At 40.4% G+C, this 121,896-nt stretch overlaps 2 protein-coding genes across 6 annotated transcripts; one reads left to right on the top strand and one right to left on the bottom strand.

Moving 5' to 3' along the window:
• The first annotated feature begins 663 nt into the window (after nt 1-663).
• LOC127618654 (olfactomedin-like protein 3B) lies at nt 664-22,022 on the top strand. 4 transcript variants are annotated; one of them, XM_052091229.1, is made up of 4 exons: nt 664-935; nt 6,586-6,868; nt 10,686-11,479; nt 22,005-22,022. In XM_052091229.1, the coding sequence occupies exons 1-3, from the start codon at nt 822-824 to the stop codon at nt 11,474-11,476; spliced, it is 1,188 nt and encodes a 395-aa protein (XP_051947189.1). In that variant the 5' UTR covers nt 664-821; the 3' UTR covers nt 11,477-11,479; nt 22,005-22,022. The 4 variants fall into 4 exon arrangements, with proteins under 4 accessions (XP_051947189.1, XP_051947188.1, XP_051947187.1 ...); XM_052091228.1 differs by lacking the exon at nt 22,005-22,022 and adding an exon at nt 17,679-17,806; XM_052091230.1 differs by lacking the exon at nt 22,005-22,022 and adding an exon at nt 2,789-3,484 and having other exon boundaries at nt 679-935; nt 10,686-17,641.
• On the bottom strand, nt 17,989-106,800 carry LOC127618653 (synaptotagmin-6-like). 2 transcript variants are annotated; one of them, XM_052091225.1, is made up of 7 exons: nt 106,644-106,800; nt 39,265-39,649; nt 34,777-35,335; nt 26,566-26,686; nt 24,579-24,750; nt 21,975-22,125; nt 17,989-18,299 (listed from the first exon to the last, which is right to left on the bottom strand). In XM_052091225.1, exons 1-7 carry the CDS (start codon nt 106,798-106,800, stop codon nt 18,228-18,230), a joined length of 1,617 nt encoding a protein of 538 aa, XP_051947185.1. In that variant the 3' UTR covers nt 17,989-18,227. The 2 variants fall into 2 exon arrangements, with proteins under 2 accessions (XP_051947185.1, XP_051947184.1); XM_052091224.1 differs by lacking the exon at nt 17,989-18,299 and having other exon boundaries at nt 18,324-22,125.
• Between the last annotated feature and the right edge of the window lie 15,096 nt (nt 106,801-121,896).

Here is a 121,896-nt window from a genome sequence, read left to right as displayed (position 1 = left end):
TCTTTTTATACATTGCTCTGATTTAATCAAATCCCAGTAGACAGTTCTAAAGCTGTAACTCTATGTTTTATAACAAAGAAAGCCTAAAATCTTTAGATTGTTATCCAGTAATGTTGTTTTTGTTTGGGATCAATTTGACCCCAGTAAAATTACATAGTAGAGAAATACAATTAAATAACATTAAAGTGAATATTAGCTTGTGAAAAATCTTTATATTTATTTTTTTTTTTTTATCTGAGGTAACTGAGACCCAAAACTTGTAATGTAATAATTTTCACAGAAGTCATTTGAATTGAAGCTTTGTTTATAATAATTCCTCTAAAGATTATGAAAAGTAATAAATTATTAACCTGATACTTCAATGTTGAGTTTCCTTTGGGCTTTTAAAGGGACTTCAGAGTTTCTCAGACTGCCAAAATAGAATATGGATATGACAAAATATGAGAGTTAAAGGACAACGATTGGCTGCAGAAATTGGAAATAATGATTAGTATAAAGTTTTGTTATTGTCATTAATACATTTTACTGCACTTCAGTGACTTCATATTTCAAGCACAGTACATTGTTCTCTTATAAGTATAGAAAGAGGCCAGAGACACATGGCTCCTCCCTCAGTGTTAGTAAAAACATTCCAGCTAAATGAGAGAACCAGTGAATTTGAAACCCAGCAAGTCCTTGTTTCTGGACCCTTCCCCTTGTGAGCACACTTACTGGAGGACAAAGACGCTCCATAACCAGCTACAGCTCACATAAACCTCATTTTGAATGTTCTCTTGTTTAGTGGAGTATCTTAAAACAAGTGTAAATAGTCCATACCCACAATGAAAGCCACCATTTTCTTCATACTCTTTATCATTTATACTCAGTGTTCCAGATGTCAGTACCACTACCAGGGCCTGATGAACTACTTGGAAAACAGGATGCTTGCTATGGAGGTAAGAATAATTGGGTTTGTCTGGCCAAATTCTTCCGTCTTTACAAATTGTGATGTCCAAGTCTACTGTCCTGTTCGTTTTCAGCCATCTTACAAAGACTTTTTCTTTTCTAGAGCAGTTGAGGCACAGTTATTTCCGTACAGCTCAGGATAATTTAGAGAATTCATTACTTTTATTCCATTCAATGACACTTTAAGGTTGTAATGTAAACATATTTTTCATCAAATTTTAATAACATCTTTGTTTCCATCCATTTGATTGACAATTTATAGAGGGGTTTTTAATGCTGTTTTCAGAGTTCATTTTCTTCATCAGTGATTAAATTCAGGTCAAAAAATTGCAATGAACTTATCACAGTAGGTTGTATCTTTGGTACCACTTTGATTTCACTTCAAAATTTAGGCAGCATTTAAACTTTTCGAATTTTTTTTTTCAATTTTAGTGTGTTTAGTGATTTTTTACAGTGTGGCTATATCTGTTGAAGCATGAAGCATGCAAAGTGAGTGCATACACTCATCTCTGGCCTGATCTGAAGTAACCTACTTAATGCAACTTTCCAAAAGACACTGTGTCCCAACACAGCAGTGACTGAAACAATGTTTCAGATCCATGGAACTGTAGTGGAGTAGAGGATAGAGCTGTAGCATAAGCAGATTCTAATATTTTAGGGAAAACCAACAGAAAAGCTGACTACACCACCCTGATATTAACAGGGAAATACTAACCCAATTAAAAATAGAAAGGGCACACAGGTTCGTTGATCCAAAACAAAAGGGCAAGAGACATGGATACCAAAGTAAAAAATTTATTCTTTATTTTAAGATACATATATAAGAAGGGCACTGGACACTCAATTATTTAAAAGAGTATTCAAATGAAGTACAGTTGCATTTCGCCCTCAAGTGACAATCATGTTTAATGTTTAATTAGCTGTTATGGATAATTACAAGGGAGAAGATGTACACGGATCACGATGTCAGAGCATTCACTTGCCCAGGTGTTCAGTCTATCAGTCTAGCACATCAATCACCAACAGAAGCAGCAAAATTATACACAAGTTGTAATGCAAGTATGAAAAGCTGTAATATTTGCTTGTTTTGGGGTGACAATCCGTTTGCCTCAGAGCGTCCTTAAAAAAGTAAAACCCGGGATTTTAATTCACTTAAAATACCCGGGATTTGCCTGTTTTCATATTGAAGCACTCACTGTAGTCATACATAGATACATGTCATAATTTACGTGTTCGTTTGCCATTCAAATGTAGTGTATCAGTTAAATTTTACTTTTGCTTTGCTGATCTCCCTCTCTGCGCATGTGATAGAGGGAGAAAGAGAGCGTGCGATCTTATTCAAGTGACTTGAACAAGGCACTTTTTTGATGGAAATATAAAGTAATTGAACAAACACTTTGATTATCAAAATAAATAAGAATGTCTGTTTGTATCTTGCCTCATTTTCAGTGAGCTTGTTTACATTCAGCTGATCTGTTCACTGATGAGGTTTGTTGTGGTGGATTCTGTCTGATACAGATACACATAACACGCTCTGGCCTTCAAACAGGACAAATTCTCGACTTTAAATAAATAAATAATTTAATGTAGGATGTTTGCGTTGTAGGGATGCACATGCAGATTTCAGATATAAAATCTGTAATTGAATTACTAATGTTTACTTGCTGAAATGAGATGATTTCCTATTATGTCAATAGGGACAATGGAGTGTTGGGCATAGCAATATTGCTTCACTGATATGATGTCATGAGCAATCCAGTTCCCTTATAACTCAGTACGCTTGACATTGCATTTATTAATGCATATGGTGAGTGCCTTCTTACACCTTCTTACACCCCGGCAGTGCTCCGGCGAACATCACACCACCTCACTGATTGATGCTTCGATGGTGAACGGGCCTCAGCATCCTTATTCCCCGCAGTGCTTCGGCAGGGTTTGCGTATCCTTAAAAAGCAATTGTATATTGTGTATTGTATATTGTGTTATAAAAATATATATTCATTTATATATTTATCTATCTAAAAGAGTCACTTACGTGTTTGTGTCTTTTTTTTTTTGTCATTAACAATTTTTATTGACTCCAAAATTAAAATGAACAGACAACACATGAAAACACGGAATCAACATTTATCCATATATGCCCTCCCCCCTCTCCCATCACCCAACATACATCCCAGTAGTCAGACATTAAATAACAACAGACACACACATAAACATGCAGTTCAAAGAAAACACTCTATGACATAAAAAGACATAAAGAAATAAACCTGAAAGAAACTGAAAAAAAGAAAAAAGATTCCACATATTAATTACAGAAAATACCCAATTGTCCCTCTCCACTTCTCCTCCCCCTCAACCCCACAGGAAGGCCAAATAAGTGTCCCACTTCCTGCCATAATCACCCAACCTGCTAAGTATTCTATGAGATGTCTCCTCAAAAGCCGCCACTCTGCCCAACTCTGTGCACCACTCATGAAATGAGGGTGCACCCGGCGACATCCATCCCCTGAGTATGACCTGCCTGCCGATCATCATGCATGTAAGGACAGTTTTTTTATGTGTTTAATTATTATATTAATACCTGCCCCATCATCCAAAATACAAAGTCTGGGACAGAATAAAATCTGAGTGCCCAAGACCTCACAGACAAATCTCTGAACCCCGACCAAAACGCCTGAATCTCAACACAGGCATCGCCAGCAAGTAGGTGTGTTTTTAAGGCCAAGCTTATACAGTCTAGAGGGAGTCCAATAAAAACGATGCAGAATCTTAAATTGAACGAGGCGCACCCTTGCATCTCTAGACATAGATTTGACATTTTTAGGATTCTCTCTCCCATAACTTCTGAAGAGATGTTAAAACCTCGTCCCCTAGACTCTGAATTAGCCAGAAATAATATGCTGAATCTTCATGACCTTTTCTAAAAGCAGCAAGCACCATCTAAAGAGTGTCTGCCGCTTTAGGGGGCAGCGTACTACACCCAAAGGTGGTACAGAGTATATGACGCTGCTGCAAGTAGTCTCCAGCCAGCCTCTTTAGGCTCTGTGAATAAAGTTGCTGTGCGTTACGTTGCAATTCAGCAGCTGTCAAAGGCTATGAGACACTTTATGCCCAAATGGAGTACATTCTTTCTCTCTGTTTCGAGCCAGTGCCCAACTAAATGGCCCATTTTTGCTGCCTCACCAGCAAAATCGCTCCTTAAAGGCACAAATGAAAAATAGGTCCTCTTTAAAATCAGAACAAAATAACAGTTTTCAAACTCAGTCAATGGCTCAAGGCATACAGAACAGTATTTGAACAGCTCTTTCAGAGCCAGCGACCGAGTGTTTCAATGGAAACACAACAACACAAAAAAACTCAAACAAAACAGCAGCGTTGGAATATCAGCTCTCCAGCTTTAATGCAGACAGACACATTCTGACGAGCAGTTTATTTCACAAAATGTTGGCGAAAGCACGTGACAGCCATAAGCACGGCCGCAAACTAACACACACACACACACCAAAGGCAAAAAGAGACTGGAGGAAGGCAAAAGTCAGCAAGTGAAGCCTTGCACAAACAATCGTCCGATATCGGAAAAGGGGCGGCCATTAGACCGTGACGTGCGTCAAGGCACATAGCCACCCTAATATACACCATGAATGCATGTTGATACTGAGGGGTGTGATACAATAAAACAGACAGAAGCGTTGTTCTTATAAAAACACTGCATGATGCAGGTCGCATTAAAGTCAAAATATATTATGCATAAAATTTAAATTCACCATTATACAACATATAACTGAATTGACAAAACCAGGGGAATTATAAAAAAGAGCAGTCTATCTCACTACAGAACCAAGACTTGGATCAACAGACATTATCTACTGTAAGCCATTACTGTGCTGTCTGACATCTTCTTTGAATGTTCAATTCTTTATCTTAGTCTTACTTTGGCACACTGTCTTGAGTGAAGTTGTATTCCAGAACAGAGAAACATCCCTCTGATTGACAGAATTGTATACTGTAGCTCAGCAGTTTTGCTCTCAGTGTAGCTGAAAAATTAGTACACTGATTCAGTAAGCAATATATTTGTCATGATTAAGTAGACACCTCATAAGGTTAATACAATTTATTCAGTGAATCTCCATATGTTTAGAACATTTATAACACTCTCTGCCCATAATTTTCACAAGAACTGATGGATAACTCATTTAGAGAGACAATGATTTTATTTACATTTGGAGACATATTTTTATGTTGTACACTGAAGAAAAATTTATAAACCTAAATCATGAAGCATCATGCTAGTTCAGGCAGGTCATGTTAATCAAGCTTGCAATTAGCTGAGGTTCAGCTGATCATAATGTACCAATACAATTCAAACACATTTCAGGTTTGGGCTTTTAGGTCCTCCATTCATTAATTCTCTGAGCAGCCTAGTGGGTGGTTTTGTCACAGAACAGAACCAGACCACCACCACCAACACCAACATAAAATTTTAATTAGACAAAAGTGGTCCTGACTGAAATGTGCTTCATGTGTTAAGATCTATATTAACTGGTTTGATTCAGGTAAAAAATATTGGTTAACTTTACTTAATCAACCTGAATACACTAGGTTATACCAACAGAACTAATTTTAAGGGTAGGATAATTAAGGTAGAACTAGCCCCTTAAAGGAATATTTCAGGTTCAATACTCAATATTTGTATAGTTAATCTCATCGACAGCATTTGTGGCATAATGTTGATCACCAAGAAAATTTTATTTAAACTTGTCCCTCCTTTTTTTTTTTATCGGGATTACAGTGAGGCACTTACAGTGGAAGTGAATTGGGCTGATCTGTAAACTATTAAATAGACACTGTTACAAAAGTATTGCCACAAGACATAATCAATATGTGTGTGAACATGATTTTAGTGTGATAAAATTGCTTACTAACTTTTTTGTGTAAAGTTATTTCAAATTTCAGAACTCCAATTTTACAACCATGACGATGTAACACTGTAAAACATGCAATCATGGTAATTTCGCAGTCTGCCGCAAAAAAATACCATTTAAAATTTACAGCTGAAATAATGCACAAGTTTTAACAGAAGCCCTTAATGTAAGCGCTTTTATAACATTATAAGCTTCACATTTCTGCCTTTAAAGCCTCCAAAAATTGGCCCCATTATAAGTACCTCATTGTAAACTTTTTGCAGAGGGATGAGTCAAAGTTAGTTTTTGTGGTAGTCAACATTATGCCACAAATTCTGTAAATTGAGTATTGAACCCAGAATATTCCTTTAAGGTAACAATTGCAGGTTACCACTTTTTCTAGTGTACTTTCATGAGTTTGCTCAAGTCCTTCGGTAATACCCTCAGATATTACTCAGGTTCTCCATGTACTCTATATAACAATTAGCGTAACCTTTCAATGAATTATCTTTTTAACCTTACCCATCTATTGCCTTGAATAGAAAATAAAGAAATCTTCAGAGACCAGCAGATGATTTCTAGAGTAACTCTTCTGTACAGTTATTGCCAACAACCTTTTAATGCACAGAAAACTATTCAACAGTTTCTTTGGAAAGAATTCCTAGCATACTTTGATCTGACAAAATCCAATTATAGACTTTTAACAATCACATGACTCATTAGTTTTTTATACTTCCAGGAACGTATTGCCCTGTGGCATGAACAGAACAACCGCTACAATACTGATTTGAAGGAATTTAGACAGCAAGCTGCAGACCTGTTGGAGAAGTTGGGCAAGGAGTATACTAAATTGCATTCAGACCTTGAGGGTGCCGGAGCACGGGTGGACCGCGTGGAGCGTGAGATGGACTACATTGAAACCAAGAATCCCCCAAAGCCTTGTGTTAAAGCAGAAGACAAGATGGTGGAACAGGACGTGGTTGTCAGTGAGAGGAAGAAGCAAGAGTTCTTTGAGCTCTCTGGTGAGTATGAGGAATGGCAGCTGAAGCTTAGCTCAAACCACTAGGAATTTGCTTTTGATCATTTATTATGGTCTTGGCAAAGAGAAGGAGACTGGCTATATTTAGCTTCTCATTACATAGTGTACTAGTTCGGAGAACCTGTCTCTGGAAAATTGTGATACTGGAAAATATAAAGAAAACATTTGGTGGAAATTGCTGCAACTCAATATAGAGAGGGTGAATGAAGAGCATGTGCTTTGATTTGTAAATTATTTGTATATTTTAAGAATTAGCTTCCCAATTACTCTCAGCTATAATGGGATTGTGCTATAGTGGTTTGTACATAGGCTGTGTGACAGTCTCAATTGAACAGTTTCATTTTGCATTAATGGCAGGGTTACCCAAGGTTATGCTAATGCTTTGGTTGTACTGAAGATTTGCTCATTTAGAAGAAAGAAGTGGTGTGGTAATTAGTAAACAAGGAACAAAGAATCAAGCTAGTCAGTTCACTGAAGATACTGAATTTATACTAACCATTTTGGCTTTTGTGTTCAAAATGTTGCACAGTTGATGGTTTGTAGCCAAATTCTGATGTATGCTGGAGTAAAAGAAAATGAAGTAGGAAGTTTTGCCATTAATCTGACACCAGTATCAACTGGATTATAGTGTTATTAAGATTTTGGAGAAAAATTTTAATATTCTAAAAAACCTACTAAGTTCACAGTAGCCTACAATTCCATACAAGACCAGAAGACCGTATTTATTCAAAGATGCAGTCTATATGACAACATACTTTTCTGACACATAAGCAGAGAGAGTTTTATAGAGACAGAACACTGGTATTAAAATGAATGGGAGAAATTGGAACACCCAAGGCCAATGGATTTTAAAAAGAAAGAAAAAGGATACAGACATCGCCTGTCAACTCAAGGAAGCACATGAACATTAGCTGAAACAGTGTTTTTTTTTGCATGATCTGAGCTAAAGAACACAATTTATGGTACCATTGTTGTTAGATTTTACTGCTGATTTTAAATATGTTTTTTAATCTTGACCAACCGTTTTGGAGATTTCGGTCAGTCCCCATTCAAGTAGATAGGAGCTGTACTATTGTGCCGCATGTTAACATAATAGTACAGGGGTGTAAAGAAACGAATTACAAATACTCATGTTACTGTAATTAACTACTTTTCCCCAAGAATTGTACTTTAAGTACTTTAAAAGTGTATACTTTTACTTTTAAGTAAAAAACATTTTAAGTGCTGTAACTGTACTTTTACTGTGCTATTTTCCCAGAGTCTGTGTTCGCTACTTCCCTGTCCTGATTTTATTTGTATCTATCAACATGATTGGCTAGGGAGAGTCTCGTGACTCCCGTTAAATCTAATCACACATAAAAAACTCTGGTGCCAACTGTGGAGAATGCCTCAAGCACAGTCTACAGCTGAACATCACAGCAACACCTGGAAGGGGTTTCGCATTGAAAAAGGCCAATTGCTTGATCATGCCATGTGAGTTTAATTTGCTCAAGCCAGATATCATCATTAATCCTCCCTCTAATTTGAAGAAATATATCGAGGTATATTTAATATTTCTGTTTACTATATGATGTGTGTCTATAATGTAGCCTGTAATTTAACTATCTATCACTGCGTTTATTGGGCTGCTGTGAGCGATTAATACAATGTTATCAAGAGGGCTGGGCGATTAAAATTATCTAGATGTTTATCGCCCATCTTGATGAGGATTTAATGTAAACACAGTCGTTTATGTCTAAAGTGAATTTAAACAGTGGGACAAAAAGCATATTTGCATCAAAATGTCGGACTTGAAGTGTCCATAAAAAGGCTATTAATCAAACAACATTAACAAGGAAACGAGAAAACCACTCATTACTTTTGGCCAATAACTTGAGTAGCTTTAAAAATATTAATGTAATAGAATAAAACAATTACATTTTTAATAAAAATATTTTGTACAAATATGGTTCGTTTTTTTAATAATTCTGACCCCTGATGTAGAGAGTGTGTTAATTGGTATACAAAATTTCCAGGAAATTAGAGATGATAAAATAATTTATAATTATGCTTAGCCTTTATAAAGATCAACATTTGCAGAGCAATACTACAGCAGAACAATCAACCAGTCGCAAACTTCAGAAAATTGTGCATCATGCATTAGAATGAGAACACAACTATTTCTGGGCTTAAAAGATACAAGAACTAAATCAATGTTGAACATTGTATCTCAAAAGGAGGACAATGTGGCCCCCCATGTGCTACTTAAAGAAATAATTCACACAAAAATGAAAAATCTCTTATAATTTACTCACCCTCATGCCATCTGTCTTACTTTTTTCTTCAAAAGAACACAAATTAAGATTTTTAGAAGAATATTTCAGCTCTGATCCATTCAATGCAAGTGAATGGGTGCCAAAATGTTGATGCACATAAAAGCACATACAAGCAGCATTCATGTAGCGTTAATCATAGATAAGTGATGTATTTTAAATGTTGGCATACAGTGTTCATTATAATGGGGCATAGCTTTTGCAACTCGATACTCAATACTCACTACTCATGAGTACTTTTAAATGAGCAACTCTTTTACTCTTACTTGAGTAGTTTTTAGGACAGCTACTTTTACTCTACTCACACTAAATTTTTTGGGAAGTAACAGTACTTCTACTTGAGTATGATTTTTCAGTACTCTTTTCACCCCTGCTGCCGAGTGGTACGACTTGCCTTGAAAGGGACTTTGCACATAAGTAACTAAAAGATGAAGTGTGTAATTTCTGCCCTCATTAGCATCACCAAAAATAAAAATGTCTTTCAAACAGCAATTTTGAACACCCCCCTCTTCTGCAATTTATCAAACAAAAATATAGTCCCATCCCAAACTTACTCTATTGGTTGAGACAATGTTGTTGTGTCAGGATGGGCAGGTCTCTCAAAATAAATTTGTATAGCATCACAGAGCAATTTGTATAGCATCATAAAGACACAGTATTTACAGTTTTCGAGGAAATCAGTGTACAAATTGCTTGCTTATAGTTTCTGCATATTAAGATGGAATATGAGAAAATATTTTTACATAAAAAAGTTATACACTTTGTACAAGCTTGCCTTTTATTTGTTCAGCATCAAATGGATATAATTAAAGCATTGAATATAGATTTTTGACAGAAAGTTTTGGACCTCTCCTACTCAAAATATAAAATCCAAAAGAGATGTATGATTTTATCTGCAAAATGTGACAAATCATGACAGAAATCCTAACCCAAAGCTTTCAATAAATCATGTGTCTCAGAAATAGAACACATGGTCTGTAGTCTAAAACATACAGGCACCAGAAAATCATGGTGATAAAGAACATTAAGCCATCATCCTCACTTAGCACAATCTTTCACAATCTTCTACATCTTATATAATTACAGTAACATGTGTGGCATTAAAGGTGGTCCATTAACTGTTTTGGATGGAAGATGTGGATTATGGAGGTTTATAAGGCATCTGCTTGATGTTAATTTAATTTTAACTCCACTTTCAACAGGTCTTTTTTTCACTGTCATTTGCATTTGAGTTCTCTGGAGTTTTATTTTATTGCTTCCAGCAATAAAGAAAAAAAAATCGAATGTTCTCTTCCAAAATCTCAAGGCTATGATCAGGATTTAAACTCTCTAATTGCTTAATTTCAATTCCATTTTTCATGCCGCTCTCCTCCACTGCATGTGCAAATTAAGATGAAAAGCAGTCTTTTTAAATTGCTTCAAAGTTTGCCATATTATTCATAAAATACACTCCACATTTACATTAATCATGTTTGTTTTCATTGACAGTGTGCATTAACATTGTTTCCAGTATTCGAGCAATGAAGATCCTTAAGAGGCTGGGGAGTCCCAAAGGTGTCTGGACAAAAGATGCCAGATCAGCAAAAGTTTATGTCTTCAACAGCACGTCTGATAACACACTGTACGAGTTCAACTCTGTCCGAGAGCTCTCCGCATCATCAGGTACATCTAAAGGCAGGCAAATCACCCTGCCCTCTGCTTGGAATGGGACTGGTCATGTAGTAAATGATGGCTTCCTCTACTATGTCAGTGAGGACTCTGAGTTCCGAATTATTAAATATGACCTCAACAATGGTTCAACTGCAGACAGTGCAGTGTTTCCCGTAGAAGATCACACCCCAGTGTACAGCCTTAATTCAGAGACTCTGGTGGACCTAGTGGCAGATGAAGATGGGCTGTGGGCACTTTATGCTGCTGGAGACACAATTAACCTTGCTAAGATGGACTCTAACTCTCTAGACATAGAGCAGATGTGGGACACAGCATGCCCGAGAAACAATGCTGAAGCAGCCTTTATTGTCTGTGGCACAGTCTATGTGGTTTACAACACCAAGCCACCGAGCCGCTCCCGTGTGCAGTGTGTGTTTGATGTGAATGATATGGTAAGCAGTGGTGAGGTCCCTCTGGTTTATTTCCCCAGGCGCTACGGGGCCCATTCCAGTCTTAAATACAATTCTGAGGAGAGGCAGCTTTATGCGTGGGACGACGGGTACCAGATTCTTTATAAGCTCGCACTGCAGAAGAAGCTATGGGCAATAATGCCACCACCTGAGGAATAAAAGGTGTGCCTTTGCAGCTCTTAAAGACCCCATTAAATTAAAATGAATGTTGTTGCTTTTAGTCCATGTGTGTTTGTTTTGAGACCATTTGTATCCTAGTGTACTCATGAGTATTGATAAAATGCATTTTAGCAGACATACACAAACCCTTTAAGCTCGGATAAGCCCACCAGCGGGCCTAATGAGAATTTTTTTTTTTGTCAAAATATGAACAATGTCATGGTTACTGTTGTAACCTCCGTTCCCTAATGGAGGGAATGAGACGTTGTGTCGGATGTAGTGACAAAGGGGGTCTTTCTTGAGAGCCTTGCGTACCTCTGAACTTGAGAAAAGGCCAATGAGAAATTGTCAGACAGAATTTGCATGTCCCACCCCCAGACATATGGGTATAAATGGTGTGCGTCTGTCAGTCAGGTTTTTGCATTGAGGAGCCGAGAATAAGTTACGGCCATTTACAGTGGTAGGTCCGGTGTCATGGAAAGGAGGACACAAAGTCTCGTTCCCTCCATCAGGGAATGGAGGTTAACCATGACGTTCCCCTTCTGTCACTCACTCGACATTGTGTTGAATGTAGTGACACAAGGGGTCCCATTTAAAAACACCATGCACTAGACCATGTTACGTGAACTGCTGACACAGGTGCAACTGTATCGGCCGCACATAACCCTTCCCAACGCCCCCAGAAAAAGGTGTCATATACAGACCTTAGGTTCCCAGAACTCCTAAGGGGGGAATAGGCGACATGACTATCATGGGAGCAAGCCGGCCAGCCACTGACTTTTCTCACTCTATGTTTCTCGTCATAGAGCAAAAAGCGGCTGGAGCTATCTTAATGCTATGAAATGCATCAGGGAAGGCGATCTTTTCCATTCCTATTCTTTCAGGTGGAAAAGACCCTGCAGAGACCACATCCTGCACAGACTGGGGGGAGGTAACATGTGGCCAGTACGTCACATGGGTTGTCAAGCCACAGTGGCGCGGTGGTGAGGGAGGATTTCTACAAACACTGCGACCGGGAGGCAGAGGGACTGCCCAAGGGAGATGCGGATCAGCCGACAGGAGTACCGTACCGTGGAAATTACACAGGGAGTTGCCTGAAGAGGGAATTAGGCCTTTGGATCCCTACCACAGCACAGAGCACTTGAGGCTCGTAGTGGGTCTTGCCGTAAATTCCACTGCTGAATTCGCAGGCCAGAAGGCTAGGGAGGAAGAACATATAGGAAGCGAGAGTTTAGTGGATAACCTGGGAGAGCGCACTGGATCAGTTTTGGTGAAGCGCGCTAGGTGCAAGTGGAACACCCAGTCGGCTGTTTCGTATTACCAAGTTCTACCGGCTCTGACCTGACAAAACACGGGACAAGGCCGACTCAACACTGAGATTGTTGAATCTTGCAAAGTTATTGGGTGTTGCCCAGCCCACTGCTCTGCAGATGTCTGCTAGGGAGGTGCCATTGCCCATGAGTATACCACACTTCTGTGAGTGTGCTCGAACCCACAAGGGGGCGTGCACAGCCTGGGTCTGGTAGGCCAGGGAGATAGCGTCAACGACCCAGTGAGCTAACCTCTGTTTGGATACGGTATTCCTTTTCCACCATCCACCGAAGCAGACAAAGAGCTGCTCAGAACATCTAAAGCTCTGCGTGCAGTCCAAATAGATACGCAAAGCACGTATCGGACACAGCAATGAAAAGGCTGGGTCTGCCTCCTCCCAGGGCAGCTTGCTTGCAGGTTCACTACCTGGTCTCTGAAGGGGGTCGTAGGAACCTTGGGCACATAGCCCGGTCGTGGTCTTAGGATGACGTGATTATCTGCCAGACCGAACTCAAGTGTCACAAGGCAAGTGTCACACAAGGCAAGTGTCGCTGACAGAGAACGCTTGCAGGTCTTGATAGAAGCTAGTGCTATCAGGAGGGCCATCTTCAAGGAGAGGGCCTTGAGCTCAACTGAGTCAAGCGGCTCAAAGGGGGGTCCCTGAAGGCCTGAGAGGACCACTAAGAGATCACAGGAGGTGAGTGGAACAGTAGTGAGATCCAGCTTGCTGCTGCACAACCGCTTAGCTCCGTAGAAAAAATCTGACTGACAGACCAGACTGACTTCCCTTTATACCCGTATGTCCAAGGGCGGGACATGCAAATTCTGTCTGCCAATTTCTCATTGGCCTTTTCTCAAGTTCAGAGGTACTCGAGGCTCTCAAAAAAGATCCCTTGTGTCACTACATTTGACACAATATCGAGTGACTGACAGAAGATGAACTAAAGTCTTGACCAACACAAAATTTTCATTTTCATTTTAAAGCTTAGAAGCTGTACTGTACAATGAATGTAGGCATTATGACCAAAACTGAACAGGTGCTTTGAAATGCGCAGACAAATCAGAAGTGTTCCGTTTTGATAATTTATTAAAAGATTTGCATTGTACATATTTTGTTATCAGTACAAACATCAAACTAATCAAATAGCCATGTGTCATATGTCGTTGGAAAGCTCTCAATAGAATAGAATACAACCAGCATATTTGTTTTACTCACAGACAAAAATATAGTGAGTATTAGCTAAGTATATGTCTTTGACATGCTTGTTACATATAAAAAGGTAAGCCACATTTTTGATAATACCTTCAAGAAAAATAAACAGAAGATAAAATATCATATACCATTACTTAGAGGAGGGGATTATCATTAAAATGAGCCCACACACAATATAATAAAATGCATAGAACATTAAATAATTCAAATGAAGCACAATGTGCACACAGCACATAGTGTAAAGTGCTATCTGGCTAAAATATGTTAGCTTTCCTGGATCAGACGACTTCATCAGAAATTATGTAATAACTTGTCCAGCATCATGGAACACTTAACCAATTGTATTAGGATTCAGTATGCTGCAACCAGAGGTGAAAGTCATCCAAATATGGGCAGAGAGGATCATTCACTCTAATTGTACATGGCCACCAGAAAATGGCGCCAAGTACATAACATAGACTCAATGATTACTCAAATGACACAGAATGGAACTGAATGAGATCTCGTTACTCGTGTCTGCATGCTTTGGAGAGAGAGCATACCTTTAGTCATCGTTGTTTTTGCATGTATAATAAGTTCTTATGTACAATTATTATGTTTTATTTGCTTGGAGAGGTTTTTGGACACTAGGATTAATCATTTTTATAATAACTTTACATATTTCGTCATATGAACTCTAAATCTCACTTAGTTATAGGTGACATGATTGGGAACAAAACAAAAGCAGTTTTTTGGAGCCATCTTATTTGCACGCTGAGATATATATAATGTCAAATCAGAAAAATAAGAAAAAAAGTTATTCAAGTTTTTTCTAATTTTTTGCAGTTTCTTATGCTAAGAGTATTTTAGTTTATCATAATCTATATCACTTTTTTCAAGTTTTCTTTCAAATAATATCAAACAATTGACCCTCTTTGTTTTTTAATTTTTTTATTTTATTTGTTATAAGCCTTTAATTTTAGGCATGCCACTGAAACAGGAAATCTTTAAAACACCTTCTGAATTTAAAGGGCTAAATTATAGTCTTTCCCTTCCAGAAAAACAACCAAAAATATTGATGACTCATGTTACACTTCACATTTTTTTCTAATCAAATGCTCTCTAGAATGAGAATGGCCCTCCCCCTGCAACTGAACAGCAAGAAGCAATTCATGGTTCATGGTGTTGATGAAAATAAAGCCTTTTGGCTAAACAATGGACAAGTCCTTCAATATGTCCTGCCCAAACTTCCTGTTTAATTAGGAAATATGTCAACACATTCAGAAAACTGTACTTGTCCAGCAATTTTATGGTGTCTTTAAAGGATGTGACATTTTTTGTCCACAGGTGTTTTTCTTTAACTTTATCAGGAGACTTCCTATACTTGTCTATCTCAACAACTGACTGATCAGTGGATATTAACCCTCTCATTTTGATTCAGTGATTGAACTTCACAAAACTAAAATCTCTTAAAAAGAAATGAAAAATCATTCACTGAACAAACATTTTATTTTAGCGTTTTTTAAATACAAGAACCTTTTCAAACATTACAAGTTATATTGCAAGTACAAATGAGCAATACAAAATTAGAAAGTATTTTGATTCATATGGGGGCAGAAAACACAGTTTGTTAAAATATAACACACAATAGTTAGCGATGAGGTAAAGAACCAGATTGTATTTCTTAACCATATTATTTCATAATCACCAACAGAAACACACTCTAAATTATCAGAGTTTTACAACATTATTAATTTTGTAAAAACAAGACCAAAAAGTTGTACTTTGTCACAACCATTTCTTCAACAAGTTGACAGGGATTTTTAAAGATTCTGTTAAAATATTAAATCTTACTATATAGAAATATTTTAAGCTTAACAATTACCCTATGGGATGATGGAGGATGTTATCAAAAACTAGCCCCAAGTGCCATATGTATTTCAAGATATTTCAACACCACCAACTGGAAATTAGTGAAAAGTCAATGCTCTGGAATATTGAGTTGTGCTCACCATGTCTGGACAGCACTGACAATGAGATTCCTGCATAGTAGATTCACTCTACCAGGGGTTGTGCCTTTGTAACCACTGTTGCATGATTTTAAATTGACTGTTTGCAACCTTTTTATTTTTAAACATAAAAGTGTAAAGATGTGCAGGACATTGAAAGGGAAGCTATGATCTTATACTATTTCTGAGCATTTATGTTACGTTTCCAACATATGCAGTAAATACAAATTTGATTGACAGGAGAAATTTGGACTAGCAACTTCAGTCATGTTAAAGGAATAGTTCACCCAAAATAAAAATTCTGTCATTATTTACTAACCTTCATTTTTGTTCCAAAATTATACGAATTTCTTCCAAATCTATCCTTGTGTTCCATTGAAGAAAAAATGCCATGCACATTTGGAGTGATATACAGTTTGTGTAAGTAAATTCAGCAGATTTGTTTTTATGTTTGGAAGAACTAACCTTTTAATTTAGCAGCAGGGTGTGCCAGATCATTTCTGTTTGCTAAATATAAATTATACAGTCTAATGGATGAATAACAATGTAAAACAAAAGTTAGAAACCAGGATCGAGTAAATAAGACCAATAGGAGAGAAAAGACAAACTTTTAACCTCAGGGATAAAAAAAAATATATATATATATATATGGAAAATCCTTGTTGAAAATCATGCCAAACAATAAAAGTGTTATATTTTGCTAAATCCTTTATGATATTAAGCATCTAAGAAGTAACATATTTACTTTGACTGCTTTTAGTACTGACCAACACTAAACAGTTGTCCTTAATTATATATCAAATTTGATTCATATAGATATTTCCATATGTAACATACATTATGTACCACACCTATTTATGCACATCCTTTCAATTATCCATCTTTTCTAAACATAATCATTGTAGTGTAATTGGTTTGAAATGCAACAAATCTTTATTAATAAGATGAATGTTAATTTTAAGTACCTGTAAATTTATGATGTAACATCAACCCTGCTCTTTTCATACAGACCTGAATATTAAGCTATTTTAAAATTTGAGCATACATTGCTTACTCCAGACATTTTTCAGGAAAATTTGTCAAAATATGGAAAACTATGAGAGTCCCATTTAACTATGTGTCAAAATATGTCAAAAGATGTAAGAGTTTTAAAATGGAACAGCAGGAGTGTTCAAAGTGGAATAGAATCTGTTAAATACAATGCTACAAGAATACCCCTTATTTACCTCCTCAAACTCATTTAAATAAAAAATGTGAATAGAACATCTCACTTGAACCAAACAGATATATATGGATATTTCAGTGTTAAACATAAGCACTGTTACTTTAAATGCCCAATTTGTACACCCGGTACTCACACACAAATATTAATGTAATAAAATAAATTGACTCAGCAACATGTGAAGTGTTTTTGAGTGTGAATGTTAACTCATTTACATGTAAACTGTCATTGTTTTGGAAAGTATATGAAAGGAAAGAAAAATGTGCTCTGAAGAAATTCAGTCTTTTTGAACACATAACATTTATATAACATCTATAAACTGATAAATATTTTTATATTCTTCATAAAATGTATACACTCACACATGTTTTTGTTCAAACTGATTTTAAAGAGAAAATAGCACTTGACAAATCCATTTCCTTCTTTTCTATTTTCTCACTCACACAATACATTGTTCTTTTCCCTCAGTCTCTGCTATACCTTCATCCTTTCTGACCATATTCTTAAGCAATCCAGTCTCCCAGATGTTTGGTCCTGCGTTCAAAGTCTAAGATCTGAGCAAAGCAATCCACAATGCACTGCCGTACTCTGCAGAATCCTCTATATGCAAACAGACTGTTTGCGGAGCACCACAGTCCGATTTCAAATGCTTCAGTCTGGAGGAAAATTCAAATAGGAAATAAACATCTCTGCTGACGATACCAAGCTATTCTAGGAACACAAAGTTGGCATTGTAGAGTATTCAATGTGTAGAGGTTTGCACAACAGTCCCAAGAACTGACTGAGGATCAAATGAACTGTAACAGCTTGAGTACAATGAACGTCGGGCAAACACAACAGAGTCTGACCTTAGATCAGTGTTCGGGAACCATCAAAGCAACTTGGGAATTTGGAAATTGCAGGGCTTGGAGAACATGTCCCTCTCTCTCGTTCTCTTTTTTTTTTACCTTGGACTGCCAGACAGACAACGGCTAAAGAGCAAGGATGCCGAGCCTGTTGCTTTGCGTATGGCTCTGATCAAGGGCTGGCAGGGGGTTTGGGGGAGGGGCAGGACCCTTGACTGTCAAAACTGGCCGTTCTAGCCTTCCACTGTAAGAGAACATATGTAAAAAAACAAGCAAAGAGAGAATCAACGTTAGGGAACCTTCTTTTAATATACAGTAGATTATTTCATATAGATTTTGCTGTTTCAGAAGGAAATTGGTACTTGAATTCACAAGTACCAATTTCAAAGTGGCATTCAACTGACCACAAAGTGTAGTCAGGAAATTACTGATGTAAAAAAACAGCACCATCACTATTTTAAAAGTAATTTTTTTATCAAATCTAGACCCATTTCCAGCAGCCATCACTCACTATAATTGCCGTTATGTTAAAAACTGCTGAAAGCTATTTGGTTTGTTAAATTTAGCTTAACATTGTCTTTGTGTTTGTTTTTGAGTTCCCACAGTATGAAACAGCATGTCTTAAGGTCAATATTAGGTCAAAAATGGCAAAAAAGAATGGCAAATGCTACAGGAAGCGTGGGGTGAAATGTCGCCTGAGTATCTGGCAAACTGACAGCTAGAATGCCAAGGATCTGCAAAGCTGTCATTGCAGCATGTGGAGGATTTTTTTTTAAGAATTCTTGTAAGAAGTTCAGAATTTTTATTCAAATTGAAATGGTAATTTTTTATGTTTTGACTATATATTGTGATCAGCTGAATGCCACTTTGGTGAATATGAAGAATTTCCAAACTTTTGGCCGTGTATATATATATATATATATATATATACACACACACACACATACATACACACACACTCACTGAGCACTTTATTAGGAACACTATGGTCCTAATAAAGTGCCCGACGTGTCTTCTGCTGTTTTAGCCCATTTGCCTCAATGTTCGACATGCTGTGCTTTCTGAGATGTTATTCTGCTTACTACAATTGTGCAGAGTGGTAATCTGAGTTCCCCTTCTGTCACTCATTTGACGTGGTGTCGATTGTAGTGACACAAGGGGCTTCTTTCGGGAGCCTCGGATACCTCTGAATATGAAAAAGGACAATGCCAAATTGGCGAACAGAATTTTGCATGTCCCGCCCACAGACATACTGGTATAAAAGGTGTGATGAGCCTCTATTCCCTCCATCAGGGAACGGGGGTTACATTAGTAACCTAGAAGTTACCATTTCCTATTGACCTCTCTCATCAAAAAGGCATTTTTTTCCGCAGAACTGCCGCTCACTGGATGTTTTTTGTTTTTGACACCATTCTGTGTAAACTCTAGAGACTTTTGTGCACAGGGCTGGACTGGTAATCTGCCATACTGGCCATTTTCCCGGTGGGCCGATGCACTTTGAGGCCAACCGAGAGAATCGAGCGGGCCTGTGGGTTGGCCGCGAAACGGGCCGAATGGGCCACGATAAGCTAAAATGAGCCTTGTTATGCAGGACGGACCACAAAATGGCACCACAATATGCAGAAAAGGACAGCGAACACCCCCCACCTCCGCTCCCAGTTGCCAGTTGCTATGTAAAATCCTGGGCCGATTTCTCTTCCCAGTCCAGCCCTGGTTATGCATGTAAATTCCAGGAGATTAGCAGTAACAGGAATACTCAAACCAGCCCATCTGACACCAACAATCGTGCAATGATCGAAATCACTGAGATCACATTTTTCCCCCATTCAGATGGTTGATGTGAGCATTATCTGAAGCTCTTGACCTGTATTTTCATGATTTTATGCATTGCACTGCTGCCACATGATTGGCTGATTAGCTAATCGCATGAACAAGTAGGTATACAGGTGTTCCTAATTAAATGCTCAGTTAGTTTATATAAACTATTCTATATACTATATACTATATAAAGTGTATGTGTATAGTATATCTGTGCTATACACAGAGTTGGGAGGGTTACTTTTCTGTATTCCACTAAAGAATACAGAATACATGCTATAAATTTTAATTTGTTTTCTGTTTAGATTACTCAAGGTCAGTAACATATTTAAATACTTTGGATTACATCTTCAGCACTGGTAGATTGTATTATTTGTTTTGATTATAAAAACTCTGCCAGTACAGTAACTCTGCCAGTACAGTAACAGTACAGAATGTTAAATGTACATTCTCTGAAAAACCTAAATATCTTATGCAGTGTTTTTTCTAAAACAAGATCAATCAAATTGATCTTGTTTTAAGGATTTTTTTAATACTTTTACAGGAAATATGTCAAGAATATGATTTTTGCCCTAATATAAAATGTCTTATTAGAAAAAAAAGAACATTTGATCCAACGTGAATTTTCTTGATAAAAAAATATGATCCTCTCTGATAACATGTGCATGTAAAATAGCTAGAAATAAAATTTTCACTTAGCGTAAAGCTGACAATTTACACAAGGTTTAATTCTATTTCTTCTGCTTCAAACTTACTTCAAACGTACTTCTCTGTCTGCTCGTATGAATGTAATACATCATAAGAAAGTGTTTCACCGCTGTTCAAATGCACTATGGATCGTATAATTTATATGTATAAATGTTTTCCGTCTGAATGGACTAAAAATTAAATGAAACAAATGACAATACAATGCAAAGTAATCTCTTCAGAAATCAAAATACTTTTTGAATGTAACTATTCTAATTACCAATGATTTAAATTGTAACTGTAATGGAGGACAAAAATAAAATACAGATATTTTGTATTTTAAATACGTATTCCGATTACATGTATCCTGTTACTCCCCAACACTGGCTATACTGATATTGATATTAACAGATACATTTACACAATATACAACAATAAATACTACACTGTAAAATTTCTTACCTAAAAATAATTGCTTAATCCTTGCTAAAAAAGACCACCTTAACCACCATACAATTCCCATGCTGGTCTAGGCTGGTTATGCTAGTTAGTGCTAGGTTGGTGCTGGTCTAGCTGGTGGACAAGCATAGATATTCTTTTCTCCAGCCAAAAATAGCTGTTGAAGCTGGTTGACTAGAATGGTCTTTCTGATGAAGCTGACTAAGCTAGTCTAAAAGCCTGGTGGACACACCAGCATGTAGGCAACCCATGATGGGAGACCAGCACCCAAAACACAACACAGTCTGGTGACCAGCAATACTGGTCTCTTCAGTAGGGATGTAGTAACATAAAAAAATAACTGGTTTTATTCAAATCAAAAACTGTATTTAACATCACTAGATCAACCTGAATACATTAGAATACATTACATAATATATATATATATTTTTTTTATGGTTAGATCAGGTGGAAATACCACTAGAATATAACTACATCGAAAACATATGGATAAATAGCAGTGTTTACGTTAATATTTCACTACAAAAAGACACACAATGACACAAATGACTACATTATAGAGTACTGTGGTTTAAATGACTCCATTGTTTCAGCAAAACGTTTTCATTGAAATGGTTGATTCCGCATGGTTTACTCTTGACCACAGGTCAGAGGAGAGGAAAGCATTTCTGTGTGTAAATTAAAACCAGCACTGACATATTCCACTCATGCATTATACATGATCCACAATTCAAGTATGAGGAGGTGACTAGTGGGGGTTGAATGTTTACAAAGGGAAATTGGCAACTGGTTAGAAATGGATTCTGGCAATGCAATTTGCTGTTGAAACATTCAATAAACTTATATTTAAACTGATTCTGAGGGTTATTATATCTGCCCCAATATTCAGTAGAATATTTGCACTGTTTGTATACACATTTGTGTTTGGATCTGCATTTGGTGTGGGGGGACTTACCTCTTTTTCTGATTTCTTGGGCTCCACCAGGGGGTGCCAGTGTGCAATTGGCTTTCGAGGGTAGGCAAGCGTCTCATTCCAGTGGTCCCTACCTAAACCTTCAACAGCACACCCCAAACGACACACACCAATTATCTCATTGTGGCCCACCCTGCATGGAAAAACAATAAAACACTTTTTTATTATGGTTTCAAACTGTTTATACAGTATAATTGTAACCTGAGGGACTCAAATGAGCACATCCACCCTGACAATGAATAATGAATGGTACATAACCAAGTTTGCATAACACAGAAGGCTGAGGCAGAACCCAACTAAAGTCCTGTTCTACTATTACAAGTTGCGAAGTACCTATTTTGTAGTAGGCACTGAGAAATAACTGTGAACAGAAGACACCACTTTTCAAATAGAACTTTCATCGTTCAAACATCTTTTGCTGTCGAGATAATTACATGTGTTTGCCTGTCATTACAAACATGGCTCTTTTGCATATACAGTGGCCCCACAAAATATCTAGACACTTTTAGACACTTAAAAATGTATGAATTGCATTGCATTAGACAACAAAATATGTGGTATCTGCAAAAAAATAATGCTAGATATTAAGTCATTTTATCTTAAGTTCGCCCAGGCGTCTAAAGTAACCACAGGTGTAGTTCCACCAAGCATAAAAAACAAAAGTAGTCCAAATACTTTTTGTACTTATTTTGAACAGTATTCAGTCCTTTGAGAAACACTTAAAAAAGTGCTTGAAAAGTGTGTTTTTGCTATATTCATTTGAAATAAATGCCTATTGGTTAGACATTTCATTTAATATAATGCAAAAAGGTGCATACATTTTTAAGTATGGCTTAAGTGTCAAAACACTTTTTGGAGCCACTGTATTTTTTGTAATATTTTTTGACAAGAAAGACAATATGACAACAAAACATACTTTTTCAGTTTGTTAGTATGTCATACTCCAAGACAAACTGCTGTTATATGCATTACGATATGTGCATCTGTGTTTGTGATTTAGAGAGAGGAACTAAAGTGCCACTGGGGAAATATATCAGCATACATTTACCTCAATGGCACAGAACTTTATGTGATTCCTTCATATGAACACACAAAATTAAATTTTTAAGTAGCACTTCCCAACATATCATCTAATGTGTGTTAGTTTTCATCTTGGAAAGTCTCCATACACCAGACCACATTTTGAACATACTGCTTGAGACTTGAAAAAGTGGAGTAAATATGCTCCTGGTTCTTCCCCCAGAAGCTTGCCTGTAGAGACGTGAGCAGTGCATGCCCTCACACCTGACCTTTTTATTCCCCAACTTATGCAATGTACCATGTAATCATTCAGACAGTTTGGTGCTCCTGCTATTCTAATATATCTGTACAGATTGTCATATGAGTCTCTGGTCTGTTCCAATATAGTTGCAGAGAGCAGGGGGAGAAAATTCAAAAAAGAAAAAAATTTGCAAAAAGAAAGAGAGAACCACCTTTTATGCAACTATAGTTAGGATGGCAAAATAAATAGTCTTAAATATTTTTAAAAGGCTGGCGATAACACTTTCCATACATTCTGTTGTTGACATCAAAGTCTGTGTGTCTAAACAAACTCAATGATATATTGGCAAAATGTATCTGTTACTTGGATAAAGCTTGCCACAGTAGGCAGATGCCAACATGGACAGGTTGCATAACATGCCCCTATCTAGAAAACCATGAACAAAATGTAAAACGCAATGTAAAAGAAAATACAGCCCAGATTTCATAAAGGTTCACATGTATTGAAGATAAACATGGTTTGTGTCAAGCATATTATTTTTTGTAAGATATTTATTAACTAAATACTTAGACTGTATGTTAAAAATGTTGTATATTGTTGAGATATGCTGTTCATGATAATATTAATACATTTCAAAGTTTAATTTTAAGGACTTTTTTGTTCACTTTTTGTACAGTTTTATTTTATTTTATAATTTTTTTATTTATTTTGTTTAAGCAAAGCCAGTTGAAAACCATTTATTTACAATGTGCACTCAGTAACTTTTGTCTTTGTGTCATCTTGGACAGACACCTAGAGGCTTGGATGCAGCATAATTTAAAATCAATAGTTTTCAGTTTCAGATGCCATTGTAGAAATTTAGAATACACTGTCAGCCATGATTACTTTAATAATTGAGTGAAAGTGTTAAAAAACAGGATGATTACTGAGATTAAGTGAGTAGTATTCAGCTGGTCATGTGATTCTAACATGGCAGCTCCCATGTGCGGACCCTCTCCATGTAGAATAAAACAGCTTTTATATGATATGTTTCTGATATGACTGGAGTCTTCATTTTAACCTGATTGGTCATGATTTCCTACATATATTGCAAAATTACAATGCATGTCTTTAGGAGTTAAACTTTTTTATAAAAGAAAAAATTACTGAGTGCAACTTTAATTCATCATGTTTCAAATTTCACAGTCACAAAAAACTTTGTGCATTATGCTGTGTGCACTGAGGTTGCTATGCATTAGAATAATTATTAACTCTAATATTTAAATGTCAGAAGCATTAAAAATGTTACATTTAATGTAAAAACGAGTTGAAACTGTGTTACATACAGGTCATAGTCCATGACAGAGATGTGCAAGTTGACTTGGTCCATGCTCTCAGGAGGGATGTCAAAGATAAGGGCCTCATTATAAGTGGGATTCAGGGTGTTTTTCTTTGTTGTAGTCTTCTTCTTTTTCAAACGTCTCCCGTCACAAATGAGAGATACTTTCACATAGGGATCTGCTCAGAGAGAAATCTGCTATCAATTCATATAGCCATTATATTGCCATTATAACTCTCTGACACATGGGAGAAATAACTTAACACGTCTTTGTACATAAAAACAAAAATGTATTCATTCCTTTTTACACAAAATTAAGTATTTTGACAGAGTAACACATATGCATTGATAATGGTAAAAATCCTAGATATTTGGTGCATCAGCACTTTTATCAGCCATGTTGAATTTATGTTGTCATGAATATAAAACACAATGACATTTAAAAAGGACAGTTGTGTAGAGTTATGGAGAAGGATCAAAATTAATGATCCACAGTGGTTTGGATATAATATCACACCATGAAAGATCAAAACTAGCTTTTAAAGGTCTGTCCACTTGATATATTCCAGAGGGTAAATTTCACATTTGTAGTCTAAACTTTTATCTTTAAATTGATTTTAGTATTCACTATATAAATGAATGAAACCTTTTACAATAGCTTCATGATATAAGATTAGACATGAATGTAGAGTATCTTCACTGAGCCAACTAAATATTCAGTGTAAATGGATGGCTATTGAGATTTAGTGCTTTAATGAAATTACTTGAGCGCTGATTCTGACATGAGGGTTGCATACTGATTTATATCCCTCTCAGTCATTACACTATTTGTCTGATCAATTATGCCTGTACATTAGTAAGCCATAAACTACTCCAACTCAGGCAGAACAAATCATAAGAAAAGTACTTGTTCTGTCACCAAATTTGCTCGGGGCACTTCTCAATAGATATGATCCAGCACATACAAATTCAATTTCCCTGCAATGAAAAACATTTACACTGTGTGGTGTGCAAAATATCATTAAAAGTCAAAACCATAACAGTGAGAGATATTTATGTTATTGAAGCTTAACATTGTACTAGTACTAGCTATTTCAAACTTTCTTGCCTAGCTCTTCCACTGATGCTTTTGCTTGTTTTTGATTATATGTATAGTTTGAATGGAACTCATACCAATTTGAGTCACATAAAACAATGTACAGTGGGGTTCAAACAATATACAGTGAGGTCCAAAAGTCTGAGCACACAAGTGAAAAAGCTTTTGCATTTATTTTTAAATGTTGCAAATTATATTCAGCATTTTTAAATAAAAAAATAACATAAATTTGAGAGTTTCTTAGAATTTGTTTTAATGACAGCATGCTCTCAAGCTGGCATGAACTCAGTGCTTGAAGAGGGGCGGTACGCAGTACATGCACTTCTCTAATTTGGTCTACAGAGTACCGGCAGATTTTCTTGTGTACCGCCACTCCTCAAAGTCTCCAATCTAATGTCTGTATTTAATGTAAGTCAGTGCCAGCAACTTTTGGGTGAGCACATTTTATCGCATCTTATTCACTCAAATGTGTTTATGCTAATTGCTTAGCTGTTGGGTGCAGTCAAAACTTCAGAAAAGCTGTTACAGAAGTGATGTCAGCTCATATGCACAACCTTTTTTCACAAAAGATAAATCGATGATGTAAACCGAAGCTTCAAATAAAATATACAGGAAAATGCATTTTATTCTCAATTCTTCTCTGTAGTGCTCGTAAAAAGATTATGTGAAGTGTCATTGAACTTGCCTATGCATAAATCCTGATAGTCTTTATTTGAATACAGGTGTGTGTCAGCATTCACAATCTTGAACATCATCAAATCAGTTTGTTCACTGTTTATTATTTATTTATTATCTGCACAAATATCTGGCCTTAAATGCCTGAAAATTCTACTTGTGATCTCTTGTATACATTATGGATGCTTAAACATAGTTGTGTTTTGAGTGCTAGAAATACTACCTGAGTATCCTGTTATATCCATTGCCTTAAGGTTCCTGCACTTGATGACAGTGAGTGTTAATCTCCCTGCTGTAGGCAGATAGCAGAGTGAGAACATAATCTCTCCAAGGTCCACACTCTCCTGTCAGATAGAAAGACACACACACACACACACACACACACACACACACACACACACACACACACACACACACACACACACACACACACACACACACACAGAGAGAGAGAGAGAGAGAGAGAGACACACACAAATCAATGTAACAACATGATGTATTGCACAATCTGCTATAAAATCCACCTTTTCAATTAAAGAGAATCAGTGAGATAAGAGAGGTAAAACACAGTAATTGTACAGTAATGTACTGTATAAGCGACTTGTATAGAGAAGACACTGCATCTCCACAAACAACACAATCCTAATGGTCTAGATTAGACCTTTAACAAATGCTTTTGCCATGCATTAAATTGTGAAAAAGCATTAAAGATCCCATGAAATAAAAATTAACATTTTATAGCTTTTGGTCCATGTCTATCCACCTTTTTCCACAGGCAGCAAAATTACCCATTATGCTTAGCTCATTCTTCCAATACGGATGCAACAGACTTTCACTTCACAACTTATTCCCATTACCAAGCATTATAATATACTAATAACAGTCAAAAACAGAAGAACAATCTATGTTTACTTAATGTAACTCACTAATGTCTGCGTATGGACATTAGGTTTCGACGGCAATCTCAAATAGATGAGAACAGAAATCACACACATTTGCATGGTAGTTACTGGACTCAAAAGCTCGCTGCACACGCCCTGTATGTGTGTGTGAAAGAGAGAGACACATACATACAGCATGCATATATATATATATATATGAGAGAGAGAGAGAGAGAGAGAGAGAGAGAGAGAGAGAGAGAGAGAGAGAGAGAGAGAGAGAGAGAGTCCATGAAAATGATGCGCTAGATTTCATTGCGTTTCTTATTGTGCACTTCAATATATAAACAGCCAAATCCCAGACATTTAGGGAATCTAGAAATCCGACTGGATGCTTTATAAAGGTTAAAAAAAGAGGACATGACCGTGAAAAGAGGTTGTATGGTCATCATAGGTTCCATTTAAAAATCTTATGATTTATGGCATTATTTCTGCATTAACAAGTGCCACCTTCTCACGCACTCTGCTGACAACATCTCTGTCTCTCCCTCATTCACATACACACAGAGCGACATGAGATATGAGCCTTGTGAAGACGATTAATAAAAAAACTAAGACAATAATGTTTAAATGTTTTTAAACTTTGTTATCTTCCAAAATGATGGATATCATTTGGAATTATGTCAATGTTTTAAAAAATGGCAAGTGACAGAGAATTACTTTAATGCAACCTCTGCTTATTTCATCGGGTTTGACTCGAAATGTTTCAGCATTGGCAGCTGTTGTGGGAGCTTATTGTTGTGACATTAATTTTATAGTAGTTTTTAAGCCACCTGTAGTTGTTTTATCACCCCATAACAGCGCATATTCATCCAGAGCCTCAGCTGCTTGCAATCACCAGACACATTAGTCTAGCTGAAGTGTTGCCCATCCAAGAGGAAGTCTCTCGCCATAATGGCACCGCCCATGGTGAAGTCAGGAAAAAGGTGGATATGCTAATATAGTCCTAAAAGTTACCAAAAGTAAGCTTTAGCAGATATACATATTTCAAATGTACATTCTCTTCTGGGAAAACAGACAAAAAAAAAACTTTTTTAAATGTATGACTCATCTTGCACTGTCCAGATTTTTGTCCGATCACATGCTCTCTAGAATGAAAATGTCCCTCCCCTTAATACCACATGCAACTGATTAGCAAGTAGCAAATCATGATTCACGGCTGTGACAACTAAACCCTGTTAGCTTATTAGGGATGAATCTTGGATATGTCACACCCAAACTGTCAACACAAAAAAGAAAACTACACTTGTCAAGCACAAAGACACATCTCTGCTCTTCTGCTCAGATATTAAAAAATATATAATTAACAGTGTTGGGGGCAGTGGTGTAGTATTGCCTGAAGAGGTGGGCATACTGTGAATTTATAGAGGAAAAAAATATCCAATCGTGTCTAAAACGAATGTTCTGATTGGTAGCTCAGCTGAGTAGAACTGTCAATTCTGCCCGTACCTTCAGTCTAGCGTTTCTGCTTCCCGCTGCTCTGTGTGTAGTTAGAGAGAATCTCTGTACACTAATTAAAATAATAATAATAATAATCACAATTCACTTAAAGGTGCTGCGGCATCACCTCAGTATATTTCATAGTTATAGGTCAAAAGCCTCCTCGCTATTTCATTACTCATTTTAGGTGGGCATACACAAACTTCTTTGAATGATAAGTGGGCATACGGCGTATGCCTGCATATCCCCTAGACTACACTACTGGTTGGAGGGGTACCTAAAAATAGCAACACTACTAACTTAATTACACATTTCAGTAGCATGACAGTAGCTGTGCTATTTTTACAAGAGCTCATTTTCCAGTAATGAGCTTCATTTTCCAACGAGGAGAGGCGTAGCATCACTAAACGCTACATTTGTCACATTGTATTGCGAACGCAGAAATAAAGCTGAGGGAGTGAACAAACATGTTTACCTAAACTGTCCTCTCTCTCTCTCTCTCTCTCTCTCTCTCTCTCTCTCTCTCTCTCTCTCTCTCTCTCTCTCTCTCAAACATCTAGCACTGGAAAGACAGAATTATAATAGAGCTGTTCAGCCATGACGTCAATTTGTAGGCAAACTTGTAAAGTTCCCTCAGGAATTGTCTATGGATTTTTACAACAGGGGTTTTCCATCGTGATCTCATAAAAATAACGTGACCATGAAAGTGAAGGAAACAGTGTCATAATCGGACAAGTATTTTAAGGTGAATATTAGATGGAGGTTTTGATGAGTAAAATGCCCTTCCCTAACCTAAAACTTTAACCTAAACCTAACCAATAGTGTCCTAAAAGTAAATGAGAGGTAAAAAAAAAAAAAACAGACATCCTTACCCTTAACCAACACCTAAAACTAACCAATATTCATCTAAAAGCAAATGTGACATGAAAAGCAAATTCTTTTAAGCAAACACATCATTTTGTGTCGCTTCTATGACACTTTCGGCTCACGTGTCAGTTTGTTTTGGCTGGGCTTGAGCTTGGGATTGGCAGTTGAGCAACAGCGCAAATTAATCACATTGGAAGAAGTGTGTAAATGCAGGTGGTTCTGTACCAATCAAATGATGCATTAGAGTAAAAGAGTTTCGATATAACAGAGCAGTGTGTGAGAAATAGAGCGGAAAATATGCTTTTATAAAGTCGTAATCAACTGTTATTGTGATTTGTGTCAAAAAAAGTTAATTAAACGCACACAGTTATTCCAGCGCTTAGAATGCGGCACAAAAAACTCAGTTTGCAAAAATATAGATATAGTAACGTTCATTCTGTGAGACTAGGTTGTAGTGGTTTTTCAATTCATAAGTACAATAAGGTCTATGGTAAAACATTATTTGAAGATAATGATGTTTTGTTCTACAACATATATTACAAACAGTCACACCTCAAATGTGAATTTTGAAGCCGCCATGATTAAAACAAAATGTATAACAACTTACTATAATAGGATTAAAACTACCACAAACATGTTAGAATACATGATGAAACTGCACATATACAGAAAACATAGTTCTTATCTAGCAACTTGTTAGCAAGATACTTTTTTTTTTTTTTTTTTTAAATGGTGGCTTCAAAATTTATGTTTGGGTATGACTGTGTATAAATTATGTTATTAAACAAAGCATCCAAGTACCCTCAAGTAATGTTTACTACAGACCTTATTTTATGCATAAATCCAAAACTGTCATTACATAAACCTAGGAAAATCTAGACACCACACAGCCTTAAAGGGACTTTACCAAATGTCATTGTCTTCTTTTTAGAAGTGAAATATTTATCACCGGGTATAGCTTAGTTTTGTTTTTGTTTTACCTCAAAATTCACAAGCTCAGGAAGTCCTGTCTTACAGAACATAGAACTTTGATGCATTGAGTGTATTAAAAGCAAAACTCTAATGTAATTTCAAATATTATAATTCAGCAGGCGGAAACATTTGTGATTGTTGCCTGAGCAACTATGAGTCACAGCCCTTGATCTGTATGATTCATGTTGGCTTACACCACTGAAGCATTAATGTTGATCAGCAACTATTTACATTTGTGTCTGCACTACGGCTCAATAGAAAAAGATCCTATGTTAATAGGATGTCAGTGTCTTCCCTGTGGCTTCAAAGATATGTTTAACAGTTGAGTTTAATAAGCCTGTGACTCAATTTCGAGGAATTTCGAGTAATGTTTGGACAGATAGAGCCACAGTGACCAATTAGCTGTTCTGATTCTCTAAGTCGTGTTTCTCTCATGGACACCACTCCAGCAAACCATTAATTAAACGGCAACACTCCTAAACATTTCAGCTTTTCCACCAAGGCTAAGCTCTTGTGCGTGAGCCATCATTTCCTCACAGCTTCTCCAAGCTTGTCTGCTTGCGTCAGGTTTAATAAAACAAATATATCCAGTAAAAATTCATAGGGAGAGTGAAAAGTTAGCTCATGGTCGTTGGGTTTGCTTCATCCCTTCAGCAGTATTAAGATTGGTGTAAATATTAATCACATAAAATTAGCTCAGTGAGCCTCTCTCAGATGTACAAACCCCATGACTCCACTCTTTGTGGCTTAATGTCGCTCAAGCCCTCTAAGGTGATTATTTGTACTTCAGTATTATCTAGGGGAGACTGGAGGGTTGATGTTTGAGCCAAATGCTTGCCTTGGAAGTAAACAGCTGTAAAAATATCATGCAAAAGTTTTTGCAAAAGAAGAAAAGAAAAAGTATACAATTAACACTACGGATACAAATCTAAGTAACGGTATAATTGAATATTACTGTTTCACTATGTGATAAGAGTATAAAGTGATACTGCTACAAAATGAATCAGTTAAGCAACAATTTTGTTTAAATGTGTAAATTTTTTAAATGTTAAAATACTTTTTCCTATCCAGCTTTATATGCAGAGACAATTACAGTATAAGTAAGCTATTTGTAGGTTGATATCTTTAATTTTTTTTTAAATACTGTGGTGCTTTGAAAACATTGCTCTGTTTACGCATCCTGACCAGCCTGACATAGCAACATTGGCTTAACCAATGGCATGAGTTTGGGACTGGAGTACCTGTATGTTCGACCAATGAAAGATAGGGGGAGTGTTCGAAATACCTGTTTAAAAAAGTAATTATTTTTACAATTCCGTTACGCTGGTGAGCCAGAAATTACACACTATTACGGATGTCATAAAATATTGATATATTGATTATTAATTGGCACATTATTTGATTGATATATTTTTGAGGCATCAATATATTAAAATTAGTCGACATTTAAATTAGAAGCCTAATTTGCATGCTTTCCAATTAAGTCAGTTGGCCTCTGTTTTACAGTCTGGCATAATAGCGTTGGGAGACCACAAGAGGGTGATATACCATTTACTGAAGCACACACACACACACACACACACACACAAACAGGATGAGCTGATGCAGCGTAGCAGATGCTAGTCCAAAGTTACGAAGGTATCTGTACTTCTTCAAGAATGAACAAAGTGACATCGATGAGTTTGCAGGGTAGCGTATGAAACTTTTGTAACTGCGCAAACTGAATGATTAGAAATGGCGACGTTTAATATGCAATTTCTTTGTATGTAGCATTGAACAGGTCTTTCATTCAAGCTGTCAAACCACAAAAAGATATACTTATAACTGAAAATATGAAAGATACATTTACACATTATATCATCCAGTGATGGGAAGAGTAAATAATATTTGTCCTTTGATAATGATTTGGGTTGAATTTATTGGAAAACTATTAAATTACATTATAGTTGTGGTCCGTGGCACTGTTCCGGTGTGAATATCTTTCCATCTTTCCGAAGATGTGCCTTATTTTCAATATTCAAATCTCCTGCCAAGTTCAATAGAATGTGTGCTTTTGTTCAAGGGGCAGCAGGCGTTCTGCCTCAATATCTATAAACAGAGGTTTATTGAATTGCTCCTCTGAGGATAGCTTTAAATCTAGAAATGAGAGAGAAATAAAACCCATTGAATGGCAGTTGTAATTGAACTTGTCTGCCATTATGGGGGGTTCAACAAACCTCAGATGTCCTCAATATACTTTTGAGGTTAACTTCAGCATTTAATATTTCAGCCTTTAAGCATGCTGTGATTGAACTGCTGTGATTGTTATTATTAGTGCCCATTATGGAAAAAAATTACTTTGTCCAAACACAGACAACCTGCATGCGCCGTCAACTTCACGTGTCAGTTACCAACTTATCTGTGATCTAATGAGGGTAGATCCATGAATGCTCATTAATTTGGCTCTCTTGCCTTTTGCTGTTTAAGAGGTGTATAACAGACAGTGCTGAATGTTGGGCTTGTATTTTGGCAGACATGTCAATAGCAAGCTAATTTACATTTCTTAGCTGGCATTGATACATTTAACAGCCTTTCTTTTATTATATGGTTTAAAGAATAGCACATAAATCATGAAAATCCTTAAATTATTGACACTCATGTCGTTTCATACCTGTATGCTGTTATTTGTTTCAGTGGAACACAAAAGTAGAACATTTTGAAGATTTTTTTATAGAGCTCTTGCCGTCAATGACAGTTTAAAGCAGGGCTATTCAAATTCATAGACAAGTGGCCAGATGGAAAAAAATCTTGGCATCGGGACAAGCAAGATTATTTTGTTAACAAAAAGCTGCTATCAGATACTGTGGAATAGTAAGCCTATAATATTTGTTCACAATGTAACTAAAACATCAAGAGACAAATTGCCCAGCAGCGAATTCTGGAAAAAAAAAAAAGGATCAACAAAAAGTGATTTAAAACTGGTTCGTTGCTGACTTTGAGAGAGTAAATCAGATTGATAATGAATAATGTATTGAAGAATAACGGTAAGGTTTGTTATAGATACAGTGATTTAAACTTTTGACTTTTCAAAAGACCGAATTAATGAATAGAACTTTTCTTTTTCTCCAAACTCACGCTTGTCAGTCATTCATGATTTTAGTCCTTTAATCTTCCCATTTTGTCAAAATTACGGATAATGATTATTTGTAGAGCAACCTCTGAAAGTGTCTAAAAACATGACTATCCTGTAAAAGACACTGTTTAATTATAGAGACCTGGTGAGACTTCCATCTAGCGCAACGATGGCATAAGAATACAAATGAAAAAACGCGTGGTCAGACAAAAAATTCACAAGAACAATCACAAAGACAACCTCATGCAGGCCACTGAAATGATCAAACAGGCCAGTTGAATAGACCTGTTTTAAAGTTACCATGTCTGTCAAGGCACAAAACAAATGAAAGAAAACTCACTCACCAAAAAATACCATTAAAGTAGTCCATCCATACTATAATCATAATCTATATTCCAAGTCTTGTAAAACCATGTGTTGTAAACAAATGTGACATGACATTTTTTAATCTGAATGTGAACAAGGCACGTGAGCTTCGGCGGAGGGGGAAACTATCAGTGAATAATGACTTAAATTTTGGTCTGTTCCTCACACAATTAAATTATTGTATGGATTCAGAAGACTTGGAATATAGCATGTGCAAATATTGTGTTTTTGTCCTTTTTGAAGGTTGATGAAGTCACTATGAACTGTTGTCATATGGACAGAGCTGAGTGAAGATTCAATAAAAATTTCTTCTGTTGTGTTCCATGGAAACAAAATAAAATCATAGATTTGGAATGAAATGAGGGTGAGTAAATAATTAAATTTGCAACCAAATTAAAATTTTTGGACCAGCTTTTCCTTTAAGATTCAATAGCTTTTCTTATCTGCACAAAACACAAACAGTCTGACCAGAGCACTTTCATGGGGGTTCATTCTCTCTCTTACAAACCACTGTTAAATTATTTGCTGATGACCAATATACAGTATATCAGCTTTGAAGCACGGTAGGCATGCTAGTTTTATATTATGTTGTGGTATTGAAATTTACATCTGCTTCTTTATTATACCCCTATACATCTCTTCTTTAAAAAAAATCCTCATAAAAAACAATACGAAGTGTACTATGACAGTACAGTCAGGCCAATACAACAGAGAAGATAAAATACCGGGGTTTTCTTACAGAGGTAGCATATTGAATGTCTCTCCAGATGGAGGTATCCCTTGAGAGATCAGACACTTCAAACAGATTGTCCAATATGACCTCCCCAATCATATCATGCCTTGAGAACCGGTCGAAGTCAAAAACGCTGAGATGGAGCTTCCTGACAGGCAGCTCATCATAGGGTACAGGAAACTGGAAGGACTCGTCAAATGTGGGGTTGAGCGTTTTGCGGTGGACACGTGTCTGGAACTTCTGTTTGCGATCTGGTAGCAGGTAGATCTTGACATAAGGGTCAGAACTGCCACAAAGATCCTTGGCTGGTAGATCGAAGGCCTTGAGTATTTTGACGAGTAACATCTCATTCTCATAATCATAGCGTAGAGAAAAATGTATCTTCCCACAGTTTTTGTCACCTTGACTATTGCCCGAGTCTTCATTCTCTTTGGTCATCTGTTTGTAGAGTTCAGGCTTGATGCGACCGATGCTGGTTGGCTGCTCATCCACATCATAGTCGTTCCCTAGGTCCAGACTGCCAACCTGCATCTGACGAGGCAGGTGGCGTTTGAAGGAACTATGCCTGGAAAAAACAATATTAAGGAGAAAAAAATTGAGTAAAAATTAGGGAGTTGAGACAGAATATTGTTTGGAGAGAGTTGGTTTACTGTTAAATAATTATGGTTCAAAGTTACCAAAATTAGGCAGATGCCAACAATAACATATTGTGAGATATTTGTTGGGCTCGTGTAGTAAATGTTAATGTTAATACATATCAATTGTTAATTTGAAAAGTATAGTTCACCCAAAAATGACAATTCTGTAATAATTTATTCACCCTCATGATGTTACAAACCTGCATGACATTCTTTTTTATGTGTAGCAAAAAAAAGAGATGTTAGGCAGATTGACAACATCAGTCACCATTCACTTTCATTACAGCTTTTTGCCATACAGTGAATGGTTTGTAACAACATGAGGTTGATGCATCTAATTGATGACACAATCCTTTTAAAATTAACCACGGATATGTATTAACATTACCATGTACTACACAGGCCCAACATATATGATGATTAATTCATTTGTGCCTTAATTAAGTGACCTGGAACCATGTCCAAATAATCAAGTATGCATGAGAAGCACTACTCTAGAATCCAGGGAACAGTTAAACATTCAACACATCCTGACTTGACACAGATATACATTAAAGACACAGACTAAAAGAATAGACTCGGATGAAAGACTTCACTAGCTTCTTAACATTTGTGCATCATCAGCTATATACTTTTCGAATTTCTAAACTTGCTATTGTTGTTTCTCAGAAGATTACACTTCACCTGTTCTGTAATGTCTCTGGGGCATTTTTCTGTTATGAGCTACTTGTGATTGATGATGCTTTCAGAGGTATTTCTTACTGCAAGAATCACTGTTTTGTCACGTCCACCTTGCAAACAGTGGAAAGTACAAAACTAACTGTATATTCAGGGGTGGTGGTCTGACTTCAAATGAGTTCTGACTGTGTGTGTGTGTGTTTGGCTCACAGTTTGCATTGCCTTCAGGTGTATACACTTCTATGTGTGACTAATAGAAATGAAATGTTTAAATATGTACAGTGTAAATGACTGTCTGATCCTGTAAGCATTAGGAACGTACTTGAATTTGTATAAAATACATGTTTGAGTGTGTTTCTCTTCAACTATGGGCACTTTGTCCCAGGGATTTTTATTTATTTATTTATTTTACAATACCTTCTTCAATAATGTTTTCTAAATAAAAATGGATCAGAAAATATTAATTGTCACTGTATATTTGAAAAACTATGATAATCTCAAGAAAGCCTCATAAACAATTTCAACATTTATACTTGTGTATATTTTTACACAAATTACGACTGCCATTTCCATGACAACCAACAATTTTGCCATTAATAAAAAGTCATTGTCAAAATGTTTAGATAAAATATGAAATGTGATGTGTGTGGAAAAAAATTAAGGGAATAAAATCACCTGTGAACAGAATAGTTTTATTGTGTGTCATTTTCAATAAAAAAAAAATATATAACTAATTTTGTCAAATAATGCTAAAAGTGTCAAAATATGATTTGATTGTGTATTTAAGAAACAAAAAATCCTAGATATGAAATTACCGTTAGCAAGGAGTCTGCCACTATATATTTAAAAAACAAAAATGGTCAAAGGGTTAAATGTCATTTCTATTACCATCATTTCCACCACAGAATGCTAATAAACACAATACATAATTTGAGATGTGGTGAAAATTGCATTGTGGTGGAAATGTTTGTCATGTTTGAGAAAAATGAGAAAAATGACAAAGAGAGAGTGTGAAAAGTCAAGTTATTTTATTTGTATAGAACTATTCACAACGCACATCATTTCAACGCAGCTTTACAGAAAATGATGCTGTAACAGGAAATTATGCAGTAATGTCTGTAATGTCTTAAGGTCCTCAGAGCAGTTTAAATGAAAAACGAGATTGAAAATGATGGTTTAAAAATTATTTGTCTTTAAGCATCCAGTGAGCAAGCCAAATATGACTGTGGCAAGGAACCTAAAACTCCATAAGATATTAATGGAGAGAGAGAGACAAAAAATCTTGGGAGAATCAAGGCTCAGCTGGGGGAGCCAATTCCCCTCTGGCTATGTGTATGTGTAAAACAAGTTATGTTTTATTTGAGTAAACTAAGTAGATGTTGGTAGATAATGTTTAAAACTAAAGGATGTTGATTGAACTGTGAGATTAATGATTAAGTGTCTTAGAAGTCCATCATGAATTGACTTTGGAAGTCCATGTAGAGGCAGTTTCCTTTTCTCTTTGACTGATGAAGGCTATAGTTGGCATTCATTTATTGTCTATGAGATTGTAGTTCATCCTTTGATCAAGATGATGCATGCAGATGTCTGCATGTGCCCCACAGTCCAGCTGGAAGCTTGTGGCAATTCATTCCCAGTGAAGTTGAACCTAAGTCCGAGGTAAGGGCAGTGGACAGTGAAGTATCTCTTTGTTGGAGTTGGCCATCATAATAGATTGTAGTAATGCAGACAGTGATCATCGAAGCAGTCCTCCCTGTCTAGTTGGAAAAGGCAGCAGTTAGCAGGCATTGATCAACGATACATAGTGGTGGGAGTGGGACATCGGGCTTGAACGGAGTTGGATCTGGCAGGCTCTGGTATGTATCTCGAGAATGAAAAAGGGAAACAAAAAGAATACAATTAGCGCATACGCCATTAACTTTAAATCAGAGTTATGTTTGGTAGTTCGGGGAACAGACACAAGCTCTATATTTGATATCTAGGTGATACAGTCTCTATGTGTTATAGTTTACATGACCTGTGTGAAATCTCAAGGCAGCTAGCAGACGGTCAGTTTAGCCAGTCTGTCTTCTTCCTGACATGGGCTCTGGTGAGTCAAACACTACCACTTTTAAGATCATAAGCCTAATTACTAGAGAGAAGAGCAGTAACGACCCTGGAGGGATGGAGTCTGACTCTCTTTAACAGGTCAGGTCTACCCCAAAAACTCATCCAATTGTCTATAAATCCTATGCCTATCCTATGACATTAGTTTTGCAAGTGCATATGCCTCTTTAACGAGCTCTAAAGTGATCTCCGACTGGAAAAGCCAGACATTATTAGTGCTGACTTGAAATATAATCTTAGAAAATCTCTGTTTAGCATTAGCCAGCACTTTTAAATTTGCTCTAATGTCAAGGTGCTCTCGCCCCAGGGCACATTGGATAATGGCGGCTGGAGTCTCTATTTGCAAGTTCCTTAAAATAGAATTGCCTATAACCAGAGCGCTTTCAACCGGATTCTCAGTGGGTGCTTCAATGACTGGGGAGAACCTGTTGGAATCCCTAAAAGGAACAGGAGAGTGGTATCGCTTTCACTTTGGCTATGCCGCTGAGTCATCACCCATTCGCCCTGCTGCAGGGGCTCTACTACTGATACCGAAAAGTTTGCTGTACTGGCCACTTCTGTAACAGCATCTAATGGCTTCTCTATCTCACATCCGGATGCATGTCTCTAACTCGGTAATCTTATCTGTCAACCTAACTAATTCCTTGAATCCCTTACTGCTGTTGGATTAATCAATGCAAACCCATGCTGTGCAGGTGACGTTAACATGTGATGGTGCCATTACTTACCACAGTTGTTTGTTGAAAAAGGTGTTGGTTATTCCTTTTTGTGGTTCCGGAGCAGTAGGGTTTGAGATCGCTTCAATATCCATATAAAAATCACACAATTAAAAATGGATATACGCAGTAGAATAACGATAAATCACAATAAAAAAGCGAAATGGAGAAAAAACAAAAAAAGACAAAAAAAACTAAAAGTTTACCAGCCTTGAAAACCAGTCAAAATTATGTTTTGAGATATGGGTTTCTCTTCTGGAAGTGAACAAGGCTAAAAGTGCACTTAGATAAAGAAATATTCTTTAATATGTGTGAGAATGTGTGTGAGTGTTCCTGAATCCTTTAGGATCTGTTACCTGGTGGATGACGCTGGCTCAGTGGTCTGTCTCTGCATGCGCTGCGTCCGGCGCAAAAAGTGCTCCCTCATGGACTGCTGCACCTCGGCAGGGATGTCAGGAGATGTTTGACTTATTTTAACAGCTGCCTCCAGTAAACCTATCGACGCCAAGGGATACTTTTCCTTCTCACTCGCCATAGCGATTTCAGATGGCTGAGGACTCGGCAGGAGAGATGGTAACTGGAGTGAGGGACAGTCCTCTGGGGCAAGGGCGGCAGAACTGGATGAAAGGGTTTTGTTCCTCCAAGGAACCCAGCACAGCTTCCAGGAGATCAATGAGGCAAGTAACAGCAGTGCCAATCCACACGCTATTATCACACAGATGGGGAGGCCAGCAGATATGTCTAAAGCCAGGCAGAAGTAATGGGCCACACAATATGGACAAACAGATGGCCAAAACAGTGAGACAGATAGAAAGAAAGTGAAATTAGTTCAAGAGGGGTCAAATGGGTAATGACTTTTATTTATATCACATAAAAATAACAAAATATGGGGGTGGAATACACTAAGAATTGATTTGTGCCTACAGTGTTACTTATTTGCCCATGCTGTCTGCATTGTATTAGCACCAGTACAGAAATTGTGCAAAAAGCAGGTAATTTCGCAAATGCCCAAAAATGTAGTACTGAATGCAATTTGCATGGTGCAATTCATTATATTGTGGGTCGGTTCTGAGTGCTTGGTTGTGGAGAATGCAGCAGACTACATGATCACTCCACCACTGTGAGGCAGGCAAAAAGTTGACCTATAATGGATTTTGCAGATACCAATAACTTGGAAGATGTTGGAAGAAAGCAGATAACCAATAAAATACGGAAACATTTTCTTAGTCTTTCCTGTGCCCATATGTAAAAGCTACAAGAGTCTAAATTTAATACAAATCCCAGATGCAGTTAATTGTACAACCAAAATCCCCATTACCAGAAAAAAGATTTGGTGCATAACGCGGGACTTTTATCTATACACAAGCCTACACAGAGATTTAGCTCTGTTACAAAACCCTACATATAAGCATTCACCATATTATGTTTTTATACATATGGCCTGTATATTTTACCAGATGACTTTATATTATTCAGCAGATATGATGTTGGAGATACAATGTGCTGACTGGGGTTTCCATTCTTGCATTATTCTTTGCATGCCATGCTTCAACAATTAATGATTATATAATCAAAATAACAAAATACACATTAAACTGAGAATACAAATATGGATAAAGAATGGTGAACAGAAAATTAAACCGAACTGTGAACAATAGTTGTTTATTTTTGCTGATAAAAAATGCAAAATTATTTGACCTCTAATGCAAGCACCTGAATCGGCTCTTTAATATGCAGTGCTCATCTACATTGTACAGTGGGATATATGCCTGGTTATGATCATCATTTTATGAATTACAGTCATGATTTAATAGAAAACATACAAAAATGTACCACCTGCTTTTTAACCATTTAGTGAAATCGCCCCATTGGTTTCATTTACTGTAACCCTATGTCCTTTGATCAAGAATTAGAGAATAAGAGATTGTGCATCAGAGAACCACATACCCACTGCAGAATTGATGAGATGTAATTAAAGTTATAGCAGATACTGGGAACTACAGTACAGGCCAATAATCTGTTTTCAAAGAAACAATGCTTGCGGTTTATGTATCGGCAATATCAAGTGCTCTAACTGAAAAGTGTTCCACCCATGAATGGCTCTTATGCACGGAGACGGAAAGGAGGCTCAAACTCATTTCTTCACGATAATAGAGAATTTGCTTGCAATAGAACAAATTGACTGGAGACGCTGGGAGCTTTATAGAAATACAGGTTCTATGGGTTTTATCACAATAATGTTGAGATGGCAGTGGATTACAATGTGTTTTCACAGGGAAGAATACTGATCATGTTTTTTCCTAATAATTGTAAGAACACTTTCTGCCCACTGCTTTGACTGGCTTGATTTATTTGAGATCATGCATGCTGATATCTTCCTGGGCTTCCTGAGGTGTGCAGAATATTTTTGCTCAAATGGAATATAAATCTCTACTGACAGTTCAAAGAACTTGGGGGCAGATCTAATTTAGTGTTTTTTTAGAACTTTTGTTCTTCATTCAGTTTTACATTCCTTTCCAAAACATTTGTCATTACTTGACTACTGTAAGCACACAATATAAATTAAAGATGGTACTCAAGGTCAGATTCCAGAAGAAATAGGAAAATGAATCAAAAGAAGAAACTTCTTGATGGATCTATTCAAACCTAGCAATGACATTTAAAAGCAAGGTTATGTTTTATGCATTTTTAGTTAATGGTTGTTTTAATGTGTTCCTGTAGCTATTTTTATAAAAGGTATTGCATGGAACTAGCAATGCCACGGTCATGGGTTTGATTCCCAGAGAACATCCTGTACATACTGATCAAATTGTATGCACTATGGATAAAGGTGTTTGCCAAATGTTACTATTTAATATAGAGCAACTAGAGAGAAAAAAATTGGTATGCTACTGTATGTCCAGATGGAAATGAGTATTAGTATCATCAGAGCATGCTGCTGTAGCTTCTTTAAAGATTTGAATAGTTTCTAAACCACAAGCTGAATCTTTGCTGAAGTTCCTTTTTTCACATTAGAATAAGCTGTCAAGAGCTCCCAATTCTTTAAACTGCTTTCTCTAAAATGTCCATTTGAAGGGCTCAGGGTTTATCCTGGAGGGATATAAAATTTCTCTGTCCAGGGATTTATGGTTAGAGGATTTTTGCATTCAGACCCTGCCATATAGCTTCACTTTTGTGATCTGAAATGATCCAGAAATATGTCCAACACTGCTCCGTCCCTGTGGGCTTTTGATCTCTAATAAGACTGGTTAGCATGCACAGCTGGACAGTGCTGATAGTATCATGCTAATGTGGCATTTGCAATTATAATAATTACAGTAATGCAATTATGTGCTATAATATGTTGATAAAGTGTTAATAACATATGTATAGCACCCAATTCGATAGTAAACATCTTCAAATTAAACTGTGTATGCATGCTTAACATAAATAATTATTTGCATGCAATAACAGCAGTACAGAAGCACAGAAGACATGCAGTATTGATGCAGAGCGATCACTGGGATTGTCTTCACTCAGTGAGATTCAGTATGGGTAATAAATCTAAACAGTGTGACAATGTGACTCCCTATAGACCTGGTTGCCAGCCAGCATGAAATTCAACACAGCCCTGTTTATAATACTTGGTTAATGTGCTGTGCCCCTAATGGTTCACAAATGCATTCAGTCATTTATCAGAAATTTTACTCAGGGCTGTCCAGGATAGAGGTAAGTCTTACAGATTCAGGTTTAGTGGTTAAAGAGATAATTTGATAAAATATGTTTTATTAACATTAAATTAATTGGGTCTACTTATATTCAAATCTTGTGAAAAAGCTCTCAGTATCCCAATATTGTTGTTTTTTTTTTACAAAAATTGTTTAGATTGCACAAGATTGCACCTGCAAGGGTGATTTTCTCTCCTGTTCAAAGAGTAAACAATATTATAATGGGGCTAGGGCAATTAGATATGCTTTTATTAACTCCTTATTTAGCTCTGCACTCAAAATAATAAAGAAATAGCAATATATAAATAAATCCAGTCTCAATTTCCAATGCAGAATGACTCCATAATGAATTCAGTTCACAGCATTTAAAATAAAATGTTGTTGGTGGACCTGTATTCCAACTTATAAGCCTCTCTTGGCGCTGAGTAACATTTCCAGCCTAGTGTTGCAGGAACACAGATGTGAACATGCTGTCCTTTGAGATAGCTCATGAATGGTGGGGGGCTGTTAATCAGCACCCCCCCCCCCCACACACACACACACACCTTCTTCAGGTTACTACAAGGTTTTGCTGTGACTGAAGCACTTGAGTAATATCAGAAGGACCAAATTCTTTTAAGATTTGTCTTGAAACTGAGTCAGAGCACAAACTGGGGCCCGAGGGTTTTCCCTTCAAATGTCTTCAAAAGTAACCTGGTTTCCATAGATACCAAGCTGCAAGACACTGTGTGTGCACCCTGTCAGCTCGCATCATCCAATCCCCACCAAAAACACAACGTTTTGTTGTGTGCTCAAAGAACAGCTTAAAATGCACAATTCCCTGGGGGACAAAAATGTGAAGCAATAAACATAATTTTTTTAAGAGTCGTCTAAAATAAATAAAGATTCTTTGTTTTGAAATATATCCAATAAAATATTTTATTAAAAGGGATAGTGCACCCAAAAATTTTATTAAATGTAGGTGAACTGTAACTGTAGGCCCTAACATTCTACCTAAAATCTCCTTTTGTGTCCCATGGAAGGAATTCATATGGGTTTGGAACAACATAAAGGAATTTTCCACATTTCTACCCCTTACAAAGGGCAATCACAGAAAAACAGAGACACTGTGTATTAACTCAACTCAGCGGCCCTTAATTACACACTCGTATGCCCACGCATCTCCAGCCAGCTGATATTTTCAGGACAATGGGAGCCACACTGATAAAACTGGCATCACAATGATAGCCACTATTAGGGTGAGCGCAGAAGCGTTGTCATATCATGCCTTTGAACTAGATTGCTGTTCCCATGTGAACACATGATTAAGAAAATAATATCGGTGTTGGAGCTAAAGGCAAAATGTTGGGGGAAATTAAAAAAAGATATATGTTTCCCCCTTGGATGACTTTGACTATTATTGGCTGCAGCTCTTGCAGGAGTTAGAACTTGATTGGGTCTATCTCCTGAGGATGTGAGCAAATATAACCATAGTAGGTCTAGCCCCCGAGTCAACCAAACCCTTGCTGAATCTCTCAGTTCAAGATAAATTACATCAGCCTGAATAAATCAATGTGACAGCTTGTTAAAGTGTGCTCTCTGATTTTTAGTAACAATAAAATTCTCTATAAAAAAAACCTGTTAGAGAGCCAATTGTAAATTGCTTTTAAAATACTACTACCCCTTTAACTGACACTGCAAAAAAATGATTAAGGGAAAAAAAGATGTATCTTTATCTAGTGAATGAAATAGCAGATTCCTTTTTTTTTCTTTAATCGTTTTATTAAAAAATTATTGATCTCAACCAATTGGTTGAGATGTGTTGTGTATTATGCGATGTAGTTGCCTGCTTAATGATGCTCAAGTGGCACACAGGATGCGTCAGTGCAGTACAGATGGCAGTCCAAAGCTGTGAATATAGTCACCAAAAAAGTGACGTATGAAACTGGTGCAACTGTGCAAACTGAATGATTATTATGCAATTTCTCTATAATGTATGTAGCCTTGAATGGGTTTCAGTCAAGCTGTCGAACCACAAAAAATACATATTTGTAACTAAAAATACATTGTGCAGGCTATATGAAAGATAAATATACACATTGTATTATCCAGTCATGGCTAGAGTAAATAATCTATTGCCTTTGATAATTATTTGGGTTGAATTTAATGGAAAACTATAAGAGTTCCATGGTGGTGCTGCAGAAATTTGAACAACCTCCAGAGTTGTAGCTGGGTGGTGCCAACAGATGCCGAGTGGTGGCTGCGGTGTGTTAATCTTCATAGAAAACAATTGTTTTGAATTTTAAAATGTGCATCTGTGTCCGGTGTGTGACCCCCTATAAAGGACACTTTTAGGTTAAATCAACCTACTTTATAAATATTTAACCTGTATTTGACTCTAAATATTAAGCTGGAATAGGAAAGAAGAATAAAAGAAAAAAATAAACACATCAACTTTAAGGGAAGTGCAAAAGTGCAAGTGTAAAAATCAGAGTGCAACCTTGGGGGTCATTCCTTGCTTGTATAAACCACAGTGCATGATGACGCATGAAACCCCAGGCTTTGGAAGGGAGATTTTTTCCTCGGTTCTGTACAAAGGAACATATCTTTTCTGCCAGTAAATCTCCATGCAACATCCCATTTTTAGATTGTTTCATCTTATAGCTCCTTTTCCACTGTAATTTAGAATCCCCTAATTCCTTGGATCTCAGAATCCTGAAGCACCAGGACAAACAAACCCAGGGCTCTCAAACTGAAGGACTAAATGGAGCAATACAGAATTCACTTTCTAAGACTTAAGGGGGTAAACAGTCACTCATAAAGCTTCAAGCATATATTCATAAATTCATTATAATAACAGAAGATGCATCTATGTGTAGTAGTAGGGATTTTCGTTTCCTTTTTTTTTTTTGCGCATTCGTTACCCTTATACGGGAATGGGTGGATGAAGTAATTAGGGCCGGGGTATTTAAGTGCATAGACAGGAATCCCTAGGATGTAGGCTTTGTCATATCCGCCCCTCTTCCGGTTACCGGTGTCATTATAGTCGAGGTGAGTGACAGAGGGTACGCACGGTTTTGTGTGGTTTTAAAGTGTTTAGTATGATCTATTTTTATCTTTGAAGTGATCGCTGTAGCCGTCTCGGCGGCGTGCCCTGGGAGTTGCGTCAAGTGCGTGCGATCATTGAAAGCTTTAAGGTATGTCGGCTATCGTAATGTGTTGTGGGGTGGGTTCTATGGTAAAAGTTGAGTTTTAATGGGGGTTATTGTGTGTTTTAGTAGAACATTCGCGAGTGCATCCTGACATCGTGACAAGTGATTCTCGTGTGGTATGTATGATATAGTGAAGGGTTTATATCTTTCGATTGGAGTAAATCCTGTTTTGACATGTTTGTTTTGCAGTCTCCCACGTACCACGTGAGGGTTAACTCAGGTCGTGCTGCTGTTTTTCCGTGATTAGGTTATTTTCTTTGTCTGCTTTGAATTTATATGTGCATCTGTTATTAGTTTTTCTTCATGTTGTTAGTTTCTGTGTTTTTGTTTGTTTTTATTTGATGGTTTGGGTTATTTACATATATATATTTTTTTTTGTTTGGAGTTGGTTGGACCAGTGTGGTTTGGGGCATAGTGGCTGTGTGGTGTACTGACCTCGTAGTGAGTCTATTTAACTGTTACCCTTTTTGTTACATTGGTGTCTTCAACGCCAGTGTGGTAGGACAGGTCATCTGTGCACCACTGAGGTGGGTCAGTCATCGTAATTGTGTTTGTAATTATTGTTGTGGTGATTTTGTATTTGTATCGCTCCCACTAATTTATCTTTGTGTTTTGTTCGAGTTAAGGCTGAGTGCGCTGAGGGGGAGGCTAGTCACCTGGGTGAAACACATTTTGCTGTGGGTTTGGAACACCAGGGTTTGAGCACCTCTTCCTATTTTGTTTGCCGTGCACACATGTGGTTGAAAGCACACTCTTATACAGCTAGTTTGCCACCCCTAAGGTAAGCTTAGTCTTATAGTTTTCTATTCTTTTAGTTATTACTTTGTTTGTTTGGTGGGAACGGTATAGTATTTGTTTGTGATATTTTGGTTGATATGTTCCGTGTTGGCATCAGGGGTGTTTAGAGAAATGTTCTTTTAACTTTGTGATATTTTTATTATTGCTATAATAAACGTGTCTGATTTATACTGTGATTCATTGAGGCCAGAGAAATGTTGTCTAAATAAATTCATTGTTTACTGTATGAAGCGACTCTGTCTTTTCATGCACCATCGAACCTGTGTTCCTTTTTCCTTTCCCTATTCCCTTGGGTGTAATTCCCAAGGTGGCGTAGTCAGTGCTACCCGACTAGATAGTTTGAATATCAATCAGGCCACGGTCACAAACGGACCATGTTCCAAGGAATGACAGAAGGAAATAACTATTTTTATTACCTGCCAGAGTTTGACAGACTTTTTTCACCTAGGGGAAATCGTTCTGGGGAACATCCTGCTGGTCCATCCTGATGGACTAATGTAAACCCAAGGGTGTAAGGGGAAAACTGTAAGCCTATTTAAAATATCATAATTTTTTTTTTGAATGCTCAGAACCCCACAGACCCTGTTTCTTTAAAGTTAATGAAAAAAAAAATGCTAGATTTTCACAGAATCATGCTCAAAATATTATATCCAGAAGGAGCTAGGACATGCATGCAGTTATACAGCATCAACAAAGGAAGACACCAAAAAATGAACCAGGGCTCAGTGTAAAAGTGCCACTGAAAGTTACAAAAATGTTGTATTTAAAATGTAAGTGCAAATGTGCCCCTGTAGCAGTGCCAGTAATAATTCTTTTTTTTATTAAGGGACAATATTTGCACCAAAATGTAAATGTATTTGCACCAAATGATGCGTCCAAGCATTCGTTAGTAATTCAAAAATGTCACTTCAGAAGTAGTATCATAGCTTGTGCTGTTTCTAACAAGTTATTGGATAAACAAGGATGGATTGATGTGTGTGTGTGTGAGAGAGAGAGAGAGAAAAATTGTTGCCACTCCCAAGCAGAGATGCTGTCAGCTTTCTGAAGATTAGCTTTCTCAGTGGAAAAACAGCTGTGCTAGAGGGGGTATTCCTCCCTATTTCACGGTAGCCGGTGCGCAAGAGTCGATCACTATATAAACCGAAATGTCCTCTGCCATTTTAAACAGCATGTCCTTTATAATGTGGAAAGTCCAGTAAGAGGTAAACGCCTTCAGTTTGTGTAATTAATCAGTCTGTTGTGTCTCTCAGCTGTGATGAGCCGTAATGCTGAAGTTGTTCGTTTAAAGCCGCTTAAAACTATTTCCTAGAATTAGTAGTAATACGAGTGATCACGGAGTGCTGTATGTAAACACTGACTGATACGGATTCACGTCACCTAACTGGCTCATATTACACATAAAAATGATCTTTAGCCACCATCTGCTGGCTAACATATATAATGTAAATAAAAAAAAATATCTGTAAAAAAAGACAAACCATAGCTCTTAACAGATCTGCATTGCTCTTACTTTAGTTTAGAACGACACAAGCGGAGTGATACAGAGTTAAGTGTCGGACTGCTAATGGTGTCAGACCGTCAGTAATCATAGAATGTCTCGTCCAATCAGATTCGAGGACTGGAACTAACTGTTGTATATAATATAATGTAAGATAACATAATAACAACAAAAAAAACAGGTATATCACATTAGGTACAGTTTGTGTATGTGAATGAAGGAAAAACAAGGCCAGGGCAAATGGAAAAAAAAAATAAGTAGAAGAATATTTTATTCTGACTTGGTAAAAAAAACAAATAAAAAAATACTAATAATTGAAAGAAGAAAAATCGTATGATTCTTATGATAACAATAAAACTAATCAGTTTTCTGTTTTGCGTGTACATCTATATACTCTGCAAATTTTCACACAATATACAGTATACTAATTGTTTGTTTTTTTTAGACATTTTGATAAAAACTGTTTAGACACGGTTTGTCTCATGCATCCACAAGTGTCTGACTGGCAAGTTTCTAAAAACTTTAAACTGTTTAGATGCTGTTGACCGCAGGCCTACCACTCTGAGGGTGTTCACATACCATGGCATTGTGGCACTCGTGGGTTGTACATTTCTTGTTGAGCTTTGATGATTATTCAAATCCACCAAACCAAGAGTGCAAGAAAAAAATAAAACATTTGAATAATTTTTTTAATCAGTGAGAAATAAAAGCTTTTGCCCAAGAAAATAAATAAATAAGAAAAAACAAAACATTTTTTTACACCTTGCAATTCAGGGCTTCAGTAAAATATAATGCAAGTTTTTGAGTAATGTCAAAGGAGTCTCATAATTTATGTTCCCCAACCATATACATTTTTTCTTATTTCTTTTATCCAACACAAAAGATGTTTTGATTAATATTGTGCTCTGTCTATTCAATACAATTTCAGTGAATAGTGCCTCACATTAAAGATTAAAAACCCCAAAAGTTTCATTAAAATAATCCATGTGGTCCATACATCATTTTGCAAGTCTTCTGACATCATACAAAGTTTTGGTGAGAAACAACCCAAAACTATGTATGTATGTTGCATGTTCATAAGTGTATGTAATAAGCTGTTTTACAGTGACATCCAAGTTAAAGCAAAAATGTGCATTGTTTTTAGTGCTAAAAAACACAAGTTCTCATATGAACATTATGTATTGTATTTGTGTATTGTTTACTGTACATTGTATATTATATTGTGTTGTAAGTATGTGTACATTTGATATGTGTGTGTTGTGTAAGTATGTTGTTTACTGTTATTGGTACATGTCTCGTCACTGTCATGACTGCTGTGTTGCTCGGAACTGCACACAAGAATTTGAGGGGTGATGACAGGGCTGTTGGAAGCAGGTGGAGATTGGACCGTGCCAACATCTGCTGTGCTCAGTGCAACACCTCAATGGCCTCAGTCTCCGAAATAAACGACTTCAGTCCATCGTCCACATAAAAATGCCTCTTGATGAACAGCCTAGCATCGCTTCCATAATCCTTTTCTCCTTCTAGAGCCATCCTCTTCAGCCCATATACAGCCACTGATGGAGAAGGGCAATTGCCAAAAACATGAACCCTCTGCGATATTGAGCAATTTCTCCATCAAGGTTGTGGTCTCGGAACCACAAGAAACGTAGATAAACCCGATGCTCTTCTTTGACTAGAAAGCTGTGGAACATTTGTTCAATGTCGGCCATCACACCATAAGCATCAGATCTAAATTGAATGAGCACTCCTATCAGGCTATTATTCAGGTCTGGTCCTTTTAAGGGAACCTGATTGAGGTGTTTTCATGCTGAGCACTATATTATATTGTGTTGTGTAAGTATGTTGTTTACTGTAATTGGTATATGTCTCGTCACTGTCATGACTGCTATGTTGCTCGGAACTGCACAAGAATTTCACCTACTGTTGCACTTGTGTACATGGTAGTGTGACAATAAAGTGATTTGATTTGACATGCGTGAGTGTGAACTATTCCTTTAAGTGCCATTTATTTGCTTTTGTCAGCCCGATGACAACCCCAGGTAATCTGTTGCCTCCTACCTGCATGTCTTATAGGATGGCTCACTGGGCTTGGCAACAGACTACATGCACACATGCTATTAAATTTATGCTCACTTCTGCTGTCCCAGCCTGGATTTGACACAGTGTGCTTGTCTGAAGTGTTTATCGATCTAAATCTACCTCACAGACCTCTGCAAAAGGTGTGAATTATCAAAGAGACTGCTGCTGTGCACCATCACATCCAATCTCTATTAGCAAATACATGCCATCACAGTTCATTTTGAAGTGCAGGCCCAGTGTTTATGTGACAAGGCGGGGGTATCTTAACAAAATGCACATATAATACATTTTTGTGTGTATTTTTGGTAGCCTGCTAAATTAGTATATATACAGGCTTAAGATTTGGCTGGTTTGAATGGCCCATTTTCCCCCTGCTGGTAGATGGTGTAACTACATCGTTCTGCATGCAAAAAGCACATTTTTCAACTGACAGCCATTCTAAAATGGACATTTATATGGAGGGCTCTTAAACATGTGAAAATGATTATTTTTCACTAGCTGCTGCCTTTGACGTTACAGCACAGAACAGTCACTAGTGAAGTGCTTTGGACTATACATGTCCCTACTCAAGTTACTAATTACAAAAAAGGTTACTAATTAGTAAAACCACCACACCTATGTATAATTTTGGGCTGTCAGTATTATGGCCTCTTCATACTTTGTACAAAATTGAAGAATGAACAGGTGTGATGTACTTTAGAACAAAATCTGTCCAAATAAAGGTGTTTTTGCATTTGTTTTGGTGGTTCATAAGAGCTTGTCTAGGCGAACTTTTAGGAACACTTCTTAATGGCTGTTAAACACCTTACTGAAATTGGTCTACATCATCAAAACTCCATCTACTTTGAGGCTGACAGCTAAAGAAGAACTTATTTGTAAGTGTGCTGGGTCCTTTAGATATCACAATACCCTATGCTAAGATATATTTTAGGATTTCTAATCCAGCATTTAAATAGATTAGCCAAAAAACTATGTTTTAGTCAATGTCATTATGACGTGTAGGGGTTAAAGAGAATTAAAGCTTAGATTTGAAACAACAATAGAACTTAAATTCACACTAAGATATTGGTGTAAATATAGTAGAATCTCACAGCAAAAGTAATGTAATTACGTTTTACAGTATTTTACAGTATTAAACAATGCATTGTGGTATATGTGACATACAGATGGACTTCACAGTATTTTACTGTTTTTATATACAGTGCATTTAGGAAGTATTCAGACCCCTTCATGACACAAATGAAAATCATGCTGCTAATGGATCTTTTCTCCCCAACGACCCAGTAACCAGCTGCCCGGACTGCAACTTCTGTGAGATGATGCCCCTGGTGACATACCTTTTCATGCCTAATCAAAAGCTGTGTGACATGGTGTTTCCCAGGTATAAGGATTGGATGCATTTCTTCAGATGGTAACTGAGCTTTTGCTAACTGACCTCCTAGTCTGAGGAGTTTGTCTGCATCAATGAATGGGCAAAGTTTGCTGAGAGGGCTTGACTTGTGGACAAACTGACCCTTTTCCAGACATTTAAAGTCGTCTGCATAGACATCTTTCTGGACAGTGTGAATAATCATGGCCCTTGCCTGTTTCAGCTGTTGTTCTTCCTGATGCTTGTTGCAAATATGCCAGCCGTGACAGTTATTTTCTGGATTATGACTGAAGGACTTGGTGATGTGTTGTAACCGAGCTAAGGCCTTTAACAAAGTATTCCATCTTGAGAATCGCTGGAATGTCGCACTTCCAAGCCTGCCTTCTGATAGTTTGGTGAGACAACTCACACACTCTGGACGAAGTTCGGAATCTTTTTCAGGACTCACAAGGGTGTAAGGTTTCTTAATAGGCCGACTTTGACTTGAGTCTGAAAGGAACGAAGGTCCTGTAAGCCACGACGATGGAGCCAATTGGTTGGTGGATAAACCTCTAGTGGCAGTATCAGCTGGGTTGAGGTGAGAGGGCACAAATTTCCATTAATGCGGTTGTGTAGAATGTTTGATACGCTGTACTCGGTTGTGAACATAGACATAAAAGAGTCTAGAAGATATGCTCTAACACTACTTTAGAATGTGTATAAAACCTCATATCGTCTAGACTTGTGTCCAGCTGTTCTTAAAGCAACTCAGCTACTTCCATTGCCAATACAGCTGCACACAGTTCGAGCCGAGGAATGTAATGTCTGGTTTGGGTGCAAGCCTGGCTTTACCGAAGAGGAACCCAACCTCACTGTGACCATCTACACAGGTGACTAATGTAAGCTACTGTACCGATAGCTTTAGTGGATGTGTCACAAAACACAATGATCTCTCTTTTGTGTGCAGTGGATATGGAAACGGAGATATACATTTTCGGAATCTTTAGCTCTTGCAGGCATTGGAGAGAATCTTTCCATTTCAGCCATTGCTTTTCTTTCTCTCTTGGCAGGACAACATCCCAATCATCTACTTTGCTAGAAATATCCCTCAGTAGGAAGCCTTCAATGCTAACGGGTACGACAAACCCAAGAGGATCATACAGGCTGTTGATTGTTGACAGCACACAGCTCTTAGTGTAAGGCTTCTCACTGGTGGCTACTTGAAATACAAACATGTCTGTGAACAAGTCCCAGCCTAATCCTAAACTCCGTTTAATAGGTGGTAAGCTCTGTCTAAGGTCAAGGCCCTGCAGACCGCTTGCTAGATCCTCATTTGGAAAAGTTCTTGTGATGACAGGGCTGTTGGAAGCAGGTGGAGATTGGACTGTGCCAACATCTGCTGTGCTCAGTGCAACACCTCAATGGCCTCAGTCTCCGAACTAAACGACTTCAGTCCATCGTCCACATAAATATGCCTCTTGATGAACAGCCTAGATATACTCCAAAACTTGGAAGATACCAGCGTTCTCTGTTAATCTCAATAGGCGACGCAATTTCTAAATGTCCTTTTCTGAGCCTAGTTTGCATGAACGCGTAATAATTTTCATGTCCGTTTTCCTTTTCAGGGTACGTCGTAGTGACATGAGATGACTAACAGCTTGTCCTCAATTATCAGGCAGACACTTCCTAGGACAGCAAAATGGCATTGGGGCTACCCAATTGTTTGCCTCATCCTTGAAGAATTCTCTGTCCATGATATCTAAGAAAGATTCGTCTTCAAATGAAAGTGCAAGAGCAATGTCTTCACTTGTTTGTTTGAAAACACTATTCCCCAGGCTGTATGACACTTTTGTTCTCCCAATGGAGTCTAGGATCTTCCTTAGAGAGCATCTCTCTTGTGTAGACACTAATTTCACAAGGTGTGAGGAAGCTAGGTCTGCCATTTTCAAGCACACTCGTTTTGTAGGTACCTGCTGTGGGTTTGTGGGCTCCCTTGAGACACGTCCCCTACTATTACCATCCCAAGCCAATATGGGCATACGGAGCGTCGTGAGGCTTGTTGCGCTGTCCACGTACCTTATGAGCGCGAATGAGATCTCTTCCTGTGACAACGAGAACATCAGCTGATGGATCTAGGGGTGGTATTTTGGATGCTATATCTCAAAGATGAGGATGATTGGCTGCAGCTTCTGGAGTAGGAATTTCCATCCTATTGTCAGGTATCGAATTACATTCTATAAGCGTTGGTAAAAGCATGGATACTTTGCCATCCAACGCCTCTACTACAAAGTTTTTAGCTCTTCTTCCACCCGTGTCAATTGTGCCTGAGCAGGTTTTCATTGTATAGGGGAAAGTCTCACTCTGAAGGTTGAATGCAAGAAAGAAAGCTGACCTCGCTAGAGAGAGATTACTCTGATCATATAGCATCACCTATCTACATTTCTTTTGCTCCGGACAGCCAATAGGATACACATTTGCTAGGCATCTTATTGCCACATATTTCTGTGCAGCTTGCTGTCGTCACTGTTGAGGCAGGTGCGTCTCGCTCCCTCCCCGTGACCTTCTGTTTGTGTCATGCCTACTTTCACTACCCATGGAGCTGGACTATCGTGAAGGGCAGAAACATGACAGTGGCTATCACATTCAGTACAGTGAATGACAGCTTTACAGTATTTTTCTCTGTGTTCTGTTGACATAACATTTAAAGCATACAGAATTCTCTTTGAGGAACCTCTTTCTTTCAGCTAAGGGTTTCATCCTGAAACCTCTGCACTTTGCTAATGAATGTCCTTTTTTATGGATAGGACATTGCCTTTCCAGATTGATTGCATTAGTATTCAAATCAGCAGACACATTCGTCTGAACATCAGTTTTGTTAGCAGAAATTGACTGTTTTTGACTGTTGAGATTTGACTGTTTTACTAGCATTCTATCTGATCTAGGTGGCAGTGTGCTTGCATTTTGAAAGGAAAAGCTGGGGTCTGTTCTCATTTCAGCATTATCATTAACAAACTCGACAAAATACGAGAAGGGTGGATAATGAATGAGATATTCTTTTTTTTATACCTGGTTCCTTTAACGATCCATGCTTCTTGCAGATTGTGTGGCATTTTTCTGCAATTGAGTTTATTACTTTCGAAGAGTCAAGAAAACCAAGACCAGGCAGGGAACCTTCCTCCTTTGTGGCTTGAACTTCGAGAAGGTCTGCTAACTCTTCTAACTGATTAAAGTCCCTGTTAGAAATCTTTGGAAAGTTCTCTCGTTGTGAACAACGATGCTTCATTAACTTCTGGGGTGCCATATTTCCTATTTAAGCGGTGCCATAACTGTCTAAGTCCCGCCTCTGGATTGTGCACATGAGCTTATTCTTAAAGCATGACGGAGAGATTCGCCTTCAAGCCATCTAGTCATTAGATCAAGCTGCTCATTGTGTTTGAGGTTTAAACCCTCGATAGCATTCATAAATGCTGTTTTCCAGGTTATATAGTTCTCTGGTTTGTTTAAATCCAGCTGTGAGCAGATCGCGGCGGGCGAGAAACACCTCAATGTCTGACATGTGCGATGGCGCAGGCGTACGTGTATTGGGCAAGCAAGGGTTAATAGCTCGGCTGTTTGCAACCATAGGAAAGTGATCTGATAGCCTCACATCTAATATAGCTCCTTTTTGGGAGTTATATTAACAGTCTAACAGTCATCTGAGCCAAACGCAGCTGATTCCAGCACTCTTGCTGCCGCGAGTGCCGCTTCCGCTCTTCCTTCAGAACATTTAATGTAGCTTCAATCCTTGCCTTTTCCACCTTTCAAACTCAGCCTTTCTGCGAGCGGCTTCCGCCCTTGCGCGTGCTTCGGCTGCAGCTTGGCTGACATTAGACTTGCTGGAGCGGCGTGAGATTGACGACTTGCCAGACAGAGATCTTGTCTCTTATCTAATCTTTAGCTCAGAGGGCTGGCTGCTTTTCTGCGGGCTTGTCATTATGGGTATCCTCAGAAGCAGTGCATATCCTTTTCAGTAATGCTCTTGACAAAAAGATAATCTTTTCACGCTTCTGCTCTCAGCCCGCGTTTACGATTCAAGCTTTAGCAGCGAGCTAAACACAAGACCCAGGAAAAGGCATACACAGGATTGGAAATCAGACTTATTTACTTAAATTCATTTTCCTTTATCTTTTGTCTTTTGTGTGAAAAGATTATGCCTTTCTCAGGAGCAAATATGTAAGCAAGAAGAACATGTATGCAGCCTTGAGGTCTCCACCATGTGCTCTGACTAAAGCAAGATGACTGCTACATACTTAATGCACTACAGTTCTTATAATAATCAGTAAGTGTCAGCATTCAGACAAAGAAACCACAATTGAATCCACAACAATGTGTTTATGCTTATATCTTACTACTACTACAGGTGAGGACAAGCGGATCACCGAGTTCTATAGATATTGTACTATTTGTTTCTCCTGTGTGTGTGTGTGTACCAAAGACAGTGAAGCAGGCATTCCACTGAGATATGCTACACTAGGTTATCCTTCTATCAACACCTGCTATAGCACATCATTCATTCACACTGGAAAACATTGTGGCAGGCTCAGCTTGAGAACATGAGAAAATGTTACACACTAGTCCTCCAAATGCTAATGGGTTATTCTAGGTCTCTGCATTCATTTACAATTAAAACAACCATTTCAGAATAGAAAATTAGTCAGAATGACTAAATAATCCTTGGTTAATTTGTAAAATACTAATTCATCCTTGTTTTTGTAGAACTTTCATTAAAATACACCCACTTGTGCTTTTGCAAAAACACATTTTGGAATAACAGACGAATTGGCAGAGGAATGGAATAAACATCAAAGGATATTTTTTTTGTATTTTAAATGTTCTGTATTAATATGCTAGTCATATTCCATATGGGCTCAACAATTAATTATTTTCACTTTCATATCCTCTTTATATAATAAGGAATTATTAAATGTATGTGACGTGACAATTGGTTGAGCTCAGTCTGAGTTTGTTCTGCTTATTTTTAGCTGGGCAGCTTCAGGTGTGCTAATTAAATGCCTGGACTGGCAATAAAAGAATTGCTGTCTGTCCTCGCTGCCCACCGCTGCATTTACAATCCCCCTAATGGTTGACCCAAATCACACATGACTTCCTATTTCATATATCTTCGACTTGGCTCTATCAGGAGTGATATGTTTATTTTTTATAGATATTTCATTGAGAGAAAGAACACATCCCAAATGATTAAGGAGGGAATAATGGAGGCAAATTCCATCATATTGTGTGGACACTGGAATTGAGTGCAGTACTGCGAGTGTGAGAAGATTTAAGTGGCATGGGAAAGGTGATAAAGTCTTGTTGGGTATGGCGCACACACACCCCCTGCTAGTTTATCACTGCTTTTCAGTTTTCACTAGATCTCATTTCTGATCTGGAAAAAAGATTAGGCTAATTTAATGTTTCACATCTTTTTACTATACCTGACATTAAAATGTTAAGCCCTGTCTGTCTTTGGGAGAAAAAGCCTATTATGTATAATATTCTCCAGACACTTTGCTAAAATGAGTCATACTTCTGCCAGCTTGACCTTATGACACTGAAAAGTGCAATTGTCTAAAGGCATGGAACATGGGTAGATGTTTTTATCTTGCATTTGATTGTATCCAAGAGAAAGAAAATGTGAACCTATTTGACATCCCAAGATTTGCCATTCATTTTATGTGTCATACAGACAGTTGGGGAGTAACGGAATACATGTAACAGGATTATGTATTTAAAATACAAAATATAAGTAACTGTATTCCACTATAGTTACAATTTAAATAATTGGCAATTAGAATACTGTAACATTCAAAAAGTATTCTGAGTATTCACAGGGCTTCACTTTTTCTACATTTTGTTATGTTACAGCCTTATTCCAAAATGGATTAAATTCATTATTTTCCTCAAAATTCTACAAACAATACCCCATAATGACAATGTGAAAGATGTTTGCAAATTTCTTACAAATAAAAAAAAGGAAAAAAAACACGTGTACATAAGTATTCACAGCCTTTTCCATGACACAAATTTATTCACAGGTGCATCCTGTTTCCACTGATCATCCTTGATGTTTCTACAACTGTGGTAAATTCAGTTGATTGGATATGATTTGTGAAGGCACACACCTGTCTGTATAAGGTCCCACAGTTAACAGTGCATGTCAGAGCACAAACCAAGCCATGAAGTCCAAAGAATTGACTGTAGACCTCCGAGACAGGATTGTATCGAGGCACAGATCTGGGGAAGGGTACAGTAATATTTCTGCAGCATTGAAGGTCCCAATGAGCACAGTGGCCTCAATTATCCATAAATGGAAGTTTGGAACCACCAGGACTCTTCCTAGAGCTGGCCACCTGGTCAAACAGGGCGATCGGGGGAGAAACTTAGTCAGGGAGGTGACCAAGAACCCGATGGTCACTCTGACAGAGCTCCAGCGTTTCTCTGTGGAGAGAGGAGAACCTTCCAGAAGAACAACCATCTCTGCAGCGCTCCACAAATCAGGCCTGTATGGTAGAGTGGCCAGACAGAAGCCACTCCTCAGTAAAAGGCACATGACAACCTGCCTGGAGTTTGCCAAAAGGCACCTGAAGGACTCTCAGACCATGAGAAACAAAATTCTGTGGTCTGATGAAACAAATATTGAACTCTCTGGCCTGAATGGCAAGCATCATATGTGGAGGAAACCAGGCACCGCTCATCACCTGGCCAATACCATCCCTACAGTGAAGCATGGTGGTGGCAGCATCATGCTGTGGGGATGTTTTTCAGCAGCAGGAACTGGGAGACTAATCAGGATCGAGGGAAAGATGAATGTCGCAATGTACAGAGACATCCTTGATGAAAACCTGCTCCAGAGCGCTCTGGACCTCAGACTGGGGTGAAGGTTCATCTTCCAACAGGACAACGACCCTAAGCACACAGCCAAGATAACAAAGGAGTGGCTGCAGGACAACTCTGTGAATGTCCTTGAGTGGCCCAGCCAGAGCCCAGACTTGAGCCCGATTGAACATCTCTGGAAAGATCTGAAAATGGCTGTGCAAAGACGCTCTCCATCCAACCTGATGGAGCTTGAGAGGTCCTGCAAAGAAGAATGGTAGAAACTGCCCAAAAATAGGTGTGCCAAGCTAGTAGCATCATACTCAAAAAGACTTGATGCTGTAATTGGTGCTTAAGGTGCTTCAACAAAGCACTGAGCAAAGGCTGTGAATACTTATGTACATGTGATTTTTTTGTAATAAATTTGCAAAGATTTCAAACAAACTTCTTTCCAATTGTCATTATGGGGTATTGTTTGTAGAATTTTGAGGAAAATTATGAATTTAATCCATTTTGGAATAAGGCTGTAACATAAGAAAATGTGGAAAATGTGAAACGCTGTGAATACTTTCCGGATGCACTGTAAATTATGTGATCCAAAGTGCATTTGAACAGCGGTGAAACACTATCTTTTGATGTGTTACATTGATACGAGCAGACAGAGAAGTAAGTTTGGAGCAGAAGTAATAGAAATAAACCTTGTGTAAATTGTCAGCTTTACGCTAAGCTAAAATGTGATTTCTAGTCATTTTACATGCACGTTACAAGCACAATCATATTTTTTTATTAAGAAAATTCACATTGAATCATAATTTCTTCTTTCAAATAAGATCTTTGATATTAGGGCAAATATTTTATTCTTGATAGCAATTTTTTAATTGTTCTTCAATTCTGTTAGATTTATCTGGTTTTAGAAACAACATTGAATAAGATATTTAGGTTCCCTCTCTGTCAAGTGACACTAGGGGTCTCTCTTGGGAGCCTGAGACACCTCTGATCTTTGATAAAAGTCCAATAGGAATTGGCGAATTGTATTTGCATGCCACTCCCCCGAACATACGGGTATAAAGGAGCTGGCGTGCGAACGCTCATTCAGATTTTCTCTTCGGAGCAGAGTGGTTGCTATTCATTGAGCTGAATTCCCACGGCTTCCATTCACCTCTGCTGGATTCTGACAGCGCATTACAGTGCCATTACCCCCTCTGCACTGGTGCACTGCAGAGATCGCCACTGGAAGAGTATATTCTAAAAGAGTATAAACCCTAAAAGAGTATATTCACAATGTTTTGAGAATGTTCCAAAGAGCATCTTGTGTGCCATAATGGATGCAAGGATTTTGACCTTTTATACAAAGGAGTTTACATTAATTGTAAAAAATCTGCCAAATTTTAGTGACCTATAGTGTCAGTATTTGCCCCATCCTGATTTCTTCTATTTGTATGTATTTCGGTGCATAGCCCCTTCTTTATCTGTAGTATTATTAGGGGCCAAGCTCCGAAGGTGCTTTGGCACCTATTGTTTTAATTATTATTATTATTATTATTATTATTATTATTATTATTCCTCCCCAATGGGAATCTATGGCAGCCCACAGAACCTTATATTTTAAATTTATGAAATTTGGCACAATGATATTGGTGGTCATGAATAGTCTCTAGGACATACTCATTAACACCACAAGGGGTGGAAAGAGTACTGAAAAATCATACTCCAGTAGAAATACTGTTACTTCACAAAACATTGTAGTATTTAGGACATCTACTTTTACAATTAAAGTAAAAGTCCTAAAAACTACTCAAGTAAGAGTAAAAGAGTAGCTCATTTAAAAATACTCATGAGTAGTGAGTATTGAGTACAGAGTTGCAAAACCTATGCCCCATTATAATGAACACTGTATGCCAACTTTTAAAATACATCACTTATCTATGATAAACACTAGGGATGTGCATGAGTAGTTGAATATTTAAATATTCGTTATGCAATAATTTTTCACTTGGCACGTCATGTCCTGCACAATAGAGGAGGTAGAGCAGGCATGGGAAAAGTGGTTTGGTACAGCGGCTACATCATGCTTAAAAAGGAGTAATTCAACCAAAAATGAAAATTCTCTAAACATTTACTCACCCTCTTGCCATCCTGGATGTGTATGACTTTCTTCTGCAGAACACAAATAAAGATTTTTAGAAGAATATTTCAGCTCTTTTGGACCATACAATGAAAGTGAATTGATGCTAAAATATTTAAGCTCCACAAATCACATAAATCATCATAAAATTTGTCAAATCCATGTGCCTCCAGTGGTTTAATCCATGTCTTCAGAAGTGATATGATAGATGTGGTGAGAAACAGATAAATATTTAATTCCTTTTTTACTATTAATTCTCCCTGCTCAATTAATTCTCACATTGTTGTTCTTGTGTTTTTGGTGATTAACATTCTTCATGCATATCTCCACCTACTGGGCAGAGAGAAGAATTTCTAGCAACAAAGTACTTAAATATTGATCTGTTTCTCACCCACACTTATCATATAAATTCTGAAGTCATGGATTAAACCGCTGGAGTTGTATGTATTAATTTTATGCTGCTTTTATGTGCTTTTTGGACCTTCAAAGTTCTGGTCACCATTCACTTAAACTGAATGGACATACAGAGCTTAAATGTTCTTCTAAAACTCTTAATTTGTGTTCTTCTGAAGAAAGAAAACCATGCAAATCTGGGATGGCATGAGAGTAAGTAAAAAAGAGAATGTTCTGCCTGAAGTATTGCTGTACAAATGTTGATCTTTATGAAGGCTAAGCATAATTATAAATTATTTGATCATCTCTACTTTCCTGGTAATTTATTATACCAATTAACCCACTCAACATCTGGGGTCATTATTATTAAAAAAAGAACCATGTTTTATTCTATTACCTTACTATTTTTAAAGCTACTCAAGTTATTGGGCCAAAGCCCAATATTTGCCTAAACATTTATCAGCAACAACTGCAACCAAATGCTTCCGATAAAGTCTTTCACAATGCTGTGGTTGAATTTTGGCCCACTCTTCTTTGCAGAACTGCTCTAGTTCAGCCACATTGTAGGGTTTTCGAGCATGAACTGCCTGTTTAATGTCCTGCCACAGCATCTTAATTGGGTTCAAGACAGAACTTTGACTAGGCCACTCCAAAACTTTAATTTAGCTTCTTTTGAGCTATTCAGAGGTGGACTTACTCCTATGCTTTGGATCATTGTCTTGCTGCATAATCGAGTTGCACTTGAGCTTCAACACATGGAATAATGACCAGACATTCTTCTTTAGGATTTTCTTGTAGAGAGCAGAATACATGTTATACTCAATTATTAAATATAAGTTGACCTGCAAAGCTGCAAAGCATCACCACACATCACACTACTACCACCATGCTTGACCATAAGTATGATGTTCTTTTTGTGGATTTCTGTGTTTGATTTAAGGCAGATGTAACGTGACCCATCTTCCAAATAGTTCCACTTTCAACTCATCAGTTCACAGAACATTCTCCCAAAAAGTTTGAGAATCATTAAGGTCTGTTTTGGCAAAATTCAGATGAGGCTTAATTTTCTTCTGCGTGCACATGGAGGAATTTTGGAAGGTCGGTCACTTCTGTTAAGGTGTGACAACTTTTCTCCATTTGGAGATAATGGCTCTCACTCTGGTTCTTTGGAGTCCCAGAGCCACTGAAATGTCTTTGTATCTCTTCCCAGACTGATGTATTTCAAGCACCTTTCTCCTCATAATTTCTGTAATTTCTTTCAACCTTGGTATGGTGTGCTTCTGGGTGAAACCTTTTAGCCAAATTCATGCTGCTGAAAAAGTTCTATTTAGGTGTTTATTTGATTTAACAGGGCAGTAATCAGGCCTGTGTGTCTTGTCCAGCTGAACCCCATTATGATAGATTTGGGGATTTAGTAAGGGGGAAAATACTTTGTCACACATTCAGCTGGTATTGAATAACTTTTTTTTGCTTCAATAAATAACATTATCTTTTAAAAACTGTATTTTGTGTTTACCCATATCGCCTTTGTTTTATTTTAGATTTTGTTTGAAATTTTGAATCAATTTAGTATGAGATACATACAAAAGACATCAGAGTGGGGCAAATTTTCACAGCACTCATTCTATTAATTCTATTTATTTCCAGGTTTAAATAAAAATTTTAATCCCAGATTTGTGATGTGGTCTACACTGTACATGTATGTGAAACACAAAAAAAATGAGATCCATTCAAGTTAAATGTCTTCTCATTCTCACATAAGCACTCAATAAAATTGTATCTTCATCTCTTGTCATATTTTACTAGCTTGAATTATACTATTTTCAATAATTTTCCACTCAAGAGTGAAGATTTGCTCTCATCCACACTCCATAGTGATCACAGTGACAGCCCTGGAGAAGAGGTCTACTGTGTTTTACAGTTATAAGACAGATTGCTCTTTAAAACAGTTCTCCAGGGAGCATAAGCGCTCTGAGCACATCTCACAACCTCAACACTAGCATTTTCCCCCTGCTAGTACAGGCTTTACAATCCACAAAACCCATAACATCTCACTAAATTCACACATCAAGCAGATGCATGGTGACTCTTTACAGTTTTGTCTGACAGTGACATTTTGATGAGAATCCCTAAAGAATCCTGCAGGGCATGAGCCATGTGCAGCCATACACCTAAAGCCCATTTCACACCGCCAGTGACAGACAGCGACAAAGTGACAGGATACCATTCATTTTCAATGAGAGCATGGAATGATGCGTGTAAAACATGTCCAAAACTGTCAGCATTCTGAGTGAGTTTGATTCATATATTGAAAGATCATGCAGGTTATATAAAAACACTCTCCCCTGCAGAATGAAAATTTTAAAAAAAGTAAGAGAACTGCTTGCATTTATAATTAGAAGGATATCTTAGTTTTACTGGCAGTACATCTCAGGTCATTATCAGATTTTCTAAAGCTATTGCCAGTTGTGCAGTACACCAATAATGTTAAAGCGACAGAAGTAGGAACTCCCACTAGTGACTTCACAGTACAGAGACTAGCGACACCCAGCGACAAAGTCACTGGGGGTGTGAACGTGGCTTAACACCTTTATTTCTATTTTAAAAGACTTTCTCCTTTCCCAGCTTAAAATGCAGAGTCAACTATAAGCCAAATGTACAATACAATTATAAACTAAAAGCCATTTGTAGGTAGATTCCTTGAAAAAATTTAAACACTGGGACCCGTTCAGCCTGACATAGCAACATTGGCTCAACCAATGGCATGGGTTTGGGGCGGGCCTGTCTGTTTTGCCAATCATTATTTTTTAAATGTTGTTAAGTAATGCTTGTGACACAGAAATTACACACTTCACCTTTAAGACCTGTTCATAACATATCAACAACAGGACAAAATTACATGAAAATGTAACTATTTTTCACAACAAAACGCTTGGTTACGTATGTAACCTCACGTTCCCCGAGGGAGGGAACGACACGTTGTGTCAGAGAAGCGACACTAGGGGTCTCTCTTGAGCGCCGATATTCACCTCTGATCTATTGAAAAGGGCCAATGGGAGTTGGCAGTCAGTATTTGCATACCCGGCCCCCGGACATACGGGTATTTAAGCGGGGCAAATACGGGAGTTCATTCAGGATTTTTCTGAGGAGCCGGAAATGGTCCGCCACAACAATAGCTTCGGTTCAGCGACATGGCGGAAGAAAGACACAACGCGTCGTTCCCTCCCTCGGGAACGGAGGTTACATACGTAACCAAATGTTCCTCTTCTGTCGCTCTCTCCACGTTGTGTCGGAGAAGCGACATTAGGGGACCCATTCCAATCTTGCCATGCGCTGAACCGTGTACGTGAACCGCCGATACAGAGGCGGCAGGGATTTCATCCAGTGCCGCGCATCGTCTGTACCTGGCTGCACGTACTCTTCCCCAATGCCCCATAAGAACATCGGAATCCTTCTAGTTACCCTGGGAGGGAACAAGGCGATGTTTGCCAACATGGGAACGGGCCAGCCTGGCTGGGCCTCTTTTCTTTCTATGTTTCTCGCATAGAGCAATCACGGCCGGGCCCTTACACGCATATAGGGAAGGGGTCTTACCCAGACCCTCGCGGAGACCACACCTGCCCTTTTTCTTGGGGAGGAAAAGTGGTAGACACGTCACACGGCCGTCTTAGGGCTCGTGTGGAAAGTATGGTGCGGTGGTAGATCCAGCCTCGAAGGGGAGTTGCTACAGCACGGCGACCGGGCAGCTGTAACTGCCTAAGGGAGACACGGGGTCCGCTCGTAAGGGGACAGAACCGTGGAATTACACACAGGGGAGTCCGAACCGAGGCCTTTTATTTTACCTGTGGAGCCCCTATACCAGTACTGGGTGGCCATCAGGGTACCCGCAGTGGCTTGGGTCGGCGAGTTCCTCCGCTGAACCGCTGGACCCGGAGGGCTGGGGAGGAATCGACCAGGGTCCCAACTCGGAGTGGGGCGCCCTGGGAAGAAGGCGCACTACTTTAACTTGACGTCAGGAAAAGGGCGCTGGGCGCAAGCGATCCACCCGGCCGGTCGGTCTACGTGTTACCAAGTTCTACGGGCTCGGACCTGAGAAAACACGAGACGCAACCAACTCAACACGGAGGTTGTAAAACCTCGCGAAGGTGTTGGGTGTTGCCCAACCCGTGGCTCTACAGATGTCTGCTAGGGAGGTGCCCTTGCCAGTGCCCACGAGGATGCAACACCCCTTGTTAAGTGAGCTCGGACCCGCAAGGGTAGGGGCACGGCCTGGGTGTGATAAGCCAGTGTGATGCGTCGACAACCCAGTGGGCGAGCCTCTGTTTGGAGACGGCATTCCCTTTCTGCCGTCCCCCAAAGCAGACAAAGAGCTGCTCAGAGCGTCTGGTGCTCTGTGTGCGGTCCAGGTAAATGCGCAGGGTGCGCACTGGACACAGCAACGAAAGGGCTGGGTCTGCCTCCTCCCGGGGCAGCGCTTGCAGGTTCACTACCTGATCTCGGAATGGTGTGGTAGGAACCTTGGGCACATAGCCCGGTCGCGGTCTTAGGATCACAGACGTATCTGCCGGACCGAACTCCAGGCAAGTGTCGCTGACAGAGAACGCTTGCAGGTCCCCGACCCTCTTGATGGAGGCGAGCGCGATCAGCAGGGCCGTCTTAAGAGAGAGGGCCCTGAGTCCAATTGATTCAAGCGGCTCGAAGGGAGGTCTCTGGAGTCCTGCCAAGACTACCGAGAGATCCCAGGAGGGAACTAGGCCTGGCCGGGAGGGATTCAACCTCCGGGCACCTCTCAGGAACCTGAGGATCAGGTCGTGCTTGCCCAAAGACTTGCCGTCTACAGGATCATGGTGGGCGGCAATGGCGGCAACATACACCTTGAGGGTGGACGGGGACAGCCTCCTGTCCAGCCTCTCCTGTAGGAACAGGAGCACTGACTTGATAGCGCATCTCTGCGGGTCTTCAGTTCGGGAAGAACACCAATCTGCGAACAAGCGCCACTTTAGGGCGTGAAGGTGCCTGGTAGAAGGGGCTCTGGCTTGGTTGATTGTATTCACAACGGTCGCCGGTAAGCCGGCTAGCTCTTCCGCGTCCCGTCCAGGGAGCAGACGTGGAGGTTCCAGAGGTCTGGGCGCGGGTGCCAGAGCGTGCCCCGTCCCTGAGAGAGGAGGTCCTTTCTCAGGGGAATTCGCCAGGGAGGAGCTGTCGCGAGAAGCCTGAGTTCCGAGAACCAAGTCCGAGTGGGCCAGTAGGGGGCCACTAACGTGACTTGCTCCTTGTCCTCCCTGACCTTGCACAGCACCGGTGCAAGAAGGCTCACTGGGGGAAATGCGTACTTGCGCAGCCCCGAGGGCCAGCTGTGTGCCAGTGCGTCTGTCCCGAGGGGAGCCTCTGTTAGGGCGTACCAGAGCGGGCAGTGGGAGGTTTCCCGGGAGGCAAACAGGTCTACCTGGGCCTTGCCGAACCGTTCCGAAATCAGCTGGACCGACTGGGGGTGAAGCCTCCACTCCCCGCCGGGCAGGCGTTGTCATGATAGCGCATCCGCTACGACGTTGAGCTTGCCGGGGATGTGAGTGGCGCGCAGCGACTTGAGTCGCTGCTGGCTCCATAGGAGGAGACGGCGGGCGAGTTGTGACATGTGGTGGGAGCGTACGCCGCCTTGGCGATTTATGTACGCCCCCACTGTGGTGCTGTCCATTCTCACGAGGACATGTTTGTCCCGAACTAACGGGAGGAACTTCCTGAGAGAAAGAAGGACGGTCAACAACTCCAGGCAATTGATGTGCCAACACAGCGGGGCCCCTTTCCAATGGCCCGCTGCTGCGTGCCCGCTGCACACGGCACCCCACCTGGACCGGGAGGCATCGGTTGTGACCCGGACGTGTCAGGACACCTGCTGCAGGGGCACTCCTGCCCGTAGAAAGCAGAGGTCTGTCCAGGGTCGGAGTGTTTTGAGGCAGGCGGGGGTGATCCTTACCCGATGCGTGCCATGGTGCCATGCTTGTCTCGGGACTCGAGTCTGGAGCCAGTGCTGGGGTGGTCTCACATGCATCAACCCCAGTGGCGCGACCGCCGAGGAGGACGCCATATGCCCCAGGAGCCTCTGGAAAAGTTTTAGAGGGACCACTGTGCCTGGCTTGAAGGAAGCAAGGCAGTCCAGCACCGACTGAGCACGCTTGCCCGTGAGACGTGCTGTCATTGAGACTGAGTCTAACTCCAACCCGAGAAAAGAGATGCTCTGAACCGGAGTGAGCTTGCTCTTTTCCCAGTTGACCTGAAGCCCCAAGCGGCTGAGGTGCCGGAGCACCTGGTCTCTGTGTAGGCATAGTAACTCTCGAGAGTGTGCTAGGATGAGCCAGTCGTCGAGGTAGTTGAGAAATGCGGATGCCGGCTACTCGTAGCGGGGCAAGGGCGACTTTCGTAAAGACGCGAGGGGACAGAGACAGGCCGAAGGGGAGCACTTTGTACTGGAACGCCTGGCCATCGAACGTGAACCGTAAGAAGGGTCGGTGTCGTGGCAGAATTGAGACGTGGAAGTACGCGTCCTTCAGGTCTACCGCTGCGAACCAATCTAGATGCTGAACGCCAGCCAGAATATTTCTCTGCGTGAGCATTTTGAGCGGGAGTTTTAACAAGGCCCGATTGAAAACTTCGCAAGTCCAGGATTGGTCAGTAAGTCGCCGCCTTTCTTGGGTACAATGAAGTAAGGGCTGTAGAAACCCTTCCTCATTTGGGTTGGAGGGACGGGCTCTACCGCGCCCTTGGCTAAGAGGGTTGTGATTTCAGCGGACGCTCCTGAAGGGGGCGGAGCCGGGCAAACTGAATTGCGTAATCGAAGTCGAATGGTCCGGTGCAGCCAGCGTGATGCATTGGGAAGCGAAAGCCACGCTTCCCAGCTCTACGCTAGGGGCACCAAAGGGACGAGTATTTTGGACGTACCCGGCGGGGCCTCGCAGCAGGGCGGAACAGGTAATGCAGCGTCGGGCGGCTTCGTTGCGGCCTGAGGCTGAGGTGCTGAGAATAGACTCAAAGCACTTACCTTGCTCTGCGCACCCGGCAGGGGGCGGGTTCGTGACTGAGGAAGAGGTCTGATGCTGGCGTCCTCTGGACTCGTCTGAACCGGCCGGCCGGGGGACAGTCGTGGGCAGGCGGAAGGCGGGATCACCGCGTCCAGTGTACCGGGACTGTTGTAATCTGAAAGCAGATTGCCGTGAGAACGGCATTTGCGGGCCAGGTGACCCAGAGGCAAAGGAAATTGCTCTATTATTGAGAATGTGGAAAATGTAAAAACAAAGGATTCTACTCCCGGCCCTCCACTGGGGAACGGAGAAGTCTTACCACCTCCAGAGCTAACATCTCGGTCTCTGGGTCGGTCGTCTCAGGAGCGCCTGGGAGCCTTCCGGGTCCTCGAGGGGGTCCGTGAGACGAGGGGGCGTCCTCTTTCTGCGGGGAGCTCAACGCGGGGCTGAGAGCTAGGCCCGCTCTCGTTCGTTGAGGCGGAGCACCACTTCCTTTCTTCCTTGAAAGCCGCAGGAGGACGCCCTCGGCGAGCAGACAGGGCATGGCCCCTGGTGGCAGGTTTGCGGCGGGGCAGGACGTGTGACCTGGCCTCCATCTGTTTCTTCACCACTGAGGACTACTGGGTGGAGTCGTCAGGTGGTGTCGCCGAATGGAGCTGGGAGACTGGAGAGTTTTGAGAAAGCGTGCTTTGTCTACCTCCTGTACTACGACCAGATCCAGTCCATTTGTTATGTTTCTGGACCACGAGGGTGGACATCGCCTGTCCGAGTGCAGTTCCTGCAGCACGTCAAGAACAGGACTACCCAAGTGCAAATCTTGAAGTGCCTTGGCCCGGTGGACTTGCAGGGAGGGGCCATGGCATGCAGGGGGGGGAGCGGTCTGGGACCGTTCTACCGCCGAGGGTAGTGAGAGCGGAGGAGCGAGGAAGCTTGGCTCGCTCAGCTCGTCGTGCACATCCGGGAAGGAACGGGGGGGCGGCGCACCAGCCAGTGAATCATCAAGCCCGGGGAAGCATAGCGGATCTCCGTGCGTCAGGCTCAGACTGGGCAAGCAGACCCGTAGGTAGCGGCCCAGGCAAGTTATCCGCATCCGATGCCGCTGTGACGCTCTCCGATGCAGCGGTGATGTCGTCATCCAATGTCCGGGAGCTCCAGGGACCGCACTTATCCCGAGCTCGTGAGGGGAGCAAGCAAGCGTGCAGGGGGGGCGGGGGGTTCCGAGCGGTTTTTACCCGGCGAAACGCAGCCCGCCATTATCCCGGGATCATCTTCATCGCTCGCGGCGCCTGCGTCAATCCCGTAGGAAGGAGGCGAGGAGCGGAGGGCGGCTGAAGTGGCTTTCTTCCTCACAAAAAAAGCAGAGATCGCAACGCTGCTGCAGCTATGTTCTCAGGCTGAAAACATAACCCATTGGAGAGCATGCTCATCCCGAGCCCGGACGGAAAACAGCAAGCGTGCCGGGGAGGCGGGGGGTTTCAAGGGGGTTCACCCGGCGTAACGCAGCCCGTCATTGACCCCAGATCGTTTTCATCGCCCGCGGCGCCTGCCTCAATCCCGTGGGAAGGAGACGAGGCGCGGGGGGCGGCTGAAGCGGCTCTCTCTCACTACAAGAGAAAGCCTACGACCGCAATGCTGTCATGGCTATGTTTTCATACTGAAAACATAGACCATTCATAAAAAATGCTGCCTGCGTGTTTCGCAACCCAGGTACGCCAGGCGGTTTTTATGACCGTCAGAGGTGGGGAGAAATCACCGCCTCCAAAAACTACACAGGGGCAGAAAGGCATCTTTAGAAAGACGCGTCCTGAAAAGGACGTTCAACACCGCTGTGTTTGCTCTTTTAGAGAAATTGACTCTTTTAAGGAAAATAACTCTTTTAATATACACAGTGTGTATGTGTGTCTGCGCTGTCGAAGCGCTCAGGGGCAACAATGCACGCCGTGCAAAGTGAAGGAGAAAGCCGCTGTTGTGCACCGTCAAGATCCAACAGCATGCAGATCGTCAGAGGAAACAGGAACGTTTTATAGTGGTGTGTAAACTCGCAGCAACTGCAGACAGACCATCGGCTCCGAAGAAATTTTCTGAATGAACTCCCGTATTTGCCCCGCTTAAATACCCGTATGTCCGGGGGCGGGGTATGCAAATACTGACTGCCAACTCCCATTGGCCCTTTTCAATAGATCAGAGGTGAATATCGGCGCTCAAGAGAGACCCCTAGTGTCGCTAGTGTATATATATATATATATATATATAAACACCATTAAAAGAGTATATTTCTCTAAAAGAGTTGCACAAATGGTGAAGCGTCTTTTTCAAGATGTCTTTCCGTTTGTGTGTGTTTCCTGGTTGCGGTCGTACTCTCTCCCCATCTGATGGACACGATCGTTGCCTCTTGTGTCTGGGTGCTACCCACGCAGAGTCAGCGTTTGTGGATGGTTCATGCTCTCACTACGAGAGCATGGCCATGGCTACATTGCGGTCGCAGCTCGCACTCGTAAGAGCGCGAGCCACCCCAGCCGCTCCCCGACTCGGTCCTTCTACCTACGGGTATGAGGCGGTGTCGGCTAGCGCTGGGAGCGATATGGGGACCTCAGTGGGAGCCTCTCCACCGGGTACAACCCCACGGACCTCCCACTCCCCGCCACGCTCGTATGCTCCAACCGACTTCGCCCGGCAGTTCTCAACGGTAAGGAGGCAGACGGAGGCTATACAGCACATCCTGCCTACATCTCACGTCATTCTGAGACCCCGACTGGGCGTCACTAGGCCCCCGTACTGAGGTAAGTGCTCCACATGTGCTGGTTGTCCCCTTCGGCAACACCGTGTGATGTATATCCCGCAAAATGGTTTCCCTACCGGTAAACTGCGTCTTCCTTGGACAGAGGGCCCGCTGCCCTGGGTCGCTGTCTTTGTAGTAACCCCTCCCCACCTTTGGGTAAGGTCTATCACGACGCCGTTCCACACGATGTGCTTCCGCTGCTGTGTGTATTCCACCTAAACCCCCCCCCCCCCCACCTCTCGGGGCCGGGTGTGGTGTCCACGGTGTCCTCCTCTTTGGAGGGACACCCCCCAGCTTGGACCATATATATTTGGCCCCCAGCCGAATGATTTCCTTCCTTTTACAGGGGAGAATAATAGAGATAAGGCCCCGGCTGGGCCAGCCAGCCCTTATACTTCTGAGCAGTTAGCCGTTCCCCTAGGTGCAGGGGACCGCTTCATGCCTGCCGGTGTGTTGGGGGTAGTTGTGTGACGGCTTGCTGCGCTGGCAATGAGGCACACAGAGGTTTGCCCGTCTCGCACTGCTAGTCTGCGTAACTCGGTTCAGCTCTGTGGCGCTTTCCATGGGACCCCTAGTGTCAACTCAGCGACACAATGTCGACTGAGTGACAGACGGGGAACGTCTCGGTTACTAACGTAACCTCCGTTCTCTGATGGAGGGAACGAGACGTTGTGTTCCCACTAGCCACAATACTGAACCATCCGCTGAAAGCACCGGGTCTTTGGCACGGCTCCTCAGTGCGATACCTGATGTGTATTTGCAGCGTCACTCCTTTTATACCCGTATGTCCGGGGGAGTGGCATGCAAATTCCACACGGCAATTCTCATTGGCCTTTTCTCAAAATCAGAGATGACCGGGCTCCGCAGGAGCAACCCCTAGTGTCAACTCAGCGACACAACGTCTCGTTCCCTCTATCAGGGAACGGAGGTTACATCAGTAACCAAGATGTTTTTTATGTGCATGTCATTCGTGCAGATAATTCTTGGTGCAAATAGGCCTAGGATGAATAAGAGGACAGGCAGAGAGAGAAAATAAGGAACAGAGTGAAAAAGATGCTGAAAAAGGTTTTGTCAGACTAATCAACCCCAATCATGTCAGTGACCGCGTTAATCAGCATGTGATCTGCCCTGTGAGAGTGCTTAGCATCTGCACCCACTGCTGATCTAATAAGATGGACCTCAAGTGACCATACGAAACAAGTGGGCAAGTGTCACCGCAGACATGCAGAGCATCACAACAAACTAAATAGAGCTATGATGTGCAGATTCGCTCTGTACTACCATCAGCACCAAATAGACTTTCTCCTCCATGCATAATGCAACACAATTGATTTATGGTAGTGCTGTATATTTGGGAGGTGACAGAGACAAAGTTTGCTCTCTCTGACTGCACTGTTGCACTGCTGGAGGAAGACGGTCTCTCTCTATGGAACAAGGGTGTGATGGTGCTGGTAAGTGCCAACACTGTACTTCACATTTGGAGTAGCATATTTATGGGGTGTTTTCTGCAGGGTGAGATTTTGAGAATGCCCCCAGTTTATTGGGCTTCAAAAACAGTGAGTTTTACCAGAGTTGACACCTACCCAATGCACAGATCTCAGTGTGACACTAGGGACTGGTCTGTGCTGGTTAGATCTGGTTTGGAGCTTGTCAACTTGCATAGCCATGTTGTTCACCATCAAAAAATGCTGATCAACTAGCATGATCTTACTTGTGAAGGAAATCTTACTGATAAAGCTAGCTAAAGGTGTTAAAAGCGATTTCCGCCAGACTTAGCCACTGAATAAGATCACCACCTTCAACCACACGCTCAAAATACTTACGTGACAATAGCATAATTTTTGCAAACCAAAATTACATGCTTCATTACATGTTTGGCTTCAGTTTCCCAATCTCCAGCACGGGGTACCAAAATAGAGTGAAATTGTGTTGTAATCAGATAAAGTTTTAATGTGAATATTAGATGGATATTTAAATGAGTAAAATGTACCTACCTAACCTAAAACTTTGTAAAAATTGGTGGGCCACTACCCTGACACTTATTTGTTGTTCACTGAGGTTAGGGCTGTTACAAAGACAGGTGTTATTTCTCAATACATGTTTTTGAGAAATATCTGTCCAATGTGATCACACGGGAACTAAACATGTTGTTACCAAATGTTCCAGTACCCTGACATCGACCCCATTCTTCTAGGTTACTAACAAGCGGCATCTCCCAACAGGACATTTTTGCATCAATTTAAATGTCTTGACCAGAGTATGTGAGTGGAGTGGAGCGGCAATAATTTCCCCTCCATGTTCAAAGCATTCTTTAATCACTCCTCTCCAGCTCCTCTCCGGGTTGTATGTTTCCCGCTCCTCTCTAATCTGTCCTCCTGGATTAGAGAAACCAACACTACAATAAAACACTAACATTAGCCCAAGACTAAATTAAATAATTTTTATATCTTACTTTTGAAACATATCAGCAGCATTCTCTGGGTTTGATCAATTAAATAAATTGCTTGATGCAGAAAAACAAAACAAAAATCAAAACATTAAATAAAAAATGTCAATTACCAAACTAAATTTATAAATTACCAGAACAAAATCAAAACATTATATTAAATTAGTAAATTACACCCCCCCCCCCCCAAAAAAAAACCATTATTAGGCCTGTATTAATATTTATTATTAGCCTAATTATTGCCTATTATTTTCTATTATTGCACTTTTTTTATTAATTAATGTTCTACAGTTTATCAAAACTAAACATATGTCCAAACTATATGTTTAATGCAGAGTTCACTTTTAGAAATAATAGCGTTCGGAAAAATCATGCCACTCCACTCCTTGCTCCGCTCCCAATCCACTCCATTCACATAATCTGGTCTTGACCTCTTCCTGTAGAGCTGCCTCAGTGAAATGTGTTCTAGCCCATGGAAACCAGGAAGTAATCACATTCACATAATCAATCATGAACGTGATTCGGAGATTGCATTTTTCCCACTAAGATTACAAATTTACTCCACTGATGGTTAGGGTTGGGGTTTTGCGTTAGGGAGTACGGTTCATGGAAATGTTTTTAATTTTGTATTACATAATTTATCCCTGAAAACAACTCGCATTAGAGCTCACTTTTGGTGCCACTGTGTGGACTTTTCACCCTGGAACTGGAGCTCACACATAGGCAGACCAGAATTTCTGCTAAGGAATTTTGGTGCCAGCCAGTGAGTGAATTAATACTCCGCAAGCTTCGGGAAAGTTTAACCCTCTGTTGCAGTGAAGCAATGGTATTATTTGGATGGTGTCATGCTGTACACTTGGGGCATCAACTAAAGGGGCTGTTGATGCTTCGTGTTAATATATTCTCAGGACATTGTGTATGACAATTTTGGAATTTGTTGGACATTGCTAGTAAGCAAGCACAGAATGAGTTCAGCTGAAGATCTGTCCACCAACTTCCACTGAATTCATAGTAGGGCTGTGTCGATACAATCAAATATCGATATATCTTGATTCTTTTCCCCACGATATTGTATCGATGCTTAGATCCATGTATCATGATATATTATGATATTTTCAGTGCAATTGGAGATTGAGACACACTGATTCTGCAAGATTCATGGTTATGCTAGACCTCTCTCTCGCATTTAGGTCTAGGGCAAAAATATTGATCTTCTACTTAATCTTAATTTGTACGATCCCAATGTTGATTCTTAAAATGCCAAGATTGCTCTTTCTTTCTATTTGCAATCCCCTACAATCATATGTGTGTGAATACTTCCCATATGCTTAAAAAATGTCTGTGATTAGCCACTGGCTGGTAAATTGTTTAGATTTCTCTCACCAGTGTTTGAGTGGTGTAGTGGCAAATAAGTTCATCACAGAGATAATTTCACTGCGTGCTTAAAGCAAAAGTTTTCAAGCAAACCATTTGTTGTTTAATAATGTCTCTTTTAATATCCTTGCTCAAAAACATCAAAAGAAACATTTAATTCTAAGCACATATTGCATGAATGCTGTAAAGGAGCCATTCGACAGAACAAATACAGTACTTTCAAAGTCCCTGCCACAGGTCTTAAAGAAACAGTACCGTTTTAGTACTTGTTCTACAGATCTAAGTAAATACATGTAAATAGTACAAAGTAGGCATGTAAAAAACAAACATGCAACAATATATTGTATATATATGCAATATAATATATGCAATTTGAATACATCATATTTATTGATGTAATACATGGACTATATTTTAAAAAAAAAAGCTAAAAAAGCTAAAATGTGACCAAAATGATAAAATAATTATGATAAAATACAATTTATAAAATGTATACTGTACATCTGTAATTTAACAAGTTAGAAGGTCCCCTGTATAATGATCAACAGTATTATCTAAAAGATAATTTCTTATGTTAGCAAAATAGACATTATAACTGAAATATTCCCAAATTAATTGAGATTAAAAGCTAAATCAAAATCTAATCATGATATTGTGATGTATCGCGATATTGAATCATGACATGTGTATCGCAATACGTATCCTATCATGAGGTGGCTGGTAATACCCAGCCCTAATTCACAGTGTGATCAATCTGATCTTTCTGGTAAAATTGACATTTTGCTGAATTTTAAAGAAGTCTCTAACATCTTTAAGAAGCCTGGTGGAGACACTAGCACACCAGAATCCCATGCTAGGGACCAGCATCCAAAACACAACAGTGCTGGTCTTTTCAACAGGAAAGATAGTATGGAAAACAGAATATTTAAGATAATAACTTAAATATCCTGCAGACTAAATAACTCACCAAATAACCACACACACACACACACACACACACGCACACGCACACATGCACACACACATTACCAAACAAATCCTAAAGTGATACAGTACTTGCCTGTGTATTACAGTCCCTATGTGTTGTTGAGCACATTTCACCTGCCAGGGTACAAGATCAGTATGTACTCTACTGGCAGCTGAGATGGAAAGAAATCATGAAAGAAAAAACAACAACAAAAAAACAACAACAAACAGAACGAGGTGTGAGCAAAAAGCCCTTTGATAAAATATTCACAAAACCTCTTTAAAGGGCAGGGGATAAAAAAATCATGTTAATCTATAAGTCAATGCCACTCAATCATCATCTGCTTTCAAAGTGTTCCCAATCAACCAGGGAGATGGGCAATCATAAAATATAAGCATTAAAGAATGCATGGAGCTGGAACAACTGCATCCCTCCTTTGATGTGATGAATGCTGCATGCACGTGCACACAGGCACACACACATACACATAAGAACACACACCAAATAGTAAATGTGCACACTGGCACTAGTTCAGATAGTTGTAAATTAAAGCAGCATGTGCTTTCATTAAACCCCCATCTGATTAAAAGTCTTTGTTTCTCTGTATCCCCATCAATATGCATACAACCTGTTTCCCCTACAGTCCATTGATGCACAAATCCATTCAAAAATATTTTAGAAATAAGCCATTCAAATAACTGATACTCAAAACTATTCAATAAAGATTTAACACTTGTGTACTTACCAGTTGTTATTTCTCTACACTTTATCTTTTCTCTTAATCTCTCTCACTCTCTCCCTCTCTCAATCCCTGCGATGCTTAGACTCGGCAGCGCCCAGACAGAATGAGCCTTCGTTAAGAACCCCGTTTCTATGGCAGTGAGTGCAAGCTAGTAAGCGAGATACGGCAAAAGGCTGGGTGTAGATCCCTCACTCTGCTCTACGCATACTTACAAACCCTCCACACTCATCCAATCCCTGTGGTGTTACACTGCAATACATAACACTTGGGGCAAAGACAAGGGCAGTAATACAGAGATACAGCAAACAGCTGTGATCTTATGCTCAACCAACTAGAATTGCAAAGCTGCAGTGCTGCATAAGTTTGGTGCATGTATATTAATGAGGCGTCTTCATGAATATCAAACATAGTGAATGGATGAAGGGTTTAGGTTCATCTTTATTTAGAGATTAAATAAAATTACACAAATGTGTCATTGAATGAAAAGGGAACATAATGGGATGAAAAGGGAAAACAAAATTATTATGTTTTCTACCGTGAAACATAAAAGGAGATGTTAAATATCCATAGCCTCATTCAACATTCACTTTCATTGCATGGAAAAAAACATGCACGGCTTTCAGTCACTAATATTAAGCTTAACATTGACAAGCCACATATTCAGGTAGGAAGGAGGAAGCCTGAGCCGGATAAACAATCCACGTAAGGTTTTATTCGCTTGTTTTATCACTCAGTTTAACACACACGGTTTGCTTTTAGCAGGTCACACACACACTCAGGTCGGTCTCTCTCTCTTGCGGTGGTCTGGACTGCCCTTATATCGCTCTCCAACTCTCACTACAACAGCTGTTTGAGATAATTAGTCAATACTTCCTCTCCCGGCCTCGCACTCCACAGAAGTTGCTCGGCCACACCCCATCTCCACAATCTCCTTTTTCGTTCCATGGAAAAAAGACAGTCAAGCAGGTTCGGAACAACATTAGGGTGAGTAAATGATGACATAATTTTTGGCTGAAATATCCCTTTAAAGACAAAGTCATGCGACAGCTGGACAGCTGAATCAATGGAGATTATGTGTAAGACACGCCATGGCGATTCAATATGCCAAAATGTGTCACCTCAGCTTGCAGACTCTGCTGTGGGTTCAAGCCATTCTGCAGCACTATTTTCCCCCAAGATGCTTGCCTCCTGCCTCCCTCTGTCTAGATTACCATCATCCAGTCAGCTACATTGAGCAGAGCAAACTGAACGGACAGCACAATCAAACTCTGGGAGCACTTTCCTCTTCCTGCTATCTTCTCTGCCAGGGACACACCTCATGTATCTCAAACTGGAACCATTACAACAGCTGTGATGAACAAGAGTCATTTTGTTTCAAATAATATATGCAACACTACACACAACTCCTGAGTGATTTTAGCAGCATAGTAGTGGAAAATTGCATGTTGTTTTCTGTTTGCACATACCAAATTGAATTTGTGGTATTGTGTGTTTTAGGGAAAATTTGTTTTTAGACACCAAAAATATAAATGTAAAATCAAGGTATGTTCTCATTTTATTTAAATTTTTATGAATTACATATACAAAACCATTTGAGTTGTCTTAGGAAAATTCTTAACAAGTTTTAAGTAGGGCTGTCGATTTAACACATTAATTCAGTGCGATTAATTATATTAAAAATAACGTAAAAAATGTTTTACACAATTAATTATGTCCCCAGACCATAATTCAAGCTTAAAGAACCACTTTTATTCTCCAGGGGGCAGTAATGGAAACTCCAGCTGTACAGGCAGTGCACAGATTATTAGAGAACAAACCACACACACTGACAGGAGAAAGCACATAATAAGTACGGACGCATGCTTGTTTAAACACAGCTTGATGGAGGGCAATTCCGAATGCAGAAATCTCAAGACATGTTTTTCTAAGTTTCAAACTACATAAACTTGACACAGCAACAAAAACTCAATACAACTGAGACACTCCAAAAGCATCCTGATGCAGGTGTGCACTGACACATCCTTAGACCAGCCCTTATAATAAATCTGTCTCAGACAGATTGACGAGTTCAATTGCAAAATGGATTGCTGTGAACTGTAGGCTAATTATTGGCTTAAATATATTGGATTATAAAGCCGCTTTTTGTATTGACTTTTTGGTAAATAAATTGGTTAACATTAGTTAATGCATTAGGTATCATGAACAAACAATTAACAATACATTTTTTACAGCATTTATTAATCTTTGTTAATGTTAATTAATAAAATTACAATTGTTCATTGTTACTTCATGTTTGTTCATGGTGCAAAAACTAATGTTAACATATACACTCACCTAAAGGATTATTAGGAACACCATACTAATACTGTGTTTGACCCCCTTTCGCCTTCAGAACTGCCTTAATTCTACGTGGCATTGATTCAACAAGGTGCTGAAAGCATTCTTTAGAAACCTTGGCCCATATTGATAGGATAGCATCTTGCAGTTGATGGAGATTGGTGGGATGCACATCCAGGGCACGAAGCTCCCGTTCCACCACATCCCAAAGATGCTCTATTGGGTTGAGATCTGGTGACTGTGGGGGCCATTTTAGTACAGTGAACTCATTGTCATGTTCAAGAAACCAATTTGAAATGATTCGAGCTTTGTGACATGGTGCATTATCCTGCTGGAAGTAGCCATCATAGGATGGGTACATGGTGGCCATAAAGGGATGGACATGGTCAGAAACAATGCTCAGGTAGGCCGTGGCATTTAAACGATGCCCAATTGGCACTAAGGGGCCTAAAGTGTGCCAAGAAAACATCCCCCACACCATTACACCACCACCACCACCAGCCTGCACAGTGGTAACAAGGCATGATGGATCCATGTTCTCATTCTGTTTATGCCAAATTCTGACTCTACCATCTGAATGTCTCAACAGAAATCGAGACTCATCAGACCAGGCAACATTTTTCCAGTCTTCAACTGTCCAATTTTGGTGAGCTCTTGCAAATTGTAGCCTCTTTTTCCTATTTGTAGTGGAGATGAGTGGTACCTGGTGGGGTCTTCTGCTGTTGTAGCCCATCCGCCTCAAGGTTGTGCGTGTTGTGGCTTCACAAATGCTTTGCTGCATACCTCGGTTGTAACGAGTGGTTATTTCAGGCAAAGTTGCTCTTCTATCAGCTTGAATCAGTCAGCCCATTCTCCTCTGACCTCTAGCATCAACAAGGCATTTTCGCCCACAGGACTGCTGCATACTGGATGTTTTTCCCTTTTCACACCATTCTTTGTAAACCCTAGAAATGGTTGTGCGTGAAAATCCCAGTAACTGAGCAGATTGTGAAATACTCAGACCGGCCCGTCAGGCACCAACAACCATGCCACACTCAAAATTGCTTAAATCACCTTTCTTTCCCATTCTGACATTCAGTTTGGAGTTCAGGAGATTGTCTTGACCAGGACCACACCACTAAATGCATTGAAGCAACTGCCATGTGATTGGTTGATTAGATAATTGCATTAATGAGAAATTGAACAGGTGTTCCTAATAATCCTTTAGGTGAGTGTACATCTTTCGCAGTTACACAGTGATATGTTAGTATAGTTCCATGTCAAAAGCTACAATTAATGCTGCACTTGATTCAGCACTTTGGGAACTTCTTTAGGAGTGACCAGCTGTGAATGTGGTCTACCTGGTCCTTGCCGAATCGTTCCCAAATCAGCTGAACCGACTGGGGGTGAAGCATCCACTCTCCACCGGGCCAATGTTGTCGTGACAGCGTGTCCGCCACCGCATTGATGTTGCCGGGGATGTGAGCGGCTGGCTCCAAAGGAGGAGACGACGGGCGAGTATGACATGTGGCGGGAGTGTATGCCACATTGGCAATTTATGTACGCTATCACGGTGGTGCTGGCTGACCTGACTAGGACATGTTTGTCTCGAACTAACGGGAGAAACTTCCGCAGGGCAAAGAATACAGTCAGCAACTCTAGGCAGTTGATGTGCCAGCGCAGCGGGGCCCCTCTCCAACAGCCCATGGCTGCGTGCCCATTGCACACAGCGCCCCAACCCAGTTGAGAGGCATCTGTGGTGACCACGACACATCTGGACACCTGCTGTACGGGGACTCCAGTCTACAGAAAACAGAGATATGTCCAAGGATTGAAAGTCTGACAGCAAGGAGGGGTGATTAATACACGCTATGTGCCGCAGCTCTATGCCCATTTCGGGACTCAAGTCTGAAGCCAGTGCTGAAGCGGTCTCATATGCATCAACCCGAGCGGCGCGACCGTGGCTGAGGATGCGGTATGCCCGGGAGCCTCTGAAACTGTTTCAGAAGAACCGCTGTGCCGGGCTCGAAGAGAGCGAGGCACTTGAGCACCGACTGCATGCGTTCATTCGTGAGGCATGCTGTCATTGTGACTGAGTCTAACTCCATACCAAGAAAAGAGATGCTCTTAACCGGGGAGAGCTTGCTCTTTTCCCAGTTGACCTGAAGCCCTAGACGGCTGAGGTGCCTGAGCACCTGGTCCCTGTGGGTGCACAATGACTCTCAAGCGTGAGCTAGAATGAGCCAGTCGTCAAGGTAGCTGAGTATGCGGATGCCCACTTCCCGTAGCGGGGCAAGGGCTGCCTCTGCGACCTTCGTGAAGATGCAAGGGGATATGGACAGGCCGAAGGAGAAAACCTTGTACTGAAATGCCTGGCAGTCAAACGCGAACCGTAGGAAGGGTCAATGTCGAGGCAGAATGGAGACGTGGAAGTACACGTCCTTCAGGTCTACCACTATGAACCAATCTGATGCCAAACACAGGTTTGAATTTGTTTCTGCATGAGCATTTTGAATGGGAGTTTGCGTAAAGCCCGGTGGAGAACTTGCAAGTCTTACCTTGCTCCGTGCAATAAGGAAAATAAGGAAAACAAGGATTTTCCTCCCGGCCCTCCACCGGGGGATGGAGTGTTCTTGTACCAGCTCCAGAGCAAACGTCTGACTTCCTGGGTCTTCCGTCTCAGGAGTGCTTAGGAGCCTTCCGGGTCCTAGAGGAAGTCCTGGAGACGGGGGCGTGTGCCACCTGCGAGGTTCTCGACGCTGGGGCTGAGAGCTGTGCCCAGGTTGAGAGAAGCTGCAGGGGGACGCCCTCGGTAGGCAGACGGGGCGCGGACCATGCTGGGGCGGCGCTGCGGCATGATGTGTGAGATCGCTGCCATCTGCCTTTTTACCGCCAAAGACTGCTTTTTGAGAAAGCGAGCCATGTTCAGCCATAGGTGATGTTCCTGCCCGAGTGCCCGCGCTGTGACCTTCGTGGCTCTGAGAGCGTGGTCGGCGCCCTGACACAAGGAACCAATGGGCTGTGGGTTGTCCAGCCTCGTGCTCACTGCGGCCCAGGAAAGCAGAGCGAGTTATAGCTAGTGATAAGCATATCGCAAGTTAAAGCATAGCGATAGTTATAACCAAACAGTCCTCCTTTACTAATATCATTGATTCAAATATGAGGTTCCTTTATGTATAAATATGAAATACCATATGGAGATTTTTTTATAGATATAATATTGTGAGTGAATGTCTCATAGACAGAATTTCAAAGCAAGCCCATCATTACAATATTTATATTTATAATTATCAAAAATGTTGTTAATGCCCAAAACCCATATACTAGGCACAATAAAGTGTGTTAGTTGTTTGTTTATATATACAGTAGCATTGCAATATAAAGTACTAAACAAATTTTTATCTTGCAATATAATACATCTATACACATATGCAAAACTGACACTGTGAACAATTTCACTGATGAGAAGCCACATGAAAGCCTCATTCATTTTATAAATGTCAGACAGATGTCTGGAAGTTGTTGCATTTTATTTTCAAGGCAAGTGAGAAGATTTTCTTGAGGTCAATATAGTACATTCAGAATTTGTTATTTTTTTTTGACAGAATAAAGTTGCCTGAGAAGTTCTACTGTGTTAAAGCCCCTCTTGGGAAAAAATGTTGCCTGCATGTGAAATGGGAGCAATTTTGCTCTGAACATGCAAAAGCTGTGCTTGCGGGCTCCAGGATCAGGCATCACTGGACATGTCATTCATCTTTCTAATGAACCAAACATGACACAGATCTGACAGCACCTGGAAGCCTGCTAAAGGATTCAGGCAAGAGGTTGAAAGGGGGGGAAAGGCTCAGACTTGAAGCTTCATCCTTTTGGAAGTGTAAAAATCTAAATCAAAATCCACTTGGTTACTCTCATATGGCTTGGGAGAGCTTTAAGCCTAGCTCAGAATCCGCCAATCCCTTAACAAAGCTAAGATGGACTGGCACTCGCACTTAAAAGGAGGGAAGAAGGTTAAGGACTGACTTGATGTGAAAACAATATGAAAATAGCAGTTGCACTGTGGGAAACTGGAAAGAAGGTTGTGATTCATATATAACAACCTTTAATCAGATCAAAGCTCCCAGGGAATTTATGTCACTGTGTTTTGCTTTCTCCGTGCACATTTGTGAGGCAACGAGTTTAGTTGTCAGTCCTGTTCATTTCACAGCAAATAAACATCCAAATGAAAGCTCTTAGTATAGGGTAGCTAATGGGACAGAACAATCATTTCACAGAGCTCCATTTCTTTGTTTTCCCTGATCATACCATACCATACCAACTTTATTTGTTAAGCACTTTACAACAACCAAAGTTGACCAAAGTGCTGTACAGAAAAATATAGAAAAATATACATAAACATATGTACAATTAATAACCATACAATAAAAACAAAGTAACAAATACAATCAAGTAAATAAAATCGACCTCTTACTAGGTGTCAAAAGCCACAGAGAAAAGATGGGTTTTAAGAAGGGTTTTAAAAACAGATAAAGAAGAGGCTTGCTTTAAATGCAAAGCAGATCATTCCATAGTCTAGGGGCAGACACAGCAAAGGCACGGTCCCCTCTGAGCTTACGCTTAGTTTTAGGCACAGTCAGGAGCAGCTGATCATCTGACCTGAGAGCGCGGACGGGTTTATAAGAGTGTAGAAGCTCAGAGAGGTATGGCGGGGCAAGACCATTTAAAGATTTAAAAGCAAATAACAGAATTTTAAAATGGATCCTAAATTGAATAGGCAGCCAATGTAATGAAGCTAAAATAGGGGAAATGTGCTCATGTTTACGTGTGCCTGTTAAAAGACGTGCTGCTGCATTTTGTACCATCTGGAGACGGGTGATGGAGGACCCACTAACCCCCACATATAGGGAATTACAATAGTCCAGCCGTGTAGTTACAAAGGCGTGGATTGCAGTTTCAAAATGTTGTCTTGACAGAATTGGCTTTATTTTGGCCAGCTGCCTCAAATGAAAGAAGCTTGATTTGACAACAGCTTTGATGTGACTGTCAAATTTAAGCTCAGGGTCCACTTTAACTCCTAGATTTGTAATGTTAGATTTAATATAGGGTGCCAAGGAGCCCAGATCTACAGGCGGGGTCCCAGTGGTGCCTCCAAAACCATCACTTCTGTTTTTTATCATTAAAATTTAAAAAGTTCAGAGCCATCCAGGCCTTTATGTCGTCGAGACAATTGAGTAGTTGTCCAACAGAGTTATCATTTTTCTTTTTAAGGGGTACATAATTCTGACTGTCATCTGCATAACAGTGGAATGAAATGCCGTACTTTCTAAGTATGGAACCAAGTGGAAGCAAATACAAAGAGAAAAGTAGAGGGCCGAGGACTGAGCCCTGTGGGACCCCACACAAGAGAGGAGCAGTGGAGGATACAAATTCACCTATGCTGACACAAAAAGTTTGATCCGCTAAATATGACCTAAACCACTCCAGTGCCATGCCACTGATGCCCACCCACTGCCTTAAACGTGAAATCAATATCTCATGATCCACTGTGTCAAATGCAGCAGTTAGATCCAAAAGCACAAGGATAACACAGTCGTCAGAGTCAGTCGCTAAAAAGATATCATTAAAAACTCTTAAAAGAGCGGTTTCGGTGCTGTGCAAGGTTTTAAAGCCGGAATGGAAAACCTCTAGTATATTATGTTCTTCCAAAAAGACCAATAATTGACTGTGCACAATCTTCTCCAGGATTTTTGAAAGGAAGGGCAATTTGGAAATAGGCCTGAAATTAGCAAGAACTGACAGATCCTGAGCAGGTTTTTTAATCAGAGGTTGAACCACTGCATGTTCAAACATAGCAAAGTACTGCTGATTTTATAAAGAGAGAGAGAGAGAGAGAGAGAGAGAGAGAGAGAGAGAGAGAGAGAGAGAGAGAGAGAGAGCGAGAGCGAGGGCGCAAAGGATAGGCATTGAAATTAATCTGGTTGAAAATATGACACGGTGGACAATATTTAAGGCATTGAATTTTCTATTAAATGAAATCCTTCAATCCAGCTGATTCAAAAAGGGACAGAGACTGAAGTGATTCTAGAGCCTTTGATAGTAAACTTACTTTCCTTTTCACAGTTTCTCGATTTTTATAGACATAAGACTTCACAGTCATGTTACTGACTCTATACATGTTTTTGCCAGTTCAGCTTGTTCCAGCCTGTAAGTCTTTTGCAGTGTTTATGTTCTCTTGAATACTCGAGAGAGTGCCACAGTAAGCAGAAATTCTCCATATTGTTCAGCTAATCTATATGAGCTTCTCTGGATTGATCTCCTATCAGACAATGTCAGCCATGACCCCAAGGAGTTACAATCCTTTCATTTTCAACAATCATTAATTCTCAGTACAAAAAAACGTGACTTGCCCATCAAAATGTCTGCTGTGTGATCTCTGAAGTTTTTACAAAAGCAAATTGTGATATTGCCCAGAGAAAGCTATCCTTTAGTGTTCTCCTTCCCCCCACCGAAAGTTCGTCACCTGCTTGCTGCCTTTCTTGCGCCTGGGCCAATCACCTAAATGCCATGTGACCAATTACTCAGGAGCCGTACAGAAAAACTACATAATTACAATTCTGATTGACTGATCGTACCACAAGAATGAAAGAAAGTCGATTTCTTGCTTTAAACAAATATTCTGGGTTTGTTACAAGTTAAGTTCAGTCAACAGCATATGTGGCATAATGTTGATCACCACATATCTACTGAATCCCGTCTGGCTAAGTGGGAAAGTGATCGTGGTCGAGCGAAAACTAGCGTGAACATCAGCAGCGCATTTGATTCCTGGAGGGACCTTCATTCGGTTTTGGTGGTCAAAACAGACCCTGAATTGCCGTTCTTCTTTTTGGACAGGTAAGCTTACATAACTGCAATGCACGTGAAATATAGTGCCATAAGGATTGTTCTGTGTAATTTTAGCTAACTTGATTTTGCTAACTCTGACGAATTATAAGCTACATTGCTTAGTAACTTTCCAATAACTTAAACGATCTTCTCTTTATACTAAATGTTAGTTTAATGTCAATGTTAATCTGTAATTATTCAGCAAGGTAAACTACAATAAACTAAATAAATAGGTAAAATAAAACGAATGCTAGACAATGTTCAAGATAATGCAAAAAGCTCCATTCATTAATGTAACGTAACTTGGTTATATGGAAAATATATACAATCTGTTACTATAAAACAATAGGGCATGGATATATCAAAAGAGAGTTGTGATGGAATCACATCAATACTGAATTTTTCAACATATTTATAATGTACAGTCTATTTTATAAACAGCTACTGTCATCATCCAACAGATTTAGCTAACAGCTATTGATAAAGCTGGCTTGCTAGCTAATGCCGACAAAGGCTATCGTATAAATGCAGTCAATGTATCGTGTAAAGAAAAGTGATTAATTCAAACTATAGTCTTGCATAGTAAGACCTGTATCCACACTTTGTTTTAGCCCTGTTCCAGCACTGGAGTGTAAAATATAATATGCAGTCACAAAGTTTGTAGTAAAACAACCATAACTGTAATTGTAATAATGCTGCCTCATCTGTCAGCATGATGCTGGCGAATCCTGTTCAGTCTCTTGTTTTGGTCGATGCTCGTCAGCTGTCTGCATTTCACATAACGGCAACAGGTGTCATTAATAACAAGGGTTTCTGAATCATACATACATACATACTGCATTTTTAACTTGTCCCTCCTTTTCTATATACAAAAAGCAAAAATTACAGTTACAGTGAGGCACTGACAATGGAAGTTAAAGGGACTCAACTCGATTTTTAGTAGAATATTTCAGCTCTGTTGTTTCATACAATGCAAGTGAATGGGTGCCAAAATGTTGAAGCTCCATAGGCACATAAAGGCAGCATAAAAGTAATTCATACAACTCCAGCAGTTAAATCCAGATGTTCAAAAGCAATATGATAAGTGTGGTTGAGAAATAGATCAATATTTAAATTATCAATCTCCTCTCTCACTTTCTTTTGTTTTTTGTAATTCGTGCAAATTGCCACCTACTGTGCAGGGAGAATTTGCACAGTTAAATATTGATCTGTTTCTTACCCACACTTATCATATCACTTCTGAAGATATGGATTTAACTACTTGAGTCATATGGATTACTTTTATGCTGCCTTTATGTGCATTTTGGAGCTTAACATTTTTGGTACCCATTCACTTACCTACAGAGCTGAGATATTCTCCTAAAAATCTTTGTTTGTATTCAGCAGAAGAAAGAAAGTTATACACATCTCAGATGTACTTAAAAGTAAATGATGAGAGAATTTTCATTTTTGGGTGAACTATTATTTTAATGGAGCTAATTTTTGGAGAGTTTAAATGCAGAAATTTAAAGCTTGTAATTGTATAATAGTACTTTAATTTGTCTGTAAAAACTCATATATTATTTGAGCTGCAATGTTGTTGAATTCATAATTTTTTACAGTCGTTTAAGGGTTTATGTGTTTTTTTTTTCATCATGACAACACTGAGGGTAGTAAGCGATTTTTATCACACTGAAAGCCTGTTAACATACATATTATTTACTACTTGTAGCTATACTTTCGAAACAGTGAGTATTTGAATGTTTATGGATTGGCCCTATTCCCTCCATTATATCCATTATAATTGCCTCACTGTAACACAGATTTTAGCTTTTTTTTTCAAGAAAAAGGGAAATACATTTTGAGATAATCATCTTCATGCCACAAATTCTGTCGATTTAGCTTAAAGGTTCACTCAGTAACTTTTATCTTTGTGTCATCTTGGACTTACCTAGTGGCTTGGATGCAGCATCATTTTAAATCAATATTTTTCAGTTTCAGATGCCATTGTAGAAATTTAGAATTCACAGTCAGCCATGATTACTTTAATAAATGAGTGAAAGTGTCAAATAATAACACAGTTACCAAGATTCAGCAGTAGTTTTTGGCTGGTCATGTGATTCTAACATGGCAGCCCCTATGTGTGGACCCTCTCCATGTAAAACAGCTTTTATAAGGTTACTGATATGACTGGAGTCTTCAATTTAATGTGAGTGATCATGTTTTTCCACATATATTGCAAAATTACAATTAATGTCTCTTGGAGTTTGTATTGAAATGTGTAGTTAAGGCCTCTGCCAGCTGGAGGTAACTGTCCCATACTAACCAGCCAACCCTGACCCTTTGGCACAACCTATGTAAACATTACTTAATTTATGTACAATATATTCTAACAAGGTCACTTTTTGTATTGCTGCTCAAGACCACACATAAAAAAGCAATGTTCCCAAACTTTTTTCTTTTTTTGGAGACAAGCAGGGCAGAGGACTCACCTTTTTTTAGAGACAGCATTCCTTTCTGACATTCATATCAGACAGTCAGAGCAAAATGTTCCCTTCACTCTCGCTACCCATTACTCCTCTTCCCTGTTTAACATGCAGTAAGGGTCTCATAGCAACCCCCATTCTTCGCCTCCAGCGCCTGTTTTAATAGGTTGTGCATTCAATCCATGATTTTTTTCCTTTACATCACACATTGTCTAATTACTTTACATCTATTTAGACCTGCGACTCTCTCACGGATGGAATCTGCATGAGGTGTGCCTCTGGTTTGGTGAAGAGTGCACTCCAAACTCAATTCAATCCTCAATGTCATTATGTGAGTGCTTGTGTAACAGTTCCCTATCCCTATACTTTGGGCAGTCGACATGTCCCCAAAGGGCTGTTCGACACTCATACTAGCATCAGGGGAGGTTACATTCCTGCCCAGTGCGCTGGCTACGTGGCACACAGTAGTCTGCTCTTCTTGCACCGCCGATCCACATAAAACTTTTCAGCTAGTTGTGGCTTTTTGTAGGGGACCCCTAGTGTCACTACATCGACACAACGTTGAGTGAGTGACAGATAGACAGGGAAAGTCCTTGTTACTTCCATAACCTCCCTTCCCTGATGGAGAGAACGAGACATTTTGCCCCTCCTGCCACAATGATGAACTACCCGCTGAAATGGCAGGGACCTTATTCTCGGCTCCTCAACACAAAACCTGAATGAGCGGTATGCACGGCAGCTCCTTTATACCCGTATGTCCGGGGGAATGGTATGCAAATACCACTCACCAATTCCCATTGGCTTTTTATCAAAGATCAGAGGTGTCTCGGGCTCCCAAGTGTGACCCCTTGTGTCACTACATTGATATAGCGTCTCATTCTCTCCAAACAGGACGTTTTCTTTTGGACCACTGTGTCTTGCTCGGTTCAACAACACAAATGTTTTGATGTTAAATGAACTGAAATGTCTCTCTGTAAACAGATGACTGAACAAGCATGTTTTGATTTTCATACACGGTTTAAAGCTTTAGAGCAGCGAGCAGTTGATGAGGAACCTATCACTGTCAATGCTTTAAAAAACATACACTACTTATCTTGCTTGCAATTACATGCATCACTAAGATTACTTTTCAGGGAAAAACAACCATCAAGAAAAAAATGAATTATTCTGAGGGTCCTGTGTGTTGGAATTGTAAAAGTGACCTGAGGGTAACACAACAATTAATTCATGAATAATGGTGGTCACAGATTAAATTAAAACACAGCATAAAAAAGGTGAAGATTATGCTTGTACTGTAGGTGTGTTTATTATGTAACTAATTTGCATGACTAACAAGAAGATATGTCATAGTCATAGGTGTTTAAGTGATTGTTTACCTAAAAAAATACAATTCTGTCATCATTTACTCACCCTCATGTTGCTCCAAAGATGTATGACTTTCCTTCTTTCATGGACCACAAAAGGAGATGATAGGTATAATTTTAGTTTCAGTCATCATTCGCCTTCATTACATAGTTTCCATCATGAAGGAAAGAAATTAATAAATTTTTTAAACAGCATGAGGGTGAGTAACTGATGACAGAAGTTTTATTTCTTGTGAACTATCCCTTTAAGTTCACTGTTGCATATCTTAGTCTGCAAAAGATGAATCTATGCTGCCTTTGAAAACCGACCAGATGAATGCTTAGCAGACAGCATCTTATTAGATAGGATGCAAACACTGGATTCAAACGTGCCATGTTGCATACCTCTGCATATTGCCTAAGAAACAAAGTATTTTTAAGCTTTCGGCAAGTTGTGTCTTTAAGTCAACTACCTCTCTTGAAAAAGCAGCCTCAAACTAAACAATTGGCTTTGCATTAATCAAATCAAACAGGCCTGTCTTACTAAAGGTCTATTCACATGCTATTTGATGCTCCCATTTCCAATTACTGTCTGGTTGCCATAGCTAGTAAAAGATAATTTCTCTACCTGTAGACAATTTTCCTGAACTAAGATAAAAAAAAAATTAATAATAATTAAAAATCCACATAAATCTTCTTTCTGTTCTTGTGGTAGATTATTCATACATTATCTATCTTTTTATTTTTACCCCATTGTGTCCTGATGTACCATGATATTACAGGTTTTTTTTTCCTTGTTTAGATTATGCGCATAACGGCAGCCCCCACTCTGGTGGGCATAGCTTCAGGGGTTCCAGATAACACTTTAGAAGAAAACACATCTACATCTTCTCGAATACAGTAGATGCCAGGAAACCAGGAAGATAATATCTATGAAGCTTTGTTGTTGTCTGAGCAGATGCTCATGGTGCACCGTAACAGCCAGGCTGTCTGTTAACGCAGCATGACACAGAACAAGAGGAAGGGTATGCTGCCAAACATGCTCCCTCATTTGCATAACACTGACAAGGAACATATTACACGCCATATAATGTATTTAAAATGACTGGTGGGGTTTATAAAGCACAATGAATAATGAGTACACAAAACTCAAATCTTTCCTGACAATAGTATGTCTTTGAATTACTGTTGTGAAAAAGATGCTTAAAATGTCCATGTAAATGCAGGACTCAAAAGTTACATTTAATTCAGATATCTTTTAAGGTAATACAAGCTACATCATGTCATCATGTTTCTGTACCGAACCCTATTGACCTGTTTCAGTGATGTTACTTTTTCCCTGCAGATGCCATATTTGTGACCATTAGCCAGAGAAAACAATGGCAGTGAATGGAAAAACACCCATAAAACAATCTCAAGAAAAACATAAAAAAATGCTTTGGATCCACGCAAAACCCAGAAAAGGTGTATACAGGTCTGAGGTCAGCAAAAATATGGCCAAATTTGACTTTTGCAGACATTTAAATATATTTTATCCACAATTTATCACTGTATGCCGGCAAGTCTCATGTGTGACCGGCGAGTGCACACGCCTACCGGTACATTGCTGTGAACATCTCTCATTCAGAAGTTACACATATTTGTGTTGTTTTCTGCTCTAATTTGGTCACAATATTAAAAAACATCTGTGATGGTCCCATCTGTATGAATGTAAGACCTGCTTTTAACTCGAAGAATACACAGAAAGCAACGAAGCATATTAGTGTTTTACATTGTAGTCTGGTGGTGTGAATAATGTCTGTGCTTCATGATCTTATAGTGTGTTGTTTATTGACTAAAGTTACTATATACACATTAAATATGTACAATATATTCACATTATAGTACAATTACAATGTTTTACATTTATGACACACATTTATGTTATGAATAGCATCGTCCTATGTGCATTTATAGTTTAAATGTAGAAAACTGACATGTCTGAATAACTGAGCAAAGACCATGCTCTCTCTCCTCGCTGCTTGACTTTGGTGAAATGAAGGCATGTCACTTAAAATATGAAAATTTTCAATTTGACTCATTTACAGAATTAAACAGCAATAGCACCTTTCAAGATTTGTAAACAGAAACAAAAGTGTCACCATCTTTTGCCGCATCTCACAGCGCAGCACAATGAAGCTAAATTGAATTTTGGTCACAAACATGGCGGCACGGTCATACAGTGGCATCACACGTAACAGGTTAATAGGAATCTTTACCTTTTTGCTTCTTTGACATCATGTTGGATTTGCTGCAGCCACGAGTCAACTCAGAGATTCTTTTCGGAGCTGCTCAAGACCTCGAATCTCAGAGGGTGTTTCTCAATTATAAGATCACAGAGAACGGATTTGTGTTATTATGAAGACCAGTCTTGCCAAACTACCTTGGAAGAATGAACTCGAAAGGACAGGAGGATGTAGAACGCATCTATTGGGAGTTTGAGATGTGCTGCGATCTTTCTGTTACACAATCAACCGTCACAGCACATTTGAATCCAGTGAGAGAGACTACTGGCATTATTACACCAGTGACAGCAATAATATCATCACACCAGTGAAGTTTTGCAGGACTAATGACACTTTACAAAAATATATAGTCTGTAAACACTCATTTTCTCCATGTTTATTACTGGATTAAAATTATGGCCAAAAAAAACAACAAATGTTGACAGAGTATAACTACTCTCACGAGCAGTCAGACTTTCACAAACTTACAGCGGGAAACCCTTGAGGAAAAAACAAAATGATTCATTTCTGTGGCAGGGCGGAGAGCGGGGGCGGGACCGGGTCTTGATCATAGACCCATATGATCACGACCCGGCCCCGCCCCGCCCTCCGCCGTGCCAAAATATCCTTCATCTGCCATCGTAGTACCGAGATCTTGCCCACAACTCCCCATCCGATGCATCCTCGGTTTCAAGGTCACATACAGGTAATTGTAATACTGCCTTCTCTGTACTTACGTTCTTGAGGACTGGATTCGAACTTTGGCAGTGGATGATGACGTAGAACGAGTCCACGAGAACGTAAGAACACTAAGAACACACATTGAGAAACAGTCAGGAATGATTTGCTTCCAGAGGTGGAAAGTAATGAATTACAACTACTCTCATTACAGAATTACCCAGAACTTGGGTACAATTTTCAAATTTTTCTACTTTTTTAAAGTATAAAAATAATAGTACTTTTACGTAAGTTAATTAAAAATGAAATATTCAACTTCGCTACCATTATTTTTAACCACAATTACAAAGTACAAAAAAATACATAATATTTCAGAATTATTGGGGAAAAGAAAGTCATAAGTGCTAAATCTGTTTATAAACTAAGATGCACTGTGCATGGCATGAAGGAAGTCCGCAGGGCACAGCAACATGAGCACAGCAGCTTGTATAAAACTGCCACCAGTGTCCTCTCTTCTCTAGCTTCTTCAAGACTTTCTGCCTGTCACTATACAAGAACTGTAATACTGTAATTTTCTGCATTTTTAATTTTATTCTGGAAAGGGGCTGTTCATTCAGGTGCGAGGGAACTGTATGAACATGTTTAACCACTGATCAAACTTCATTTGTTTTTAAGGTAGGCAATGTTTAACTGTGTCAAACATTAACACAATGTAGTTTGACATATGTGGGGATATCTTGTTTACTTGCTAATTTATCTCTAAAACAAACTTTTAAAAACCTTAGAAATATACAATGCCAATAGTGTCGGAAATTAACACAGATTCGGGCAAAAATGCCACCTAAATTTTAAATATGGAGGTAAACAATGCCCATGCAATGTTTTATTCATAATATTTGATAAAGTTACAATTACATACATTGCGATCTTCTATTGATTTTTCGCTGAACATATTTTTTTTTCCCCCACCGTCCGGTTCCTCACACCATCACACTTGCGACAGGCTTTCCACTTCTATAATTCAGTATTGTACTCCTGCATTAAATTCCATAACCGTTTGCCCATCTTGTTCAAAATAAACAGTCCTAGCAGGGTCACAGTGCTGCACTGTTCTTCTCTGCCCTGCGCTTCTGTTCATCTATCTGAAAAGCCTCACCTGCTCTAGAGGCCAAAAGTGTGCAAGGGATGGATGTTATATAAAGAAGGTACGAGAAATCACAAAACATAATGTAACAAAATGCTACATTTTACTTAATAATAATATCACAAAATGTTAAATAACTACAATGTTAATTAAGACTTCATTATTACAACAGTAATACAATAATACATATACAGAACAACCACTTTTAGTGTTTGAATCAACTATATCTCTCACTAAACACGGTGTGAAATTTTTATTTTTGCCTGATTTTATTCAGTTGGCATGTAGGAGTTTTTAACAGTTTGCTTAATAATCTCATTCCATACCTGGATAACTGCTGCAATATCATAGAGGATACATTTCCTACTCTATGATATTGCATTATGTTCGTTTTGCACAGTATGTTAAATTAATAGCCAATATACTTTGACATACATGAATGAGAATAATCTTGAAATAGGAATGTTTCAGTCACTATGCACATTATGTAGTTTAGAGATGATTTAGAGACATTTAGAATGTTACAAATGGCTAATTCTATTTAAAAAAATGTTGTATTTTTAAAATGTTCTGTTTGTCCAAGAATCCTCTTGCAGCAAAGCAGGTCTTTGGTATTTTTGACCGGTATTATGGGGGGTGCCCAAGTTGGGGCTTGAGCCCAAGTCACTAGCATGCAAGGGTTGCAGTCTTATCCCCTGAGCTACTGAAGACAATTTGATTATTGGACCCAAATCCAGCCACAGGCTGACTTACTGAGGCTGACTTACTTCAAGAGAAGACTGAAAAGACTGGGTTTAAATACAGATGACAAAACTAGGCACAGGTGAACTAGGTCATTAATCAAACAGAGTGGAGAGAGTTCAAAAGGTTCATTGCTCCCCCAGTGGCCAACCAGGGAATTGTCAGGAGTCTCACATCATCTCTCTAAAACAATAGACTTTTGGTGACTTTTTGCTTATTTTAAAAACCAAAATTTGACTTGCAAGTGTAAAGCAACTTGTAAGAAATCGATACCTCAGCAAATGTTGGAAAAACCAATTGCATTTTGATTTTCATATGGTAGCGCAACCGTTTTCAATTTTTCTAATAATAAGACATTTTCCTTGAGTATTATATATACCAGCATATACCAGAATATCTTTTCCTGGTTTTTTAATATGCAGACGCTTTGCTGGACATTTTAGTCAGAGGCTCAGCTTTGCTGTTCAAGAGATGCAGGTGAGGGAGAAGAGCAGGCGCGCTGGTCAAGCTTCGTCAGCGCAGCTTTTGAACAGCGCTGGCGAACATTCATCTAGCGAATCTCTACACTCTCCCTAACAAAACGGACAAACTATATCTATTCACTCGTACAAACAAGGACTTTTCAACCTCTGCTGCCTTGTGCTTCACAGAAGCCTGGCTGAGTGAAGCCATACTAGACAGCACGTTATATCTGCTAGGCTTTCAGCTGTTCAGAGCGGATCGCATCACAGATTTAACGGGGAAAACGAGAGGCGGTGGAACATGACTTTGCATCAATGAAACTTGGTTTACAGATGTCAACACGTTAAAGAGGATGGGCTGTCCTGATTTGGAAGCACTCTTTATTAACTGTAAGCCTTTCTACTAGCCGCAGGAGTCATCTTCATTTATTCTGGTGTTTATATCGAGCCAAATGCGTGTGTGAGCGCAGCTTGCAAGAGCTGGCTGATCAGATCACAGACACGGAACAACAAACCCCAGACTCAGTTATTATCATTCATGGGGATTTTAACAAAGCAAACTTCACACGTGAACAGCTACAAACAGCACATTACATGCCCCACCAGAGAGAAATATACTGGATCATTGCTACAGAACAATAAAGGATGCATATCGCTCTCTCCCTAGAGCAGATTTGGGACTCACTGATCACTGTCTGGTTCATCTTCTTCCAACCTACAGACAGAAACTAAAATCTGCTAAGCCTATAGTAAGGACTGTAAAGAAATGGGTCAATGAAGCAGAGCTGGAACTACAAGCCTGCTTTGACTGCACTTATTGGAGTGTTTTGAGGCTGCAGACACCAATCTGGATGAGCTCACAAATACTGTTACATCATATATCAGTTTCTGTGAGGATATGTGCATTCCTACTAGGACTTATTTAACGTTTAACAATGACAAACCATGGTTTACAGCAGAACTTGGTCAGGCCAAAGAGGATGCTTACAGAGGTGGGGATAAAGTCATGTACAATCAGGCCAGGAACACACTGAATAAGGAAATCAGAGTGGAAGAAAACAAAAGAAATTACTCTGAGAAGCTGAAAAACGTCATGGTTACTGTTGTAACCTCTGTTCCCCGAGGGAAGGAACGAGACGTTGTGTCGAATAAAGTGACACAAGGGGTCTTCCTGGGATGCCAAACGTACCTCTGAACCTGAAAAAAGGCCAAAGTCAAAATGGCAGACAGAATTTGCATGCCCCGCCATAGACATACGTGTATAAAGGGAAGCGAGTGTCAGTCAGGATTTTGCACTGAGGAGCCGAAAATAAGGTATGGCCATTTACAGTGGTAGGTCTAGTGCTGTGGCAGGAGAGACACCACGTCTCGTTCCTTCCCTCGGGGAACGGAGGTTACAACAGTAACCATGACGTTCCCCTTCTGTCACTCACTCGACGTTCTGTCGAATGAAGTGACACAAGGGGTCCCATCTAAAAATGCCATGCACTGACCGTGTTACGTGTACTGTCGAGACAGGTGCAAGCAGGTTACTGCATGCTAGAGGCAACTGTGGTGCCGTGAGAACGGCGCGCACCGGCTGGTACCCAAGGTGTGAGGAAATCGCTCTTTATTGAGAATGTGGGTGCTGCAGCCCGAAGGCGGTGCGGCAAATGAAACAAGGATTCTCCACCCGACCCTCCACCGGGGGAAGGAGTGGTCTTGGTACCAGCTCCGGAGCGAACGTCTGACTGCCTGAGAGGCGCACTGACCCGAGGAACTGAACCAGACGAGTCATCAGCATCAGATGCCACTGCGACGCTCTCCAATGCCGCGGCGATGTCGTCATCCAATTCCGGGGGCTCAAGGGAGAATGCCGGCTGGCCGCGAGGCTAGCCGCACTCATCCCGAGCTCGGACGGAAGCAAGCAAGCGTGCCGGGGGCGGGTGGTTCATGGGGATTTACCCGGTGAAACAGAGCTCGTCGTCATCCCCAAATCGGCATCATCACCAGCCGGGTCGTCCCCAATCCCGTGGGACGAAGGAACAATGCGGGGGGCAGCTGAAGTGGCATTATCCCGTGAGAAAGAAAGCCGCGACCGCAAAGTATTCTCGCACTGAGAACATAACCAATCCATGAAACGTTGCCTGTGTGGGATCGCAGCCCAGGCACGTGAGGCAGTTTTTATGACCGTCAGAAGTGGAGAGAAATCCACCGCATCCAGGAACTACACAGAGGCAGAAAGACATCATTAAAAAGACGCGTCCTGAAAAGGACGTTCAACGCCTGCTGTGTATTGCTCTTTTATGAGTGGGAACTCAAACTCTTTTAGAAGAAATAAACTCTTTTTAGGAGGAGAAACACTCTTTCAGGCAATGAAAGTGCTGTCAAAGTGCCCATGGGCGTGGACTGCACAGCATGGAGAGAGATAAAACGCTTGCTGGAAACGCGCCGTAGATCCAACAGCAGTACTTGTTGCCAACAGAGGTGAGTGAAACAGTTGTTTCACAACCGTTCGGCTCCGAAAAACAATTCTGACTGACACTCCCTGCCCCGCTTCCCTTTATACCCGTATGTCCGGGGCGGGGCATGCAAATTCTGTCTGCCAACTTGAGATTGGCCTTTTCTCAGGTTCAGAGGTACGTCTGGCATCCCAGGAAGACCCCTTGTGTCACTTCATTCGACACAACGTCGAGTGAGTGACAGAAGGGGAACAAGTTTTCAGCTAACGACCCTGCATCAGTATGGAGTTGCATGAAATAATTTACGGATTACAGGACTCCTGCCTCCAACCCTGTGGTGGACCAACAACTGGCTGGTGACCTGAATGTGTTCTACTGTAGATTTGAAAGGCCCAATCTCACAACAAACACCCGCTCTGACCTTAACTTCACACAAACTTCCACACCTCCTGCAACCCCCCTCCTCCCCCTCCTTCTAATCAACCTACACTTAAGATCTGTGATGAAGAGGTGTCCCATGTCTTCCGAAAACAAAATATAATGAAAGCACAGGGCCCAGATGATGTTTCACTCATGTGTCTTAGATCCTGTGATAACCAGCTGGCCCCCATCTTCACACTGATTTTCAATAGATCACCTGAGCAGTGTGAAGTCCCATGTTGCTTCAAAGAAACCAAAAATCACAGGACTTAATGACTACAGGCCTGTCGCCCTGACATCTGTGGTCATGAAATATTTTGAGAGACTGGTGTTGGCCCACCTCAAGGACATTACTGGACACTTTTTGGATCCCCTTCAATTTGCTTATCGAGCAAACAGGTCTGTGGAGGATGCAGTCAACATTGGATTGCATCATATCCTGCAACATCTGGACAGACCAGGGACATATACAGGGATCCTTTTTGTGGAATTCAGTTCGGCTTTCAACACCATCATCCCAGCTATTCTCCAGACTAAAATACACCAGCTCTCTGTTCCCTTGTCTATCTTTCAGTGGATTACCAGCTTTCTGACAGACAGGCAGCAGCTTGTGAGACAGGGGAAATTCACTTCCAGCACCTGTACAATCAGCTCTGGTGCCCTCCAGGGACGTGTGCTCTCCCCACTACCCTTCTCCTTCTACACCAATGACTGCATCAGCATGGACCCCTCAGTCAAGCTCCTGAAGTTTGCAGATGACACCACTGTCATCGGCCTCATCTGAGATGACGATGAGTCTGCCATCTGCCATAGGTTAAACAGCTGGCTGTCTGGTGCAGTAAAAACAACACTGAGCTGAACACGATCAAAACGATGGAGATGATTGTATACTTTAGCAGGAACAACCCAACACTGGCCTCGCTCACCATTATAAAGAGCTCTGACTGAGTTCTACTCAGCAGTCAATCTGTCCACTGCACATCAAAAACTGTCTGGTTTGGTTCAGCTACGAAATCAGATATCAGAAGACTACAAAGGACAATTCGGACTGCTGAGAGGATTATTGGTTGCCCCTTGCCCTCCCTTCAAGAACTGTATACTTCCAGAGTGAGGAAAAAAGCAGGGAAAATCACTCTGGACCCCACTCACCCTGCCCACTACCTTTTTGAACTGTTGCCTTCTGGCTGGTGCTTCAGAGCTCTGAGCACCAGAACCGTCAGGCACACGAACAGTTTTTCCCTCAGGCTATCCACCTCATGAACAGTTAAATTGCCCCATTGAGCAATAATAATGTGCAATTCACAGTCTAATCTTTTTATATTTATCCAACACATCCAACTTCTCTGCCATTACATTCCCTTACACTGTATATAACAGATTTTTATTTATATAAATGTGTATGTGTATAAATACACACATTTTATATATATATATATATATATATATATATATATATATATATATATATATATATATATATATATATATATATATATATATATATATATAGTCTTATTGTGTATTCTATATATACTTTATTTTCTATTAATTACCTTTTGTTGTTACGTATGTTTTGTTGCTGTTTTGTATTGTTGTGCACAGGAAGCTCCTGTCACCAAGATAAATTATTTGTATGTGTAAGCATACTTGGCTATAAAGCTCATTCTGATTCTGTAAGGTATAGGTGACACAGCATAATGTTTGTCATCATGGGTAAAGAATAAATTGAATAAATAAATAAAATCGTAATAATAATTAGCAATTAATGATTTTTGCAGTATTTTTGATCAATTTAATGCATCCTTGGTGAAAGGAAGCATCAATTTCTTTCAAGAACAAAAATGTCTTTGTGTTCTAAAAATGGAAGTGTATATACTATATAAAACAAATGAAGCAAACAATAAAGAACAAAAAACAAATAAATGATTGCAAACAAATGAAGAAATTGCTCCAGGAAACATAATAAAATAGCATATCAAACAGTTTACCTGCTGCGGAGGCTGCCATTTTCATTCCTTTTATAAGAATCCGAAATGTTATAATAAATAAATATTTTATAAATTGAATCACATGTCATCACAGTATGTGAAAAGGGTCCATAGAGCATAGAGTTTGTGTGTGTGTGTGTGTGTGTGTGTGTGTGTGTGTGTGTGTGTGTGTGTGTGTGTGTGTGTGTGTGTGTGTGTGTGTGTGTGCAAACCTACTACTTCACTCACTAACATTTTGGAATTCAGTTATTATTCATTAATATTATAACCCAACAATTATTTATTGTTGTCCAGTTTGTCATTATAATATGATAAAGTATTAGTATTACTTTTAGGATTTGTTGTATATATTAGTAATATATTCCTGTCTTATTTACTTTACTTTCACCTGGAGTTTATGTTGAGGCTGTATTTTATGTAAGCAACATATGTAACATAACAATAAACAAACAAGACACAGCGGCCCCTCAGCACAATAGAGCAGAAGGGAAATAAATCTCCATTCAACAAGTGATGAATGTTGCTTGTTGCAGAACAATCTGGAATAATGTTAAACATTGTAACAGTTCCCTCTCTGCAACCTGAACTTGTTCAGAACGTTAAATCTTTGGACACCTGCACTAAAAAAAACACCCAATCAGGTCACCACCGACTGAAACAGAACACAGGTGTCTCAGCAAGCATTTTTGAAGCCTGAAGCTCTTATTAACTTGACACTAAAAATGTGCCAGTCCTCCGTGAGACACTGAAGAAACAGCAAGACGCGGTGCAGCATGTTTGGACGTTCATCCAGTGCGTTTACACAGTGGAAAACCTGAGCAGACGCAGGAAAAAATACATTTGGTGTGAACAGTCATCCGTTTGAGCATATCTGTGAGTTAGAGCGCGTGTGCGAAACAAGATCGGATGGCCATATATATATAAACTCACCTGTCCCAACCCCAGCGGATTCTAATGTGAATCGCTGACAACAGCTATTTGCAGAACATCATGACACCCCTCAAGCATTTTTTTTGTTTCTCTGCATTTGTCACAATGGGGATGCATAAAATATTAAAATATTAATATATATATATTATATATATATATATATATATATATATATATATATATATATATATATATATATAATAATTTAACTCTAGAAACAGTACTAGCATAAATTCTTCATTAATTATTTGCAGTCTATTTAAAACTTGTACAAAAATCATGTCCACTTACATAAGATGACGACTCCAGTCATATCAGTAGCATAATAAAAACTGTTTTAGATGGAGCTGGGCTGTCTCATAGGGTCCGCCATATTGAAATCACATGACTATTTGAATATTCCTCATTTAATCTCAGTACTATTAGCAGACACTTTTCACTTTTCCTTTCACATCCATCACACTAATTGTCAGATAAGTCCACGAAGACCTCCATATCAGCCAGTGGTATTCATAAAAAAAAAAGTACTAAGTGCACTTTTATTGTAACTTAATTTTATTTATATTAGTTTCAAAGGAAATACATTATACTCTTATACCGTTCTCAACTATTATATTAATCTTGAAGTACAACATTGGAGGGTATATTTATCTACCAATGTGGCAGTGAGGCATGACGAAGTATAAATTGTAAAGATTTAACTTGGAATTAAATGCTGATGTTAGGGTCCTGTTTATTTGATTTGTTCACACATGGTTTCCTGCATTTGCACTCGTCGCTTGATGTTCCCATCAACTGCAGCATGTGTTTCGATTGAACAGATTGCTTTTCACACCCCTCTCTCTTGTCAGAGCAGACTCTTCAAGCCTGGGTCCCAACAACCACGCTCCACCACTATAGCAACAATTACCCTTGTGTCAGAAAGACACATAATAATCATGTAAATTAGCCGCTGCTGTTGGACTTGAAACTGTTTGCCTCTGTTAACACCAAAATGAAAAAAAGGTAATAATCTTCCCAGTCCACAGTGGCTGCTGGCTAGCTGTTTCTTTTGGTAAAGTGTGTTTTTATAAAAATAAAAAAAATAGAAATAAAAAATGTGTCCACACTGAAACACTGTTTTTGACCACAAAAACTTAGCTTTTAGAAAATGCTCTCCTAAGTGGATAATTTTAAATAGCCATCTTTGGATTGTAGTGGGCAGGGGAAATGACAGTATCTGAAAATGATAACGTATTTTAGTCTATTCAACCCAAAACAACAAAGATGGGGGCCCATGTTAGCGGCATTGCTGGGCCTGACATTCATTAGCATTGTTATAAATAAATGTTACTATGTACAGCCTTCACATTGCATTCCATCAAAGGCGAAAGGAAGTTTACTAGGAATTGCGAGTTTTCATACATTTTAGTGTGGATGAGAAACTTTTGAAATGCTTGAAAACAGCCATGTGGACGGGGAGTGTTTTGTTTTCAAATGTATCTGGATTAATGTGGATGTAGCCTTAGTCGTGATTCGAATATTAGGAGTTTGATATTGATTTTACACAACAGTTCTATAAACTGTAGCTTAACATTGAGTAATTAATATCTTACGCCTGTTGCACACAACACGCTGAAGCAGTGTGTGAGCAGCACTGAAGCAGTAAGTCAGGTAAACTTTAGTAGCAAACAATGCTTGTGTTTTCCGGCAGCGTTTCTTCTGCAAAAACTTTATAAAATGGTTATAAGGAGTGAGCTACTGATAAGTATTACAAACTTATTACAGAAATCTTATTTACATAATGTTGGTGTAATCTAATATAGTCTTGTAGAATTCTTTCATGTAGTGTCAGCCAAGACAATAATGGGGCTTTTCCACGGCACGGTACATCTTGACTCAACTTGACTGCTTGCTTTTTGGGGGGTTTCCACTGTGGATAGTACCGGATACCTGATTTTATTTAGTAGACCCTCGGTCGAGGTTCCAAGTGGGCCAAGCCGATACTAAATGTGACATCAAAATCCTGCAGATCACTGATTGGTCAGAGAGAATCGGCACTACCAGCGTCACTGGATTTCTGACACGCGACATCAGCCCGCTAGTTTTAAAGTTAGCAAGAGCGATAACGGTATCATTTGTTCACGTGCCTTTCAAATTGTGAAAAAAGAAATGGCTGTGCTCAAAACCACGCCGTAGTCAATAAACGAGGTGCAGACTGTTTCAGGAAGTGTATCAGCTGTTGGCCTACCAACAGTGTAGGGAAAAGTAAAACAAAATTAAAAATTTTAAATAATTACAGAACCTTCAATGAAAAGTGGAAGTGGTTCGACCAAATGGACGCCATCTAAACCGGGCGCGATGGGAGGGAGAGTACCCTGGACTGGCGTTGATCCACGATGGAGGATGGTTTGTTCTGTTATGTTAACACTATACTCGCTTGAAAGCTTCACTTTATTTAGTTCTAAAACAACCAGGCCAATTTAACTGTTACTATGTGTATAATCACCATGCAACAACTGTTTTATGAAGCACAATGAGCTAGTAGCTAACAGCTAGCAGTTGTGTTATTGTTTTGGTCAGTATTGTTTGTGTCATGTTTAAGAGGATGTCACGGCAGTAGAGGCGGCGTAACTATGACGATCAGCCTATAATCCCACCCATGTTGAGGCAGCAGTATACAGCAGTGGAAAAGCAAGCTCAGAAAAGTAAAGCGAGTAGAGGCGAGTCGAACTGTAACGTGCAGTGGAAAAGTGCCATAAGCTCTGCTCATTTCAAACATCATTTAGTGGAAGGGGGAGGATGATGAGCCTTTGAATGTTGCTTTGCCCAACAGAGGATGGTTTGATCACTCGGTTTGGCTTGATCATTCTTAATAAAGCTTAATAATATAGTCAGAAAAAATAAGTCATCATGAACAACACCTGAATAGTAGTATCTTTTTGTTCAAACATCAGCCCAAACTTATAAGTGTTGATTTTTTTTCCTTTCAATAAGGACGCAATCCCAAAATATACGTGTTAATTTACCCTTTGCACCAACATCCAAGGTCACTGCATCTGATGTGTTGTCCTGTGTTAATTAATCCATCTAAAATGTAAGTTGAGGGTCATCGAGCATTTAGTTTCTCCACAATTAATCTAGTGTCATCCTTCGTCAATACAAGACGGAGGTAAATTCTGAATTTAGCAACCATGCACGCTGTTGATTGCATTTGTTTACCTGTTAGCATTCGTCTGTGTATATGGGTATTGCTTTTAAGTCTGTTGACCTACCGTCTATTTAATAGTATATAATAGGCAGTTTTATTTTGTTTAAGTATACTGTACTGAAGATTTAAATGATAAAACTATACTTCTGCTTAAACTACTGTTTTTGTCATTTTACCTTTTTCTCTACTGTACATTCTCTAATTCATACAAAACTAGCTAGGCTACAAACATATGCTTAATTTGTGCAATTTCTAGGGCACTTCGGCAAGGAGGCGACACTTACGGGCTGTTTCTCAACAAAAGTAAGAAAGATAATTTTTTCACAAAGGGCCCTTTCACAAGACTTTTATTGAAGGGCACATTCAAACTATAATGTCATGCTCCCTTCAGAGTGCCCACATCAAGAGCTATGTCCTTCATAGTGAATAGGGCATAGGGAGGATCACTTTCGATTGCAATTCGCCCAGAATTTTTCATGTCAACTCATATTTATAATGGCCATCAACAGTGCACTGTCACTTTAATACAGCGTGAGCAGCACAGCAAAAATAGACTCAAGGCCAAAACGATCGCAGCAGTGCTGCTTCAGTCACACTTCTTCCTTGCTCCTCGCACAATAAAGAAGCTTGTTTAGCAATACTTAATCTGTATAAGGAAACCTGCAATGCCAAACTTTCTCCATACTTTCAAGGAATTGCAAAATGCCTCACTGTGACTAATAAATAATAATTTGCTACTAATGTCCTCTGTAGGGAGTCCAGCTTAATAAACCCAAGATGTTAAAGTGAAAATGAGATATAATCTAATTACAGTTTATTTTCAAATCTGACACCTCACATGATATTTGGCATCCATCATTCAAATGGGTTTACTTGTGGACAAGGACAACAGTGTGGCTGTTTCTCTGTCCTCAGTTTAAAGAGGACTCCATGCTCGGGAGTTGAATGTTGTTTTGTCTCCACTGTGTGTGTCTCATCTTCAGGCATCTGTTGACTGTTAATGGGATTGTGCAGAGCTTTCCATCCATCATCCAGAGTGCCTCTGTGTCCTGCCATCTCTGAACAGCAGCTGTGCTCTAACATACAGACACATGAAAGCTTTCACACTGGAAAAGTTTCAAACTAACCTAGAGTTGTGTAGTACTATAACTGCTGCTGTGCCTTCACAACAGATGGGCTTAGATTTAAAAAATGTAATTAAAATGGGAGTTTTGTTGTTTTGTAGTCTACTTATGTCTTGTAGATTTAAAGCCATCGAGATGCTAGTGCTACTTACACTTTTTTTTCCTCCAGAGAAAAACTTAATAACTAATGTTGCATTACACAGATTTTTGTCCAATTAAGCCTTTCAATGTGTACTGCCCATACTTCCTGTTTCAATAGGAAATAAGTTAACACAGGACAGAAAACTGTGCTAATAAAGCAGTTTGATGCTTTAAGAGCATTATTGAAATGCATTATTATTATTTTTTTTTATTCCATTCAGAATAGTTAAATATTTCCATCCAGAGTTTGCCAAAAATCTGCTATCACAGAAGCAGCACATGCCGAAAACCATTTGTTCTGCCACAGTCAATATCATGACACCTGACATTTGAAGACCCCAGAAATTGGTTTGTTTACAGAATTACAATGATTTGTCTGGCAGCAAGAACACTGGAACTAACACAGAAACATGCTTAACAAATATATTACAAAAAACACAGTTTTGGCTTTGAGGCAAGATTGTCACCTTCCACCAAATCACATAATTATTTCACAGATTTTTCAACTAAATTGCTCCAGAGGAAAGACCAAAGAAAGCAAGCTATTTGACATTTCCCTCTGGTAATGTGAGGGAAATCTAATGCTCTGGTTTAAAGTTGCCCAGCAATAAGAGAAGATCCTCTGTATGGCCTTTATCTGGCACTAGTGATTCATAGTGATGGTCTGATGACATGCCATGGCATTTAGTGCCCCCGCGGCTTAGCCATGGATGTCAATGGTGCGCAGGAGTGCCTTTGATTTGCCCAGTGAGGTTAATACAAAGTGACAGGATTTTTGTCTACATTCACGTGGCACAATCCTTTCCAAGCAGGAGTCTGTCAATACAATGACATCCCAGAATATAAAGAAAAATTGGCCAGAAATATCATTAGTCTGGTTGCAATTAACTGGTTGAACAGAACATTATAAGAGACCTTACTGTTGACAAACTGACTGACCTCCCCCAAAATATATTAAATCAAGAGTGCCTAACCTCAGGGGCAATGTGAAAAGATGGATGATGGATGAAAAATCTATTACATTTTATTCAGTTCAATTACTACTTACAGTAAGACTTCACTTAAAATTGTTGTGTTTATGGTCTTTGTACTTTAAAAAAAGAAATGATTTGACTGAAATGCTCATAACTGGCAGTTTTGCTGTAAAGCTTTTCAAAAACCCATGCAAATGTCAAAAATGAAAATGTGATTATTCTTTATCTCTGTCCTTGTAAAATGAATGTTCTCCAGCTCAAGGCATGCCTGCACAAATAAATAGCTTCAGATAAGAATGCCATGAATTATTAAATATTTTGCAATCTTTGTCTGATAATTACTGCGATGGATTGGCGACCTGTCCAGGGTGTCCCCCGCCTTTCGCCTAATGTTAGCTGGGATAGGCTCCAGCCCCCCGCGACCCTGTACACAGGATAAGCGGTTGACGATGGATGGATGGATGTCTGATAATTACATAATATAATTTTCTGTTAAATATATGAGTATAATTTTTCTGTGACAATGCATAAGGATGGACGAGATCCATAGCTAATCCATGCACAAAAATATTTTTATCTCTTGGGACACTCATCAGTTATTCCTAATTTTAAAGACTAATGGAGAATAATTTTTGGCTGGCAGTGGTGAACATAAAAAAAACAATTATTCTCTTCACAGCCCACACAAGAATGCAAGTCAAACAGTGAGTGATGCTATCTTGAGAACAGGTAATTGTAACTTGATGCTGCTCTGCGCTGACCAAAACACAGTTATTTTAGTTGTTTCTGAGTCCAAAGCAAATAGCCTTTGTTAATTAAATGATATTCTCATTCAGAAGAACGTCACAACATCTACAAAAAACACATGCTGCTCTAAAAGTACCAGAACTTTAAAGATAAATGAAGAATCTTCATTACCCGGCTCTCTGTGGTTGAACTCTTGATTGGAGATGAGAAAGAAGAACTCCTCACAGGTGTTCTGGTCCAGCCGTGGGGTGTCCTCTGTACAGAGGTCAACTATGAGGGATACTGCCTTCTGACAGTACATGTCATGCCCCTTTCCAGCTGTAGTCATGCTCCCTGACGCATCCTCAGTGCGACTGCCTCCTCCAACGGGATCCAAGCACACCCCCTCTCAGAGTGCCTCTTAAGCATCCATATGAATGCAAGTTTTTTCTTGTGTTGATTGTTTTTGTTCTATTGCCATCTCTGAAGTATGTGCGCGAGAGTGTGTGAGCATGTCTGGGTGGGTACTATGTGTGTGTGCGTGCGTGCGTGCGTGCATGCATGCGTGTGTGTGTGCGCTTGCACAATACAAGACGTGTTTATATGTAACAGAAGTAGACAGGTTATGTTTGTGTGTGTAGGCATAATTGCACGAATGTATTTGCATCTGTGCCTAATGATTCACTAACACCCCCAGGTATTCCAGAGATGGCATTTTTGCATCACATCTAATCTGAAGATCCCCAAATGAAATGCAACAAATTATTCCAGGGGCACAAAAGGGAGGCTGTGAGCATTTGCCTCCATCAAACACTCTTACTCCCCGTGCCCACACCCATCCCTGTCCCCTGTAATGAAAAGCCTCTAATGATGACCATTGGGTTTATTTTTGACAGGCTGGCACGTCCCTTTGTGAGTGTGCCTGTCTTCTAAGATCAGAGCTATGTGTGGATTTGCAGAAAAACAGGGAATAATGAATAAGTTTTAATGACTTAACACTAAAGGGTAGCTTTCCACAACATTCATCTCTCTAGTTTCTTCTTCTTATGACTGTAATTATATTTGGCTGTTTTTTTTTTATTTTTTACTTTACATAACTCTATGTAACTGAACTGCCAAGACATATCAGCGTTATGGAACACTTTCAATTTTTAATGACAAACTGATGACAAAATACCTTCAACTTTCATTTCATGAATATTATCTCACTAAAAATGAGCTCAGTGGGAAATAAGGAATAATTGCTCGCTAACTGACATCTTTAATTACTGCTAATCCTTTGCCAGACTTCCCAGATAATGCAGAGTTCCCCTCTTTAATAGGTTTAATAGTCTGTTTGTTTTATGGCTTACAAAGCTGTGTGCTTAGACTTATGCACTGTTCTTTATTTGTCTGCTGAAGTGTCAAATGCCACCTGTTTCTCTGTATTGAAAGGGTTATTCCATTATAGAGATATATTATTAGATAAATCCCTCAAACATACAGTGGTTACAGAATGTTGTAGGGCAAAACATTCATTTTATTACCTTGGGCTTTGCAGTGATAGCACAGTATCATGAAAATGATGTTTTTACAACAAAGCCGGGGTATCAGTAAGAAATAATACTCTGGCCTCATTGTATCATATGTGATAATGATCTTTAATGATTTGATGATTGATAATTCAGATAAAACAGTTGTAATGTTATCAGGCACGTGCCGTGGGCTTTGAGACTGGGAAAGCATCAAAGATATTTAATACACATTATTAAACGCTGTGCCCAAAACACACTACACAGATGATTCTAATGTCGCGGAAATACATTTTTGCCTTAGAACCCACCAGTCAATGGAAACAATTATGTCACAGTGGCAAACTAAAACTTTTTTTAAACTCAGGACAATAATATTGCTCAAATATATCACACAAATAAAATATTGTCATATATTTAGCAGAGCATGTTAATAATGTCCATTAAATCATACAATGAACTATATTGCCAGAAGAGCTTGTTCTGGCATACCACAAAATAAAAAGAAGAAAAGATTGCTAATTTCACTACGTCACTCTTCCCACAGTTCATATACACTGGAATGGACAGCAGCAATTAACTAATATGACCACCAAAAACAACAATCTTAATCTGAATGTACAAGGCAAATGTAACATAAACACGGCAGTCATCCCTAAATATATATATTTTTTAAAACAGACACTGCACCCTAATACTAGAACTATAAAACAGACAGAGGATAACACAAGAAGGACATGATTGCTAGATCACCACTTCATAGCCTCAGACTAATCAGAAACAATGAGCTAGTATAAATAACACATATTTTTAATAAACATATTAATTTACCTTTACTGGAACACAAAATCCATGCGCCTCTCCTTACAAATTAATATCTCTGTCACTTTGTTGTAAAAGTCGCCCGCTTGTTAAAGTTTCGATAGCCTCTCTTTCTCAATTTTTAATTGAAATTAACTTTGCCAAATCCGCTTAGGTCGTCGATGCTTACACTATATCCATTATAGCGCTTAATTGTGCATTAGTTACGTGAACTTGAATGCGTTGACACAAAACCAAAATCTAGCCTTTCAGATAGCGTGACTGGAGGAAGGAGCTTCTGATTGGTTGACTCATTTAGGTAAGCTTGCTTACCTTGGTCATTTGTAGTAGCGGGTATGATTCAGTTTGAATGAACATTTAATATTGAATGAAATGGCGGTAAACAATGCTTTGAATCAAAGTCAGAGAAAGCATAACAAAGTTTTATACCTGAGGGTGGAGCCAAAGCAAATAAATGAATAACTGTCTGTGCTGCTCAACTGAGATGAAAGATGACAAATTTGAACAAAAACAGTAGTTTATATTAACAATAGTATTTAAATATTTCAGAATGTAATTTTTCTTTTCACTTCTGTTAGGAAAGCACTGCTTACCCTGCTTAAATGGCTGGCACATCCCTGAATGTTATAAATTGTCTAAAAGAGCAAGAGTATTATAACTGTTTCCATCTGCCTGCTTTTGGTAATGACTTTGTAACTGCATTTTATTAACATTCTCAAATAGAATTAAGAACAGTAAAATACATTACACAGAAGATACATTTATTGGAATTACTTCTCTTAAAAAAATGTAAGTGTGGTTTACTTAAAAAAATTATAAACAAATCTAGAAAACAATTTCCATGCAGAAATTGTAAGTAAATTTGGCGGAATTTATTTTCAAGTAAAGGCTACACACAATTCTTATTGGCTTTAATTAAAAATTATCAAGTAAAGTTTACTTATGATACTTAGTTTCAAGTATATTTTACTTACTCTTTGTAATTTTACTAAGCAATGTAAGCAATGTAGCACTGAATTAAGCCATGCTTTTAAAAGTGTGCTGGCATTTCAATGTTTTTTTTCTAAAGTACTTAGTCATGTACCACAGGACACATGGAAGCCTTCCACAGGGAAGCTTATTGCATGCTACAGTATTTAGTCTATTAGACAACATCATGGCGATAGAAACAAGAACCAGTACTGCACACACAAATAGGAACACTTAGTGCACAAAAAAACGGTAATGGGAACAATCAACAGATCTTTTTGTTGTTTGTATTATCATGGTATCTTTTGGTAATTTTGAGTAGAAAATGAAATTCAGACTTCACAAAACAAGAAGTTCCTAAATGTGACAACAAAATTAACAATAAAAACAGTGTAAATAAACTTGCAAACAGTGAAACAATCAGAGATCAAAGATCATTAATTATTCAAGCCTGGTGCATGCTGGGAACACCAGATTTGAAAACGAAGTAACATTTACTTATATCATTTTCCTTTGAAATGTACACAAATTAGGAAATAAATATGACACGGTTTTCTACTTTTCAATTGGTACATGATTACGCATTGTAAAGATAACAAACAATCATAAATAATATTTACTTTTAAGCGAGCATTCATTTTTACATGCTTGAATTGAGTACGAAAGTAGAATTTACTTAATATTTTCAATTTCACACTTTAACATTCAATTTAGAAATTGCATAATGTTCTCTAATATATTTTCTTGTATTTACTATATTTATCAAATCTTTTTTCCTTCAAAATTTTATATTTTTTACATAACATGCAGTCAAGCAGGTGCTTACATAAAGTGTTTCTTTTTTTATTTTGATTGTTATTTCTTCTGGCTGCTGTGATTTGATTGTTTAAGCGAGAGGTGACAGGCATTAGGCTGAGGTGACACTTTGGTTATTTATGCTCTTCAATTGTTTACCAATATCTTCCTGCAAACCAAATCACTATTTTGACTCAATCTCAGCCTCTTGCCTACAGCCTAAACAGAAGTGCACTACATCTTTCTTTAGGGTTAGAGGCTTTTAGACAATGGGCCTACACCAGTGTGAAAACCAGCAGCAATTTAATCAAAAACAGTAGCTTACCTAACATGGGTCTGATTACAATTAATAATTGAATGATGATGAAATTTTGCTGTTATGACATGTATTGCATTTATTAATTTGCCATAACTTGATTACAAGCAGTGTTGGATGAAGTGCGATTACATAGTAGTCTGTAATCAAATTACTTTTTAGTCCAAAAGTAATGCAATGGATTACATTTAAAAATCTTGTAAACAGATTACATTTACTAACGTTCAATTACAATACCAATTACTTAGGTTACCCACAATTCTAAAATAAGATTACTGTGGTGATCAGGGCTGGACTGGGAAGAGAAATCGGCACGGGATTTTATATAGCAACTGGAAGCTAGTTGGGGGGGGGGGGGTTTGCTGTCCTTTTCTGCATATCGCGGTGCCGTTTTATGGTCCATTTTGCATAACGTGGTGGCTCCTTGTAGCTTATAGCCGCTCATTCGGCACATTTTGCTGCCAACCCACTGGCCCGCTCGGTTCTCCCATTGGCCAGTCCACCCCTGATCGGCCCCAAAGTGCGTCGGCCCAATGGGAAAATGCCTGGTATGCCAGATTACCAGTCCAGCCATGGTGGTGATGTGGGCATGGCCAGGCAATGACTGTGGATAGCGAGGCCGGGAAGGAAGAGTGGTAAGCATTGACACCTGTGGGAAATTATCTCTTAAAGCTGTTTTGTGTTGCAGTGAGAGCTACAGAGGGATATAAGGGAAATCCAGACACCGGAGGTGAGAGAGAACACGGATGTATACTTCCCCAGGTAGGCGATCCCAGAATGCACAAAGCAAGAAAAATTTGGATTATAAATATACTTCTAATATATGCAATACTGAAAAGTATCAATACATTTTATTTAATGTCACAGAAGATTGAATATTTGACACAAAATTTGTGTGTGCTATGCGTATATTTATGTTCATTAGAGTATCGCATTGTTCCTCTCACTTTGAGCGGTGAGTCAAGACTCACGTGCACTGACTGCGTGCGACGAGTGCCATTTGAATGGCGTGCAGAGCTGTCACTTCTGTAAATCATTCCAAATCTCTCTCTTATGAGGCATAATTTCAGTAAGGATGCTGCTATAAGCAGTTTTCCTGAGCAGCCACTGGGTGGCGCCATGATGAGTCTAACTCCCTGTTTTGTGTTTCTGGTCTAAGGACACAATGTAAAAACAACAGAACAACAACCATTTAAGTGTTATTTGGAGTACAAATTAATTTCTCGCTCAACTTGTGCAGTTGTTGTCTGTCAACTCAAAGTAGTTAATGATATCAGCGTAACTCACCTCGGACCATCAATTCATGACATCTACATACTCGGTCGGGTGAGGCACTGTCAATAAAAAACGGTCATCTCGAATCTGTGAAGTGCCTGTGCTATAGATTCACATGTTTTTTGACAGCAACTTCAAATGTAATACTTTACCTGCTAAGAATAATTGCTGATGCGGGTAAAAACAATGGAGATTGGAAATTGAAAACAGCAAACCGTTGAACACTTCCGCATTCAGGAAGAAGGTGGATAGAACACAGCTGCCTATGTAGGTTGGAGACAGCAAGGCATCTCTCAACGTTTTGGGACAGAGCCTATTCCCTGTGACAATGGATGAGGTGGAAATTAGAGACACTGTTTTGAATTTGTTGAGCAGGAAAAAACTTGAAAAAACATAAGAAAAGCAATTAGTAATTTTTCTTGAAGTGATCAGTTAAGTATGCCAAATCGGATTACAGTAGATAAACAATACGTAATCTGCAGTGGATTCCTTTTTGAATAAGTTACCCAACACTGATTACAAATCACAAATTACCAAACGTATTCCATGTACATTTTCATTTGAGCCTTGACATTTCAAAATTTGTTTGAACTCCTGAGCCAAATGGGGTAAGCCTGAGGCTTATCTACAAGCTGCTGTATTTGTTTTAGAAAACAGAAACTCAAACCATAATCTTGCTATTGATTCTACATCTCAGGATTCAGCATTTTATCTGGAAGGATACATTGTTGTCATTGGTTTTATTTTATTTTTGCCCATATATAAAGCAGACACTAAGATTCTGTTCTCTGAATCAGGTGCAGCCCAGCTGAATAAGATTTGGAAGGCTCTCAGTGGGGAATTTAATCAATTTTGGTTAACAATTCATAAAGTTCATTTTACCTGTGAAGTACTTTAAAGGTAAAGAGACACTGCATTACACAGACAATATATATTGCTTTCTCACTCAGTATTGTTTTGTAAATTACTTAGTCTCTCTCTCGCTCTCTCTTTTCTTCTTTTTCTGCAGTGTTTGCAAGGCAGCAATGTATTGATATTCCACAAACATTCTAGTAAAGGTTTTTTCTAAACCCCGAATGTATTAAACTTCAGCATTTAATTCAGTTCCAACCACATTAGGCCCGCCATTCATACTTTGTTTTGACTTTGAATAATTCCAGCTTTAGTTGTGTTTTTGTAAACTTTGTAAGAAATGTAAAATGTTTAAAAATGTCCCATTGACTTTCATAGAATTTTCCAGAATGAACTGTCTTCACTGATAACGTTTGGTTACGTATGTAACCTCCGTTCCCCGAGGGAGGGAACGACACGTTGTGTCGGAGAAGCGACACTAGGTGTCTCTCTTGAGCGCCGATATTCACCTCTGATCTTATTGAAAAGGGCCAATGGGAGTTGGCAGTCAGTATTTGCATACCCCGCCCCCGGACATACGGGTATTTAAGCAGAGCAAATACGGGAGTTCATTCAGGATTTTTCTGAGGAGTCGGAAATGGTCCGGCCACAACAGTGGCTCGGTTCAGCGACATGGCGGAGGAAAGACACAAAATGTCGTTCCCTCCCTCGGGAACGGAGGTTACATACGTAACCAAACGTTCCCTTCTGTCACTCTCTCCACGCTGTGTTGGAGAAGCGACACTAGGGGACCCATTCCAATCTTGCCATGCGCTGAACCTTGTACGTGGACCGCCGATACAGAGGCGGGCAGGGATTTCATCCAGTGCCACGCATCGTCTGTACCTGGCTGCACGCACTCTTCCCCAATGCCCCATAAGAACATCGGAGTCCTTCTAGTTACCCTGGGAGGGAACAAGGCGATGTTTGCCAACATGGGAACGGGCCAGCCTGGCTGGGCCTCTTTCTCTCTATGTTTCTCGCGATAGAGCAATCACGGCCGGGCCCTTACACGCATATAGGGAAGGGGTCTTACCCAGACCCCGCGGAGACCACACCTGCCCTTTTTCTTGGGGAGGAAAAGTGGTAGACACGCCACACGGCCGCCTTAGGGCTCGTGTGGAAAGTATGGTGCGGTGGTAGATCCAGCCTCGAAAGGGGGAGTTGCTACAGCACGGCGACCGAGGCAGCTGTAACTGCCTAAGGGAGACACGGGGTCCGCCAGAAGGGGACAGAACCGTGGAATTACACACAGGGGAGTCCGAACAGGAGGCCTTCTTATTGTGGAGCCCCTATACCAGTACAGGGTGGCCATCAGGGTACCCGCAGTGGCTTGGGTCGGCGAAGTTCCTCCGCTGAACCGCGGACCCGGAGGGCTGGGGAGGAATCGACCAGGGCTCGACTCGGAGTGGGGCGCTCTGGGAAGAAGGCGCACTACTTTACCTTGACGCCAGGAAAGGGCGCTGGGCGCAAGCTGATCCACCCGGCCGGTCGGTTCACGTGTTACCGAAGTTCTACGAGCTCGACATGAGAAAACACGAGACGCAACCGACTCAACGCGGAGGTTGTAAAACCTCGCGAAGGTGTTGGGTGTTGCCCAACCCGCCGCTCTACAGATGTCTGCTAGGGAGGTGCCCTTGGCCAGTGCCCATGAGGACGCTAACACCCCTTGTTGAGTGAGCTCGACCCGTAAGGGTAGGGGCACAGCCTGGGTGTGATAAGCCAGTGTGATGGCATCGACAACCCAGTGGGCGTAGCCTCTGTTTGGAGACGGCATTCCCTTTCTGCCATCCCCAAAGCAGACAAAGAGCTGCTCAGAGCATCTGGTGCTCTGTGTGTGGTCCAGGTAAATGCGCAGGGCGCGCACTGGACACAGCAACGAAAGGGCTGGGTCTGCCTCCTCCCGGGGAAGCGCTTGCAGGTTCACTACCTGATCTCGGAATGGTGTGGTAGGAACCTTGGGCACATAGCCCAGTCGCGGTCTTAGGATCACAGACGTATCTGCCGGACCGAACTCCAGGCAAGTGTCGCTGACAGAGAACGCTTGCAGGTCCCCGACCCTCTTAATGGAGGCAAGCGAGATCAGCAGGGCCGTCTTAAGAGAGAGGGCCCTGAGTCCAACTGATTCGAGCGGCTCGAAGGGAGGTCTCTGGAGCCCTGCCAAGACTACCGAGAGATCCCAGGAGGGAACTAGGCCTGGCCAGGAGGGATTCAACCTCCGGGCGCCTCTCAGGAACCTGAGGATCAGGTCGTGCTTACCCAAAGACTTGCCGTCTACAGGATCATGGTGCGTCCTAGGATGAGCGAGTAGTCGAGGTAGTTGAGAATGCGGATGCCAGCTACTCGTAGTGGGGCAAGGGCCGCATCTGCGACTTTCGTGAAGACGCGAGGGGACAGAGACAGGCCGAAGGGGAGGACTTTGTACTGAAACGCCTGGCCGTCGAACGCGAACCGTAGGAATGGTCGGTGTCGTGGCAGAATTGAGACTTGGAAGCACGCGTCCTTCAGGTAAACCGCTGCGAACCAATCTAGATGCTGAACGCCAGCCAGAATATTTCTCTGCGTAAGCATTTTGAACGGGAGTTTTAACAAGGCCCGATTGAAAACTCGCAAGTCCAGGATTGGTACGTAAGCCGCCGCCTTTCTTGGGTACAATGAAGTAAGGGCTGTAGAAACCCTTCCTCATTTCGGTTGGAGGGACGGGCTCTACAGCGCCCTTGGCTAAGAGAGTCGCGATTTCCGTCGCGCAGGGAACTGGCGTGCTCGCCGTGTACTGCGGAAGCGGGCGCCCCTGAAGAAGGGCGGGAGCGGGCAAACTGAATTGCGTAACCGAGTCGAATGGTCGGTGCAGCCAGCGTGATGCGTTGGGAAGCGAAAGCCACGCTTCCCAGCTCTGCGCTAGGGGCACCAAAGGGGCGAGTATTTTGGGCGTACCGGCGGGGCCTGCGCAGCGGGCAGAACAGGTAATGCAGCGTCGGGCGGCCGTTCGCGGCCTGAGGCTGAGGTGCTGAGAATAGACTCAAAGCACTTACCTTGCTCCGTGCGCCCGGCGAGGCGGGTTCTTGACTGAGGAGGAGGTCTGATGTTGGCGTCCTCTGGACTCGTCTGAACCGGCAGGCGGGGGACAGTCGTGGGCGAGGCGGAAGGCGGGATCGCCGGCGTCCGGTGTACGGGACTGTTGTGATCTGAAAGCACATTGCCGTGAAAGCGGCATTTGCGGGCCAGGTGACCCAGAGGCAAAGGAAATAGCTCTTTTATTGAGAATGTGGGTACCACAGCCCCGTCAGGGGTGTGGCAAATGAAAAAACAAAGGATTCTCCTCCCGGCCCTCCACCGGGGGCGGAGCGATCTTACCACCTCCGGAGCTAGCGTCTTCGGCTCTGGGTCGGCTGTCTCAGGAGCGGCTTGGGAGCCTTCCGGGTCCTGGAGGGGTTACGTGAGACAGGGGCGTCGCCCGCCTGTGGAGTGCTTCGGCAGCTGGGGCTGAGAGCTGGGCCGGGTTGGGCGGAGCAGGAGCTGGTTTCCTCGCAGGGGGCGCCCTCGGCAGGCAGGCAGGGCAGGGCCCATAGCGGCAGGTCTGCTGGCGGGGCATGATGTGCAAAATGGCCTCCGTCTGCTTCTTCACTGCGGAGAACTGTTGGGCGAAGTCCTCGGCGGTGTCACCGAAAAGGCCAATCTGGGAGACAGGTGCGTCCAGGAAGCGGTTTTTGTCAGCCTCACGCATCTCGACCAGGTTGAGCCAAAGATGGCGTTCCTGGACCACTAGGGTGGCCATCGTCTGTCCGAGTGCCTGCGCTGTGGCCATCGTAAGCTCTCAGGGCGAGGTTGGTCGCTGGCGCAGTTCCTGCAGCACATCAGGATCAGGTCCACCCTGTGCATGTTTCTGAGAGCTTTGGCCTGGTGGACTTGCAGGAGGGCCATCGCATGCAGAGGCGGAGGCAGCGCATCCAGCCGTAGTGTAGGCCTTGCGTTAAGCGAGGATGTTGTCCTACAGGGCTTGGATGGGAGTGCGGGCGACCCCGCCAGGAGGTAGGGCTACCGGGGCATAGATGGTGCGCAACTGCCCTATCAACCTGGGGAATCGCGTCGTACCCGTGGCGCTCTCCGCCGTCGAGGGTGGAGAGAGTGGAGCGGGTGGCACCTAGACGGCGGAGGCGGGGCTCTCCACGTGAGCGTCAGCTCTTCATGCACCTCCGGGAAGAAAGGGACCGGGGGATCGCGAGGCCATGAGCGGCGCTGCCCCCAGGAACCAATCATCCAACCGAGAAGGCTGTGGGGAGGATGGAGGGTTCCAGTCCAACCCCACGCTCAAGGCGGCCCGGGCAAACATGTCGGACATCTGGCGTCGGCCTCAGCCTGGGCCTGCTGGCCCGAAGCGGCAGTCCAGAGGAGTCCTCGGCATCAGACACCGCACTCTCCGATGCAGCGGCGAGCTCATCTGCTTCGGACTCGGGAGGATAGACAGCCGGGCCATGAGGCGAGCCGCTATCGCCCTGGCGTGGGCCGGAGACCAGCGGCGTGTCGGGAATGGGAGGTTCGAGGGGGCTACCGGCGAAACTGCACCGCTGCCGCCCCAAATCGCCCCAGCGCCAACCGCACCGTCCTTAATCCCGTGGGAAGAAGAAGCAATGCGGGGTGCAGCTGGGGTGGCTTGCTTTCTGTTGAAAGCGAGCCGCGACCGCAACGTGGTCATGGTCATGTTCTCGCAGTGAGAACATGAACCATCCACAAATGCCGCCTCGGTGTGATCGCGGCCCAAACACACGAGACGGCGCCTGTGGCCGTCTGAAGCAGAGAGCACTCTACCACATCCAGGAACGACACAGGGACGGAAAGGCATCTTGAAAAAGACGCGTCCTTAAAAGGACGTTCAATGCCCCTGTGTTTGCTCTTTTAGAGAAAATTACTCTTTTAGTAAAAACTCTTTTAATACACAGTGTGTGTGTGTACGTGTCTGCGCTGGCGGGGTATGCAAATACTGACTGCCAACTCCCATTGGCCCTTTTCAATAAGATCAGAGGTGAATATCGGCGCTCAAGAGAGACCCCTAGTGTCGCTTCTCCGACACAACGTGGAGAGAGCGACAGAAGGGGAACACAATCATTTTCATGCTGAATTGTGATTTTTCTTTTCACCTTCCATCTATTTAACCATCTATAGCTGCTTTTTCACCGCAAAGGCTTTCCATGTTGTGTTTTGAAAATAAGCTAAGCTATATGTAAAATGAGTGTCATGACAATTACTGTAATAATCGGCTCTAATTGATAATTTCATTAACCCAGAATGAAACATTATGCTTTTGCTGCCTTGCAAGCACTAGTATTTGAATGCAAATCTAGTTTTTATATTGTTATTGGTATACCAGTCTTTTTATTTGGGAAACTGTTTGCAAAAATAAACATTGTTTTCAATTGAGCTTGTCAAATTAATACAACTTATTGTCCTTAATTTTTTCACTCAGAAATAACCCCCTCAAGTTTATTTATTTTCTCATTACTAATTACGGAAGTTAATTTCAAGATTATGGTTATTTTGTGCAAATCAACATCATCAGTAATAAGTCTGTGAAATGACAGGGCCACTCATGCAGGTGTTCAGCTGTTTTCAGTCTGGCTGTCACATGGCATAAGAGGCTGCTCATTAAAATCCATGCTAATCAACTAAGGACTTGTCTAATGGCACAGATGGAAGTGGTGTGTGTGTTTATAAACACACAATACATTTATAGGTGTAAATAGCACCTGACACACAGCATGGTTTGTTGCACTCCAATAGAATGCAATAGTGCCACCTGTATTTTTCCTATTAATTTTTTCTATAGGCTTTTCATAAAGGAAGGAGTTCCAAAGCAACTAGCTTCAAGGTGAATCTCAACAATACAAACTTTGATTTGAAAGAAAAAAATATTATTTAAAAAAATCAAACAAAAAGACAAAGACACAAGACTGTGTAGTTAACGTTTTTCATGAGGGCACGGACTACAAACCCATGAAACACTGCAATTATGCAATTAAAAATAAAAACAATTTGGAATGTGCACTGTCTGGCAAAAACAAGAAAATAAGTCACAGTTTGGATTTAAATAAGCAGATACTTAAGAGCTTATGATTGGATCATTATTGCAGTGATTAATATGTTTCAGCTGGCAACAATTCATTTAACCCTAACTGATGCTGTGTGTAGCTTCTCATTTCTTAAACAACCATGTATCCTTGGAATATGTATCCTGTGGTCGTGGAAAAGATGTCACTGTGTTTCAGATGGGACAAATTATTGGCCTGCATCAAGCAAAGAAAACCACCAAGGAGATTTATTCAATGCTATGATCTGGAATTGCATCTATTGGTCAGGTCTAGGATCAGCAATGTAGTAATAAAATGAAGTCAGCTGACAACCTGAATGTACTGAATGACCAGGTTATCACATCAATAAAAAATAAAAAAAAAGTGTTCTTCCCTGACAAAACAGGCATATTCCAGGATGACAATGCCATGATTCATCTGGCTCAAATTGTGAAAGAGTGGTTCAGGGAGCATGAGGAATCATTTTAACACATGAATTGGCCACCACAGAATCCTGACCTTAACCCCATTGAATATCTTTGGGATGTGCTGGAGAACACTTTACGGAGTGGTTTGATTCTCCCGTCATCAATAAAAGATCTGTCAAATTAATGCAACTCTGGAGGGAAATCAGTGTTGCGACAATGGATAAGGTTGTAGAAACAATGCCATGACAAATGTGCGCCATAATCAAAACTAAAGGCGGTCCAATAAAATAGTAGAGTATGAGACTTTTTTTTTGGCCAGGCAGTGTATATGTGGGGTGGTTTTGCAAATTCGGACCCACAACTAGTGTAGCCAACTACACCACCCAATTGGATAGCTGGAACTCTGGAAAAGAAAAAAAACAGGTTCTTTAAAATGGTGTGAGCATCACAAACGCAAGTCAAAGAGACTCAAACATCAGTATTTATTCATACGAAGTTTAAAACAAATTAAACAAGATCACTCATTAAAAAGGAAGCCTTTCATGAAGTCCAAGGGTAATGTCTAGTGCAATAGTCCTCTCCTCAGTCCGGATCACAAACGCCAACAACCCAGTCTGTCTTATCATGCAATGACAAGTTTCACACAGTTCAGCTGGTAGTTCTATAGCAGAAACAAATAAAGACAACAACTATCCAGTACCACAGCAGATATAGAAGGAATCTTAGATCTCCAATCAAACCTGTTTCCCCCTTTATGGTCTCTTACAGCACTCACCCATAAACCAGGAGCAGACAAATCTGACTCTCAGTATTTGTGTAGAGAACATCAGAACAGGCTGAGCATATCAAAGCGAACCGGTTGACAATCTCCACAGCAGGGAGGAAGCAACTACATCAATCAGAGAGGAGAAATGACAACATTGGGTGCAAGGCAGCTTGTCTGGAGCCACATCAGTGCTCAAACTGGAAGAGGAACACTCGTGCGCAATCTTACAGTTCCTGTTTAAAGGGCTAGAGCATATGGTTGGCACCTGCCATGAGGTTCTCAAGAGGAGGTGCTTATTGATAGTCTGCTGCCATTGGTGAAAGAGATGACAAGTATTTATCATCAATTATCACATTAATTGAGTCCTAATTAAGATGGAAAATCAGTGCACACCACAAACATAACATGTGAAAAACCAAATAAACACACAAAAAGAGAAAACACCAACTGTATTAAAAGGTTTTTATGTTGTTGTTGAAAATCAATTTGTCAATGGAAATATGTATGGAATTTTTACCTCCAGAACCAGATTGCTGTGCTCCACAGTCTGGTGGAAACAGAAAAACACTTGCTTGCTTCCGTCCGAGCTCGGCCAGCTTCACGGCCGGCCGGCCAGTCCCTTGAGCTCCCGGAATTGGATGATGACATCGGCGCTGCATCAGAGAGCGTTACAGCGGCGTCTGATGCTGATGACTCGTCTGGGCTGCCACCTTCGGGCCTGCTGGCCCAGTCTGATTCTGACGTACAGACCACTTGCGCCCTGCATGCCATGGCCCCTCCTGCAACCAACACCAGGCCAAGGCACTTCAAAATTTACACTTGGGTAGTCCTGTTCTTGATTTACTGCAGGAACTGCGCTCAATGACTGGACGGTTCTGACGAGTCCAGAAGACGCCTCAACTGGACCTCCTCCTCAGTCACTAACCCGCCCCCTGCCGGGTGTACGGAGCAAGGTAAGTGCTTCGAGTCTTTTCTCAGCACCAGAGCCTCGGGACGCGTCCGAGCCTCCCGACGCCATACTACCTGCTCCGCCCCGATGTGAAGCCCCTCCGAGTACATAAAAAATAATCGTCCCTTTGGTGCCCCTAGCACGGAGCTTGGATGCGTGGCTTTCACTTCCCAACGTGTCACGCTGGCTAGCCCAGACCATTCGACTTGTTTTCTACAGCCCTTACTTCATCATACCCAAGAAAGGTGGCGGCTTATGACCGATCTTGGACTTGCGAGTTTTCAACTGGGCCTTGCATACACTCCCGTTCAAAATGCTCACGCAAAAACACATCTTAACTTGCGTCCGGCATCTAGATTGTTTCGCAGCGGTAGACCTGAAGGACACGTACTTCCACATCTCAATTCTGCCTCGACACAGACCCTTCCTACGGTTCGCGTTCGATGGCCAGGCGTATCAGTACAAAGTCCTCCCCCTCGGCATGTCTCTGTCCTGTCGCGTCTTCACGAAAGTTGCAGAGGCAGACCTTGCCCCGCTCCGAGAAGCCGGCATCCGCATACTCAATTACCTCAATGACTGGCTCATTCTGGCCCACTCCCGAGAGTTACTATGCACTCACAGAGACCAGGTGCTCAGGCACCTCAGCCGTTTGAGGCTTCAG

The sequence above is a fragment of the Xyrauchen texanus genome, chromosome 25, assembly GCF_025860055.1.
Source record: "Xyrauchen texanus isolate HMW12.3.18 chromosome 25, RBS_HiC_50CHRs, whole genome shotgun sequence".
In the NCBI taxonomy this organism is placed as follows: domain Eukaryota; kingdom Metazoa; phylum Chordata; class Actinopteri; order Cypriniformes; family Catostomidae; genus Xyrauchen; species Xyrauchen texanus.
The sequence above is the reverse complement of the archived record's forward strand: the minus strand, read 5'-3'. Positions and strand labels throughout refer to the sequence as shown.

Bases quoted from the DNA above. Each gene is read 5' to 3' on its own strand.
- LOC127618653 (XM_052091224.1), bottom strand. From the start codon at position 106,800: ATGACTACAGCTGGAAAGGGGCATGACATGTACTGTCAGAAGGCAGTA. The intron at 39,650-106,643 runs GTAATGAAGATT...GCCTGGCTTTAG, and splicing joins GTTCAACCACAGAGAGCCGG to ACATATCTGCTGGCCTCCCC. The intron at 22,126-24,578 runs GTATGTAACACA...TTTTCCATGCAG, and splicing joins TCTGTCATGGACTATGACCT to GGTGGGCCACAATGAGATAA.
- LOC127618654 (XM_052091229.1), top strand. From the start codon at position 822: ATGAAAGCCACCATTTTCTTCATACTCTTTATCATTTATACTCAGTGT. The intron at 936-6,585 runs GTAAGAATAATT...TTATACTTCCAG, and splicing joins ACAGGATGCTTGCTATGGAG to GAACGTATTGCCCTGTGGCA. The intron at 6,869-10,685 runs GTGAGTATGAGG...TTTCATTGACAG, and splicing joins AGAGTTCTTTGAGCTCTCTG to TGTGCATTAACATTGTTTCC.